This window comes from Panthera pardus, unplaced genomic scaffold (genome assembly GCF_024362965.1).
Source record: "Panthera pardus isolate Hobbes unplaced genomic scaffold, ASM2436296v1 HiC_scaffold_6, whole genome shotgun sequence".
Taxonomy (NCBI): Eukaryota; Metazoa; Chordata; class Mammalia; order Carnivora; family Felidae; genus Panthera; species Panthera pardus.
This window is the reverse complement of record NW_026526991.1, coordinates 114092341-114196710: the sequence shown is the minus strand read 5'-3', so window position 1 is coordinate 114196710 and position 104370 is coordinate 114092341. Positions and strand designations below refer to the sequence as shown.

At 38.7% G+C, this 104370-nt stretch overlaps 1 protein-coding gene and 1 pseudogene across 1 annotated transcript; both read left to right on the top strand.

Moving 5' to 3' along the window:
• The first annotated feature begins 10759 nt into the window (after positions 1–10759).
• On the top strand, positions 10760–42757 carry MTPAP (mitochondrial poly(A) polymerase). The gene is made up of 9 exons (XM_019465237.2): positions 10760–10944; positions 16864–17036; positions 17557–17790; positions 20100–20324; positions 26355–26566; positions 28361–28587; positions 39482–39574; positions 39658–39731; positions 41800–42757. The coding sequence occupies exons 1-9, from the start codon at positions 10791–10793 to the stop codon at positions 42160–42162; spliced, it is 1755 nt and encodes a 584-aa protein (XP_019320782.1). The 5' UTR covers positions 10760–10790; the 3' UTR covers positions 42163–42757.
• A 3191-nt stretch (positions 42758–45948) lies between these two features.
• LOC109276180 (E3 UFM1-protein ligase 1-like) lies at positions 45949–74731 on the top strand (annotated as a pseudogene).
• Positions 74732–104370: the final 29639 nt, after the last annotated feature.

Sequence of the window (104370 nt, the reverse complement as noted above, 5' to 3'; positions counted from 1 at the left end):
GTGATGGCCTTCAGCGGTGCCTCTCAAGTTTTAGCACACCTAACAGCTTCCAAAAAATGCAGATTCCTGAATCCCACCCCTAGACAGTCAGATTAATAAGCCTGCAGGTAACGCCCAGAACTCTTGTATTTTAATAAGCTTACCAGATGCTTCTGAAGCGAGAATCAGGTCCCTGGACCAACTTTAGAAAGCCTATCCTCCCAAAAAGAGAAAAAAACACTTAGTCTAGAATATGCAAACTCAAACTGCAGCCACATTAGGGTGACATCCCAAAAGCTGACGTTCACATTTTCAAAACATTTATTTATAAGCACTTGTACATGAGGTTAAATCCAATCGACCATTCATAGTCTCAAAATAGCAGCAATTGCTTAGGAAAAAAAAAAATCATACAGGAGGGGCACCTGGGTGGCTCGGTCAGTGAACATCTGACTCTTGGTTTTGGTTCAGGTCATGATCTCATGGCTCATGAGTTCGAGCCCCATCCTCAGGCAGCTAAGAGGCTGCTTGGGATTCTCTGTCTCCCTTTCTCTCTACCCCTCCCCTGCTAGAGCTCTCCTCTCTCTCTCTCTCTCTCAAAATAAATAAATAAAAATTTTTTAAGAGAAAAAAATCATACAGGAAAGAGAAAAGTTGTCAATGCTACTTATTTGCATAAAGCATTTCAGAGGGTAGTGAAGAAGATACAGAACTCTCTTTTTTAAATTTTTTTAGTATTTATTTATTTTTGAGAGAGAAAGAATGAATGAATCAATGAATGAATGAGTGGGAGAAGGGCAGAGAGAGCGGGAGAAAGAAAATCCCAAGTAGGCTCTGTGCTCTCAACCCAGGGCTCAAACCCACGAGCCGTGAGATCATGACCTGAGCTGAAGTCGGTCGCTCAACCGACTGAGCCATTCAGGTGGCCCAGAACTCTTTCTTTGTAGCTCAGAGTTCTATGCAATTCATTGAATTAAAGACATTCTTATAGTCCGGATGGAAATGTTTCCTATGATTTCAGGCCTGTCCAAAAGTCCTCCATGTATTCTGAGGTGCCCAAATCACTTTGAGGATCTTAGGTAGTTTTTATTTTTTTAATATTGTTAAAATATTATACTTTTCCTTCAGAGAGAGGTAGAGAGAGACACACAGAGATCTATCAAGATGGGACTGTTGAACACTGATCACTGTTCTGTCTTTGCTTACAGTCTTTTGTTTTGTTTTGTTGTTTTTTGTTTTTTTTTTTTTTTTTTTTTTAATTTTTTTTTCAACATTTTTTATTTATTTTTGGGACAGAGAGAGACAGAGCATGAACGGGGGAGGGGCAGAGAGAGAGGGAGACACAGAATCGGAAACAGGCTCCAGGCTCCGAGCCATCAGCCCAGAGCCTGACGCGGGGCTCGAACTCACGGACCGCGAGATCGTGACCTGGCTGAAGTCGGACGCTTAACCGACTGCGCCACCCAGGCGCCCCTTTTGTTTTGTTTTTAAACATGGAGCAAATTATTTAATCTCGCTGTGCCTCAGTTTCCTTACCCATAGAACAAGAGGTAATAGCTTATTTTAGCAAGTCTAAGATAAACACTTTCCCCATATTTTAAAATCTCCGAAACCAAAGTGTGCTTACCCATATTTTAAAATCTCCGAAACCATCGACAGTGAAAAAGCATTGTGTCCCAGGTTAATTGGCAGCATTTTTCTCAGTGGTACCTAAAATAATGGAGTGTTTTATAATAATGGAATACCTATATCCTAGGGTCTTGTGGGGGTTACCTGAGTCAAGAAACGAGATACTTAGAGCTGTGACTGGCTGGTATTATTCACTTAATAAATTAATGTATTAGATTCTAAATGAATTAGTCACTCCTTGTTGAACCTCTAGATTGTCTCTAATAACCCTACATCATATACTGCGTTGAAAGCCTTGTGTGTAAACCTTGAAGTGTATCTCTAATCCAGAAGTAGAATTACTAGGTCACAAGCACAAACATATTGAAGGGATGGACTTATAATCGTGGTGACTAGAAAGTCAGTCAGACCTGAGAGTGACAACTTTGTGATCTTGGTCATTTTACCTCATCTTTCCACCTGTGTTTTTGCATCTATAAAGTAGGAATAATAATAACATTCACAGGCATATTGTGAGGTTTAAGTAAGACGATGCAGTTAGACACAATATAGCATAGGTCCGTAGTGAGTTACAAATCGGTGTAAGCTATTTTTTTAAACATGTATTTATTTTTGAGAGAGAAAGAGAGACAGAGCGTGAGCGAGGGACTAGCAGAGAGAGGGGGAGACACAGAATCCGAAGCAGGCTCCAGGCTCTGAACTGTCAGCCCAGAGCTGGATGCGGGGCTTGAACTCATGGACTGTGAGATCATGACCTGAGCCGAAGTTGGACACTCAACCGACTGAGCCACCCAGGTGCCCCAGAATAAGCTATTTTCATTAGGACATTGGGACACAGGTATGACTGCATAACCTCATGCTAGCTTTGGATGATTCTGATCTCCAGTTTTCAACAGTGTCCCCATGTGGCCATAACTGGAACAGCAGCAGCAGAGAACGGGCGAGCGTAGTCAGAAATGGTCAGATTAGTCTGTTCTGGTGGTGCTGACAGAACATTTGGAAGGCAGAAGCCTGTGCAGAGGATTCGTGCATATCTGAGGTAGACAGACTCGGGAAACAATGAATGCTGCCAATCTGAATATGAGAGCCTGAGCGATTGCTCTAAATATTGAAAGACGATCTCATTTATATCTCATAGATATATGAAAACTGGTGAAAGATTACAACATCCTTTCTATGGATACACCATAGGAACAGTTTATTTCTCTGCATAATATAACCATGAGAAATCACTTAGACAATTTTATTTGGACCCTATAAATTCTGGAAAATTCTAAGAAGACTGAATTTTAGTGAGTGGTCGGGATAAGCATGCTGATATCCAAGCTGCAATTCATGATAGGCCTCCTGGCTTGAACTTCTGGAAAAAATGGGATGCCTAGAGCTCAGAAAGACAACCAGAGGACTTCAACATATCTTTTTTGGAGGACACAATTCAGTCCTTAATAGTAGATACACTTAGTAAACAAAAAAATTAAGGCCACTATCTGTAACAAATATTCAGTACTACCTGGAAGTTTGGTTCTTTCTTCCTGTATTTGAGAGAATCTATGCAGACAGTTATTGATAGACATAGAGAAACCTGAATGAACTGACCTCAGCTAACTAGAACCCCCAACTTTTGAACAAAGATTTATTTGCACTGGCCTTTTCTTTTTTTTTAAGTTTATTTTACTTATTTTGGGAGAGAGAGAGCAAGCACAGGAGGGGAAAAGAGAGAAGGAGAGAGAGAATCCCAAGCAGGCTCCACACTATCCGCACAGAGCCCGATGTGGGGCTCGAACTCATGAGTTCATGACCTGAGCCAAAATACAGAGTCGGTTGCTTAACCAACTGAGCCATACAGGTACCCCAGTATTAGCCTATTTAAAGAGAAGTCATTAGGGGCTCCTGGGTGGCTCAGTCAGTTGAGCGTCCGGCTTCAGCTCAGGTCATGATCTCGCAGTCTGTGAGTTCGAGCCCCATGTCGGGCTCTGTGCTGACAGCTCAGAGCCTGGGGCCTGCTTCGGATTCTGTGTCCCTCTCTCTCTCTGCCCCTCCCCCACTCATGCTCTGTCTCTCTTTGTCTCAGAAATAAATAAACATTAAAAAAAATTAAAGAGAAGTCATTAACAATAAAAGAATCAGATATCATGGGTATAACTTTTATTAAATATTAAGTAGATACAAAATAATATTTACAAATATGTGTATAGTAAGAAGAATTCTAATGTAGTGAACACACGTGGCCCTGCCACACAGTTTAAAAAATAAAACATTACCATATCTTTGAAATGTCCTATATGGAATTTTTTAATGGTAAAGTTAATATATTGAGACATGCTTACTGTAAAATATTGTATATAGTTAGAATTCTATGATGTAAAAATTTGAAGTCTTCTCATGACAAAAGTACTCTCTAGGCAAAGTAATTCATTCTTTGTAATAAAGGAAGAGAGTTTCATGGTATGTCTGTACCCTAGCAGATATAACCAACAACTGATACTGAAGTTATTTCCATTTTTCTGCTTTTACATTTAATGCTGGGGTGAACCTGATTGTATACATAATATTGCTCACTTGTGCAAGTCTATCTATAGGGTAAACTCCCAGAAATGGAAATGGTGGGTAAAAGTCATGAGTGTGTATTTTAAATTTACATAATTTGAGTTGGTTTTCTGATATATCACATTAAAGTGCTTCCACGTAAAAGAATTGTTGCAACAGTCTCTAGAAAATGATAACAAGTCAGCCCTTGAACCCAAATTTAATATGGTAGACTATAACCTAGTTGACTATACTACATACAAAGATGACTTCAGTTCACAAAGGAGATCAGGGAAAGCCCCATGATGCAGGGCCACTCGTTGGAATTTTCTGGGGCAAGTACTTTACTATTTGGATCAACCGTGAGTCACTCGTTTAACAAACATACTGTCTACTTACATCGTTTCCACAGGGTACAGATTTCTAAGTCCAGTCCCTCCACTTGGGAACTAGATTCCATCCTCTCACAAGAACTACTAGAGGACGTAGCTCAGCAATTTTCTCTTCTGTCTACCATAGCGCCTATGTTCTAGCTCTGCTGGATTGCTTTGATCAGCGAACAAACATGCTATTTCTTCATAACCCACTTCTCTACTCACCTACTCACTCACCTTAGTAGTAAAATCCCTAAAACAGTTTTCTGTGTTATCAGTTTTGTCTCCTCTCATTTGCATTTGAACCCATTTCAATTGGGTTTTCATTATCCATCTTCCATTAAAACTGCTTTTATCAACAATATTAGTGGCCTCCATATTTTTTGCAAAATCTTTCTCTATTCTACTTATCACCACTGACATACTCTCTATTTTAATTATATTTGTTTATTGAATGTCTCTCCCTACTAAAAGATAAGCTTCATAAGAGCAAGGATTTTATCTGTTTTTGTTTTTGTTTTCATTTTATCTCCAGCATCTAGAACATTGCCCATAGTATTAAATCAATAATATTTGTCCAATAAATATGTAAACATATTTAATTGAGCTTATGCTGTACTTGAAGAAAAACAGGTAATAAGTAAAACAAGCATATAAATATATATAGAATGTCAGGTGGCAAAATATGCTATCAAAAAAGAGCAGGTTAGGAGGATGGGGAATACCAAGCCATATTTGGGGGGTAAAAGCATTGTTATTGTATAAGGTGATCAAAAAAATTCTTCCCTCATGAGGCAATATTTGAAGAGACATGAAGGAAGTAAAGCAGTAAGGCATATGGGAGAAAAACAACCAAGGAAGAGAATACAGCAAATGCTAATGTCCTGAGGTGCAAACTTTCTTGGAATTTTGAGAAATATCAAGGAGACTAGTATTAGAAAGAGCAGAGTAGATGGGGCAGAGAGTGACAGGAAATGTGCTCTAGAAGAAGTGGAAGGCTGGCTTATAACAGATCTTGTAAGTTTTTAGCTTTTACTCTGGAGTAGGAAGAAGTCCCTGGAGGGTTTTGAAAATATCTACACATTCAATGCAATCCCAGTCAAAATTGCACCAGCATTCTTCTTGAAGCTAGAACAAGCAATCCTAAAATTCATATCGAACCACAAAAGGCCCCGAATAGCCAAAGTAATTTTGAAGAAGAAGACCAAAGCAGGAGGCATCACAATCCCAGACTTTAGCCTCTACTACAAAGCTGTAATCATCAAGACAGCATGGTATTGGCACAAAAACAGACACATACACCAATGGAATAGAATAGAAACCCCAGAACTAGACCCATAAAAGTACGGCCAACTCATCTTTGACAAAGCAGGAAAGAACATCCAATGGAAAAAAGACAGTCTCTTTAACAAATGGTGCTGGGAGAACTGGACAGCAACATGCAGAAGGTTGAAACTAGACCACTTTCTACACCATTCACAAAAATAAACTCAAAGTGGATAAAGGGCCTGAATGTGAGACAGGAAACCATCAAAACCCTAGAGGAGAAAACAGGAAAAGACCTCTCTGACCTCAGCCGTAGCAATTTCTTACTTGACATATCCCCAAAGGCAAGGGAATTAAAAGCAAAAATGAACTATCGGGACCTCACGAAGGTAAAAAGCTTCTGCACAGCAAAGGAAACAATGAACAAAACTAAAAGGCAACCAACGGAATGGGAAAAGATATTTGCAAATGACATATCAGACAAAGGGCTAGTATCCAAAATCTATAAAGAGCTCACCAAACTCCACACCCGAAAAACAAATAATCCAGTGAAGAAATGGGCAGAAAACATGAATACACACTTCTCTAAAGAAGATCTCCGGATGGCCAACAGGCACATGAAAAGATGCTCAGCGTCGCTCCTCATCAGGGAAATACAAATCAAAACCACACTCAGATATCACCTCACGCCAGTCAGAGTGGCCAAAATGAACAAATCAGGAGACTATAGATGCTGGAGAGGATGTGGAGAAACGGGAACCCTCTTGCACTGTTGGTGGGAATGCAAACTGGTGCAGCCGCTCTGGAAAACAGTGTGGAGGTTCCTCAGAAAATTCAAAATAGACCTACCCTTTGACCCAGCAGTAGCACTGCTAGGAATTTACCCAAGGGACACTTGTACCCCAATGTTTATAGCAGCACTCTCAACAATAGCCAAATTATGGAAAGAGCCTAAATGTCCATCAACTGATGAATGGATAAAGAAATTGTGGTTTATACACAAAATGGAGTACTACGTGGCAATGAGAAAGAATGAAATATGGCCCTTTGTAGCAATGTGGATGGAACTGGAGAGTGTTATGCTAAGTGAAATAAGCCATACAGAGAAAGACAGATGCCGTATGTTTTCACTCTTATGTGGATCCTGAGAAACTTAACAGGAACCCATGGGGGAGGGGAAGGAAAAAAAAAAAGAGAGAGGTTAGAGTGGGAGAGAGCCAAAGCATAAGAGACTCTTAAAAACTGAGAACAAACTGAGGGCTGATGGGGGGTGGGAGGGACGGGAGGGTGAGTGATGGGTATTGAAGAGGGCAACTCTTGGGATGAGCACTGGGTGTTGTATGGATACCAATTTGACAATAAATTTCATATATTTAAATAAATAGATAAATAAATAAAGTGGAAAAAAATGAAAAGAAGAATGGAATGATCACTACACTGTAGCCAATGGGATGAGAACAGACTGTATGGAGCATGAGAGAGAGGCAAACTGGTTAAGAGGTTAGAGCAAAACTACAGGTAAGCTGAATGCAGCAACATGTAAAAAGAATTACACACCATGACCAGTAGGATTATTAGAGAAATGCAAGATTGGTTTAAAGGCTGAATATTAATTAATGTTATATGCCACATTAAAAGAATGCACTTATCATCTCGATAGATGTAGGAAAAAAACAAAACAATCCAATGTCCTTTCATGATAAAAATGCTTAACAAACAGAAAGGGAAGAGAACTTCTTCAACCTGGTAAAGGGTATTTACAAAACACCCACAACTAACATCATAAACTATACAGGAAGACTGGATGCTTTTCCACTAAGAACAGGAACAATACAGGATGGTCATTCTCACCACTTCAATTCAACATTTCGCTGGAGGTTCTAGCCAGAGTGATTAAGTAAGAAAATTAAATAAAAGCTTCCAAACCATAAAGGAAGAAATAAAACTGTCTCTCTTTGCAGATTATCTTGTATATAGAAAAATCTAACACAGCTACAAACAAAACAAAACAAAAACAAAAAACAAAAATTATTAAAGCTGAAACTGAGTCATCAATGCTACTGGATACAATATAAACATACAAAAACCAATCGTGTTTCTACACCCTTGCAATGAACAATCTAAAGAAAAATAAGAAAATAATTCCATCTATAGTAGCATCACAAAGAATAAAATACTTAGAAATAAGTACATTTAATAAGTACAAGACTTATACACTGAACACTGGAAAACATTGTTGAAAGAAATTAAAGAAGACCTAAGCAAATGGAAGGCCCTCCCATGTTCACATTTTAGATCTAATGTTGTTAAAGATGACGATACTCCTGAAGTTGATCTACAGATTCAGCACAATTACTCTCAAAATCTCAGCTGCCTTTTTGGAAGCAACTGAGAAGCTGATAATAAAATTTATATGGAAATACAAGGGCTCATAACAGTTTCTAAAGTAATTTTGGAAAAAATGAACAAGGTTGGAAAACTCACTTCTCAATTTTAAAAAACTTTCTGCAAAGCAACATTGATCAAGACAGGGTGGTACTGATGTAAGGATAAACATATAGATCAATGAAATAGAATTGAGAATCCAGAAATAAGCACAGGTATCTGTGATCATCTGACTTCAACAAATATGCCAATGCCATTTAATGGGCAAAGTAGAGTCTTTTAAACAAATAGTACTGGGACAAATTGAATATCCACATCCAAAACCATGAAATCAGATGCCTAACTCATACTATATACAAAAATTTACTCAAAATTAATCAAAGACCTAAATGTATGAGCTAAAAATGTTAAAATCTTAGAAACAAACATAGGGATAAATCTTCACAACCTTGGGGTAGGCAATGTTTCTTAGATATAACACTAAAACCCAAGCAACAAAAGAAAAAAATTAGATTTCATCAAAATCAACTTTTATGTTTCAAAGGACACTATCAAGTAAATGAAGTTAAACCCACAGAATAGGATCAAGTGTTTGCAAATCATACATCTGATAAAGACATATCCAGAGTATGTAAAGAACTCTTAAAACAGTAGTAAAATAATTCAGTTAAAAATGGGCAAAGGATCTCAATAAACATTTTTCCAAAGAAAATACACAAATGACCAATAATCCTATGAAGAGAGCTCAACATTCATCAAATGCAAATCAAAAGTGGGATACCACTCATACCCATTAGCAAGGCTATTAAAACACACACACAAAAAACCCCAGAAGGGCTACCTGGGTGGCTCAGTCAGCTAAGCATCTGACTTTGGCTCAGGTCATGATCTCATGGGTTCATGGGTTTGAGCCCCACATCAGGCTCTGTGCAGACAGCTCAGAGCCTGGAGCCTGCTTCAGATTCTGTGTCTCCCTTGCTCTCTGCCCCTCCCCTGCTCATGCTCTGTCTCTGTCTCTCAAAATGAATAAACATTAAAAAAAAAAAAAGAAAATAACAAGTATTGGTAAGAATGCGCAGAAATTGTAAACTTCTTACACTACTAGTGGGAATGAAAATCATGCAGCTGCTTTGGAAAATAGCCTGACATTTCCTCGAAAGATTAAACACAGAATTACCATACAGCCCAGCACTTCTACTCATAGGTATATGGCCAAGAGAAGTGAAAACATATGTTCATATAAAAACTGATAATGGATGTTCATAGCAGCATTATTTATAATATCCAAAAGACAGAAACAACAGAAATGGGCAACCATATGTGGCATATCCATTGTTAAAAATAGGACAACAGGCCCCAGATAGAGTCACTTGTGTAAGCCTATTGTAACCAAAACAAAACCTAATTACAGTTTCAACTCTCCCAGAAATAGAATCTTAAGCCCATCAATCAGAAATCACCTGATTAGAACCAGTTTATTTGCCTGATAAACTGGGACATCCCCTAAAGGAAAGTAACTTTATGCAAACCAGTGTGTTTTTTGCTCACTATTACTTCCTTGTTCCTGCTCTCTTCTGCCTGTGAAAATCTTTCATTTATATTTTCAAGTCTTCCCTTCTGCCTATAAACGCCCTTTCTGTCTGCTACATTGGATGTTGCCTGATTTGAATTTATTTTTGTTCAAACAATCTCTTAAAATTTTTAATATGCCCCAACTTATCTTCTAACACCATGTGATGGAATATTATTTGGCCATAGAAAGGAATGAAGTGGTGACAGATGCTACAGCATAGAAGAACCTTGAAAGTATTATGCCAAGTGAAGGAGGCCAGTCACAAAAAAACACATATTGCATGATTCTATTTCTATGAAATGTCTAGAAAAGGCAAAAGCATGGAGACAAAAAGTAGATAAGTGGTTATTTAGGGCTGGGGGGGAATGTGGGGACTGGGGGAGTGATAGCTAATGGGCACAAGGTTTCTTTTGGAGCTGATGAAAGTGTTCTAAAAATGATTATGCCTATTGTTGCACAACTTTGTGGTATACTCACAACCACTGAATGGGACACCTAAAGTGGTGAATTGTGTAGAATATGAACTAAATCTCAGTAAACTTGTTATAAGAAAAAAGGAAAACTTTGCACCAGGTAATCTAGGTTTAACTCCCATCTCTGTCCCGGACTGGCTGTGTAACTTTACAAATGTTACTTAACTTGCATACGCCTCAGTCTCCCCGTAAATAAACGGCGATAATAATAGTTCCCATCTCACAGGGTTGTTGTAAGGGTTGAGAGCCAGTACGTGTAAAGGTCTGATAAAGAAAAAGTGTTATCACTTACTCTACTCTTAAGTATAGATTTCCAAATAAGTGCTCCTTCCCTGTGACCTTGAGGTCCGGTTCTATTTTCATGACTCTATTTGAAAGAGTAGGTGGTGGGCTCGTTCTACGGGGGGCTCTTCTTTTTAGAGAACCGTGGGAGAACAAAACCGAAACGAATCTGAAAGCAAAGGCATCTTCAGTCCGGCAACTTTCGCCTAGTTTGACCCTCTAGGCTTCCCGTTCCTTACTCCTCAGCACGCACGCGCAGGAGCCAGATGCCCTTTTCGTCTTCCTGCCTCTGTTACTTTGACAATGGCGGCTCGCGCTGTGGGGTTGTTGGCCAGTTTACCCCTATGTGCTCAGAGAAGTCAAGTGCTGCGTCCTATCCACAGGCTTCTCAGTTGCCCAAGAACTGTGGCCGCAGAAATTAAAAGAGAAGAGCAGTCGTCGGGGAGCGTGGAGACAGGTGATGGCGCCGTGTCCTCGGTTTGCTCTGTAGCCGCGACCCACCGCGGGCGAGGGAAGGGGGAAGAGACTGGGATCGCGGGCGAGCGCGTGGCCTGTGGACACGGCCGAGGAGCCTTTGGCAATAGGGTGAGGTTGTGTCCCATCCTCCTCTAATCTCACTAGGGGAACTTAGAGCCACCCGTTGCTCATGGTAGTAGTGGGGTGTGATGTTAATTCGGGGAGGCCTGTGCACAGTAATGAAGTTGTTTAAATCTTTGTGAAGTTCAGGCCACGAGCACAGTTTGCTTATATTTTATACTTTGATAAAATACAGTGATAACAGTGATGCCACATATCGGTCAGTTGCTTCATTCACAAATGTATCTGATTTACAAGCTGTTGGAGGACGGGTGTATTGAAGCATTAATGAGTTAACAGTATTCCCCGCTTCCGAATGTAGGATTCTGCCTGTGAAAATTATTGCCTTTTGCTTTATTCTTTTGGCCGTTTTAGTAACCTGGTAACGGGTTTGCATTCACTGGAACAGGCTGCCGACCCGGAGACGTTCTAAATTTATATGCTTCTTTGCGTATTATTGAAGCCCTGTTGTGACCCCCAAGAGCTGTATCTTCTTTACAATTTTTAAAACAATCTAGCAAAAAATGTTTCATTGTCTCCACTTAACAGGTGTAGAAAGAAGCTAAAAGAACCGAGCAACTTGTGTAAGGTTACATATCGAGTTAATTTAGATCTCGAGTGAATAGGCAAAATGTTTATTTCTACCATTTCTTGGAGCTGTAGTTTTAAGAGATAAAATTACTTCTGGTAGTAGTTTTATAGTAGACTGAACAAGTAAAATGTTCCCCCCTAAAATAAATGGTAGGATATTTCTTCTCCTCAGATTGTAAATAAAGGGTCTTGTTGACAGGGAGTGGAAGTGTTACTTAATATGACTTTTCATGGAAATACTGATTGGATTGTCTTTGGTAGAAGCTGCTTCTGTTAAAAATTCTTAAGTAACTCTGAAAATTTGAGTAAGAATTCTGCCAAAGAAGCTGTTTTAATTTAGCATCTGAATAGTGGTTTAAATTTGGGAGTATTTTCATATGCTCTTTGAGAAAATAGAACTCTGTAAAGTTGGTATGGAAGGAGTTATTACTCGTTTATAGATGAGAAAACAGGCTAGTCCAAGTGGCTAGCTCAAACTTATCCATCTATTAAGTAGCAGTGATAAGGAAAAAACCTGATTCCAAGGCTGTACTCTTCATTTAGTACAGCTTTGTTGTTTTTGTTAGAAAATGTGTCTCATTTTGTATCATATAACTGGCTAAATGTACAGGGACTCTTGTGTGCAACAAAATCATCATTTGAATTTCTTTTCCATTTTTAAAAAGAGAAGGAAGTAACTGCACCTTCCTATTTGACATAGCTTTCATTTGAGTAGTGGAAAAGAACCCCGATTTTAAGAGTAAGAATATATAGTGTATATAGTGTATTATACTCTTTGGGATGCAGGTGACAGAAGCTAAGTCAAATTAGCTTAAGTAGAAAGGGGAGAATGTACCAACCCATGTAACCAAACTCCAGAAAGAGCCAACTTCTTTAAGGTCAACAGGGTGGATATGGTCAATGTGCGGTAGTGTTTTCTTCAGCTGTTTTTTGGTGGCCTCCTTATCTCAGATTCTTCTGCATGGAGGCATGACCCCCAGCAGCTTCAAGTTTACATGCGTATAGCCTTTTCCAAAGGGAAGAATAAGATAATCTTATACCTAAATTTGAAGAATTCTGAGAAGGAGCTTTTGATTGATCACACCCCCACCTCTTGGACCAAGAGGAGCTTTCCAAAATAGTCTGATAATCTTAGTCTCTCCGAGGGGATGAGGGTCAGTATCCTAGGTAGGATAACAATATTGACAGCCCCCTACAACCTCATAGAGTGGTTTCCTGCCAGCTGGGGTGTGCTATCACTTAAACAAGGGGGACAGAGGCTAGGCAATCAGATAACAGATAGCATTCTAGAAGATGCTATCCAGCTTATTAGATATTTGATTTTGTGCAAGGTTTTTTTTCTTTTTTACCGGTAATGATACCTGCTCCATCACAAAGCTTATTCTGAGATTTGAAATAGAGCGTATTTGTAGAGGCTTGGAAAACTGAAGTGCTGCACGAACAGAGGGTTTGCTGTTAAGAGTTGAAGACAGCATTCAGGTTCTCATTAGTTTTCCTTCAGGCTGCAAATCCCGCTTAATCTACAGTAATTCTCTGTCAGCTTCTAGACCTTTTACCACTCCTCGCCAGGTGGTCTCTGTTTCATCAGTATCCTTCATATCCATTATGGCCACAGTAGAACATATACTCCGTACGTGGCCCGACCAGTAAATAGTAAAGAAATGCTGTTATCCCTTGAATTTGGGTTTTTAAGAACATTTGTTTCCATGAAGTTTGGAATTTTATAGATGTATATGTATCTGTTCATTCCCTGTGCACATCCCAGAGGTGAAGACGTCGCTTTGACTCATTTTGAGCTTTCATCAAATCAAACTTTTGGACCTCTTTTATGTAACTGCTACTAGGTTAATTTTCTTCCCCATTATGTCATTGTGTCTTTATTTATTTTTTTTTTTTTTAACGTGTACTTATTTTGAGAGAGAGAGAGCGAGCAAGCGAGCAGGGGAGGGGCAGAGAGAGAGGGAAACAGAGAATCCTGAGCAGGCTCCGCACTGTCTGCACGGAGCCCGGTGTGGGGCTGGAACTCATGAACCTGTGAGATCATGGCCTGAGCCGAAGTCAGGAGCCAGGCACTTAACCGACTGAACCACCCAGGTGCCCCGATGTTGTTTTCGATTTTAAGTGCAGGACAGTATTTAGTCTTAGTTTGTTTTTATTAAGTTTATGCTTACCAGATTATGTCATCAAGACCATTGAAATTGAGTCTGTCATAAAATATTGGCACTTACTACTTTTCAGTCTCAACTTTGTGTTATTCGTAGGTTTGGTAAACCTTTTATGAGGGAATGCATTTAAACTTCCTGAACTTTTTGTTCCCCCTTCACAACTTTGTCCTCATCATTTTTACCTACTGTTGTTCAGGCCAGAGCTGTAAATACTTTAGATTGTACCTCTCCCAGCTTTTTAAGCAGATTTCTTCATCTTTTATCAGACTTCTCTATCAATCTTAAATTCAGTCTCTCCTCTTAGTGATCAGCTGCAGGGATATACTTGCATAAAAATCAAAGACATCGTATGCAGATGATATTGCGGTATTGTTTGTAATAGTGACAGGAGGTAAACCATCTGAATATCAGTAGAGAATTGGCTAAACTGTGATAAATTAACAAGAATACTTACACAGTTACTTTTATTTTTTTTTTACACAGTTACTTTTAAAATGAGGTAGACATATACTGATACAGATATCCCCAGTGTATTAAATTTTTAAAGGCATATTATAAAACAATGTGAAATATGATTTTGGTAATTTTGTGTAAAAAATGTTTATCTGTGGAGAAATGCAAATATTTGTATATGCCTTAAAAATGTATGAAAACATAAGTACCAAACTTAATGGTTGAGTGTTATTAGGGGCAGAGAACTAGGGAAGGATTTATACTTAAACTTCATAAAATGTGATAATTTGACTTTATTTTTACAATAAGCATTTAGACAACTGTCTGGACTCCGTAAAAATCAGAGACAAGAATGTGTAAGTGGTAGTTACAAAGGGAAAAGTGGGTGAGGTGGTCTAGGCAGAGCCTATATCAAAAAAAAAAAAAAAAAAGAAGAAGAAGAAGAAGAAGGAAATAGGGACTAATTGGAAGGACTGTCAGTGGACTTGAGATCACAGTGAATAGTAATAGTCCCTGTCCTCAATATCTGGAAGACAGATATTCTTCCATATTGTTAAGTTATTACAACACCGTGAATTACGTTCTTTCACAGATGTTGAAGTAAGGTAATACGGAGGTGGAGGAGATACCTACCATGGAAAGTCAGAAGTCTTCGCAGACCTATGGGAGGATGAATGGGAGTGTTCGGGGCAGAAAATGAGAAGGTGGGCATTCCAGTCAGAGACAAGAAGATAGTCAAAGTTCACAGTGTGTGGGGTACCTTAAGTGAACACTGCAGAAGGAGGAAATGGTAGAAGGAAATGGTAGACATTGAAGAGGAGAGATGGGGCAAAATGCCAATAACTATCCCCATGCTGTTGGGTTTAGGCTTGATCTTGAATGCAGTAGGGAAGCTATTGAAAGGTTTGAAGCAGGGAAGTCAAAGAATGCGACTTTTTTTAAAAGATTGATTTATAAAGATCACTTTGGCACCAGAGAATGGCTTGAAAAGGAAAAGACCAGCGTGAATAAGACCATTTGAGGAATCCGGCTGTTGTGATACAGGCCTTGAAATAAGAGATTGATGTTAAAGAATTGGCATCCGGAATGGAGATGTGGACCCCTATTTAAGAGATGTATTTTCAGCATCTCGTACAGTGAAGGCAGGAATCAAACTCAGCATGTGTTTGATCAGTTAGAAACGTGGGGTATGTCAGGGCTAAGAGTTCTGTGGTGTGCCACTGGAGACTGCCTCCAGGCCTTTGCTAACGAACAGGGTTTAGGGTACAGCGAGCTCTTACTGCATTAACACACATTTCTCTGTCTTGTCCATGAGAATGTCTTGGAGTTTGCTGAGATCAAGGTACAGTGTGTTTGCAGTATTCCTTGATCTATCAGTTTTATAACCTTTTGAAAGGAGTCGAAAAGCATCTGCTGATTTCCATGTTATCAGTTATATTTTCTGTACTATTTAATCTCTTTGGAATTTTTTGTGGGTATTGTTACCAGACTTGGTGGTTTATAATCTCTAGAATCTACCATTCCAGATATTTAAAAGAAACACTTTTAGGCCACCCAACTAGAAGTTAAGTATCTTGGAGGAAAAAATATGTTGCTAAAATTCAGCATTTGGCCTTAATACACTCTTAGAACTCGAATGATTTTCTTTTTCCTTATGCTTGGTTGTTGATTCTTCGTTTGTGGTCAGTTGATTATTAATATCTAATTCTTGACTGTTACAGCTCTTGTCTTCATTTCCTGTGATGGTAAAGCCCCCAGCCCTAGTTTGGTTTTGAATGAAAAAAGAAATTACCCCCTATTTCTTTAGTAAAATTACCAAGAATTCTTAAGGACAGCAGCTGAGTTTGAAATTGGTTGATGTACCTGTGATACACAGCACAAGATAGTTGGTAACGCACTGTTAATTGTTTGAGCTAGATCAAGACCCATGACAAAGAAAAACAACAGTAACTTACTTTAATCCATTAAAGTTATTTTTTAAGTTTATTTATTTATTTTGAGAGAGAGAGTGGGGGAGGGGCAGAGAAGAAGAGAGAGGGAATCCCAAGCAGGTTCCACAATGTCTATGCAGAGCCTGACACGGGGCTCGAACCCATGAACCCTGAGATCATGACCTGGGCCGAAATCAAGAGTCTGACTAAGCCACCCAGGTGCCCCAATACGTTAAAGTTCTAAACTTCATTCTCATTTACACTCAGGTTTATAATAATTTCTTTTAGGCTTTGGTATGTTATAACCTTGTACAGGTTTTATATGTGTGTATTTGGGGTAGTGTTAAACGGGTGATTTTACGTTCTTGATTTGGCTTTTAAAACTTTGTGGATATTTCTCTTTTCAGTGCTCTGCATTGAATATAGTAAATCGAAACTGGGAAAGTGGACAGTATTAGTGATAATTACAGGAGAATGGTAAATGAAAATCGAAAGTAGTATAGCTTCATTCTTTTACAGGTGAAGAAGAAAGAAGATGAGATTTGGATAAAGTGGTTTTAGTCAGCTATAAAATCTGTATATACCTTATCAAAATATGCTTTACATTTTATATTTGTGTGTTTGTGTTTTTGTGTTGGAAATATTTTGTCTCATTCATAGGCTCTGAAGGCAGGACTCCCAAAAAGACATTCTCTGAGGTGCAGAAAGAAAGACGAGAACAGGCACAGCGAACCGTTTTGATACATTGTCCAAATAAAATCAGTGTAAAAAAGTTTCTAAAATATTTATCCCAACATGGACCTATTAATAATCATTTCTTCTATGAGAGCTTTGTAAGTATTTGAAAAACAGTCTGACATTCATGCTTTTGAAAGTTAAACGTTCCATTCATTATTTGCAGTATGGTAAAGTTAGATTCTCTTTTGATATCTTACCATCCCTCTTTAAATTTCTTTAATGATCTTTTTATAGGAGAATAAAAATCCTTATGGCATTATTACTATGGGATTATAAGTAATTTATAACTGACTGATTCCATTATTTGAATCCTTTAAGTAGTCTCTTATCTTATTGATAAAGTCCAAGGGGAGGGGATTTTTGTTTTGCCTTTTAATTTTCTCTTTCATCATTGTTTTCAGCTTCTGTTGACTCTTACCAGTTTATAGTGTTCCTTTTCTTAATCTGCTTGTAATGATTAAAACCAGTGCTTGTGTTAGAAGTGTATCATTTGTAAATTTAAAAAATCAATATTTTTTTAGTATTACAATAATTGTTTGGAAATTTGAGCAAAAATGCTATTTAAAATATATCAGTCTGAGATGTGTTCTGTTTTTTCTTACGTTTTTGGCATAGGGTCTTTATGCTGTTGTAGAATTTTGTCAAAAGGAAAGTGTAACTTCACTGCAGAATGGAACTCGTACTCCAAGTATGGGCACAGAGGCTGCAATTCCATTCAGATCACGTGTCTTCAATTTAAAGACGAAGAATCCGTCAAACCCAACTTCAGAACAGTCACGTGTACAATGTAGTATTCATGCACCTCCTTCTAGCAAGAAGCTTCTTGAGTTACTTTGTTATGCAGAAAGTGTAAGTTTGTAGGTATACTTCTCCAATATCTAAAAATATGTGTGTGTGTGTTTGACATTATTTTCTTTATTATAGGTTCTTATAAAATATTCAGACTACAGAATATGTTGAGTGAAAAGTGAAAGCAGTCCTTCCCCACTCTCCTCCCCCACACTCTGCTTGTATGCCTGGCAAGTAACCACAGTCTTACAGAGTTTTCAGCCTTTGGACTATTCAGGTTTTCTTTCTTCAGTCAACGTAATGGCATATAGTTGTACCCGGCATTTTTCTATAAATGTAAAAGTATCTTGGGGCACCTGGGTGGCTCGGTCAGTTGAGTTTCCAACTTCGGCTCAGGTCATGATCTCACAGTTCTTGAGTTCGAGCCCATATTGGGCTCACTGTGTCAGCTTGTTGGATCTTCTGTCCACATGCCCCCCCTGCTCCTGTCCCACTTGTGCTCTCTCAAAAATAAGAAGTATCTCAAAAAAAAAAAAAAAAACAAACCCAAAAAAACCTCATTTCTGACTTAATCTATTTTTGCTGCCCTAACATTGTTTATATTAGTTTTGGCTTTATCAGTTCATGTTTTTGATCAAAGTGCTATTTTTTGTTTTGATTTTCTAATTTTAAAAATTTTATTTCTAACCTTACACATTTTCTTTACTCTCTGTTACTTGTTTTTCTTGATTTAAACACATAGTTCAGTTATTTTCAATATTTTTTCCGAATATGGGCATTTAAAGCTATGATTTTTATTTTAAATACTCCAGGGGCGCCTGGGTGGCTCAGTCGGTTAAGCATCCGACTTCAGCTCAGGTCACAATCTCATGGTCCGTGAGTTCGAGCCCCGTGTCGGGCTCTGGGCTGATGGCTCGGAGCCTGGAGCCTGCTTCCAATTCTGTTTCTCCCTCTCTCTCTGCCCCTCCCCCGTTCACGCTCTGTCTTTCTCTATCTCAAAAATAAAAAAAAAAACGTTAAAAAAAAAAATTAAAAAAAAAATACTCCAGTGCACAGTTTCAAAAGGTGATGGATGTTTTTACCACCAGTTTTCTGGTGAAGATACAGGATTACTATTCTGAGGAGTTGAGGGATCTTGGGCCTTGGTTACCTGAAGCATTGCTTATTTCTTGTGTTTCCTGCCTTTAACATTGGTTCTTCTTCCTCCCCAACTTTGTTTAAATTTTTTTTTTTTTTTAACGTTTATTTATTTTTGAGACAGAGGGAGACAGAGCATGAATGGGGGAGGGGCAGAGAGAGAGGGAGACACAGAATCGGAAGCAGGCTCCAGGCTCTGAGCCATTAGCCCAGAGCCCGACCCGGGGCTCGAACTCCCGGATCATGAGATCGTGACCTGAGCTGAAGTCGGACGCTCTACCGACTGAGCCACCCAGGCGCCCCCCCAACTTTGTTTAAAATGTCTAGCTTTGTGGTTGTTTTGACCTCTTTCTGGAGCATTTTAACTACTTTCATTTTCCTGAAACAATACTTTATACATATTGCATAAGAAATGTAGTGGTTTTGATTTTTGCCGATGTCATCATTCCTCAGTCCTTTTTTTTTTTTGAAATTAATTTAACTATTTAACCCAATAAATCTAAAATATGCATTTCAGCATATAATCACTATACAGTTATTAATGAGATATTTTAGGTTTTTGTTTCAAAAAAATCATCAGATCTGGTGTGTATTTTGCACATACAGCACAACTCAGATCACACCAGCTACCTTGTCTCCATAATCCTCAAAGACATTGTGAGGGATATTTTCTCAGGGTGCGTAAGCTGTGGGCTTGAGTGTATTCTATTTAAATATTAAATACCCAGATTCCTTGAGTAGGTTAGAGACTTGGGCAGATGATCCCCACGTTATATGCAGACTGGTTGACTAACCATACTCCGGTTGACCATTAGCCGTAGAGACTCAGTAACCATTTGCCGAATAAATGGATCATGGTCTGGACTAGCAATTGACTCCTAAACTTGTTTCATCAGAATTACCTATACAACATACCAAAATTTTGCTTACTGGCCCCAACCACAGAGATGCTGACAATTTAGTTGTGGATTGAAGTGCCAACATTTGTATTTTTATTTTCATTTACTGATTTTTTTTATTTTTCTATGGTTTTATACTTTATTATTATCATCATCACTCCTCAGTCCTTTTTAAAGGATAATTTTTAAAACATCTGCTTTTAGGGGAAGGAAAAAAGTACATGTTTTTCAGCTCGGTCTCCAAAGCCATCGAATCTCTAGAAGTAAAATGCCAACTATCTTATGTGACCTGTACATTTTCTATATGTTGCTGCTTTTGTTTTGGCCAGCTAGATAGATGATCAGCTGAACACTCTGCTGAAGGAATTGCAGTTAACAGAGGAGAACACTAAGCTCCGATACCTCACCTGTTCTCTTATTGAAGATATAGCGGCTGCGTATTTCCTGGACTGTACTGTCAGACCCTTTGGCTCTTCGGTGAACAGTTTTGGGAAATTGGGATGTGACTTGGACATGTTTTTGGATCTGGATGAAATTGGAAAATTCAGCGCCAACAAGGTAATTGTATTGCTTTAGGTCACTAAAAGTAATCTTTGGACTTAATAAAATTATAACTTGATTTCTAAACTTTAATAAACATTGTGGGTAAAGAATATGGTCTATTTGATATTAACTCTTTGGAATTGTAAAGTCTTTCTTCGTATCAGTGTAACGTAGAATAATTTTTTGTGACTATTCTACACATAATAAAATGATTATTTTTTCCATGGGTTCTGAAGTTTTTCCATTAGGCCGAGGTTATTCATTGTCTTACTCAAATGATCTGTATCTTAACTAATTTTTTTTAATCTGTGTGATCTAGTTATTGAAATATTTTGAAATCTCATGATGTTTGTTTGGTTTTGTTAATTTCTCCTAGGAATTCTTTTGATTTTTGTTTTGTTCAAAGGCTGTGTTAGCAACGTGTAGGTATATAGGTGTATGATTATTATATCTTCTGACTGGGTTCATTTATCATTAAATTATGTCTTTTATCTCTATACATGCTTTTTCCTTAAATTCTTTTTTGGTAAGATGACCACTTGTTACTTCCTTCATGTATCTTCTGTATCTTCATTTTCAGCCTTTATACATGCTCTTGTATTTTGAATATCTCTGATGAATAGCAGATCACTGAATTTTGTGCTTTTACTCTGATCTTGAGTCTTTGAAGTCAATGTGTTTATTCATTATTACTGATAATTTTTGAGTTCATTTTTACTGTGTTATTTTTTATTTATGTTTTTCAGTGCTTTATCTTTGCTTTTCATTTCCTTTTCCTTCCTCCTATTGGAGTCCTGCTTTTTTTAAAAAAAATAAAGCTGAAGTACAGTTGACACAACGTTACATAAGTCTTAGGTGTACAGTACTTAAAAAGATCATATGTTATGCTGTCCTCACCACAAGTGTCTGTCCTGTCACATCTGTCACCATACAATGCTCTTGCAGTACCAGTGACTGTATTCTCTGTCCTCTACCTTTTATTCCTGTGGATTACTGCTTTATTCCTGCCTCATCCCACTTTCTCCTCTTCGAGTTTGGAAATTATATATTCCATTCAGTTCTTATTAACATGCATATGTAACAGGTAAAGTGAACCAGTGTCTCTGCCATTCTCCCACACAATATAAGGGATGCTTTCATTTAGTTACAACTTGGAAAAGGCTTCTGTGTGTTTATAAAATGTAGGTTTTTATAAACCTCTGTCTTCTCTTACGTATTTCAAACTAGGAATCTTCTCTACGTGGATGTCCAGTTGACACTTGAACCTACCATTTTGAAAATAAAACTTTTTTCATTCTTTGTAGATACTCTTGGTGAGTTTTTATGAAAGTTCTTAGGTATGTTTCACATGTTAATTAGTGGCATTTTCGTTTTCCTGATATTTGCCATCTTCTTTGATTCTAAGTTATCTCTCATATCTCCCCCTTTATGTACATCCTCAAAGCTATAGTGACACAGTTCCTTATAAACTCTCACTTAGATTAATGTCACAGTATGCTGTTTTCTACCTCTTATTTCTTGTGTCGTGTCTTGGTTTTCCATCTTCGGGCCGTACTGGAGTTATCCTAAAAGACTGATTGGATCTTCTCACAGACATAGAATGGGTCTTCTCGTTAGCATAGTATTGAAATGATCTGTCTCTTAATTAATTTTAGTAACGATTTCTCATTAAATGTCTTTGTATACCCAGTGTTCCAATCACATCATTTAATTACCAAATTATAAGGCACTTTCAGAACATGAATACTGGCCAATATGTCTCTTCAGTGGGGAGTGCTCTTTCCCACTATTCCCTGACTGCCATTTCCTGGTAGTTTTCAAAGGCCAGTTCTTACTCTGCGTTCTTGACACCATCTTGATTTTTTTTCTTCTCAGAATTAATTACTCTTTTTTTTGTAGTATCTTGCTCATATTTCTGTTTGCAGATTCCTCCTATGTTATGTTTAGTTAGTGGCTGATATATTCCTCCCACTATATCATAAGCTAGGGCAGGGCAGCAACCATGTCTGTTCATTTTCTTATCCCACACAGTGCCTGGCATAACTCAATGTGTTCTGCTCAGTATATACTTACTGAATTAAAGTAATACAAAACACATAAAAATGAAATGGATCATTCTTAGTAAGACTAACATGTACTTGAAATTGTATTAAATTCCTGGCAGGGATACTTAAGTTGTGCTAGGTTATTTTTATTTTAAGTAAAAGACTTTGCTAAATAATCAAGGAGTGTAATAATATATTGTAATGGCTAAAGCCCAGGCTCTAGAGCCAAATTGCAGAAGAGTAATTCTTCTACTTACTGGCTGTGTGATCCTCAATAAGTTATTTTGGTCTTCTCTGCCTAGATTTTTCTAGCTGTGAGATTGGGTTGGTGCTATAGCACCTGGCTCGTGGAGTGCCGGAGGGCTTCATCGAGCTAATACATGTGAAGCACGTAGGACGGTGCTCAGCGTGTAATAAGTGTTCCAATGTTGATCACCATCAGCAGCCATATTACTGGTTATTTCATTATTATGCAAGTAGGAAACACACAGTTTTTTCCGTTGGAGGCAGAGGTGAGCGTTGGAAACTTTTAGTTGGGTCTTAGATCTCTGAAATACAGAGGTATTCCAGAAAGATGTTTTCAAAGACAGTGCTCCAATCTCACTAAGCAATCTGATGTTTTTTGGTATGTAGGTTTAACTAATGAGATGTATTATACATGTGTACCTTGAAATATGTGCGTGTTTAAGATTATAATAGCTTTGCTACTAGAAATATTAAGAATGAAATGTAATGAAAACCAAAAGCACTTTTAAATTCATCTACTTCATGAAAGAGTCTCTTGGACAGCTTTGTGCAATTGTGCACTCTCCTTCCTCTCCTCTTGGTTTGTGTCTCCTTTGGCACACCACCTTGCTTTATAATTCTGGGTGCTTATTTTATTCAGTCCGAGTTGAGGGAAGTTAGGAAGAGTGTGTTAGACTCTTGTATGTCTTTTAGCACTATGTAGAATATTTTGTGCATCACAGGCACTAGAAAGAGATGATTTGCTAATGAGTAAAGGAAAGTTATTTAGCAACTAAATTGTAAACTTTCATGTTTCTTAATGTGTGAACGATGCTCACAAGTGAAATGTGCTGCCTAAGGTATCACAAAGATCATTTTAGTACAAAATTTAAAAAAAAAATTTTTAATGTTTATTTATTTTTGAGAGAGAGACAGGGTGCGAGTAGGGGAGGGGAAGAGAGAGAGGGAGACACAGAATCCGAAGCACGCTCCAGGCTCTGCCCTGACACCCCCCAGAGCCCGAAGTGGGGCTCAAACTCGCAAACCACGAGATCGTAACCTGAGCCGAAGTCCGATGCTTAACCGACTGAGCCAGCCAGGCACCTCAGTACAAAATTTTAAGCTAAAATCTTGCTCTTTTTCTAATAGGGTTTTTCTTTTTCTGATAGGGTTTTATGTATTACAGGATTTAGGTAACAGAAGTAAAAATTGGTGGCCAAGTCCTATCCTGTTCTCTAAATTATTGCTGTGGGCAAGGTGCTGACTTTGTGTTTTATTTTTATGAGATATTGGCATAATACCAGAGTAATTAGGAAGAACATAAAATTTTTTTAAAAATTTATCTGAAACAAAGAGGTGGCAGAGGAATAGCAAAATTAGTAAGAAATGTTTATTGCTTTGGCCGTCTGAGAAATTTATCTTATTTTTATTTGTTTGTTAGAGGAGAGTAATTTGGGGGGGGGGGGTCTTATTTCTGCTCATTATAGATGTGCTTTTCATCATCTGCATCTTCCATAATTGCAGTGTTTTATTCCATAATTGCAGTGTTTTATTTCTCTGTGGAGTGCATTTATCTAAGTAGAATTACCCCATGTGGTTATTGATCTCTTGCTTCTTATATCAGCCAGATTAGGCCAGGTTATGCTTTGGTGATAAACACCTCCCCAAACTCTGCACCTCGCTGTTTATCTCTTGCTAAGGCTGTGTGGCCAAAGCAGGTCAGCAGGGGCACTCTGCACGGGTCTCTCAAGCACCCAGGGTGAGCAGCTTTCACCGCTCGTGCCCGTGCTTCTAGCACCCAAGCAGTGGAAAGGCACAGTGGAGAATGGACCACTAGCTTTTAAAGCTCTGCCTGGAAGTGACTTGTGAAGCCTCTGTTCGTATTTCATCGGCGACAGCAAGTCGCCACAAAGTGACTGTGCTTCACTTTAGAGGGGCAGGAGTGGGACGCCCTCCTAAATGTCAGAAAGGCGATGCAGAGTATTTGGTGAATACCTTCTGTAACTTCACATTCTTGCCTATAGTTCACAGCTAGTTCTAGTTTCTAGACTGGAACTCAATTACTGCATTACTCAAATCTATTTTTCTCTGGTGTCATTTTCACTTGTTGCCTCAGCGATTTTATTTTTGTCTCATTTGTGGTGAAAATCTCATTATCTCTTTTCTTCTGAGTACTTCTAACCCTTCCTTGGCATCTGAGTCCAACATAGCTGATACTAGTCTGATACTAATCTCCCAATTCCCCTTTTTTTTCTATCCTGAGATTATTTCACCTCAAATCTGTCTCTTTCTTCTAGTACGGCTTTATCCTGATAGAAGATGTTTCTTTTTCTTTACTTTTCTGTTGAGTAGCTCTGTGCTCTATTTGTTGGTTATTCTTGTTTGGGTTCCTTCCCATATAAATTGGTATGTGTTTGAATTTTAAAATCGAATAGACCAGGGAACCAGAAGTTATTAAGATCTTTTAACAAAAGGACTAAGCTAGATTTTTGAAATTTTGATGCTCTTAAAGGAAATCCATTTTTTTCTTCAATATAAAAGTTTCCTAGTTTAAAAAAAAGCTTGTCTCGATGACAGAAATAAATAGAGAAAATACAACATGTTTATTTCTGGGGATTGTTTGTATACATGTCACACCTGTATATTTTTTAATGTCTTTTTTTCTGATTATAAAGTAACAGTTCCAGAAATGTATAATGTAAATATCTCTGATGGTCTCACCACTTACAGAGGTAACTACTATGAATAATGTAATGAATTTTGTTCTGAATTTTTTTCTTCTGCAGGTAGAAATCCTTCTTTTTTATAACAAAACCCTTTATCTTTGCAGATTATAACCTGATTTTTTTTTCCAGTTAATAGTGTCTTGGCAGTTCAGCCTACTGCATCTTTTTCAGTATTCCACTGAATGAATGTACTGTAATTTGCTTAACGAGTCCTTTATTTGTTAAGACAGTTAGGGTGCTGTCTTTTATTCCCCTCTTAATTGCCAACCGTATCAGTTAATATTCTTTGCTTATTCACAGATACCAGCTCAGACTAGCTTAAACCAAATTTTTAAAAAAGTAGAGGAAGTGTCATAGAACCCAAGGCAAGGAATGTGAATGAGTCTTAGGAAAGAATCAGAACTAGGAAGTGTAAATTATCAAGAGTACATGAGGTACTCAGTTTCTTTCCACATACTTGCTTTATTTTTCTTTCTTCCTTTCCCTTCCCCCTCTCTACGCCCCCATTGATTTTTTTTTTAAAACACTTATTCATTTTTGAGAGAGAGTGTGAGCGGGAGACACAGAATCACGGAGAGAGAGGGAGACACAGAATCTGAAGCAGGCTCCAGGCTCTGAGCTGTCAGCGCAGAGCCCAACGTGGGTCTTGAACTCATGGACTGAGAGATCATGACCTGCGCCGAAGTCGGACACTTAACTGACTGAGCCACCCAGCCTCCCTTCTTCTTTTTTATTTTTATTTATTTTGAGAGATACAGAATGCAAGCAGGGGAGGGGCAGAGAGAGAGGGAGAGAGAGAATCCTGAGCAGGCTCCACACGGTCAGTGCAGAGTCCGACATGGGGCTCGATCTCCCGAACTGTGAGATGATGATCTGAGTGGAAGTCAAGAGTCAGATGCTTCACCAACTGAGCCACCCCGGTGCCCCTTGAATGTGTGTTTTTTGTGTTTTGTTTTGTTGAAAATGACTTAGAGCTTTCTTCTAGAGAGTTGATTTAAGAAATTCCTTCTTATTAAAAGCTCCCATTTACAAATGTTTTTATTGTTCAGACCTCAGGAAATTTTCTGATGGAATTTCAAGTGAAAAATGTACCTTCAGAAAGAATGGCAACTCAGAAGATCCTGTCTGTGATAGGAGAATGCCTTGACCACTTTGGCCCTGGTTGTGTGGGTGTACAAAAAATCTTAAATGCTCGGTGTCCTCTCGTGAGGTTCTCACACCAGGCCTCTGGATTTCAATGTGATTTGACTACTAACAATAGGTACTATATCTTTGTTTTGTCATCTTAAATGTGAATATCATAAGGTGTTAGCATAGTTTTTCTTGTACAGAAACAGTGGCTTTGGACTTTTACACCTGCTTTAATAATAACTTCAAAATTTTTTGAATACTTGGATTTAAAAATTGGAAATATTTTCTCATATATATCTGTTGGCTTTTTGAGATTCATAAATAAAATGTTAGGACGCTGTGTTTGAAGTGTTAACATACCTAACGTCATCTGAGGAGAACTGTTTCATTGTTCTTACCTTACATAGCGTGATACCATGAAAACACCTGTAACAGATCTTCTGTATGTAGTCATCTAAGTATACTTAGAAAATAAAGTAGCACATTGGGTTTGACCCTGAACCTCTGGGTATAGACAACTCAGGGTCCTAAACCCAGATGGTGTTTGCTTCGGACGGAAAGTGGGTCGGAGCAGCTTCAGTCTGTATAAGTGTTTTCCTTAGCATATTTTCATTTTATTATCCTAGCAGCCTGTTTCCTTAAAAAAATGGGGTGCGAGTGACAAGTTCTTTCCTACTCTGACTCCTTATCGTTTTTGTTCTTAGCAGGGAAAACTTCTCAATGCAGGAGTTGAAGTCAGAACTGTAGTGTTCTCACTGCATGCATTAGATTTCACTACATTATCTGTTAGATAATCTGTACTAACAATAGACTCAGAAAATCCATTCAAGAGCAGTTTTGCTTAAACTCCTATTCACTAACAAGTCAGTGCTAAGTACTTCTGAATTTCTCTCAAGTAGCCCAAGGGAGTAAAAATAAGTATACATACTGCGTTTTCTGTCATTATTATATTTTCTGTATAGCATGTGTGATAGAACAAAATGGCATCTGTGTCTGTAGCAGTGTTATTTTTATTGTCTTGTTGGGACAGGTTTTTAAAAATTTGTTCTAAAATCTTTCAGGTTTTTATATTCCTGCATTGTTTCTTTATTTCGAATACCTGGCACTATTTGACATTTATTTGCAACTTAATTCAGATTCATTTACATAAAACATGTAATCACCTTGAATTTCTAATTTGCAATTTCTTCTGTTCTCTGTAAACTCAGGAAGGAAATGTTTTGATACTTCACAGTTGATACCGTTAATGGTTTTGTGCCCTCTGTCGGTTCTTTGGGACATTACAAGACATGTTTTGATCAGTAGGAGCTTAACTTTAAAATATTTCTGATTAATAACTTTTTGCATTGTAACTTATGACTAGGAAGCTTCTTGAAAATTGGCTCTAAAGGTCGGTTTCTTTAAAAGACATTTTATCTTCGTAGGTTTTGGTTTTTATCAATGTTAGACGTCTGTAATTTTGCCTGAATTTTAAGACATTTATACTCTTGATAAAATTAGTACAGTGTTTTCCTTGCTTGCCAAGAACTAGATAACCAAAGTGTGAAAGGCAGGTGTAGAGCCTCTCACTTACTAATGTGTCTGTCTTTATCGATAGTTACTAAAGAGCACATCTTTAGCGTTTCTCTTAATTAAGTCATGTTTAGGAAATTTGATTTAAAAATTCTAAGTTTTACAACTACATCATGATTGTCAACATTTAAAGAATATTTTAGTGGTAATGAATATGTTTGATAATCAACCATTCACATTCAGTTTTATGTTGCAAATACATAATGCTTCTGATTATCTGATCATGGTGTTCTGAATACACTCAGAAATGGTAAGATATTTACATATGTCCCCAGGTTTGTGTTTTATTCTAGTCTGGAGCGATAATTTGGTGGTTTGAAAATTCTTTTTTTTTTTTTTTTTTCTTTTGAAGGATTGCCTTGAAAAGTTCTGAACTCCTTTATATATATGGTGCTCTTGATTCACGAGTGAGAGCCTTGGTGTTCAGTATTCGATGTTGGGCTCGAGCACACTCATTAACGAGCAGTATTCCTGGTTCTTGGATTACAAATTTCTCTCTTACAATGATGGTCATCTTTTTTCTCCAGAGGAGATCACCCCCTATTCTTCCAACACTGGACTCCCTGAAAACCCTAGCAGGTAAGACTAGAAGCAATCTATTTTCTCTTTCTGATGTTTTAAATAATATAATTACCATGTGTTATCAAAGACGTGTGTTTGTTTATTAGTCATATAATTTGTCTTCTGTATTTTTAAAACATTGTGAATCTAAAATTTAAGTGCTTTTTATTTTTTTAATGCCCACCAGGGGTCATGAGAGCAGAGGATTTGCAAAGCTGAGGTCTTTATAGAGTTCTGCCTTATTTGTGTCAGTTGGCAAGGTTGTTTACAATTATCATGAGACAGTTGGAGCTTCTCTCTTAGTTGACCAAGCCTGGAATGACCTTGGGAAAAAAAACAAACCTATGCCAGATACAGCTTCTGAGTGGATCATAGTTCCAGGATGGCTTTCCAAATCTGAACTTCCAGATTTATTTATTTATTTATTTATATATTAAATATATATTATGTATATAATTATATTTATATTTTATATATATAATATACATAATATATATATATTTTTGAGAGAGAGAGAGAGAGAGAGACAGAGCATGAGCAGGGGAGGGGCAGAGAGAGAGGGAGACACAGAATCTGAAGCAGGCTCCAGGCTCTGAGCCATCGGCACAGAGCCCGACGCAGGGCTGGAACTCACAAACTGTGAAAACATGACCCGAGCCGAAGTTGGATGCCTAAGTGACTGAGCCACCCAGGTGCCCCCAGATTTATTTTTAAAGAAGGTAAAAACTGTTCCATGATGTTTTAAAGATCCTAAATGTGGTTTTTAGTTAAAAGTTTACAAGCAGTCTTAGGTGGATTATTTTAAAATTATTATGTTATTTATGTCACAAATTATTTGACATTTTGGTAGACTGCCAGAAGAGATATTAAAGTATTAGAGTTCTAAATTCTAAATGGAAGGTGGGCGCCTGGGTGGCTCAGTCGGTTAAGTGTCCTACTTCAGCTCAGGTCATGATCTTGCTGTTTGTGAGTTCGAGCCCCACGTCGGGCTCTGTGCTGACAGCTTGGAGCCTGGAGCTTACTTCTGATACTGTGTCTCCCCCTCTCTCTGCCTCTCCCATGCTCATGCTCTGTCTCTCTGTCTCTCAATAATAAATTAACGTTAAAAAAAATTAAAAATTCTAAAAGGAAGGTAAACAAGGGATACACTGAAAATGTATGGATGCTCTATCTTCTGCCCGTCCTGTGTATTGCTGCAGGATAATACTTCTAAAGTATATCCCTGAATCTTCCGTGTTTAAAATAACCTTAAAAGAGATTTTATTCCCTATGGAATAAACCTGTTTACTCAGCTTCGTATTTGAGATCTCCACTTATGGAGCCATCCCTAATTTCCCAGCCCCTTCTCTCATTCCTCCTCTTCATGTGCTCCCACATTCCACTCGCTATGGGGATGACTCCTTGTATTCTGTCTTAGCACTTTGGTTCATGCTGTTTGTTTTTCTGCCTGGATTGTGACTTCTCTAAATTCTCTCATCTATGCCACTTTCTCTTATCCAAATTAGAAGTAATTCCTTCCTGTGAATGCTGTTAAGTACTGCATGGCTTAAAGTTGAGCTTTAAAAAAGCTCAGTATGATGGGTTAATGGAAACTGGGAAGTTTTCAGAAGGTAGGGTAATAGTCACATATTTCACTGTTGAGGTTGAAATAAATGGGCAGCATCCATGGCTGTGCTCATCTCATTGTTTGGTGTCATTCATTCACTAAATATTTATTGGTGACTTATTCTACATCAGGTGTTATTTTTTGGTGCAGTGACGATATGGACGTTGTTCTAAGGTAACTCAATCTGGTAGACGTAAGACATACGTACACACACGCATTAAATATTAAATGTGGGGAGATCCTCACCAGTAAGCAACCTGTAAATAGTGCTTCCTCTTTAACCTTTGCTGTGTGCATTGATGCTTAAAACTGCCCTCATAGAGACCATTTTGGGAAAAAAAATGGAACTTTTGGAGTTCAGCAGCTAAGGAAAGAGTAGGATCTGTAGAAAGTAGGAAGAACTAAGGCAAGTTTATGCTGGGAGCAAACTATCCCTCACATCTTGATGGCTCTAGTCCAGTCTTACTCGTACTGCTACTCTTCCCAGAGTTGGGCCCTTGACATTCCCTTCCTGGGAACATTTTACTGCCTTTTCTCCTCAGCCCCATTTGTTTCCCACCAATGTAGTTGTAACTAGCAGAGTGATATTCACAAATTCATCTCTGATTGTATTCTCTCTTGAACTCCTTCAGTAACTTTCTAGTAACTTTTTAAAAACTTTCTGCTAATTATTTTAGAAAAAAAATATGATCTATGGACACATTTACAGTATGTTGAGTTTTTATTTCAAATCTATTTTTTAAAACAATTTAAATTTATTCACATCTAATGGCATCAAAACAGACAAAACTGATTTTGGAATTGTTTAATTTTCTGTTTTAAAATACCACATTGGTGGTTTAAAATTTTTCTGTGTTAGCTTTTAAACACTAAGTTTGAATTTGTTGTTGCAGTTACTACTCTGAAATTGCCAATAAATGAAATGAATTGTCAATAAATGAAAAAGCAAATTTGACAGAATTATTGCTACTTTTTTATCTTTGGTTTTGAAGTTCTAACGATACCTTGAATTTGCTATCAAAGAATTTTTCGTAAGTGGATGTATATTAAGGATGTGGTGAAGAGTATTTTAAGAAGAAGTTATCAAAGTTTCTTCTTCTGTTCATTTAAGTATTTTTCAAATTCCATGTTTTTTTACCCTTCCTGATTTTAACCAGTGGTTCCACATTGATATGTATTCACCAGTCTCTGGCCAAGAATGAAAACAGTGTTAGACCATGAAATAATCAAAATCGTCTTGGGTATTCTATGATTGATTGGCTGAGTGAGTTAAGTCTTGTGTACAGTCATTTTGTTTCTTCTGAGTCGTGCCTCTCACTTGATATCCAGATAGAGGCTCTCAATTCGTATTTCTTAAAAAAGAAAAAATACGTTTGCTTGCCTGTTTATTAATTAAAGGCGCATAAATTTGTGGAACACCTATGAGCACTTCTGGGACTTGATAAACCACTGTTTGGAGCTTAGAATAAGTCCAAACGTTGTAGAGTTGTATTTAGGGGTCTCTTTGATCGTCCTTTTCCTCCTCTCGTCTCACATTCACTTCTTTGTGCAAATCGGGAGCGGCAGCACTCTAAACTCCTTGCTGATCCTCAGATGTTTGGGTCTTTTTTACATCTCTGTCTTTGCCTGAAATCGCTACCTCCTCAGTTTATGTGGAGAACCTCCTCAAGATTAGGCCAGCGAAGAAAGAAGACAAACTGAGTCCCAGATCTCTCGTGTTAGGTCACCCCTGTCTGGCTCCCTCCCGCCTTCCTCGCAGGAGGTGGTGCTAGGGTGGCCTCCAAGTCCTTGGTGTACACCTGCTCGTTGACAGCTGTAACGTAGCCGATTTATCTACCCAAGGTGGCCAGGCCTTTCTAGGGCACGCAGTCTCTGATTCATTTCTGCATCTTCTGTTCCTGGCATAGGATTGGGTCCATAGTGGAAGTTCAGTAAATAGATTTCAGATGCTGGGTGAACATTATAAAATTGAAAACTTTTTGTACTGAGCATGATGGCAACTTTCATGTTTTGGTTATTCTTGAATTTCTGTTTCTCTGTGTTTTTGTATAATCTCCACTTCTCCTCATCCCCCCCATGTCTCTTATCGTGCGTTCTCTCCTTTTTTGGTTTTACTGTCTTTATTTCTGTGCTTAGTGCTTCGTGTGGCATTTTCCTTTTATAAACAGTTGTTTGATTACAGTTTTTTGTTTAGGACTTCTTTCCTGTGATGAATTAAAGGTTTGAGGAAGAAATGACTGGGTACGGTATTGTTGGCAGTGTTGATGCAGAAACCCCCGAATGGAAGAAAGTTTTCATCGGTAGCTCTGTGACTGACTGCGTAACAATTTCTTGAGTGCTAACTCTGTGCCAGGCATTTAGCTAAAAAATCTTACACACCATCTCATTCAGTCCTCCCAACAAGTCTTATGAGGCAGAATTATATTTTCATTTTATAGTTGAAGAGACTGAGGCTTTGAGAGGTTTTCTAAATTTCTTAAGGTAACTGAAATATAATACTTACAGAAGTATGTACGCGCACACACACACACACCAGTTTTGACCAACTGAATACACCCAAGTGAACATCACTCAGACTGAATAAATACTGCAGAAGTACTGTTGTGTTCCCTCCAAGTCCCTACACATCCCCACACCCCTTCCCAACAGCATGGACTTGCTTTTACCTGTTTATGTCTCTTAGCTAAAGGGCATCATGTCGTGTGTATTGCTTTGTGTCTGGTTTCTTCCCGCTCAGCATTGTGTTGAGGAGATTCGTTCCTACTGTTGGTATATTTGTGGACCATTCATGCTCATTGCTGTACAGTATTCTTTTACGTGAAGATACCAAAAGATATTTTTAATTCTATTTTTGATGGGTATTTGAATAATTTGTAGTTTGGGACTATTACAAGTAATTGCTCATATCATTCTAGCACATATCTTTTGGTGAGCATAGGTACTCCTGTCTTTCAAGTATAAACTAGGAATAGAATTTCTGAGTCTTAGGATTTGGGTATATTCAGCTTTAATAGACACTGCCAAACAGTTCTCCAGAGTGTAAACTCCCACAGCCGTTATGTACAGGTTCGAATTGCTCTCTGCCTTTGCCAACACGTGATACTATCTTGTTTTATGGTAGCTATTCCAAATGCATGTGTAGTGGCATCATGGTGTGTTTTGATTTTCTTTTCCCTAATGACATTGACCCCCTTTTCATACACATATATGTATCTGTCAGCTATTTGGGTATCTCTTGTGATGTTTCTTTCAGTCTTTTGCCTGTTTTTCTCTTGCACTTTCTCTCTTTTTATTTATTTAAAAACATTTTTTAAGTGTTTATTTGAGAGAGAGAGAGCGAGAGAGCGAGAGAGAGAGCACGAGTAGGGGGAGGGGCAGAGAAAGAGGAGAGAGAGAATCCCAAGCAGGTTCCATGCCGTCAGCACAGAGCCCGATTCAGGGCTCATCAGTCCCAGGAACCCTGAGATTACGATCTGAGCTGAAATCAAGAGTAGGATGCTTAGCTGACGTAGCCACCCAGGCACCCCTATCTGTCCTTTTTATTTATTTAAAACATTTTTTTTTAATATTTATTTATTTTTGAGAGACAGAGACAGAGCGTGAGTGGGGGAGGGGTAGAGAGAGAGGAAGACACAGAATCCGAAGCAGGCTCCAGGCTCTGAGCTGTCAGCACAGAGCCCAACACGGGGCGCTTGGACTCAACGAACTGCAAGATTATGACCTGAGCCACCCAGGCGTCCCACCTATCTGTCCTTTTTAAGGGATTCATTTGCAGGAATCCTTTATATGTTCTGCATACGAGTCCTTTGTCACATGTTATGGATACATGTGTATGTCTTTATGTGTCAAATAAATACATAACCGTGGTTCTCTTTTCACTGTCTTAATGATTGATGTTTGGTGAAAAGAACTATGATTTTTTTTTTTTTAATGTTTATTTATTTTTGAGAGAGCGAGAGAGCATGAGCAGAGAAGGGGCAAAGAGAGAAGGAGACACAGAATCTGAAGCAGGCTCCAGGCTCAAAGCTGTCAGCACAGAGTCCGACACAGGGCTCGAACTCACAAACTGTGAGATCATGACCTGATCCGAAGTCGGATGCCCAGCCGACTGAACCACCCAGGAGTCCCAAAAGGACTATGATTTTTAAAGTTCAGTTTTATCAAAGTTACAGATACACATAGTTAAATAGTTAAAGAGTAAAAGATTCTACAAATTTCATAACAATAACTTCCACTCTGAGCCTCTGCCTTCGAGTCATTTTGCCCTTTGTGGGCACCACTTTTAACTCTTAGATGATCTGTTTGCTGTTTTAAACCATATTCTCAAAATAAAATGCTTTAATTTCTTTATTTAGTTGGGGAGTATAATTGACCTATACAACATTATATTGGTTTTAGGTATACAGTGTGATGATTCAATATTTGTATATATTGCAAAACGATGACCATGTTTCTTGAGTTTTAGTTTTAAGCATCATACATGACTTCCCTTTATGAAAAAAGAGGAATTGTCTTCTTTCCCCCTGTAGCCCTCACCATACACACGTCTCTTCCACCCCTCATATTCTGAATATGGCTGTAGCATAATTTTACTATGCACTTTTTTTTTAATGCTTATTTATTTTTTTTGAGAGAAAGAATGTGAGTAAGGGACAGGCAGAGAGAGAGAGAGAAAAAGAATCCCAAGCAGGCTCCATGCTGTCAGCACAGAGCCCAAAGCAGGGCTTAATCTCACACTGCAAGATCATGACCTGAACTGAAATCAAGAGTTGGATGCTTAACTAACTGAACCACCCAGGCCCCCCTGCTTTGCATTCTATATATTATGACTATTAAATGCTATTCCTGTTTAATCCATGGAGTAAACTAAAATTAATTTCCTTTCCTACCCAACTTTTTCTGTTGTTTGGGGTTTATAGTTTGTTTGCTTAGTTTTTTATGTGCTTAACATTACTTGAATCTCCAACTTGCTACCGGTTGTCTAAATCTTTTCTCAGAATAGTCAGAATCATCAATTATTCTGTGAATTAAGTCTTTCTTATGTAGCCTCTTTTGTTTCTAAGTAGCTTTTTTCATTTTATTTCATTTTTTAAGTTTCGTGTCCTCTTAGAGGCCTTCTTCAGGTGTCTGATAATCTTTGATTTTCTGCTCATGTTTGAGTTGGAAACTAAAAAGTTAATTTGATTCTCTGAGCTTAGGTGGGGCTTGTTGACTCTGAGCTTCATTGTAGGGTAGTGTAGCTGGACTATTGCATTGGTGGGCACTTTTTATGTCACTTTCCCCAGGTCATTCCTCTTGAACTATTCAGATTCCCCAGAAATGACTTAAAAAAAAATTTTTTTTTGCTTTGTTTTTGTTTTGGTCTGGAACAGAAGACCCAGTTACTAGCATGCTGTAACTTTGATATTTACTGTGCTTTTCTTCTTGCTTTTAGAACAATTTTCCCAACCACAGCCATGTCTTGTAGCTCCGTGTGTAGATACCCTCTCTTTTACCCTCTCCAAGTACTCCAAAGTACTCTAAAGGTTTTCTGTCAGGGAAGAAGAGATCTGGGGGAGTCTAACTGCTTCTTTAACCAGGAAGCTTTCAGTCATGGTGCTTCCAGTTAGACCTGGTGTTTCTATTTCCTGAGTTGTTGGGAGAGAGCTCTGCCTTGTAGATCTGGGTTTTTCTTTGCTTTTTTTTTTTTTTTTTTTAAGTTTATTTATTTTCAGACAGAGAGAGTGGGGAAGGGACAGAGAGAGAGAGAGAGAGAGAGAGAGAGAGAGAATCCTAAGCAGGCTGTGCACTGTCAGCACAGAGCCTGACAGGAGGCTTGATCCCACAGACCATGAGATCATGACCTGAACTGAAATCAGGAGTCAGACGCTTAACAGACTGAGCCACCCAAGGTGTCCCTTTTTTTGGCTTTCTTTACTACTAGTTTAGGATTTAGTCTTTTCAGAGTTCCTAAGTCTTTGCTACTTGTCCATCTGTTCTTCCACTGAAAAATTTTTGGTTCTTATTTCTTCTGTTCTCTGCCTTCAAGATTTTATGTCATTTTACTGTCAGTTCATAGGTGTTTTGGGAGGGGGTGAAGATAGATGCTTGTGTTCGTTTCATCATGTTCACCCCATAGCATGTGCTCATAACTGGCATATAGGCTCCCTCCGAGGGAGGCTGAGTGTCACTGGAGCATATGGCATGGTGGGAGGAGCAGGTAGAACTTCACCTGTCTGTTGATTAGCATAAGTGATTAATAGGGAACAGTCTATATTATAGATGTACGTATGTGAAGAATAGTGTCTAAGTATGAGTCGCATTCTGGAGTTGAGTGAGCTACAAGACAATCAGTAAAGCTACTTTGAAACACGGATATAACCATAACACTTACACTCTTCTCAAGGTTACATCCAGGTACTTGAGAGGCAGTTGCTTGGATGTGCATTCTCAAAAAGGGTTCTGGGTGGGTGGGTTAGAAGGAAGCAAACTGCCAGTGTGTCTAATGTCTAAGTGTATAGGACTCCCTGCCCCGTATTCAGCAGCCTGCGTTAATTAGTACAGCAGGGATCACCTTTTTGCTTATCCCATTTAATTACTACTGACCTCTGGAAGGTTTGGACCTGTTAATAGTTATAATAGAAGCTGAATATAGTTATGCGATTTTTAGGTATTCAAGTTTTGCTCCAGCTCCTCGTAAAAAACCAGGACATCATAAAAGATTTGTTATCAAAGAAAAAAAATAGTAAGCCTTCATATGAACTTTATGCCTGTTATGTCCCTAATATTCGTGCCTCTCAACTTCAGGTTACTTATTAGAAATGCATGTAGCTGGCACAATGTAGATTTTGCTCATTTGACCAGAAAGATTAACATAAACAATCACACAGCCCGTAGACAGGATTATCTGTACTGCAGCCCCTGGGTAAGTGCCAGTAGTGATCTCTGTGACTAATTATGAGTTACTATAGTGTGGATATTAGTACCCTGAAAAAATGTGGGTAAGTTTATCGATCTGGCTGTGGCTGCGAGAACATTATTCAGTGAATTTCATTCGTCATGTGTACTCTGCTGAAAGGGTAATTGACGTACCAATCGGTGAGGCTCTAAGGTTTCCCAAGGAAGCCAGAAAATCAAATTTAGTAAATGCATAACCTTACTTTTTCATAGTTTTTAAGTTCACTTAAGGTGAAGTTGAAGGAATGTGTCATCAAGCTCCTAATATGAGTTAAGTTGCTTATTACATGGCTATTTTCCTTACAACTGAGAGAGTTTGTATTTACTTATTAATTTTTGCCAGTGTTTCATATAATACTTTTAAGAAGAAAGTGCCACAGGTTTAAACTAATAGTGATAGGGCTTCCTGTGTCAGAATAGGTTGAGAATAATTTTTTCCTTTTTTTTAATGTTTATTTTTGAGAGCCAGAGTGCATAAGTGGGGGAAGGGCTGAGAGAAGGAGACAGAGGCTCTGAAGCGGGCTCTGCACTGACAACAGAGAGCGCGATGTGGGGCTCGAACTTGCAACCCGTGAGGTCATGATCTAAGTTGAAGTCGGATGCTTAACTGAATGAGCCACCCAGGCACCCTGAGAATCATTTTTCTAAGGCAGCACTATCCAATAGAACTTTCTATGATGATAGAAGTGTTCTGTATCCATGTTGTACATAGGGTAGGTGCTGGTCACTTGTGGCTCTTAGGCCTTTGGAATATGGTTAGTGTGATCCAGGGACTGAATATTTTATTTTAATAGCCACCCGTGGCTGGTGACTGTTATATTGGACTGCGTAGATGTTGTCTGGGTGTTACAGTAAACAATGGGGGACAGACAAAGGAGGGGAGAGCCTTGGCCGCCAGGCTGCTAGGTTCAAATGCCTTAGGGATTTTGAAAAAACAAAGATGGTCCTATCTTAAATCAGAAGATACTTTTTTTTCCTTCAAGTTTTAATGCTTTCTGTTAAAAAACCCTTTTAGTGAAGAGCAGTGGTCACAGAGACAGCTTAGCCCTAGAAATATTTTGACATGGAGCTCATTTTTCTATGGTAGGAATGCTTTAATTGGACATACATTCCTGAGAAACTAAAAGAACATCGACATATGTGACTGGCACTCTTGTCACAAGAAATATAACCTATTGATAGTGTAAAAGAATAAAACATGTGTCTGGGTCCCATAAAAAACCTAAGTGTAACTGTGTACAAGTTCTTCAGGGTACTATAAATTATTAAAATTAACATGTTAGGATCTAGAATAATTTTTGAGAAATTACATTCGTAACCCAGGTCTACCCAAAAAATGCCAACACCACACACACACAAAAAGACAAAAATTTGAAGGACCCTTATTTATCTCTTTCTAATTTCTATATTTAATCCCCCTGCTGGGGATCATAGGCATTCATTGATCATTCACATTACTGGTTATGTGCCTGCTGTATGCTAGACACTTGTTGTAGCTGGACTAGGTGTGGGGAGGGGGAATAATGAATAGAACCATGACATTTGTCATCCCAGAGTGGGGTAGGGGAGTGGAAAGTGTGCCTGCAGTCACAGTGCAGTCAGACAAGTGCTCATGGGGCACAGGACAAGGACGGCCCACTTGGAATTAGGAAATGCTTTCAGACGAGGCGGCTGTTAATTAGATTTTTGAAGAGTGGGCATTTGCCTGCTGATTGTACAGTGGAATGTAGATTAGAATGGCTGAGGGATTTCATGGTGGCTGTATATTTATCATGAGGGAAGGGATTACTTCTGAAGGTACAAATACTATTAGAAAAGGTGAATGCTAACGTCCAGTATGCCATTTACTATGTGGTGGTTCTGGTTGCTAGATCACTGCATTTTAGAACTTGCCAGAGGTTGTTCAAAACTCTCAGAGCGTTCAGTTTGTGTCACCGATGAATTGTTGAAAATAATATGCATGAAAGGGTGGTAAGGACGGAAATGGAGAGGAGATTAAATATTATTGATAAAAAAATAGAGCCAAGATTAGAGTTGGTGAAAGATGGGAACTGTCTGCATTTTCATGTATAACTGAGAAGCTGTTTCCTGAAAAGATAGATTAAGAGTCATTGGGTTGTTGATAGACAGTTCTAGTGTGATAAAAAAAAAAAAAAAAATGTAATGCTAATTTTGTTGTACTATAATTAGTCTCAAATCTTTTTTTAATGGAGTTTTAAGACCTATTAACTGTAAACATACATAGCATTGACTAATGATAGGACACATTGATCTGTAACTTTGATTTAGTTAATTCTGAATTTCTCTTCTGAAGTAGGCCAGTATGTTTGAAATAGAGTGTGAAATATTTTCCATTTCTGTTTATTTAAGATGCAGAAGATAAATGTGTAATAGAAGGCCACAACTGTACCTTTGTTCGTGACTTGAATAAAATTAAACCTTCGGGAAACACAGAAACACTAGGTAGGTGTTTTCTTTCTCTGTTTGCGGTTTTTTTGAATTGAAATAGACCTTCCTCTTATTCTCCTTGTTTTATTTTCTTGCAGAATTACTACTGAAAGAATTTTTTGAATATTTTGGAAATTTCGCTTTCAATAAAAATTCCATAAATATCCGACAGGTAAATAATATTTTAATATTTGGTGATTCAGTATCTGGTCTTCTGCTGTACTAATACTGAATTAGTTTAGTTTACAAAGTACTCTAATGTGTTACTGTATTTCAACTCTGCAGTAATAGATACTAATAAGGAAATTGAAGCCTGTAGGAGCTGCCTAACTTGAATAAGATCAGTCACCTAATTATTTGGAAGAGCAAAAGCCAGCTCTTTCAGCATCTAATACTACATCCTTCAAAATACAGAATATATTCTAAAAATGTTTCTGGAAAACATAATTTTATATACAGTTCTTTTTTTTTTTTTTTTTTTTCTGAGAGAGAGAGAGCAAGCACAAGCAGGGGAGGGGCAGAGAGCAGGAGAGACAGAATCTCGAGGAGGCTCCACACAATCAACGCAGAGCCCGAGGTGGGGCTCGAACTCCAGAACTGTGCGCGGTCATAACCTGAACCAAGATCGAGAGTCTGACTGAGCCACCCAGCACCCCTATAGTTTTTGTTTTTGTTTTTTTTAATTTTTATTTGAGAGAGAGAGAACGAGAGAGAGAACAAGAACAAGTGGGGGAGGGGCAGAGCAAGAAGGAGAGAGAACCTTAAGCAGGCTCCAGACTCAGCTCAGAATCCGATATGCAGCTTGATCCCAGGATCCTGGGATCATGACCTGAGCAGAAATTGAGAGTCAGACCCTCAACCAACCGAGCCACCCAGGTGTCCTTATACAGTTCTTTCTAAACTGCTTTTGTGTTCGTGGAAGAAGTAGGATAACACAGCCATGGAGGTTTTAGTGATTCTGTCAGTTTGAGCCCTAAATTTATTTAGGGAAATGAATTTATGATTTTGGTTCATCTGAGTAGCTGGAATGATAGACATTTTTCTAAAACAAGAAAATCTAGAGCAGAACCCTAGGCAAAATTTGTTCATGGTGCCGGGATACTTGAGGTAGCTCTCTGGGTTTGTGTTTAGCATTTGGGTACTTAATTATAACCATTGTAAGACTGGCTACATAAAACACATCCTCAGGTATTTTTTTCTGTTGTTTCTTTAGCTCGCCTTTGTTCATTCTCGCCTAACTCTTATCCTGCTCATGGAGATTTTGTTTAACAGCAACAAAAAAAGTGTGAGGAAGGGCAGGGGAGGGGACACAGAGCTCTGAAATGCAAGCTAATATGGAGTTAGATTCCATATGAGAAAAAGATCGCTGATCATACGAAGTTCTTTATCCTTTTTGCACTTTACCCCCAGGGCTCAAAGATGATGGATAGGCAGGACCACTGCTGGCTAGGGCATGAGAGAAGTTAGGGAATCACTAGGTGCTGCTCACATTGGGGAATCTTGGCCATTTGCTTTGGAATAGTTGAGTAATACACGTGATAGCCTTTGAAAGAGGAAAAGATTGTAGAGACTACTGCATCTGCTGGTCGTGTGATCACAGCTGTAGCATTTCTTTTACTTCTGTGAGATGTTGTCGTACCTGTTAGAGCCTCACAGAATAGAAGTTGGATCTTTAGGAATATAATAAGAAACTTCCAGTGTTTTAAAATGAATAATGAATAATCCTTTGTTCCTTCTCTTCCTTCCTTTCTGATTTTATACTTGGGAAACATCAATTACCGTATTTAATTTAAGGATTCTAATTTTGTGTGCTTCTATTATGTTTTTAGCAAGTCTTAAAAGTAAGTGTCTTCATCTTATTTTCTGCTATTTTTCTTTGTCATTTTTTTTTACCCTTCCTAGCTTTATCCTGTTAGGTAAAAATTATGTTATTTTAAGAATACTTCTATTGGTTGACTTAGTTGAGGTGCCTCTCATCTGAGCATCATCATCCACAGCTCATAAACCTAATTTATTTTTCTCTAAAGAATAATCACAGAACTACAGTGGTAAAAAAAAATCAGAAGTACATGTTCACATGACATGCACACATACCTGGTTCCCTTAGGAAAGAAATCCTTTACTCTGTAAAGTTCGTGCTGGGATTTTACATGTTTTTTAACATTTTATTAAACCAAATGGTTGTTCTGTCTGAGCTTTTCGTGTATTTATGCATTTCTCTTCCTTATAACAATCTATAGGGAAGGGAACAAAACAAACCTGAATCTTCTCCATTACACATTCAGAATCCTTTTGAAACTTCTCTCAACATCAGCAAAAATGTAAGTCAAAGCCAGCTACAAAAATTTGTTGAACTGGCCAGAGAAAGTGCCTGGATTTTAAATCAGGAAGATAAAGATCGGCCTTCCTCATCAAGGAGTCAGCCCTGGGGGCTGGCGGCCCTGCTGTTGCCGTCTGTCGTGAACAGTGCGTCTCTCGCCAAGAGGGTAAGGAAGAAGCCCGCAAGTGAAAGAATTAAAAGCCTGCTGGAATCCATAAAAAGTAGCGGTCCAGAAAATGCCACCAGCACCAACGGGAAAAGAACAGTTAGTACTCAGGCATGATGGCTCCTCCTCCAAGAACTGGTTTTCCCTGGTAACATGCTCCTTGGACCACCTGGAACCACTTTCCCTTGATCTTCTCATGGGGCCCCTTTCCGGTCTGAAGTTCTGGGATGGTTTCAGTCTGATAAGCCTCCTTTCCACCGGCACTTTGAGCTGTCAGCCACGAGGAACAGGTGGAAGGAGATCGGAATGTTCTTTAAATAAACTATACAAAGAAAGCGGTAAAAATCCGGTTTCAGATCAAACCATTGTTGATCTCTACATCCGTCTCTGGGTGGAAATCATTTAAAAGGACTTCTAGATATGTATGTATGTAGTCAGTGGATACAATAAAACTTCCGAATTTGCTAGTACTCTTTAGTATGTATTTTTTATTTTTTATTCGTCAAGCAAAGTACTGTATTCTTATTCACATATACATTAAAACAGGTCGGTAGTGATTTCCAAAAATGGTCATGTTTTTAAGATATGAATGCGGACACTTCATTCACTGTATTCGAGCTATTCCAAGCCAGATCTGTAAAAATATTGGTACATTGTATTTTAAAATATTAGTCACTTTTGTTTTCAAAAATAAAACCCTGTTTCTACTATATATTTCCAATATTCTTTTAGTTTTGAAACCTCCTTTCTTCCTGTTTGAAATAGAGACATATTGAAATAGAACTTCCATGACATTTCCTGTGGAATAATTTTCAGTTTTAGAAGCAAATAGTGCGGTGCTAGAAAACAGGGGACTGGAGCCAGCCTGGCTTCCTGGTAGACTGCTCAGCCTGTCCGGGGCCCCGTTGTTTCATCTGTCACGGGGGGGGGGGGAATGACAGTAGTGCCTACTTCACACATTGTTTTGAGTGAAGTACGTAGGAAAGTGCTAGGTCAAGAGCCTGGCACATCATACCTGTCACTTTTCTTTAGCTATTACTTTTTCGTGTTTGCGGTGTGTAATTCTTGCTATTCAGAAATCAGATTTACAGTTTGTGGTGCTTTTCAAAATGGTTGCCCATCTAAATTTTAGGTCAGAAACTCTAACCTGTTTGGGGAACTCACTAATAGAATTGTTACGGAGCAAGTAAGTTCTGCACCTTCATGGCTCTGCTGTTTTGATTTCACATCTGAAACCAACAAACAGGTGTCAGTGTTCTTGTATACATATGCAGTGTTCTTGTATACAGTTCTTTTAAAAGCTAGTTTTCATTTGTTCTTCAGTTAGGTTTACTCTGTTGGGCAAGAAATCTGTACTAAGAATTAAAAAGAGGTTTAAAAAGCATATTTGGTTTAGAGTTTCCAAATGAAGTGATTTTCTGTTCACAGATATTTGGACATTTTCTTTGTAAGGTTGGGCATTGGACATTTTTTTTTTAAAGTCTAAAATGATCATTGAGGCACATAAAATACATGTTAACATTTTTCTTTTTTTTTTTTGTAATCTATAGAACAACTCTGACACTGTAAGTTTGTATTACTTTTCAGGAGCAGATTTAATTATGTGGGAAATTTTAATCTACAAAGATCTTCTAATACAAAGTTTTAATTATAGTTACCTGAATATACTACAAACAAATTTAATGTTTTCTCATAACTTCTCTGTATCGCCTCCCAAATTTTTAAAAAATAGTTTTATTAGATTGTAGAGATAATCTTCAGTTGCTTACCATTGCCATTGCTTAATTAAAACTGATTGCAGCAATAAGGTAAGGAAAAAGTTTTGTTCAGTATGTGAAAGACTTGATATGAGCCCACCTAGACCAGATTAATTTCAGTTCTACATTTTTCTGGATTTTATGGCCCACTGGTATCCATCTGTAATCTTAGAGGCACAAAGCCTCTAAGTGATCATAGAAGAGAAGAGAAAATACAGTTGAAGTCAGTAGGACTTCCTTCCTGCTGTCAGTTACTCCTTGCCTCTCTCTTCTTTGGCTCAAGGACTGTTGTCAGGTGAGAACAGAATTAGATGGTTTCAAGCTATGTCGTGTTCCTGGCAATTCCTCAGCCTTTAAAATACAGCTCTATTCAATTCCTTGCAGCCTGTTGGTGCCACAGTAGGGAAAGGCTACATTTGCATGTGTAGTTTAATCCAACACGGTGAACATCTGCAGCAAAGCCAGCAGAAGGAGCAGTCAAGCGGTCACAGCTTGTCCAGGTAGCAACTTTCCACTCTCCAAAGTTTGGCATTCAGTTGGTGAGTAGCTGTCATTGCGTCTCCGTCCAGTCCCTTCAGGAAACGGGGTAGGAGTGGAACATTCAAAATGCCATAGAAACGAATAAATCGTTTTTGCCTGAGGCGATCAGAAAAGGCTTTATTGATGAATAGCGTAGGTAGACCTTGAAAGAAAGATAGGTAGACTGAGAGAGGGACACAGGGCTTATTGTCCTGAAGAAAGATGACAGTTAAATAAGAGTCAGAAAGTGGGAAGTGTATTGGAGAACCGGTTTGGACCGGCTGGGTTACAGTTTTTACCATGATACTCAGAAGAGTTAAGGTTGCGTGAGATTGTGAAGGACTGTGAAAGGCAAAGTTATGGAAGTTCGGTGTATTTTCAGTGGTAAGCTGTTGAAGGTTTCTGTGTAAGAGAATAATAGAAAGGCAGTGCATTTCGACAATCTGGTGATAAGTGGTTTTGGATCACCACTCCTTTTTGCAAATTTGAGTTTCCGTGGGTCTCATCCTTAAGTTAGATAAAATTTGGCTGTTAAATTTTCCACAAAGGTCCAGAAGCTGACTCCCCTATACCTCAGAGGAGTTTTTCTTCTTAATATTCAATAAGGAAGTAAGGTTTAAGTAGTTTAAAGTTATCATCAGGAAATAATCAGGTCATGACACCCAATTTCACGTAAAGCCCTATTAATGAGAAATACTTTACAATACATACTTGGAATGACAGCATGACCAAAAATCACTTTTCAGCTTGGGGTGATGTTGGAAAATTTATTTTAGATACTTGAAAAGCTTATTTTGGTTTCATGCAGAATTCAATTATGTGTGGATACGTATTCCAAAGAATATAAACATTACAATGTTCTTCTGGAATTCCCATGGAGCAACTCCCAGAAAATGTCTATTTTAGATAGACTCTTGAATCTGTAATATGTATAATACAGGATATATAAAGTCACCACAAATTATTTAAAAATATACTGTTCATATTTTAAATATGATTCTTACATTATCTGTAGCATGTGGATCCCACCCGCCTTTAAGAACTCTGTGGAGTCAAAGCTAGATTAAAGGTGTTATTCACTTTTTCTGTCTACTCTTAGATATACGCATTTAAACTTTTTCCCCCCTGTGGTAGAGTTTCTTACTAAGCTGTTAGAATGTAGTGCTGAAACATCTTAAAAGAGAGTATCAGAAAGATTCAACTTGAACAGTGAATATTCTATGAAGACAATAGGGTATGGTAAAATACCTAATTTAGAATAGGTATAAATATAAGTTACAGATGGTTATTTTTTCTGGTTTATTTTACATAATGGCACATTGAAAACTTCAATGGATGCTGTCAAATAAAATGGCTCAAATTAACAGAAAGATTACAGATCAGGTCTGTATTATGTTCTGTGTTACCAAAATTCTTTAATTTGTTAAATTGTGAGGTACAATGAACGTCTTATGTTTTTGAAGCTTTTCCTGTTACAAAGTTACTGGTACTCGGCTTAGATTAGTGCAGCCTAATGATTAGGGTTTTAAATAATCCTTGCTGAGGTTACACATGGACTTGGAGCGTGGTGTAAAGTAGCATATTGACATATTCTCTTCCCCAAAACTAACAGTAAAAAAGGTGCGTTATGAAGCTGGCTGATGTCGTGAGATAGAATTTGAAACTCAAAGCCTGTTTTATTTATTTGTTTTGTTCCATCTAAAATGTGTATTTGTGATTCTGTAAATACACCTATGAATATAAAACTAGAACAAGCTTCTCCTTGTTATTCTTCATTATTAACAATTAATTTTGGTGATGTAGAGGGGCTGTTTGTTAATGATTTACGTGGTAAAGTCCCTTCATGCTCCCGTCTTTCCCATTTTCTAATAGTCCCAACAGTAAATGTCTTTGGAGTTTCCCTGCTTGATTTCTTGGTGTTAGTGGTTATAAAATTCACTTGTCAGTATTGACTGCTTTCCTTCAACTTTATGTAATTGAGTTTTTTAAAAAGAGAACGAAAGCACTTTTTGCATATTTTTATATTTGATTGATCAACCTTTTTTTTTTCTTTTTTTAAGAAGTAACTACACTTAGAATAATGGTGAGCAGTGGCACTTAGTTTTATCTTTTGTGGACTAGTAAGATGGATTCAAATAAACAGTTTTCAGATAACATTGATTTCCATAGCTTTGTCATCACTTCTGGGCATATGACCCTCAAATCATTTCTCTTTTAACACTTTGTCCCACCCTCTAGAACCTCATCTTTATTGTGCACTGGACTTTGTGCCCTAACTATCATTCTTCACCTCCAAGTCAGCCTGCGTTGTTAAAGTATCTTCTTCCTTAAAATTGGCTTACCTCATAATTTGCCCATTTCTGTTGTTGGTGTCATTATTTTGTCTGCCACTGAAGCTCAAACTTTGGGATCCTTGTAGACTCGTTCTTTTCCCCCTTCCCCTTTGTTTGACTGATCTTTTTCTATTTCCATTGCCATTAGTTTAGTTCATGTCTGTATTTCTTCTCTCCTAATTTAATGCAATAATCTATTAGCTTGTTTTTTAACCTAATGAATTCCTTCTTCTGTGTACCCACTGAAACCATTAATTTTCAAATGATTAGGATTTAAAACCATACATGTTATGGTAAATTAATATTAAATTATATGTGTGTGTTTATTTTGACTCTACAGATATTTTGGAATAGTACAGAGGTGGTTTTTTGTTTGTTTGTTTTTTAGTTATTTATTTTGAGAGAGAGAGAGAGCAGCATCACTTAATGACCTAAAAGTGTACCAGTTTTAGAAAACAGAAAACTTTCAGCCATATTTTCTTTTCTCTATTTTTTTATCCTTTTTCCCCCTCTTCATTTGTTTTTTTATTTGTTTTCTGGTTCTAGAATTTCTTCTTGGTACTTAAAAAATTGTTTTTGTTAACTTTTGGACAAAATTCTCAAGTTTGTCTGATTTTCTTGTATTAAACAGTTGCTTTAAAGTCTGTGTGTGAAAACTGGATTATCTGCTCCCCTGTGGGCCTGTTTTTCATGATGTTGATCTCTCTCCTAGTACATGGAGTTGTTATTTTGTGTGTTGACACGGTATGTGAAAGAGAGCAGAGATTATCTCTGGGAGGATGATGTTAATCTTCCTTCAGAACTGATTTAGTGTTGCTTTCAGAAGGCAGGTAGGGGTACTTCGGATCCTGAATCCCCTTAATCAAGAAAGGGCTTGAGATTTTGAAGTCGGATTCAGTTCCTGATTCTAGTTACTCTTTACTCTCAGAGTGTGTCTCCGTCCAAAGCCACAAACCTTTAGGAGAGTCCTTTCTCCTTGGAAAACCCTGAACTTCAGTTTTTGTCCCCTTTCCTGTGAGATTTTTGAAAGCTCTGCTGAGCTCTGAGTTACCTCATCAGCAGCTGTCCCTGTGGGAACGGCAGCCCCAAATGCTAGGCTTCCCTTGTGAAAGTTTACTTCTCCACTGACCTGTGATTTTTCATTGCCATGTTGACATTTGGATGCTTTCAAGTAACTGCTGTTGGTTTTGCCCACCTTTTCTAGTGTTCAGAGAGTTGGTGTTTATTACCTAGTCTGCCATTACTGGAACCCATTGAGTTCTTTGTGATTCCAGCTTCTCATTCCCATATAGTGTGTGTGTGTGTGTGTGTGTGTGTGTGTGTGTGTGTCTATTTTTAACCTTATACAAATGATGTATACTATTCATTTTTCATTTGCTTCCTTATAAGGAGCTTTCAGATGCAGTCTCTCACCAACATCTGTTGAGTGGGTCTTTAGGTAACTGAATACCTGGCTGGAATGAATGCCTAATTCACTACTAAGGAAACAGGGCCCTGCCAATGTTGTTTCGTGTTCTGTCTCAAAAATCAGAAATTGCTTTTATTTCTAGACTGTGATTTCCTCATAGAGGGTTTTGTGCATGCCAGTTCAAAGTTTAAATTTATGCCATGTGTGAATGCGTGCAAAATGCCCAAATAAGAGTGGGGAAAATATCTTCTTTTTCCAACCATATTGAGACACCTCAAACAACTATGAAATACAATTTTTCTTCCAGTTTTCCAAAATATTTCTCTGGGTTGAGACCAAGAATGAAGTATTTTTGGCCAAAATGCTTCTTAAAATTTTTATGATTTTATAAGAAATTTTCTTTTGAACTTTAAGCATATGTTATTATCGTGATCTCTTATTCATGAACACAGAAACTTCAGTGCATTTTTACATCAGTGAAATAATTTAGGTTTTCTGTATTATGAGTCAGTTATTTCTCTGATGTTTGGCCATTTCATATTTGTAGTATTTCAGCTATGTTATCAGCCTGGATTTGTTTAGGTGACAGAGAAATAGTTAAAAATAACTGTCATTGGGGCTCCTGGGTGGCTCAGTCGGTTGAGCATCCAACTTTGGCTCAGGTCATGATCTCTCACTTCAAGGGTTTGAGCCCTGTGTCCGGGTCTGTGCTGACAGCTCCGAGCCTGGAGCCTGCTTCGGATTCCATGTCTCCCTCTCTCTCTCTGTCTCTCTCTGTCTCTCTCTCTCTCTCTCAAAAATAAATAAAACATTAAAAGAAATTTTTTAAAATTTTGAGTTCGTTTTCAACTTTGTTATAATTTGCTCCATATATTCTAACATTGCTATATTGCCAGAAACTTTCAGGTCTTTAAATATATAATAAAACTGTTTTGAAAAGTGAAATTATTTGATGTTTTTACCTTGATTGCTCTGAACAAAGACAGTACTTCAGACTTCTCCTTGATGCTTCAGGATGAAAGTTGTGTTTAGCAATATTTGAATTTAAATGTGGTTTAAAATGTTTCTTAATTCTAAAGTCCTTTGTAGTTTTTATTTTCTAAGCAATATTAGCTGTATTTGATCTTCTAGATGAAGAAAGATTTGACTATGATTAAATATGTACAGTGCCATCCTGGAATAAATTCTGTTCACAGATTAATAAAATATGTCCAGCATGATTTAGGAGAAAATATTTTAGCCCATTAAACTTAGTTACATAAGCTGCCGTCTGTTTTAAATTCTATGCAACTAAAATCTGTTTTGCTTTGTAAAAAAAAGTCCATTACACTGAGAAATGTAGAGTATTTGTTTTCCAAAACCATTAAAAGCATTCTCATTCACTCGTTTAGGAAAATTAGGAAATACTAGTTTAGCCTTTCAACTCAATGACGGTTACGATCATTGTCCAGTTTTCTTATCTGTACTTAAAAGCCTAAAGAACACACTGATAATTGATTTGGCTACATGCTTTTTTTAGTACCTCTGTGGTTCAAATGCTATTCTTTTCTCTGAAATGGGGTAACTATAAAGTAAAGGAATCTTTACTTACAAGTAAAGGCACGGTACCTGGCATATATTGGGTAATCAGTTAATTAATTTCTCCCCCAAGCGCCACCACACACACATCTTAGCCCATGATTTTAAATGTATTAAGATACACAAATAGTATCAAGAAAAATATGAGCTCAGCTTCCATTTAAATCTTTAAACCTCTTTCTCTAAAAGCTTCAAATTAGACAAGGTAGGCAGAATTCTGTTACAGTTCCAGGATTCCCACCCCTGGAGTACACACCCCGTGTAACCTCCTGCCCTTGAGTGTAATCGGACCAATAGTCACTCTCTTGATGGGGTTCCATTAAATGGCAAAGGTGATGGTTGAACCATTCCTGTGATTGTAGTATGTGATCTGAGTTTCCTCGGCCTACCGGAGATATAGACGCCTGCTGGCTTTGAAGGAGTAGGCTGCTGTGTTCTGGGGGACCACGTGGCTGGCACCTAAGAGTGACTTCGTAGAGCTGAAAGCTATCGCTGCCAACAGCCAGCAAGAAATCAGAACCTCCGTTCAGCTGAAAAGAATAAGCTTTTAAGAGGATCCGAAGGCTCAGGTAAGATTGCATCCTGGCCAAGGCCTTAATTTTATTGAACCTTCTGAGACCCTGAGCAGAAGACCCGTTAAATCTGCCTCCGACCCCCTAGCCACAGAAACCGTGAAAATAAATACATGGTTTTAAACCATTCAATTGGTGCTTGTTTGTTATGCAGTAACAGAAGATGAATATATTTGGGAAAACCTCTTTCTTTGTGCAAGTTTAGGCACTATCTATCTTAATACTGTAAGTATCTAAGTTCAGGACTGGCTGTGAAAGGGTGAAGGTTACCAGATGTGGCAGGCTGAGTAATGGCCCCAACTGTGTCTGCATTCTAGCCTCCAGAGACTGATAATGTTCCTTTACGTGCCAAAGGGACTTTGCAGATGCGGTTAAAGGTCTTGAGATGGGAAGATTACCCTGGATTATCTGGGTAGGCCCATTATAATCACAAGGGTGCTTGCTTGAGGGAGACAGAAGGGTCAGATGGAGGGAAGAAGATGCGTTGATGGAATCAGAGCTATTGAAGATAATACTCTGCTGGCTTTGAAGATGGAGGAAGGGTCCATGAGCCATGGGCTGTGAGTAGCCTCTAGAAGCTGGAAAGGACAAGGAAACGGATTGTCTTTCAGAGCCTCCACAAGGAATGCAGCACTGCTGACACCCCGATGTTAGGATTTCTGACCTCCAGAATGGCACTGTTTTAAGCCAGTAAGTTTGCAGTAATCTGAGCAGCAATAGAAAAATATTACACAAGATATGTGAGAAGCACTTAACAGGGAGAAACCAAAACAGTGATTACAGAACACACTATCCAGGAGAAGGAAGAAATACCTTAAAGATAGAAACTCTCCCTAATATGCTTGGAGAAGCAAGTGAAATGAAAGAACAGAATGATACATATACATACAAACACTCAAAAAAATCTTAAAAATTGACATATAATAGAAATTTAAAACTCAATATAAGGGTTGGTAGATAAAGGTAAGGAAATTGCTCAGAAAGATAAAAATAGGATAGATATAATAGAAAGATATAATAGGAGGTAGAAAGCAAGAAAGAAAGAAAGAAAAAATTAAAGGAACAAAGCAGTAGGTTTGAAATGTGAACATTAGGACTTCCATTGAGAGAAAAGAAAAGAAAAGAGGGAAAAAGTCATTACGAAAATTTGCCAGAGTTGAAGGATATGAGTTTTCAGGTTGAAGTGAGTGACCAGAACAGGGGATAAATAAACTCATACTAAAGCACATTATAAACTTTGCTGGAAACGATTAGAAAATCCCACAGCCCCCCAGAGACATGGAGGGAGTGAATAAAAAGAAAGATCATGTACAAAAAACAACGTCAACATACAAAGGAATATTAATAACTTTGATCTTTTTAACAGCAACAAGGAAAACAAGGTAATGGCCAGTGCCTTCCAAGTTCTGATGGAAAAGGAATTCTGACCTGAAATTCTATGCCTAGCCAAACTGTCATAGGAATACTCCTCAGGTAATTTTACAGAAATTCCCCCTTTTTAAAAAAAAATGTTTATTATTTTTGAGAGACAGAGACAGCATGAGCAGGGGAGGGGCAGAGAGAGAGGGAGACATAGAACATGAAGCAGGCTCCAGGCTCCAAGCTGTCAGCACAGAGCCCAATGTGGGGGTCGAACTCACGGGCCGTCAGATCATGACTTGAACCGAAGTCGGACACTTAACCGACTGAGCCACCCAGGCACCCCCAGAAATGCCCTTTTTTGGGGGTGGGGAGAGGGGAAGAGGGAGAGAGAATCTTATGCAGGCCCCATGCCTCAATACAGAGCCCAACTTGGGGCTCGGTCTCACAACCTTGAGATCATGACCTGAAGCAAACTCAAGACTGAAGACTCAAGATGCTTAACTGATGGAGCCACTCAGGTGCCCCAGAAATGCCCTTTCTCACAGTATCACTGAAGGGTGTGTTCTGTAACATGAGGGGGCAAACCAAAAAAGAGGAACACAGGACTCAAGAAAAGAACAAAAACAGAAAATCGAAGAGCATACCCAGAATGATGGTTAGGAGGAGATCTGAGAAATGCCCCAAGCACAATCCTTAGGGCCCTTTTCTGTCAACAAGTACTCAAGGTGAAATTTTCCAGTCTTTAAAAAAAAAAACCCTAAACACCAAGTTCAATTTCCATATAAAGTCACTGCACATACCTAGGTGTAAAACTTTATAAGTTTTGACTTAGTTGTGCACTCATCACCGAAATCAACATACTGGATATATTTGTCATCTCTGAAAGTTCCATGTTGCATCCTTGTAATCCCTTCCTCCTGTGTCTCCACCCCCCCGCCCCCCCCAGCACCTTTGTTCCGTTTCCAACCTGGGCTCCCCGGCAACTACTTACTGCTTTCTATCACTGTTGATACTTGCAAATAGAAATTATATAAATGGGACAATACAGTTTGTCTTCTTTTAATCTGCATAATTATTTTGAGATTCAGCCATATTATTACATTTATTACCAGTTCAGTTTTTTTTTAATTACTGAATAGTATTTTATGAACTATTTGGGCCATTTCTAGCTTTTGGCTGTTATAAATAAAGTTGCTATGAACATTCCATGTATTAATCTTTATTAGAGCATATGCTTTCTTTTCTCTTGGACAAATACCTAAGAGTAGAATTGCTGGGTCATATGGTCAATGTCTGTTTGGCTTTTTAAGAAACTGACAAATTATTTTCCAAAGCAGTTGTATATTACTTTCTCATATGTGTATTGTTTCCACTTCCTCCTCATCCTCACCAACATTGAATATAGTCAGGCTTTCTAATTTTAGCCATTCTAATGGTGTGTTGGTCACCTGGTATAGGTAGGATGGAACCTCCCCACCCCCGTTAAAATTTGGCTTGGATTTCAAGACTGATGCCACACACAGACACACCAAGGTGGCATGAAAAGGTTTATCATATAATAAGACCTTCTGAGGAGACCAAGGCAGGCTTCCCAAACTGCTCTGAAATTGGCTTGAGAGAGCAAGGAAAGGAAGGTGGCTTGGGGTTTTAGTGGAGATTAAGGGGTGGGATTGGGTTGAAGGTTCCTTTGCATGGGCTGTGGTTGTGTGGTTTAAACTTCCTGCTGGCATTAAAGCTAGGAGCACCCGTGTGTGTGTGTGTGTGTGTGTGTGTGTGTGTGTGTGTGTGTATTTTTAAGTCCACTTTCCCAGTTGGGGGGCAGAAAGGGAAGAGGAAAAGATGGACTTGAAAGCTGTTAGCAATCAAACATCAAAACTGGAGTCAGGTATTTTATTACAAATGATCAGATCCTATTTTTATGTTAGTTTGTATTTTCTTATTAACTAATTTTAACATCTTTCCATGAGTTTACATGCCATACTTATATCTAAAAAAAAATTTAGTGAGGAATTTGAATGTACAATCCGGTTTTATGCTTGAAGTTGCACCCATAATTCCTGGTGAAGTCCCTTCAGTATAACCTTTTCATTTTCTTCTTTTCTTTTTAAACAGTTTTTTTCTTTACAACTCAGCTTCATTGAGATATAATTGATAAATAGAAGTCATATATATAATTAAGGTGTACAATTTGATGTTTTGATATGCATATACATTGTGAAATAATTACCAGAATCAAGGTAATCAACATATCACCTCACTAAATTACCCTTCCTCCCTCCCTCCCTCTCTCCCTCTCTCCCTCTCTTCCTTCCTTCCTTCCTTCCTTCCTTCCTTCCTTCCTTCCTTCCTTCCTTCTTTTTCTGTGGTGAGGACATTTAAGATCTACTCTTCCAGCAGATTTCAAGTATATAGCTCAGTATTAATTATAGTCACATCAATATACACTGTATCTTCATAATTTATTGATCCTGTATAACTGAAATTTTGTACCCTTTGAACATCTCCCCATTTTCCACTCCATCCAGCTCTTGAGAACTACCATTCTATTCTCTGCTTCTATGAGGTGGAATATTTTAGATTTCATATATACATGAGATCGTGCAGTATTTGTCTTTCTCTCTGGCTTATTTCACTTAGTGAAGTGTCCTCCACATTAATCTATGCTATCACAAATGGCAGGATTTCCTTTTATTAAGGTTGAATAATATCACTTTGTGTGTGTGTGTGTGTGTGTGTGTGTGTGTGTGTATGTGTATGTGTTGTACTTTATCCATTCATCTGTCGATGGACATTTAGGTTGTTTCTGTATCTAGGCTATTGTGAATAGTGCTGCAGTGAATGTGAGAGCACAGTTATCTCTCTGAGATACTGATTTCATTTCCTTTAGATATATACCCAGAAGTGGGATTGCTGGATCATATGGTAGTTTTACTTAATTTTTGAGGAGCCTCCATACTGTTTTACATAATGGCTGTACCAGTTTATATTCCCATCAGTGTACAAGGGATCCCCTTTCTCCACATCATCTCCAACACTGATTATGTTTTGTTTTTGCTAAAAGCCATTCTAACAGGTGTGAGATGATATTTCATTGTGGTTTTGAGCTGCATTTGTCTGATGGTTAGTGATGAGCATCTTTTCATATACGTGTTGACTCTGTATGTCTTCTTTTGAGAAGTGCCTATTCAGGTCCTTTGCCCATTTTTAATTTTGCTATTGAATTTTGTGAGTTCCCATAAACTTTGGATATTAACTCTGTATTGGATATGGTTTGCAAATTTTGTCTTCCATTCCATAGGCTGCTGTTCCATTTCACTGATTGTTTCCTTTTCTGTGCAGACATATTTAGTTTGATGTAATCCCACTTGTCTCTTTTTGCTCTTGTTGCCTGTGGAACATTTCCAAAAAACCATTGCCCAGATCAAAGTCAAGAAGATTTTTCCCTGTTTTTTCTAGTTTCATGGTTTCAGGACTTACATTTAAATCTTTAATCCACTTTGAGTTGATTTTTCTGTATGGTGTGATATAAGGATCCACTTTCATCCTTCTGGATGTGGATATCCAGTTTTCCCAGCGCTGTTTATTAAAGAAGCTATCCTTTCCACATTGTATGTTCTTGGCACACATATTTTTATTGTTTACTTATTTATTTTGAGAGAGAGAGAGCGTGAATAGGGAAGGGATGGGGGGGAGCGGAGAGAATCCCAAGCAGGCTCTGTGCATTCTGTGCAGATCCTGACATGGGGCTCAATCCCACAAACTTTGAGGTCATGACCTGAGCTGAAATCAAGAGTCAGACACTTAACAAACTGAGCTCCCCAACTGTCCCTTCTTAGCACATTTATTTATTGAAGATCAGTTGACCATATGTGTGTATTTATTTCTAGGCTCTGTATTCTGTTACATTGGTCTGTTTTTTTGTTTTCATGACAGTGCAATACTGTTTTGATTACCATAGCTTCATAATGTAACTGTGCCCCCCTCTTTGTGTTGTCGTTGTTGTTGTTATTGTTTTGTTTTCCTCAAAGATTGCATTGGCTATACAGGGTCTTTTGTGGTTTAATATGAATTGGATTTTTTTTTTTTTCTATTTCTGGAAAGAATGGAACTGGCATTTCGATAGGAATTGCATTGATTCTTTAGAGCACATTGGGTACTATGGACATTTTAATAATATTAATTTTTTCAATCCATGAATATAGGATGTCTTTCCATTTATCTGTGTCTTCTTTAATTTCCTTCATTAATGTTTTATAATTTTCAGTGTACAAGTCTTCATCTCTTTGTTAAGTTTACTTGTAAGTATTTTATTCTTTTTGTTGTTATTGTAATGATATTGTTTTCTTGATTTTCTTGTCAGACAGTTCATTGTTTATATAGAGAAATGTGACTGAATTTGGTATGTTGATTTTGTAGCCCACAACTTTACTGAATTGCTTTATTCATTCTCACAGTTTTTGTTGTTGTTATTATTGAGTCTTTGGGGTTTCCTACATCTATGATCATGTCATCTGCAAACAATTTTACTTCTTTACAGATTCAGATACCTTTCCTTCTTTTTCTTGTCTAATTGGTCTAATTAGCACTGCTAGGACTTGCAGTGCTATGAAGTAGTGAGAGGGGGCATCCTTGCCTTGTATGACGTCTTAGAGGAAGAACTTCCAGCTTTTCCACATTGATTATGATGTTCGCTGCAAGATTTTCATATATGACTTTATTGTGTTGAGGTAAATTTCTCTATACCTATTATGGTGAGAGTTTTTATCATGAATGGATATTGACTTTTGTCAAATGATTTTTCTTTGTCTGTTGGATGATCATGTGGCCTTTTTCTTTTATTCTATTAATATGGTATATCTCATTGATTGATTTTCATATGTTGAATCAATCTTGAATGTGAGGCATAAGTCCCACTTGGTCATTGTATATGATCCATTTAATATACTATTGAATTTGGTTTGCTATTATTTTATTAAGGAGTTTTGCATCTGTGTTCATCAGGGATATTGGCCCATAGTTTTCTTGTGATTTTTTGGTTTGGTTTGACTTTAGTGTCAGGATGATGCTGGCTTTATAAAATAAGTTAGGTATTCCCTCCTTCTATATTTCGGAAGAATTTAACAAGGATTGGTATTAATCTTCTTTGAATATTTGGTAGAATTCACATATGAAACCATCTGGTCCTAGGCTTTTCTTTCTTGGGAGGCTTTTTGATTACTGATTCAATCTCCTTGGTTTTTTTTTTTTTTTTTTTTTTTTTAATGATTATTTATTTACTTAGAGAGAGAGAGAGAGAGAGAGCACATGCAAGCAGGGAAGGGGCAGAGAGAGAGGGAGAGAGAGAATCCCAAGCAGGCTCCATGCTGTCAGCATAGAGCCGGACTCAGGGTTTGATCTCACCAACGTTGAGATCATGACTTGAACTGAAATCAAGAGTTGGACACTTAACCAACTGAGCCACCTGGGTGCTCCTCAAGTCTCCTTAATTTTTATCGGTCTTTTCAGGCTTTCTTGTTTCTTCTTGGCTCAGTTTTGATAGGCCTTATGTTTCTAGGAATTTACCCATTTCTTATAGATTATCTAATTGGTTGGCATATAATTGTTTATAATAGTTTTCTATGATCATATTTTTTCCTGAGGCATCCATTGTAATGTCTCCTCTTTCATTTGTGATTTTATTTGAGTCTTCTCTCTTTTTTTACTTACCTAGCTAAAGGATCATTGATTTCATTCTTTTCAAAAAATAAAATCTTATTTTTGGTAATTTTTTTCTATTGTCTTTCCATTCTCTTTTGATTTAATTCTGCTTTCATGTTTATTATTCCTTCTTGTAATTTTGGGTTTAGTATGTTGTTCTTTTTCTAGTTCCTTGAGGTGTAGAATTAGATTGTTTATTTGAGACCTTTCTTTTTTAATGTGGGCATTTATTGCTATACAATTTCTTCTTAGTACTTTTTGGTGTACACCCTATACTTTCATATGTTATGCTTTAATTTTCTTTGGTCTTGAGATACAGTTTAAATTCCTTTTTTATTTCCTCTCTGACCTAATGGTTGTTCAAGAGCATATTATTTAGTTTCCATGTATTTTCAACTTTTCCTATTTTCTTATTTCTAGTTTTATTAAATTGTGGTGAGAAAATATACTTGGAATGATTTTGATGTTCTTAAATTTGTTAAAACTTGTTTTGTGACCTAACCTGTGATCTATCCTCGAGAATGTTCTGTGTGCACTTGAGAAGAATGTGTGTTCTGTTGCTTTTAGGTAGGAAGTTCTGTCCCTTGGGTCTATTTGGTCTATAATGTTATTCAAGTCAACTGTCTTATAATTGATTTTCTGTATGGAAGTTTGCTTCATTGTTCAAAGTAAGGGATTGGAGTTTCCTATTGTTAACTGTATGGCTGTTCATTTCTCTCTTAAGATCTGTCAATATTTGCTGTATGCATTTAGGAGCTCTGATGTTGGGTGTGTATATATTATATTTAGGAGCTCTGATGTTGGGTGTGTATATATTTATAATTGTTATACCTTCTTGTTGAATGGACCCTTTTTGTCCCTAGAGACAGTTTTTGACCAAGTCTGATGTAAATATAGCAACTTCTGCTTTCTTTTGATTACCATTTGCATAGGATATCTTAAACCTCTTCATTTTTAGCTTCTATGTGTCCTTAAATCTGAAGTCAGTCTCTGATAGACTGCATAGCACTGGATCTTTTTTGTTTGTTTTTTTATCCATTCAGCTACTCTAAATGCCTTTTTGTTGAGGAGTTTTATCCATTTACATTTAAAGTGATTCTTGATAAGTGGAAACTTACTGTTGCCATTTTATTAATTGTTTTCTGTTTTAGAGATATTTTGTTCCTCTCTTCCTCTCTTGGTAGCTTCCTGTGTTGTTTGATGATGATGATGATGATGATGATGATGATGATGATGATGGGTGTGGTGACTTGCTTTGATTCTTTTCTCTTTATCTTTTGTGTATATATTATAGGTAATTTTTTTCTTAGTGGCTACCTCAAGGCTTGCATAAAATATCTTGTCATTATAATCATCTGTTTTAAGTTTTATACAAAAACTCTATACTCTCCTCTCACCACATTCTGTGTTCTACTCAGAGGTTGCTTCTTCTTATATTCCATATTTGTTAACATATTATTATCTTTAAACTTTTATATTTGGGTCAAATGTAATTTATATACTATCATTTCAGAGTTACAATACTCTGTATTTGTTCACATGATTACCTTTACCAGTGAGATTTATGCTTTCATATGTTTTCACGTTGCTGTTTAGTGTGTTTTCACTTCAATTTGAAGAACTCTCTTAAGCATTTCTTGTAAGGCAGGTCTATTGGTGACAGACTTCCTCAGTTTTGTTGGCTTGGGAAGAACATCTCTTCTTTATTTCTTTATCTTTTTTAAACAATGTTTCTTTTTTTTTTTTAATGTTTATTTTTGAGAGAGAGAGACAGAACATGAGCAGGGGAGGGGCAGAGAGAGAGTGAGACACAGAATCTGAAGCAGAAACGGGGCTTGAACCCACAGACCATGAGATCATGACCTGAGCCAAAGTCGGCCACTTAACTGACTGAGCCTCTCTCTTCTTTATTTTTATTTAAAAAAAAATATTTTTTAACATTTATTTATTATTGAGAGACAAAGAGAGACAGAGCATGAGCATGGGAGGGGCAGAGAGAGGGGGAGACACAGAACCCAAAGCAGGCTTCAGGCTCTGAGCTGTCAGCACAGAGCCTGACATGAGGCTTGAATTCACAAACTGCAAAATCATGACCTGAGCCGAAGTCGAATGCGTAACCAACTCTTCCACCTAGGTGCCCCTCTCTTTTTTATTTTTAAAAGATAGCTTTGCTGGGAGACTTGGGTGACTCAGTCAGTTAAGCGTCCAACTTTTGCTTTCAGCTCAGGTCATGATCTTACAGCCGTGGGATCGAGGCCTGTATTGGGCTCTGCACTGAGAGTATGGAGGCTGCTTGGGACTCTCTCTCTCCCTCTTTGTCTGTCCCTCCGCCACTCATGCTCTCTCATTCTCTCTTTCAAAATAAATAAACTTAAAAAAATCTTTAGTAAAAGATAGCTTTGCCAAGTACTCTGAATATCTTCATCCTCTCTCCCGGCCTACAAGATTTCTATTGATAGACCTGCTGATAGTCTCATGGAGACAGGGTTCCCTTGTATGTGATGAGCCATTTCTTCTCTTGCTGCTTTTAACATTTTCTCTTTGTCTTTGACTTTTGACAATTTAATTATGATGTGTTTCAATGTAGAGCTCTTTGTGTCCTACCTGTTTGGCAGCTTTTGGACCTATTGAATCTAGATGTCTGTTTTCTTCCCCAGATTGGGGCTTTTTTTTTTTTTTTTTTTTTTTGTCATTATTTCTATAATAAGCTGCTGCCCTTTTTCTCTCTTCTCATTGTGGGACTCCTATAATTTGTATGTTGATTTTCTTACTAATAAATCCTATAGTCTTTCTTCCCCCTTTTAATTTTTTTTTTTTCTTCTCCTCTGACTGGATAATTTCAAATATGTCCTTGAGTTCTTGAGTTCACTGATTCTCTCTTCTGTTTGCTTCACTCTGCTGTTGAAGAGCTGTACTGCATTTTTGTTTCATTCATCTCTAGAATTTTTGCTTAGTTCTTTTTTAGGACTTCTCTCTCTTTGATGAACTTATTTTGTTCATGTATTGTTTTCCTGATTTCATTCAGTTGTCTTTCCCTGCACCCTTGTATCCATGGACCCTTGTAGCTTACTGAGCTTCTTTAAATCAATTATTTTGAATTCGTTCTCAGGCAATCTATTTCTTTGGGATCAGTTATTGGAAATTAGATGTTCTTGGCTCCCTTATCAATATTAGTTGGCTGTATATGTAGAGGTTTCATTATGGTCCCTCTGTTTGGTTCCATTGGTCTAAGTGTCTGTTTTTATGCCAGGACCATGCTGTTTCAATTATTATAGCTTTGTAGTACAGTTTGAAATCAGGAAGTGTGATGTTTGCAGTTTTTTTTTTTCTTATGATTCTTTGGGGTCTTTTGGGGTTCCGTATGAATTTTAGGATTTTTTTTTTTCTGTGGAAATTACCATTGAGATTTTTATAGGGATTGTATTGAATCTATAGATGTTTTTGGCTGGCATGGACATTTTAACAGTATTAACTTTTCCAGCATGAACACAGGATGTCCTTGCATTTGTTTTACTTTCTTCAGTTTCTTTCAGTAAAGTGTTACTGTTTTCATTGTATAGATCTTTCACTTCTTTGGTTAAATTTATTACTAGGTATTTTCTTGTTTTTGTTCTATTGTTCATGGAGTATCTGTTTCCATTTTTTCACTTGAGTCTAAATGCCTCTTTAATTCTGAAGTGGGTCCCTTATAGTTGGGTCTTCATATTTTTAAATCCATCCAGCCACTTTGTGCCTTTTGATAAATGAATTCAATCTATTTACTCTTAGAGTAATTATTGATGTGTAAGGACTTGATAATGTCATTTTATTAACTGCTTTCTGGGTATTTCATATTTCCATTGTTTCTTTTTCTCTGTTTCTGCCCACATTTGTTAATTGGTTTTCCATGGTGGTATGTATGCTCTTTCCCCTTTCTATGTCTATTGTGGATCTCCTCTAAGTTTTTGCTTTGTGATTACCATGGAATTTACATAAAACATTGTATAGATAAGACAGTCCATTTTAGGTCGATAGGAACTTATCTTCAATTGCCTATAAAGGCTTCAACTTTTTACTCCTCCCTTTTGTATTAATAATGTCACGATTTACCTCTTTTCATGTTGTGTTTTGTTAACAATTTATAGTAGCTATATTTAATTTCACTACTATTTTCCTTTAGCATTTGTAACTACAGTTCAGTGGTAATACACTATCTAATATAGAGTTACATTTTTCTCAGTCTTACTGTATGTTTTTCACTTTTACCAGTGTGTTGAGTACTTTCATATGTTTTCATGTCACTGAAAAATGTTGAAGGGAACTCTTTGAGTGGAAAGGAAAGACCATAAGTAGGAGCAAGCAAAGTAGAAAGCACAAAAGCAGTAAAAATAAGTGTATCTATAAAAATCAGTCAAATTCACAAAATAAAAGGATGTAAATTATGAAACCATATACCTAAAATGTGGGGGAGAGGAGTAAAGAATGGGCCCAAACTTAAGCAACCATCAACTTAACATAGATTGTTAAATGTATAAGATGTCATACATAAACCTAATGATAACCACAAATAAAAAACCAGTGATAGATATGCAAAAAATCAATAAAAAGTAATCCAAGTATATCACTGAAGAGAGCCAGCAAACACTGACAAGAGAGAGCAAGAGAATAAAGTAATAGAGAAGAAATACAAAAACAACTATAAAACAAGTAAAAAATTGCAGTAAGTACATACCTATATGTATTTTGAATGTAAATGGACTCAGTGTTCCCATCAAGAGATATAAGGTGACTGGGAGTGCCTGGGTGGCTCAATCAGTTAAGTATCCGACGCTTGATTTCAGCTCAGGTTGTGATCTCAAGGGTTGTGAGATCAAGCCCTGCATCAGGCTCCACACTGAGCATGGAGCCTGCTTAAGATTCTCTCTCCCTCTCCCTGTGCCCTCCCCAACTTGCACGTTCTCTCTCACTTTCTAAAAAAAAAAAAAAAAGATATAAAGTGATTGAATGGATATGAAAGCAAGACCCATCTATATGCTGCCTACAAGAGACTCATTTCAGATCTAAAGACACATGCAGATTGAAAGTGAAAGGATAGAAAAGCATTTACCATGCAAATGGAAGTGAAAAGAAAGCCAGGGTAGCAATACTTATATCAGACAAAATAGACATTCATTTAAACAAAGACTGTAACAAGAGACAAAGAAGGACAGTATGTATTCATAAAGGGAGCAACCCAACAAGAAGATACAAAAACTGTAAATATTTATGCACCTGACATGGAAGCACCCAAATACATAAAGCAGCTAATAACAAACATAAAGGAAGTGATCAGTAGTAATATAATAAGTAGCAGGGGACTGTAACACCCTACTTACATCAATAGATAGATCATCCAAACAAGATCAACAAAGAAACTGTGGCTTTGAACAACCCATTACACCAGATGGATTGAATAGACATGTTCAGAACATTCCATCCTAAAACAGCAGAATACAAACTCTTTTCAAGGACACATGGAACATTCTCCAGAATAGATCACATATTAGGCCACCAAACAAGTCTCAACAAATTCAAAAAGTTCTTAGTCATACCGCGTATCTTTTCTGACCACAACACTATGAAACTAGAAATCAACCACAAGAGAAAAATCTGGAAAGAATACGAATATATGAAGGTGAAATAACATGCTATTAACCAATGAGTCAGCCAAAAATCAAACAGAAAGTACAAAAATACATGAAGAAAATGTAAAAAGGAAACACAACAGTCCAAAATCTTTGGGATGCAACAAAAGCTGTTCTAAGTGGGAATTTTATAGTAATACAGGCCCACCTCAAGAAGCAAGAAAAATCTCAGAAAAACAACCTAAACTTACACCCAAGGGAGCTGGAAAAAGAAAAACAAACAAAACCCAGAACCAGTAGAAGGAAGAAAATGATAAAGATCAGCATAGAAATAGACGAAATAAGAACTAAAGAAACAATAGATCAATGGAACCAGGAGCTGGTTCTTTAAAAAGATCAACAAAATAGATAAACTCATAAAAAAGAAGCAGTGGCGTTATGGAGAAGAGTTCCTGTAGTGCCTATAGTGTAATGTCCCCTTCACCAGAACCTGGTGCTTCAGGGGCGTCTCCTGTGTGTGTCCTGTGTGCCCAGTGTTGTGACTGAGCTGCATTTGCCTTCAGTTCAGTTAGCTGCAATGTCTCTCTTTGCCTGTTGTGGGCAGTGTTTGGTCCCTCTGTCATTAGTGGACCAGTCTGGGGCCACTTCAGGCTTTTGTTGAGTTAGACCAGGTGTTTGCCAATGATTCAGTAGCACTGAACTGCACAGTGCTTTCCCTGTGCTGTCCCTCGAGAAGCTTTTGTTGGTGGGCAGGTCCTGCAGTCAGACCTGATGTCTGCCCCCAAGCCCACTGCTGGGGCCAAAGTTGGACTGATGTGTATGGTTATCTTCTCCTCTCCCCGGGGTAGGAGTCACTTTGGAGTCGTGCTGGCCCCTATTTAGGGCTGCTTGCACACTGCCAGTCTTGTGGCATTGCTTTGGACGGGCTCCGGCCAAAGGCATATTGGAGGGGGTAGGTCTGCAAGAGAATGCAGGGGTGGGATGTGCTGTGCCGGCAAGGTGAGCCCTAGCGCCTTGTGAGACTGGACCTGTAGCCACCTGGAAAACTCCTGCTGAGACAGTCAGAGTTGGAGGGGGAAGATATGCAGAAACAAGTGGGGGTGGGCTACACTGTTGGCAAGCTAGGTGGAAAGTGTTCCATGTATCTAGGCCAGGGTTGGGTAGGGGAGGAAAATGGCACCCACCAACTCTTTTGTTCTCAAAGAGGTCTCCCAAAGATCCTTGCCCCTCCAGCACACACTCTGAGATTAGTAAATAAATCTCCTTCCCATATACCCCAGGTGCTTTTCAAACTGCTGGTTCTACTGCTGTATCTTAGTGAAGTTGTTTGTTACGCTGTCTCTTCAAGGGCAGGGACTCTGACTTCCCAGTTTTCCGGGAGCTAAGCCTGCTGATTTTTAAAGTTCCAGGTGTGGAGCCCCACTGCTGATTAGGACCCTCTGGTTTTCAAAGGCAAATGTTATGGGGATTCACCTTCCCCGAGCCGGTCCCCTGTGCCTGAGGTGCCTGGTGTGGGGTTGCTCCTCTCCCCTTTCTGAGCCTGCAGCATCCCTCCCTCCTGCGGACACTCTCACAGGACCATTTAGCTACTCACCACATCTCCACCCTTCCTGCCCTGTGAGATGTGGCCTCTTCCCTACATTTAGCTGTGGAGAATCTGTTCTGTGAATCTTCAGGTTGTTTTCTGGGTTATTTACACTGATGTGGGTGTTATATAGTTGTATTTGTGGGAGGAGGTGAGCTTAGAATCCTCCTCGTCTGCTATCTTCCCCGGAAGTCCCCTCAGCTGTTATTTCTTTAAATAAGCTCTCTGCCCACCTCCTTCCTCTTCTCCTTCTGGAATCCATATTATTATTATATTTGTCTTTCTGATGTAATCCCATAACATTTGTAGGCTTTCTTTACTCTTTTAAAATCTTAGTTCCTTTTTTCCCCTTCTATCTGTGTTATTTCAAAATTCCTATTCTCCAAGTCATTTCTTCTTTCTTCTTTCTGGTCTGCCCTGCTACAGGCACTCTATATTATGTTCTTCATCCCATTCATGGAATTCTTCAGCTCCAGAATTGTTATTTGGTTCTTTTCAATAATTTTACTATCTTTGTTAAAGAAATCACTTTGTTAATATACTTTATTCCTTATTTCATAGAATTGTTTTTCTGAGTTTCCTTGTAGCTTGCTGAGATTCTTCATAACAACCTTCAAAAATAATTCAGATTATTTAATATTTTCTTTTCTAATTTATTTTTTATTCTAATTCAAGCATAGATAACACACAGTGTTATACTAGTTTCAGGTGTAGAATATAGTGATTCGGCACTTCCATACATCATCCTTTGCTCATCACAAGTGTACTCCTTAATCCCCATCACTTATTTTACTCGTCCCCCCCATCTACTTCCCCTTAATATTTTCTAATAGCCACATTAAAAAGCTAAGAGAAAAAGGAAATTAGTTTTAATTATATATCCATATATATTAAAGATAATTTCAGTTTTTTATTTCATTTTTACATAGCTATGCATCACATACTGTTGTAGCTACTGGGGATATAATGGTGACAAAAGCAACACGACTCCTGCTGTCATAGAACTTAACATGTTTTGGGTGGGGTGGGGGGTGGGGGGAAGATAGACATTATTTGAAGGTTTACAACAGAAAAAAGTCCAAATACCTAAGAGGGGGTGTTTGTTTGCTTGAGAATTCTCCTTTTCTTTTTGTAATGCCATGTTACCTTGATTTTTCATATTCTTTGCAGGTATGTGCTTACGCTTCTGAATTTGAAGTCATAGACACCTTTAACTCCTTCAGCAGATGGAGTGTTATGTTCTATGGTGTTGTTATTAAATGAGGATTTTTTTCTTCTTTCTTCTTCTCGGTCTTCATGAAAGTGTCTCTGCTTCATTTTTCTTGTTCCCTCTTGTGGATGAATTTTTAAGCTCTTATATCTACTCTGGTTCTTTTAATTCTACCTTGCTAAATATTGGAAACCTGCCTTCTTTTCCATCAGGTGGCAGTATAGTTCAAGTTTGTGGTCTGTCCCTAGTCCACCAATCTTGGCCTGTTTTCTTAGCCAGTTCCCTATTTACTGGATCTTGTTCTCCCAAGCACACTCCTGATCATTCATAAAGAGCTTGTAGCAGAGTGGGGAGAGGTGTGGGTTTAGCACTTCGTGCATTGGGGCACCCCTGGACTAGGAGGGAGATCTTCAGGGGTGGTACTCCCAGAGGCTTATGGGTGGACTTTCTGCTAAGTATAGTCTAACCCTTTGAAATTCATATCTGCCTCTTTCTCAGTATGCTCCCTCCCCCTGCTATAGAGCTCCCACCTTAGTACTGTGGGTGTTGATGGGGAGAAATGGGTGTCTTCAGCTGAGTCTCATTCAACTGCATAGTTTGGCTGTCACTCACCACTTCCCTATCCCCCTGTGGGAGATCGTTCTATTCTTAAAGTGTTACTTTTAAACTCCAGGATAACCACTGAGAAAATAACTAAAAGGTATACGGAAAAGTAAGTAAGAATTCAGTAAAAATTGTATCCTAGAACAAAAAAAAACCAAAAGAAGGCAGTAATGGAAGAATTGAACAAAAGATATGACATATAAATGCACAGACACACACAGACACAGACACACACACACACACACACACACACACGTCAAAATGGCAGAAGTAAGTACTTTATCAGTAATTGCTTTAAATGAACATTAAAAGGCAGAGATGGCAGAATCGATTAAGAAACAAGATCTAACTGTATTTATTTATCTATGTACCACCATCCTAAGTATTCTGCATTGCAAACTGTAATGCTTTGATTCATGAAGTCCTCTTGTTTCTGCCTGGCTTCCTCTTCCTAGAACTTTCACTGGTAACTCTCAAGGCAGTAAGCTGGGAAAAATTTAGGGATCATTTCATTTCTTTCCTGTCTCTCAGGGCTCACTTCTTTTTGCCTTTAGATTCAAAGTCATGAAAACTGGTTTTCTGTTGTTGTTTGTCTGATATTTTAGTTATTTTAAGTGGCACTACAAGTCCAATCCCTGCTATTCCATCTTGGCTGGAGGCAGATGCCATTACTAATTAAGATTTATTCATTTATAAAAGTCACATAATAGGTTAGGGTTATAATTTTTTCACCCATTAAATTTGGATTTTATTAGTAAACTTCACCGTATAAGCTGGCCTAATATTGATAACCTTACAATTGTTCAAGACAAAAGTATTTCTTTGGCCCTAAAAAAAAAAAAAAATCACTTTAATGATGAGAAATATGTTAGTGGAAAAGGCATTCCAGTTTTTTTTTTTTTAGTATAGTATAAAATAATAGTGCTTTGACTGATCTTAATGAATAAAGTAATCGTCTTTTTTTATTTAAGAGTAAGAGGAAAAAAATTAATTTTGAATGTCTTGATGAGTATTCATTGCCAGTAGGCTATTTTTCTTGTCTCAAGAAAACACCTGTTGTGTATACTAGGCCACCACACATGTTATAACTTCATCACATGAACTTATATTAACTTATAACATTTTAACTTATAACATATTAAAACTTATAACATATTAACCACAGCAGTTACAGTGGGAAGGAAAGAAAGCTTCATCAGGCATCTACTTACTGACCTGGAAACAGAACAGCTGGAAATGCGGTTCTAAGTTTACTTTAAAAAATAAGACACTTTGATCTAAAAGCGTTAATTTAAGTAGCAGGAGACCCCCAAATTTGGACATTTTATATATATTTTTGGTTTAATCAAAATAATTTTGTGCATCTATGTCTATGCTTGATCTCTTCCTCTAAAAGTTGCTTTTGATTAGAATAGTCTACTCATTTAAATGTCAGGAGGCTTTAGCCTTCAGTGATGGAAAAGTAGAAATTTGATGGCTCACTAACATTTATATGAAAAAAGAATACAAGAACAATACTGGATATTGTTTTAATTTTGCCCATGTAAGTTGCCATTAGGATGAAAAGCAAGATTACATATACTCTAGATGTGACACCAGAAAAAAATAATGCTTCACACCTCATGAAGTAATAATATTAGGTTCTGTATCAATAGGCCATAATACATTTTTGACATAATATTTATTAATGTCTATTTCTTAGAATACATATTAACCAATATAGAGTTTATGGGTGTGATTAAGAAAAAATATTACAGAATTAGTCTTGGATAGGAAAACATTAGAAATGAATTTAATAGAATATTTGCTAATAAGAGTTGTAATGTAGTATATCCCTACAGAATGGTATTTTGTGCTTTTTGACAGCTTAACTTTGTGGCAGAGAGTAAGGCTGGATATTGGTCAATAGGTCAGAATCCATGACAGTATATGGATAAATGGAAGCTATTATTCCAATTTTCATTGGGTGATTTTAGAATGGTGCATGGATGGATGGGTGAATGAATTCTGAGCCAAATCAGACATATAACCGAAGAATGGCAGATTGCTTCATTTAAGAGTATCCTAGTACATCTCTTCCCCCAGCCTCGATACTCTTCTGTTGTAGCTTTATTCCTCCTAGCCAGGAGGAAAGAGAATTATACTTAAAAGAACACATATTCTTATTCTGGGCAGAGAAGGCCAGTCAGTTACAGAATGCATAAATGCATATGGAGGGTTAATTGTGTAGTGTCACATTACAAAAGTTATTAAACATGCCCAAAACAAAAGCAAACTTTTGATAATAAGAAAAAAATTTTTCTGTATAAAAACTAAGCACTTCTGTTTTCCTCTGCCATTAAAGCAGGCTGTGCTGCTTTGGTGAACTAGAAATTTTATTCTTTTTTTTTTTTTTAATTTTTCTTAACGTTTATTTATTTTTGAGACAGAGAGAGACAGAGCATGAATGGGGGAGGGTCAGAGAGAGAGGGAGACACAGAATTTGAAACAGGCTCCAGGCTCTGAGCGGTCAGGACAGAGCCTGACACGGGGCTCGAACTCTTAGACCGTGAGATCATGACCTGAGCTGAAGTCAGACGCTTAACCAACTGAGCCACCCAGGCGCCCCAGAAATTTTATTCTTAAAAGGGCTGGCATTCTCTGAAAATTTATGGCAAAATTAAGGCTGTCATTTAGGCTCCCAAGTAACAGCTTCACAGAGATTTCTGGAAGTTCTTTGAAATGATAATCATTCTCGTATGTGCCCAAATGACTTAAGAGCAATATAGACCTGTGTCAGAATGTGCATTCTAAGGGAATAAGTCACTGGTGACTGTGTGGAGGAAACGTAGGTGAGGACTTGTTTGGGAGTTAGGGGGAGATGGCTTCTATCTCTTTCAGGTGCTGTTGCCTTAATGTACTCTGAGATTGTAGGATCCTGTTATATTGTAAAAACATACATTAGAAAATATCACAAAATGATAAGCTAATATATAACATCTCTGTCCTTTATCTCTGAAAGTATCTTCTAATTCCTCTTCAAGCTATTTCTGTTTTTCAGTCAAGTGATTTTGCTTCAAGTCCAGACTAAAAATGGAAAGTTGGCCTGAGTTATTTACCTGCATATATATATATACACAGAATTTGATTCCTTTATTTTTCTCATCCTCCACCTTCAATCCATTGGCATGCCCTGTGGGCTGCTCTACGGAGGAGACTTCAGATGTGTGTGCTTCCCATTGTCCCTACTGCTTATGCCCTAGCTCAAGCTGCGCTCATCTTCTTTTATTTCTTAAGTTTATTCATTTTTGAGAGAGAAAGCATGACCAGGGAGGGGCAGAGAGAGGGGGACAGAAGATCTGAAGCAGGCTCTAAGCTGACAGCAATGAGCCCGATGCAGGGCTCAAACTCACAAACTATGACATCATGACTGAGGTGAAGTCAGACACTCAACTGACTGAGCCACCCAGGTACCCAACTGCCATCATCTTCTTACCCCTCTCCTCACTTCCAATATTGATTTCCCCCTTTCTGCTTACCACAATAGTTTGTTAGTATATTAGTCTGCTAGGACTGCTATAACAAAATATCACAGCCTGGAAAGCTTCAACAACAGAAATTTAATTCTAATTTAATACTAATTATGTAAAGGTCATATCTCCAAATACGGTCACCTTGAGGGGTAGGGCTTCAATATGAATTTGGGGTGGTGGGGAGGACACAACCTAGTCCATAGCAGTTAGATGGATCTTTAAAAAGTTAAAAATCAGATCAGGTTTCTTCCCTGTGTAAAACTCTCCAATGGTGGGGTATGTGAGTGGCTCAGTTGGTTGAGCGTCCAACTCTTGATTTCGACTTGGGTCGTGATCCCAGGTCATGGGATTGAGCCCTGTGTTGGGCTCTATGCTGAGTGTGGAGCCTGCTTAAGATTCTCTCTCTCCCTCTGCTCCTCTGCCCCCCACTCATGCGTGCTCTCTCTCTCTCAAAATAAAAGAATAATAATAATAATAATAATAATAATAATAATAATAATAAACCCCTCCCAAATGGTTTCTCATTACTCTGAAGATAAAATCCAAACTCCTTACCTTGACTTTCAAAACTCTATGTAATCAGGTCCCTGTCTACCCATATTACCCAGGGCCACATCACACAACTCCAGGAGTCATAGTTCCCACACAACAGAATCATTTATGCAGAAACACTTATCTGTGCTACTTTCAGTACATCTTGATATATCATCAGGCATCCTTGCTGTTTGGTCACCTGCAGAGGCAGATGGACTCCGCTCACCCAAAGTTAGGTTCAGATGTCCAGCCACATGATGTCACCCACACATCCTCAGAAGCTAGAACAAGATTTATTACTTACCTTATATGAGATCTTTGAGGAGAGGAGGGCAGCGCCCCCCCCCCCCCGCCCCCGCCCCAAGCAGGTCTGCAGTGGCTTTCATAGACCAAGGAAATCAGATTGGCCTGGGTTTTTTTTTTTATTGTGGATTGGGGGTAGGGCTGCGGTGGCTAGGAAAGGGGCATGCCTTGTTTGAGTCTCCTTCCAGCATTAAAGGAAGAAGTGCTGAACTTTTCTCATCAACTTGTCCAGATATGGAACCCAAAGTGAAGAAGAGGGCATGAGGCTTAACAGCAATCAAATATCAAATATCAAATATCAAAAATCCATCAGAACTATACTCTTCCAGCTTTTTGTTCCTCAAGAGGTCTTGACTCTTTTTGGCCTTTTGCTCGTGCATATAATTTTAAGGATCATCTCAAATCCCATAATAAGCCCTGTGAAGATTTTTATCAGAATTGCACTGAATCTGTATATAAGTTGGGGGAATCACTGACATCTTTAGGATATTGAGCCCTTGCATCAAAGAACAGTGTGTATCTATTTAAGTGTTCTTTAATATTTCAATAAAAATAAATGATTTTCTCTGTTCAAGGTTTTTATAATATTTAGTCATATATATGTTACATTTTTTGCTGCTTTTATAAAACTGTTTTATATGAGGGGCACCTAGGTGGCTCAGTTGGTTAAGTGTCTGACTTTGGCTCTGGTCATGATCTCGCTGTTTGTAGGTTCGAGCCCCATGTTGGGTTCTGTGCTGACAGCTCAGAGCCTAAAGCCTGCTTCAGATTCTGTCTCTCTCTCTGTCCTTCTCCTGCTCATACTGTCTCTCTCTGCCTCTCAAAAAAATGAATAAATGTTAAAAAAATTTAAAAACATTGTTTTATATGAAATTGTATTCCCAACTGATTGGGAATCAGTTGGAATCTTACTTGATTACCTTATCAAGTAAGATAATGCTCCTTATCAGGTGAAGGAAGTTCCATTGTATTCCTAGTTTGCCAAGAATTTTTATCAAGGATAGGTATGAACTTAATCAAAACTGTTTTTTAAGTTTGTTTATTTTGAGGGAGGAGTAGGGGCGGGAAGAGAGATAGGGAGAGAAAGAATCCCAAGCAGGCTCTATGCTGACAGCATAGACGCAAGGGAGCACCGATGTAAGGCTCAGCCTCAAGAACCATGAGATCATGACCTGAGCCAAGATCAAGACTTGGATGTTTAACCAACTGAGCCACGCAGGTGCCCCTCAAAACAGTTTTTTGGCTGTTAGTATGCCTTGTACTTTTTTGTCAAAAGCCAGACATAATGTACTGAGTGAAAGGAACTCTGGTAAATAGTCCTTTAGTAATGTAGTGATAAAGTATAGAAGGAGGGAAAGTGTTGGAGAGTGTTATGATTAAGTCTCTTTTAGTAAACCTGTGGCCCTGGACTGTGAACTTCACAAGTGCTTCTCAGATTTCCCTTCCCACTTTAGATGACACAAGATGGCTTGGGAAGGCTAGAGTTGTGTATTTCCCATCTTTACATGGAATGCTATAGGAGGGCTCAATTTGGATATTTCTCTTGTCTCACATAGAAGGTTAGGGCCAGGTGGAGTTGGATATTTCCCTTCCCTCAGGTCGGTTATGTTCAGATAAAATCTCCAACAGGTTAGCCTTTGTTAAAATGGTTTCTTTTGGGGGCAGGGCTTATTATGAACAACAGAATGCTCTGGTGTATTTCAAAATACACCAGAAAAATGGGATTCTTTCTCTCCCTATCTCCCTTCCCTTATCCCTGTCAGAAACAGGAGGGTTTTTTCCTTTGATATTCCCTACAAGAACCTGTAGAGTTTCCTGGAGGTTAAAAAATCACCAAGATGTGAGGGGCTTCTTCGATGACTGGATTCCTATGGAGTTTTAAATTCTCAGTTTTGTCCACATTGAGGCTCCAGCAATTTGTCAATTATAGTTTAGATTTTTAATTCAGAATGGATCATAGACCTAAATGTAAAACATGAAAGTATAAAACTTCTAGACGAAAGCATATAAGAAAATCTTTGTGACCTTGAATAAGGAAAAGAGTTCTTAGACATGACAACAAAAACATTATCCATAGGAAAATAGGATAAGTCAGACTTTATCAAAATTGAAAACTATGCCATTAAGAGGAAGAAAAGACAAGCCACGGACTGGGAGAAAATATTTGTAAATCACATATCTGACAGATAAATAGTATCCAGAATATGTATACTCTCAAAACTCAGCAATAAGAAAACAACTCAAAAAACAAGTTGGCAAAAGATTTGAATGGATATTTCATCAAAGAAAGTATACAGTTAGCAAATAAGATGTTCAGCATCCTTAGTCTTTAGGAAAATGCAAAGTTAAAAACACATTGGATATCACTACTCATTAATTAGAATGGTTTATTTTTTAGGCTGACGTGTGGGCAGTTCTTTGGTGGCTGGGTAAGTAGGGAAAGGACACCTGTGGTGGTTGGCAGCTGACTTCCAGTGGGCACAGCTCACCACAGTTATGCAGAGGTTGTCAGAGTGGAACTGCATTGAGATTGTAAATAAATTGATTGCTCAGAAAGAGCTGGAAGTAGTTTGCACACTCGATGGAAAGGAATATATTATTCCAGCTCAAATTAGCAAAGAAATGAGAGATGAGCTATGTGTCTGAGGCTGTTGAGTAAGCGTTGATCTGCAACAGGTAATCAATGTGGATCTGATTCTTGCTGAAAATAGAATTGGTGACATTGTTAAATCAGAAAAGCACGTTCAGCTCGTATTGGGATAACTGATAGATGAGAACTATTTGTATCTGTTATAGGAGGTAAATGACAAATTGCAAGAAAGTGATCAAGTCACCATATCCCAACTGTGTAAAACCTATGATCTTTTGGAAACTTTCTGACACAGGCAGTAACTCAAAGACTAGATAGACTTATTAATGGCCACATGGCTCTCTTAATAACAGAGGAGCAATATTTACTGAAGCTTTTATAGCTTGACATAAAGCACGCATCGTGGACTGTTCACTGCTATTACCCAGCCTACAGCAGTGAATTCTCTGATTTTAAAATCCGGATGTCAAGAGCAGCTACTTTACTCTGTGTTTGAGGAACTTGTTAACAATGGGTGTTTATGGGGCTCTGTGGTTGGTGGAAGACAGGACAACGCAGTGTTCATTCCTGACATTCACTCCAGAACACATCAGGCAGAATGGCTATCTAGAATTTGATGCTTTGTCCAGACTTGGAATCCCAGATGCTGTGACCTACATAAAGAAAAGATAGAAGACCTACACAAGTCTTGTCTTCGAAAGCAGCTGTGTGGCCAGTGATTTGCAGATCACATGGAAGCATCGGTAGAGGAAGCCATTAGCTCTGGAACATGGTTGATATTGTACCCCTGTTTCTCAGTTCTTTATCAGTTGAGGATGCTGTGCTATTGCTTCAACAGGGTGATGAGAGCATTCTGCAAGCAGGTTTCAGCTGTAGTCTTTAGTGACACCATTGTAGTCAGTGGAAAATTTCTGAATAACTGCATAGAACTATTCAGTGAGCTGATGCACCAGGAAGCTGAAAAGGAACTGAAAAATAATCTGTTCACTTAATCACTGAAGAAGATCTGAAACAAGTCTCCATTTTAGAATGCATTAATACAAGTACAAAGGATGAAAAAAGATGAAGGAAAGAGAAAAGCAACAGAGGGGAATGGAAGTGTGAGAGGAGGTAGCAGCAATGCCAGAAAGTACACAATTTTAAAAATCAAGAAGAAAGGAAGAAAAGATGATAGTGATGATGAGTCATCTCACACTGGCAAGAAGAAACCAGAGATCACTTTTATGTTCCAACATGAGATTGAAGATTAAAAAAAAATTTTTTTTTTAATCTTTATTTTTGAGAGAGAAAGAGACAGAGGGCAAGCAGGGGAGGGACAGAGAGAGAGGGAGACACAGAATCCAAAGCAGGCTCCAGGCTCTGAGCTGTCAGCACAGAGCCTGATGTGGGTCTTGAGACCACAGACCATGAGATCATGACCTGAGCTGAAGTCAGAAGCTTAACTGATGGAGCCACCCAGGCGCCCCTCTTCCTGTTCTCTTTTTTTTGGGAGTGAATTCCTTCATCTTGTCATTTTGGAAGAAGAAGAAAATTAATAAAATTAAAAATTAAAATTAAAAAAATTAAAAATAAAACAAAATCAAATAAAGGAAGCTAGATCCAAGGTGTGTTTCGGTTTGCTTATTGAAAGAAGCTTGATAAAATAGAGAAAAAAGGGAAAGGAAAAAAAAAGGTAAGAAAGAATTTTATAAATTAAAAAATTTATATAAGGAAACAGGATAAAGCAAAATAAAATATAAAATTAAAAATAAAGTAAAAAAATAAAAATAAAATTTTCTTTCTCTATCCAAGAAAGAGAAAGAAAAAATAAAACAATTTAAGCAAAAACAGAAGCAAAGAAAACGAACTGATAAATAAACCAGAAAACAGAATGAAACCCGAATGAAGTTACATCCAGTTTCCGCTAGAACTGAAACTATGAAGCACTCTATACTCCCTATATTAAGCAGGTGGAAGTATTTGTGTTGGTCTTCTTGGGGGTGTACTTGGAGGGTGCAGTTGGGCAGGATGTAATGGCTCCGTTATCCACTAGGTGGCGCTGATTAGCTTACTGGGGTGGATCCGTGTGCGTGCGCACATGCACCCATACGGGAGAGGTGAGAATAGCTTCATCCAGCTCCCTAGTCTTTGGTGCAAGAATTTCGCACTCTTACCCACCGTTGGTCAAGCACCCCTCCTTTGTCTCAGGCCTCTGTCCACTACCCACCTCTCCCCTGTGTGTGGCCCAAGTTGTCTGCCTGACGAGCAGCACCTCCCTCCAGAGTTTTATCTCACATAGGGTTGTGTTTCAAAAACCCCACACTTCAGAGACCCCTGTGGCTTGGACCTGTGCCAGCTCTCTGGGGGAGGGTCTCGCTGAGCAATGGCCAGGTGCTGGCTTGCCCCAGAAAACGTTTGTGCAATTGTGCAGCGGCAGAGGTTCAGACATTATGGCAAATCACAACACACAGAAGGTGCCAGGTTTTGCTGCACTTTGACACCTTTGTCCCAATACCTGCAAATAGCTGCTCTCTGGGGTCTGCTGGGACCTTTGCCTGTGGAGAGGCCATATGGCCTCTATGAAATGCACTCCAAGCAGGGGAACCACTTCTCCCCATGTGGCACATGGACCCCTCATACCCGCTGCCTGCTTCTAGGGATTCATCCTACTTCCTCACCAGAGCACCACCAGGCAATGAGCTCTGGAACTTTAGACTCTGCGCTCCACCGTTTATAGAATCTTGATGGTATTGAAACCCTCTCCTTTCTCCCCATCAATGGTATTGGGGAGCAGATTTCTTGTCCAATCCCCTGCTAGTGTTTTCACTCTTTCTCTTTCTCTCCAGCTACTTTCAGGGGAGTGCTTTTCTTGCACAATCCCGATGCACCACACTCTCCCCCGTCCTTTTTCTCTCTCTGCCCTCTCGCTGCAAAAACGACTCGCTACCCTCCATGGCTTTTCTCTCTCCAGATTCACCTCTCGGCACTGCATACCTGCTGAGTTCTGTGGCTCGTATTATGCAGATTGTTGCGTTAATCCTCAGATCAATTTCCTCGGTGTTCAAAATGGCCTGATGCTGATCTAGCTGTGTTTTAGGGATGAGACAAGCTCAGGGTCTCCAGACTGCCTCTGCCAACTTTACTCTCTCCTCAAAAATCGTGTATTTTGAAATTAGTAGAGGATGTTTTAATCCTAAAATTGAGAAATTTGCAAAACAAATTTATAACTAAGCTCTTGTTCTTATTTCTGGTATAAAAGTGAACTTTTATGTGGTTGAGGGATTTCAGGGAAGCCTTCATAGGTGCAGAAGAATACCAGAGGAGCCCATACATTGCTGTGCTCTATTCTAAAACAACATGCTAACAAGAGTGAGACAAAAACAATAAAAGCTACTTCTTAATAGGTACAAGTTGCATTATAACATTAGAATAACTAAAAAATATAATACAAGTATTTCTCTTTAACCCAATTTGCATTTCTAAATGTTATTTTTTATAAAAGTGGTCACTCTGGCAATTAATTCTTTGTTGTAGGAGGATTTTTAAACGCGTTGCAACTTTTTTTTTTTTTTAAAGAAAATCCCTATAAGAAAATAGGTATTCTTGTTTTCTAAAGACTATTTATAGTAAAAAGTAACTGAAATAATTCCTTGGAGTAATAATTTCAACCAAATGAGTTTTAAGCAACAATTTATTATATATCAAAAAGAAATTTATTTTGAAAATAATAGTAAGTTAAATCTCAAATATCAAAAAATTACAGGGTGGCATTCAACTCTTGATTACGGCTCAGGTTATGATCTCACAATTTGAGGGATCAAGTCCCACATTAAGTACTGACAATGCAGAGGCTGCTTGGGATTCTCTCGCTCCCTCTCTCTCCCTGCGCTCCCCCCTCCAACCCCGGCTTGTGTGGGCGTTCATGCACCCATACTCTGTCTCTATCAAAAAATAAGTAAATAAACATTTTTAATATATTTTTTTAATGTTTATTTATTTTTGGGAGAGACAGAGACAGAATGTGAGTGGGTTAGGGGCATAAAGAGAGGGAGACACAGAATCTGAAGCAGGCCCCAGGCTCTGAGTTGTCAACACACAGCCCGATACGGGGCTCGAACTCACAAGCTGTGAGATCATGACCTGAGCCAAAGTCGGACACTCAACTAACTGAGCCACCCAGGCGCCCTGTAAGTAAACAGTTTTTAAAATTTATTTTAAAAAATTTTGTTAATGTTTTTATTTATTTTTGAGACAGAGAGAGACAGAGCATGGGCAGGGGAGGGGCAGAGAAAGAGGGAGACACAGAATCCAAAGCAGGCTCCAGGCTCCGAGCTGTCAGCACAGAGCCCAATGTGGGGCTTGAACTCATGGACGGTGAGACCATGACCTGAGCCAAAGTCAGACGCTCAACTGACTGAGCCACCCACGTGCCCCTAAATAAACATTTTTAAAAGTACTATCTTATAGTACATAATTTTTATGTGGCATTTAAAACTCTGTGTTTCAAAATGTTTGAATGTAAATTATCAGTCGGCCTCTAATTCTATACAAAGTATTAATACTGAGTGAAAGAAATTAATGTGATTGCTGATTAAGCATTATTGTTAAAGTTGATAGGAATGTAACATAAATTTAAAAATGTTTTTCCATTGGTAATTTTCTGTTAATGTATTTTCATATGGGCAAAAGAAGAAAAATGACAAACTCTCTGTTACCACAAACTCCAATTAGTTTTGTTTATTCAGCTTTCAAAATATTGAACACCCAGCTTAATGTTCTATTCCATCTTTAAGAATCTTATCATTTATGTTTCAGCAGATACCAATTTATCCACATTTGTTTCAATAGACACAATATTAGACAATGAAGCAAATAAAATCAGTCTGACTTTCTTGACTTGTACGAATAAAAATAGAGACAACCAAGCAAATAAAAAGGAAATCATTCTGTCTTGTTCACATTAATTTTTTCATTTATCAAAATGGTTATTTTTCCACAGTAAATAAAAACAGTTTTTAATTGCTTATTTGTGTGTGTGTGTGTGTGTGTGTGTGTGTGTGTGTGTGTGTGTGTTTTAAAGATTTTATTTTTAAGTAATCTCTACACTCAACGTGGGGCTCGAACTCACAACTCCGAGATTAAGAGTTGCATGCTCCACCAACTGAGCCAGTCAGGTACCCCTAGTTTTTATTGAAAATAAAATTATATATTTGACTTTTTATGTAAAAATCTAATTTCACTAATAAAATAAACGTTTTTAAATGTTTATCTACTATGATCATGATCTATAGATTTAAGAATGTTATTAAAAATAAAGTTGCCTGTTTATTAAATTTTGTGGCACTTTGAAAAAAAGAATGTTTTTTTATTTTAAATGTTAATTTGTTTTGAGAGAGAGAGAGAGAGAGAGAGCAGGCAGGGGAGGGGCAGAGAGAGAGGGAGAGAGAGAATCCTAAGCAAGCTCTGTGTTGTCAGCACAGAGCCCGAGTTGGGGCTCCAACTCATTAACCCTGAGATTATGACCTGAGCCAAAATCAAGAGTCAGAAACTTAACTGACTGAGCCACCCAGGTACCCCAAGAATGGTTTATTTTTTAAAAAATCAAAGAATATCCAGTACGGGCAAAGATTCCTCATCTTTGAGGAATTAGAGAACTAGAACTAGAACTAGCTTTGTTCATAATCACCAAAACCTGAAAACCCGATTACCCTTTAGCTGGTGAGTGGGTAAACAAGTGTATGTACATTCATACAGTGGAATAATACTAAACAATGAGCGACTGATAGATGTAACAACATGTATGAATCTCAAATGCATTTTAATATTTAAAATATTTTGAGAATCTTTAAAATGAATTGCCTAACTGGAATGAATGATAGTAATCATCAAAGATGATGGATTATCAAAAAGATTCCATACTCTATTATTATTCAGTTTGTATGATATTCCAGAGAAGGCAAAGCTATCTCAATGGAGAATAAATCAGTGGTTGTAAGTATTTGGTGGCTGGGGGAAGTGTTTCACTACAAAGGAATTTTTTTTGGAGGGGGGGATAGAACTTCTTAGTATCATGGTTATAGTTGTGGATAACACTATACCTATAGGCGTATATATCACAAAGACTGAATTTTACTGTATTGACATTTATGAGAAACTTTAAAAATTACTCATGAAAAAAAATCTGCCCTTAAAGGTTTCTTTGGATCATATGAGTGATATGAATTTGGATTGCAAACCCATACAAGAAGTGATTTATGATTGTGATTTCTCTGGTTACTTTTTTTTTCACCACTACCACCTGGTGTCAAAGTTGAATTAATTTTTTATAGTGAGTTTGTTTCTTGATTGTCTGCATATTGAGGTTATAAACCCTCTCTGAGATTTCAGGTTTATGTAATGGGTTTCCTACTAGACTCTCCATTTAGGTTTTACCTTTGGTATTAGTTGGGGTTCTCCAGGAAAACAGAACCAACAGGATGTGTGTGTGTGTGTGTGTGTGTGTGTGTGTGTGTGTGTGTGTGAAGGCTTGATGAGTCCAAAATCTGATGCGCTAACCCAGCAGATTGGAGACTCAGGAAAAGATTACCATTCAATTCCAAAGGCAGTCTTCTGAAAAAAGCAGAAAGAGTTGATGTGACAGATGAAGTCTAAAGGCAGTCTAATGGCAGAATTACCTTCTACTTGAGGGAGGTCAACCTCTTGTTTTATTCAGGCCTTCAACTGATTGGATGAGGCCCACCCACATTGTAGAGGCCAATCTGGTTTACCCATAGTCCACTGATGTAAATGTAAATCTCATCCAAAAACATCCTAACAGAAACATCCATAATAATGATTGACCAAATATCTGGGCAATGTGGTTCAGCCACATTGACATGTAAAATTAACCATTATATCTCCTGTCCCCCAGGCCCATATGGTCATTGAAGCAGAAATTCAAGTCTCTAAGGCTCAGGAAAAACATTCAGGTTAAATGCCTGTTTCATTATAGATTTTTTTACTTTTGATGAATACTTTCACTCATTTAAAAGAATCCTTAATTTTACTGAGAGTTAAATTTTTCAGTTGAAAGGGCTGTTCAGGCTCTCTACCATATTGCTTGAAACAGAAATTCTTCTTCAATTCCTCTTCTTATTGCTGCCATTTTCCTTACTTCAAAATACCAAACTTGTTTCTATTTAGGAAACTTGCATGAACTGTTTTCTCTGCCTAATATATTCATCTGGAGTTTTGTGGATCTCACGCCTTCTGGTCATCTTTCAGCTTAAATATCACCTCAGAAAGGCCATTCCTGACCACCAAATCTAAGTTATCCACTCAACTGTTTTCACTGTTAGCACATCACCATATATGTATGTATGTATCTATAGATGAGGGTCTGTACTAAGCACTATATGTGCGCAGTGGAAGAGGCGGGTGTGTTGGGAGCTTTTTTATGGCTCATGAAAGGCTTTACCGGAGGGGTTCATTCGAGCTGACTACGTAATGATAAGATGGGACACCACAAAACTGGTTCGAAGATAGCAGGAGGAGGAAAGTCTAAAGCAACACTCAGCACTTACCCGATAGAAGTACGGAAATCTGTGAATCACAAGCACAAGCCACATGTATTTACCTTTACATTTTCTAGTAGTCACATTAAAAATTAAAAAGAAACATGGGGCGCCTGGGTGGCTCAGTCGGTTAAGCGTCCGACTTCTGCTCAGGTCACGATCTCATGGTCTGTGAGTTCGAGCCCCGCGTCGGGCTCTGGGCTGATGGCTCAGAGCCTGGAGCCTGCTTCCGATTCTGTGTCTCCCTCTCTCTCTGCCCCTCCCCCATTCATGCTCTGTCTCCCTCTGTCTCAAAAAAAAAAAAAAAAAAAAAAAAAAACTTAAAAAAAAATTAAAAAGAAACATATCAAATTCATTTTCATAATATATTTTTAGCCCAATAGGTCCAAAATATTATCATTTCAACACCTTTTTAAAACATTGAGATATTGTACACTTTTTTTTTTTTTTTACTAGGACCTGAAATCCCGTGTGTGTCTTATCCTTACAGTACATCCCCATTTAGACCGGCCACGTTTCCAGTGCTTCATAACCGTATGTGGTTAGTGGCTGTCCTATTGGACACGTGGATCCAGTGGCACTTCATACCCTCCCGCTAGAAGAAAATACAGACGAGAACAGTGCTTCTCAAACTTCACCTAGTGTAGGACCAATGTTTCTGTTTTTAAAATCTCCAATCTATTTTGGATGGACGCGCTTGTAAAGTAAAATAAAGCACTACCGGAAGGGAAGGGTAAAAATAAAATAAAAACGGAAATGTAAAGTGCAAGCTTAATTTTTAAGTGTCATATTCAGTAGACATAATATCGCATACTCTCACTTTCCATTTCTGTACTTCCTTGCCATGGGCCACAAATACGTAGTTCATAGACTGGCCCGTCTGTGGGGACCCTGGTCTAGAGTGCAGTGGGGCTCGCTTGGCCTCTAACCAATTGTGTTACCTCCTGCATAAAGTGTCTCTCGAGTCTGGGTTGATGTGTTTGGTTTTCGTTTTTTAAGTCTTGTAGACACTCTCTCAAAGGCATTTCCCCCCTCTCAATTTTCTTAGCGTGAACTCCATGAGAGAAGGGTTTCAATTTTCTTTTATTTAAACAAATTTTTTTTAATGTTTATTTATTTTTGAGAGACAGAGACAGAGCAGGAGCGGGGGAGGGGCAGAGAGAGAGAGACACACACACACAGAATCCAAAGCAGGCCCCGGGCTCTGAGCTGTCAGCACAGAGCCCAACATGGGGCTTGAACTCATGAGCTGTGAGATCATGATCTGAGCCAAAGTCCGACACTTAACTGACTGAGCCATCCAGGCGCCCCTCAGTTTTCTGAATATACAGGTCATCATTTGAGTTTGATCCAAAGTCATGTTTAATGTAGGATTCAGATGTATTGAAAGAATAGTGAGGAAGGCCAGACCGAGGCCTTGCTGAGTTTCTGAAGGATGTCTTCTAGGGAGAGAAGGGGCCAGAGGTGTTGAGGCCAGCCACTGTGACCAGAGACAGAGTTCCCATCCCAGACGGCAATGCTTACTCAACAACTATTTGTTGAGTACCTTCTGTGTGTTATGTACCTTATATAAATTATCACCTCTAATGCTTCCGCTGAAATGAGCTTGAAGATATACCCCTTTTAATATAATTCAGTTCTTTAGTATACCTTGGGATACCTTATTGCTATCATGGGTTTGGTTTTCTCTGTTAGTGCTTAGTGGAATCTCAAGATATGACCTAGCACAACTGTCATTTTATTGGAGGAGAGTGATGCCACGCTCTCAAAGAGCTGACTAAAATTTACAGGTGAAAGAAGGAGAAAAGGATTCCACATGATTCGGCTACTTCTGTCTTACCGATTCCTTTTCTGCGAAGCGGCTTGAGAGCATGACGGAGGCCTTTGTCCGTAGGAGGTGGAAAGGTTTTCTTGCAGGCCTGATTCTGGCTTTCTAATTGGTAATTCTATTTAAATCACCCCCTACTGAATTTTTTTCATGGAACTGAAATGACAAGAGCTGGCCCTATTTCCTATACGTGTTTAAATGCTGTTTTGCTCTGTTGCCATAGAATGCACAAGAGAAAGATTTTTTATATTTTTGTCTTCGTTGTTGTTTGGCATCAGTCTATTTCATTTCATTCTAAAATAACCACAGCTTTGGGGTGCCTGGGTGGCTCAGCTGGTTAGGCGACCGACTTCCGCTCAGGTCATGATCTCACAGTTTGTGAGTTCGAGCCCCACATCGGGCTCTGTGCTGACAGCTCAGAGCCTGGAGCCTACTTCAGATTCTGTGTCTTCCCCTCTCTCTACCCCTGCCCTGCTCACGCTCTGTGTCTCTCTATATATCAAAAATAAATAAACATTAATTAATTAATTAATTAATAAGAAATAAGATAACCACAGCTTTGTTGACCGGAGTCTCAGATTCTTTCAAGGAGGCCAAGAATGGAAAGCTGGAGAGTTAATGCTATCATTGACCTGCAGAGGGAGCTCACTGTTTTTTGTTGTTTTTTTTTTTTTTGTCCATTGTATTGGTTAACGAAGAAGATTCGAGAGCTGTATTTCTATCACACAGTGTCTTATGAACTATATATTTTTAGAGAGTGAAGGTAGTCTTTCCTTTACCTACTGCTTCCCTAGGTAACGGATTACCACCCTGCGAGTGGGGGTCGGTACAAAAGGGTTTTAGACAAATGCGCTCCAGAGGCTTTTGGAGTTTCTGAAAGGCTCTAGAAAATCTTTCGAGGAATAGGCCACAAGAAGTCTGGCTTCTCGAGACCTGGGCATTTTGAGGGTCTGTAGGAAGAGCCGTTGCCTTTTTCTTATAGTTTGCCATGTGCCCTTTAAGTTAGTTTTTAAAAATTATACATGTAATACATGCTCACTGTAGACAATTTTGAAAATTGAAAACACATTACAGAAGTAGGAGAAAAAAAGTCACTCATAAGATCCAACCCAGAGCTACCCCCTTGTTAATGTATTTCCTTCCAGTCTCTTTATAGAGAGCCCTGCTGCCTAAAACATTTTTGGCTGAGCAATTTTTACTTGAAAATTCATGAGCATTTTCCCCCTGACATTCATGTCAGGACAACTTCCTGAGCTGGGGAGGGTCAGGGTAGGAATGGCTCGACATCCGCAGAAGGTTCTGCAATTGGAACCCACCCTAACTGAAAATAAAAACCTCTCTCAGTGTCCTGAATTCAGCTGATGATCTGAGGTAAGTGATTTGCTCTCAGGGTGCTGTGGCTCAGTTTCCCAGACTGTCCTACCCAGATGTTATAAGTCCAGTTCTCGATCTTAACGCTGCCTCTGTGATGACAAAGAACAGTTCTGGTCACGATCCTGAGATCCCATGTGCCATGGCAGGCCACACCTCACTTTTGACGCAAGGGATGTTGCGTTGGGAACTGCACATGGGACCCAACCCACCGCGCCTGCTCACGGTACCATGCAACCCGTCTACCCTTGTGTATCTGGAGGACGTAAACAGGGTGGAGACTAGCGCTGGCGCTTGCTAACGTCTCCGGGGAGAACAATGCGAACTTTCAAAAAACAAACTTGTTACCCACTTTTCTCAGGGAGGAGAGATCTCTTTGCCTCAGACACTAGAGGTCAGAAAATAATTGAGCACCATGGTCCCCTCGTGAGAACTGAAATACATGCATAAGCCCCCCAGTCCCGTTACATTTGTGACCTGATGCTTACTAGGCTTCTAGCTGTGAGGGAACGGACCCTTAGCCCACAGCGAGCAGGATGGCTGTTTCTTTATATGACGGATTAATATAGACAGGGAGACAGACGTCAGCAGTGATCAAGCTCCTTGATCCTTTAGCCCAGTTAAATGCTGTAGGGGACTTGACTTTATGGGGCTTCATTCAGTATTTGCTGTGTAAGAAAAAACAAACAAACAAACAAACAAAAAATATATATATATATATATTTAGTTAAAACCACTTTATATGAATCTTTAATCACTATAGGGAACCCCATTCTTCCCCCCCCCCCAAAAAAAAATCCCAGAAAAGCAATAATCTACTCAGTTATGTTAGTTTAGTTTAGACCAGTGTTTGGGGTTCTCACAAAGTAAAGTTTACGATGACTTAGATGCTTTCTAAATTAATTAAATGAAATCAGCCAATAAATATAAACAAATAGTATTTAAAAATTAGTGTGGGACACAGGCCAAAGGAAAAGGGGAAAAATTTAATAGATTTGTTTGCATCTTCTCGGATTGGTTTCTTGTCGAAATGCTTCCCTGCTTTACTAAATGAGGTCTGCCTAGCATCTCAGCAATTAAGAGTGATAGAATTCATACCAGCCGAAAAGCTAAACTCCATTTTAAGAGAAGCATTTTAATTCCAGGAGAAGAACCCCGATTGTAAAGAGTTGTGGATGCTCTTGATCCATCCACTGCTTTTGTAAGAACTGCTATGAGGTCCTGGATGAGCCAGAAAAGGTTTAAAAAAAAAAAAGTGTGATGCTCTGAAGAACGTCCTCAGGTTTGCATCCAAACAGGCTGAGGGTGTGTGTGGTTGAAGCCGAAAGGTCTGTCAGCCTCCTTCAGGCTGCCAGTTCAGACTCGGGTGAGTGGGAGATGAAAAATGTGCTTTCAGCAGGAAGCATTTTCTAAACTTCCATCATACAGGGTATTTCCATCCAAACGACACTAACAGTTCACTGCTGAAAAAGTGAGACTAGACATCCTACGGTTTCACTCATATGTGGAATTTGAGAAACTCAACAGATGAACACAGGGGAAGGGAAGGGAAAATAAGACAAAAACAGAGAAGGAGGCAAACCATAAGAGACTCTTAAATACAGAGAACACACTGAGGGTTGCTGGAGGGGGAGGCGGCTAGGGGGTGGGTTAAATGGGTGACGGACATTAAAGAGGGCACTTTTTGGGATAGGTACAGGGTGTCATATGTAGGAGATGAATCACTAGGTTCTACTCCTGAAGCCAAGACTGCGCTGAATGTTAACTAACTTGAATTTACATTAAAAAACAAAAACAAAACTAAGACTAGAAAATAAAACTGTAGGTGAACAGTTTCTATGTGCCCCAGCCTTTATTCCATTTTAGTGATAGGAATAGGTGCTGTAGACCTTAATTAAAGACGGAGGAACTTAATTAAGAATCGAAATGAGTTGCAGTCAAATAATTACTTGGCCATTTGTTAGCATGCGCGAGCTTATCTATGGATCAGAGATGTCTTACTCTCAGACATAGAACTTTTATACTCTTGCCAAAGAAGGAGATAATGGTATTTATCTATGTCAAAGGCAACTTTATTGTTGTGATCTTTATTTAAAAAAAAAAAAAGCATCAGAGGAGTGCATTAGAAGAGGCTGATGTAGGGTACTTCCTTGAATTCAAGGTTGCTCAACCTGAAAGGTGGTGTCAGTCACGTGGTAGGAGTTCAACACACGTTTGTTGACTGTATTTAATGAATTGCTATTGTCTCCCACTGTGGACTGTTTACACCTGGGCCCATTTCCTCTGACGACATAAAGGAAATACCCCTGTGACTCCCCAAGTAATTTCGTGTCTTCTTGGATTGGACCTACGAGAGGCTCGGCAGCTGACCCAGGATGACAGCTGCCAAGTCACACAGCTGGAGATGCTGGGGTGGGGGTGATAGGAAAGAACGAGGCTGGCTTGGGTGCTGGGGAAGTGTGGCAACAGGTTAGGCGGGACCAGGAAGCCTCAGAAACAAAGAAGCTTCCTACTGGACAGGCAGATGTCTTCTCTCTCCGACCCCCACCCACCCCATCAGCTGCATCGATATCTTTATCTTCGGAATTACTCTTCCTTTGTTTCAAATTGCATGAGAAATATATGTTCCTTGTAGAAATATGAAGAGTAAGCAAAAACAGTTTTCTATAATCCTGAGATTATAGATCGCTAATATTTCACTGTATAATGCATCCCTGCTTGTTCCTGCAGCTAAATACGCCTGTGTATGAATGATTTTTGTACTAACATACATACGTGTGTGTGTTCACAATATTAGGATATATGCTGTTTCGTATGGTTAGCGTTATTAAAATAAAATATTCCCTAGAACACGTGTTTTACTGACCACATAATGTAACAAACATGTGCCATGGTGGCTCTGGAGAACCCACCCAAATTCATGAAGAGAGGACATGGATTTCTCCTCTTAATAGGGAAATTGGCAAGGTTCTGGAAGAGCGATTGAGGTAGAAAAACATGGTGGTGGCCATTTATGGAAAATCTGCCCCAGGCAATGTTCACTCCTTAGATGCACTGTCACACCTGATGCATAATCTTACCTGTTTTCCAATTTCCTTTTGTCTTCTATAAAAAGTTAATCAGCAGAACGATGTAAGATTAAACACAGGAGATGAAAATAGAGCAGCCAGGTTTAGACTAAGGAACGGAACCCAGGGAGCTTCCATGCATGCCGTGGCGGTGATTACCAAATTTTCACCGCTGTCATCTCTGCCCATGGCCTTTGGCTTCAACTGTGATGAGTGTCCCAAAAAGTCATTTTTCAAGTTGGAAGGGACAAACCACTAAAATTAAAATCTTTTTCTAAAAAAAAAAAAGAAAGAAAAAGAAATTTAAAAAGAGGGAGGCTCTTTGATTGCTGAGTGACTTTAGGCAAGTCGCTAAATTAATTTTCTGTGCCTGGGTTTCCGTATCTATAAAATGAGGATGATAAAAAGACCTAGCCCATGTAGTTACAATGAAGATTAAAAAGTGCTGGTAAGGCATTTAGAACAATGCCTGGCACACAGTAAACTCTTTCTCTCTTTTTTTTCTTTTAGAGAGAGAGAGAGAGATGTGCTCAGGCGGGGGAGGGGCAGAGGGAAAATCGTTAGCAGGCTCCTCGCTCAGCACAGAGCCCTATGTGGGACTCAATCTCATGACCCTGGGACCGTGACCTGAGCCAGAATCAAGAGTCGGGCGCTCAACTGACTGAGCCATTCAGGCACCCCCATAGTAAACTCTTAATAAGTATGATCTTTTATTACTAGTAGTAGTAGCTGCCAAAGGGGTAGTAATGTAACAATTCTTAATTGTTGGATATTTAGATTTCACTTTTTGGATATTATACATAATTCATGAGAACATCCTTGTAGATAATTTTTGCACACATTGTCTGATTATTTCCTCAAAGTGTGATTGGTAGGTGTGTGTACTTGTAAGCCTTTTGGTATATGTCGCAAACTGTACTCCAGAAAATTTGTTCCAATTCATTTACAGTCAACAGTTTAAAAGAATGTCAATTTACCCACTCCCTTCGGCACTAAGGATTGTCATTTTAAAATCCATATGTGAATGCATTTTTTCTTTACTAGCGAAGCTGAGAATTCTTTCCATATGTTTATAGTAAGTTGTATTGACTCTTTTGTGGGTTGCATCTTTTTCCATGGATTGAATTAAATCTAAGTTTAATCCATTCATATTTACTTATTGTTATATTTTAATTCGTATTTTATATATCCCATATTTACTGTGACTTGAAATCTTTATTCCCACCATATTATTTTGTGTTTTCGGCTTACGATATATGTACATGTTACATGTAAATTTGTTTTTACGAGTTTTTCCTGCTTTCTGCTGGAATGATTGAGTTTTCTTAATTCCCTTTCCTATTTTGCTGCTATTGCTTTAGAAGTAACACAATCTATTTCTATTCTTTTAGTGATTACCTTTCAATTTTGAACGTGTACCTCAGTTAACAAAGTCTGTGCTCATTCTTCCTGCCTTCTTGCATCATTCATGGTCCTTGGAATGTTTCGCTTTCTCACTCCCCTGACTCTCCTCAATCCAACGTCATTGTTGTCTAGTACTTTGTTCCACTCTCTATGCCTCTTTCCTAAAATCTGTCTTTGTTTTTTATACAGCTGATTCTTGTTTAGGTTTACCTGCATGCTTACCAATATCATTGCTTATCGTTATATCTTACATCATATTCGTTTCTTCTGGGGTTGATTACTTCTTGAAGAAAATCCTTTAGTGATCTGTTCAGTGAGAGTTAATGAAATCACTGCTCTCTGTCTTGGTTTGCCTGAAAATATTTTGAATTCATTCTCACTCTTGAACAGTTTCAATCGATGTAAAAAATTGGGAGTTACATTTTATCAGCATTTTGAAGCTATTATTCCATTGCCTTGTTTTTTATTGTACTATTATAGTGTATCTGCTCTTAGTCTAAAGGATGATCTCACTGGTTGTGTTAAGATTTTCTCTTTGCCTTCTGATTTGTAGTTTTACCATGATGTGTTCAAGTCTGGACTTGTTTTATTTCGCTTAGAATATTTGCACTTATATCTACAGATTCATGGTTTTTTTTTATGAATTCTGGAAAATATTCAGCCTTTCTCTCAATGAATATGGTTCTTCTCAGTCTCTTGCTTCTTTCTGAAACTTCTATTAGATATATTTGGTTGTTTTAATTTTATTTGAATATCTCTTAACTTCTCTTTGATTTTTTCATCATTAAAAAATATTTTTAATGTTTATTTATGTTTGAAAGAGAGAGAGACAGAGACAGAGAGAGACAGAGTGTGAGCAGGAGAGGGGCAGAGAGTGAGGGAGACATAGAATCTGAAGCAGGTTCGAGGCTCCAAGCTGCAGCACAGAGCCGAGCACAGTGTTCCAACTCATGAACTGGGAGATCATGACCTGAGCAGAAGTCGCATGCTTAACCGACTGAGCCACCCAGGCACCCCTGATATTTTTCATCTCTCAATCTGTGTATTTGCATAGTTTCCTTATATTTGCTTTCCAGTTCACAGATTCTCTGATCGGCTGTGTTTAATCAGATGAAACCTAGCCTCTGAGTTTTTAATTTCAATTACTAGATTTTTATTTCTAAAATTTTTATTTGGTTATTTTTCAGTTTTGATAATGTTTTATTCTTTTCTTATGTTTTGTTTATGTCAAATATTCTTATTTTTTAATGTATAAGATTATCCAATTACCTGAAGTTCTTGGGTTGTAATACTTTTGCTCATTATGTCTGCTGGCTCTTAACCATAGAAGATTATTTCCTCAAGCATTTTACAAGTTCTGATTGTGAGCTCATCCTCCGAAATATTCTGTAGCCAAGGGGGAGCCTGAGTGGCTCAGTCAGTTAAGTGTCCCGTTAAGTGTCCGACTTCAGCTCAGGTCATTATCTCATGTGAGTTTGAGACCCACGTCAGGCTCTGCGCTGACAGCTCAGAGCCTGGAGCCTGCTTCAGATTCTGTGTCTCCTTCTCTCCCTCTGCCCCTCCCCCACTCATGCTCTGTCTCTCTCTCTCTCTCTCTCAAAAATAAATAAACATTAAAAACTTTTTTTTAAATGAAAATATTGTGCAGCCTGAATTCAGTTCCTTGGGGGGTTATTGGCTAGAACAATTTTCGTATTTTTTTTCTTCAGTTGGGTTTTCCTGAACCATGCTGTTAGTGTGAAATAGAATCCAAAAAATCTGCCTGAAGAATAAGTAATGAATTCCCAGGAAGGATTTTGTTTTTCTGATTGCCAGGGCAGTAAGGGACACACAAGCTTTACACGCTCCCCCCCAGCCTCCCTCCTTCTCTTTCCCTCCTCCCCCCCACACCCCTGTCTCTGTGATCTTGTGTGGATATTTATCTAGTTTAATCTTTTATTGAGGGTGTTGTTCTTTAAGGGCCCCCACTTGCTATAAGAGTCTTGATCTTCCTTACTCTTATGGGACCAAAACTCTGCCTCCTGTTTTGGCAGGAGTATTGAAATTCAAGCCTCGAGTTTATGGAGATTGACAACTCTTCCTCTGGGGAAGTCACAGCGTCAGCTCACATGCTCACTGCTTTGGTTCTATTTATTTACTCTTCATTTCTGACTTCTGGGATTTCCTTTACTTTTTTTTCAAGCTGCATTTAAAATCATATTTGTCCTATTTTATCTTGCATTACCAAATATTTTAAATGGCTTAGTTTCTAAACCATTTCATTAAAAATGGAAGTCCCCTCATTTACTGTTCAGTTGCAGCTGATAGAACTTTACCTGTTGGATGTAACTGGAGCTTGAAGAACCACCTGTGCATGCCCTCCAAAGACCAGAAAGCCTGAATTCACATGCCGTCTTTTGGAATTTTTATGATGAAGAGGGCCCTTAACACGGCACGGAGAGCAAATCACGTACTCTGGAGTTGTACAACGTGGTAGCCTTGAATGAAGATCAAAAGGTGCCACTCAGGACTTTCTGTGGTGCTAAGTTGCTAGGAGGAAGGAAAAAGCAGTGACAAGACAGACTCTTCTGAGCTCCAGCTCTTTGAAAGGAGTGCTATCCTTCTGGAAACCGATTCCTGTGAGGAAACTGTGCAAATCCAAGGTGTCCCTAGGCCTTGGACAGGGGAGCTTATATAATCTGCCTGGTGAAGGACACTGCTTGATAAATGCAGGTACAGGACACTCACCTGGTCAGGAGTTGCTCTAACAGGTCTCATTAGTCCTGGCTCTGACTCTGAGTACAAAGGGTTCCATTGCAGAGAAAGGTCTGTCATTAATCTGTCATGCTGTTGTTATACATTTGACCCACATATTTGTTATATACATTTGAACAACATGGAGGTTAGGGACACTGACCACAGTCACTGTTGAAAATCCGTGTGTAACTTTTGACTCCCCCCAAACTTAAGTACCAGTAGCCTACTGTCGACCAGAAGTCTTTCTGAGAACATAAACAGCTGATTAACACATATATTTATGTTATCCGTATTATATACGGTTTTCTTATAACAAAGCGATCTAGAGAAGTAAAACATTATTAAGAAAATTACAAGGAAGAGAAAATATATTTTCAGTACTGCACTGCATTTATTGAAATCCATGTATGAGCAGACCCACACAGCTCAAAACTGTATTGTTCAAGGGGTAACTGTACTTTGCAAAAAGAAAAAAGGTTTTTGCAAATGGTTATTTTAACTTGCATAGCCACAAACCACACAAGCCATACTCCAACCAATGAGGTGAGGAAGGCAAACTTAGTGTGAGAAAAGATCATAAGTAAAGGAATATGGGATTATTTGCTATTTTGAATTGGTCTCATAGGTACTTCCTGAGCTCCAGAGAAATGCTTATTGGGAGTTGACCTTAAAAGGTTAAAATGAAGACAGTTTTAGGAAAAAAAATTAGGTCTTAATGTGACAAGTATTTTTATTAATTGCATTGCAGAATTAACTGGAATTAACTGATCAGATCAAAGCTTTGGAAAAACTAATATTCTGAAAAAGTGCCAGTAAACTTTCTTATAGCTCATTGATTCAGGGCAGAATCTCTTTAGCATAACTAGAATATTGAAGAGGGTCTAGAATCACCCAGAAATGTGCTGGTGCCCCATGTAGCAACTATCTCATTACATAATCTATCTGAAATTAATGGACATAGCTTCGCGGGTGTTGTGGCAAAACGTGCTATTCTAGGGGCATCTGGGTGATTCAGTTAGCTAAGCATCCGACTGGCTGGGGTCATGATCTCATGTTTCGTGAGTTCGAGCCCCATGTCTGGCTCTGGTCACTGACAGCGTGGAGCCTGCTTCGGATCCTCTGTCCCCCTTCTCTCTCTCTGCCCCTCCCCTGCTCTCTCTCTCTTTCAAAAATAAATAAACATTTTTTTTAAGTGCTATTCTACAAAATCTGTTCCCCTTTTCTTCCTGAACATACATAGATTCCCTTTCCCAGGCTCCTGGCAATTCACTCTGATCATATGACTGAGGGACAATGAGTGGAATATGAGCAGGAGTATGTGGGTGTCCTTTCAGGCCTCGCCTATAAAAACTTTGCATTCCTTTCTCCAACGGACGACGTGCTCTTTTCCTCTTCTGGGTCACTGAGGTGGCAACCCCCAGGTGGCCTTGGAAGTCACATGTTAAAGATGGCAGAGCCACGCTCAGCCTGGATTCTTGTATGTCTCCATGGAGCAGAACCCCCTACCCGAACCTTCAGGAATGTTCTATTTCTATTGTGTAGAGCCATTGCACGTTTGTGTCTGTTTTGGTAGTGCAGGCTCACCTACCTAAACTAATGCGGACCATAACAAGGACCCCAAGGATATTAGCACCCCAGGAGACTCCTGTGTGTGTACTCCCAGATACAATGCTTTTTCCCTATTGTGACTTATGAAAGGTGCTCTGTAGTGTCTCTACCATACGCTTTTGGAGAGAGGTTCTCTGCTGTCCCTTTGCCACCCAGAGCCTGAGATCTGCACTTCCTGCCTTTGTCACACAGGGCAGCAAGATCATCAGCCAACGGTTGCTCTAAATGTACACAGATTTTGGATACCTGATTATTTATACCCCTGGACATATGAAACTGGGCTATGTGTTCCCTGCCACACCTTTCTGGAACACTGGGTTTTATTTGAAATTTTGGAGGAGAAAGAATATTATTTTCATATTAAAATAAACATTAATGGGAAGAATGCCCATTGGATGCATTTGGATGAATTTCAAAGACGAAGCATAAAACTTCAAAGAGATTTCAAGCTTGCATTTGCAGTTCTGGATCAAGTGTTCAGGCCTCCCCTGGGATACTCATTCGCTGTGCTTTGGGTTGTCAGCATTGTACTTTATTTATTATTGTTCTAAGGGTTTTTAGGTTTTAATCCAATAGCCAAATATTTTCTTCCAATACAGTGCAGACACCTAATTCAAGTGTTGTCAAATATTATCAGGACATCAGATTATTTATTACTGGCCTCCCTTCTCTTCCCACTTCTCCCACCCTGAAAAAAAAAAAAAAAAACAACAACAAAAAAAGAAGGAAAGAGATAAATTTACTATCCAAGCATATAAATGATGTAGTAGATTTTAAATGTGAGCCTCCCAGCCAGTCCTGGAAAGCGCCAGACTCCCTTTCAGCCTGTGGCCTCAGAGGCCTCCTCCCTTCCCTTCCCCTCCCCTCCCCTCCTCTCCCCTCCCCTCCCAGGTCTCCCACTCTTGCCCCCAACTTTTCATGAAGGTAGGAGTAGTTCTTAAGCCCAGGACCCACTGCATTTTCATCACCCTCAGCCCAGGCAAATCTTGAGTTTGTGAGTTGGAGTTGTGTGCGTTCTGGCCATCTGACATAGACTGGCCAGCTCCTGCCTCTAGGGTCTAACACCCATGCTGGGCATTTGTTTTGCTTTGTTTTTCCTGTCCCTTCTGATAGCCAGTATATTTTCAGTTAGCATCCACTTGGGGAGGAAACAGGCTCTGAATCTGGCAGCAGTTTAGCAAAGTCCTTCTTGTTTTCTGGGAGTGGACCTCCATCAGCAGCTCATTTCAAACTCATGATCCACATTCCTCTTTCTGCTTTCCCAGTCCTGCCTTGCGGCGCCCTCTTGAATTGCTCAATGTGTGGCTTACTTGACTCTAGTGAGGAAAGTACTCCGGGGTCACATTTGCTTTCAGAAAGGGCTAAATGAAGCCAATGGAGAGGGGCCGGTGGTAGGGAGGGGACTGGGGGGCGGTGCAGCTCCTTGCCTCAAGCTCCCTGAGGACTGGGAGGTCTGAGAGGAGAGCCAGGCCAGTATCAGAGCTGGGACGTCTCCTGTGCTAGATCCCAAGGTATGAGCACTCTGCTGAGACAGGAGACAGAAACTAGAAGGCAAGAGAGAGGGGCATCAGGATCAGGTGTAGAAATAGAGGCCATGTGGAAGGGCTGGAAGGGGGAGCACTGGGGGACAAATGGAGAAGCCAGCATCTTGCCCTGGGGTTGGCCAGCCAGAAGGTGAAGTTGAGATCATAAGACCTTTTTTTTTGAGTTTTTAATAAGACTTAGGTAAAGTGCCTAGTATACCATTAAGGCCAAATAAATGTTAGTTATCTAAAAGAAAAATTATAGGGAGACACGAGTGTGGAATTGCTACCACTTACGGAGCAAAAATATACTCATAAGAATGAGTATTTAAAAGATTTAAAAAAAAAAGCCTTCTATAAGAAACACACATTTTACAGGGTTATAAAAATAATGTATACAAAAACACTTTTTTTTAAAAAAGGCTATTTTTAGAGCAGTTTTAGGTTCACAGCAAAACTGAGAAAATATAAAGAGTTCCCATATATTCCCTGCCCCCACACATGTATAGCCTTCCCCATTATCCACATCCCACATCAGAGTGATCTATTTATTACAAATCATGAACCTACACTGACACATCATTATTGCCTAAAGTTCATGGTTCACATTAGGGTTCATTCTTGGTGTTGTACTTTCTATGGATTTGGAAAGTGTATAAAAACATGGAACTGTCACTATAGTATCAAATATAAGGGCGCCTGGGTGGCTCAGTGGGTTAAGCGTCTGACTTCCGCTCAGGTCACGATCTTGCTCGGTTTGCGAGTTCCAGCCCTGCGTCGGGCTCTGTGCTGACAGCTCAGAGCCTGGAGCCTGCTTCAGATTCTGTGTCTCCTCCTCTCTCTGCCCCTCCCCTGCTCATGCTCTGTCTCTCTCTGTCTCTCAGTAATAAAGAAACGTTAAAAAAATTTATAGTATCAAACACAATATTTTCACTGTCCTAAAAATTCAGTGCACTCTGTCAGTTCATCTCTCCCCATTTCAATCCCTGGCAACCACTGATCATCGTACTGTGTCCGTAGCTTTGCCTTTTCCAGAATGTCATATAACTGAAATAATACGGTATGTAGCCTTTTAAGCTTAGCTTCTTTCACTTAGTAATATGCATTTGAGTGTCCTCCATGTGTCTTTTAGTGGCTTGATAGATCAATTTTGTTTTTCTACTGCTGAATAATGCTGCATTGTCTGGATGTACCACGATTCGTTTATGCATTCACCTACTGAAGGACATTTTGATTGCTTCCAGGTTTGGGCAATTATGAATAAAACTGCTATAAACATCCACGTGAAGGTTTTTATGTGGAAACAAGTTTTCAGCTCCTAAGAGCATAATTGCTGGATCATATGGTAAGAATATGTTTAACTTTGTAAGAAACTGCTATGATGCCTTCCCAAGTGTGCCAGGTTTCATTTCTACAAGCAGTGAATGAGAGCTCCTGTTGTTCTGCATCCTTGTCAACACTTAGTGTTCTCAGTGGTTTTGCTGTTGGGCCATTCTAATAGGCGTGTAGTGGCAGCTCATTGTTATTGTTTTTTATTGTTTTTTAACGTTTATTCATTTTTGAGCGACAGAGAGAGACAGAGCATGAGCGGGGAAGGGGTAGAGAGCGAGGGAGCCACAGAATCCGAAGCAGGCTCCAGGCTCTGAGCTGTCAGCACAGAGCCCGACGCGGGGCTCGAACCCACTAGCTGTGAGATCATGACATGAGCCGAAGTCAGATGCTCAACTGAGGGAGCCACCCGGGCACCCCTCTCATTGTTATTTTAGTTTACATTTCCCTGGTGACATATGATGTGGAGCATCTTTCCATATGTTTGTCTACCACCTGTATATGTTATTTGATGAGGGGTCTGTTAAGACCTTTTGCCCATTTTTAATTGGGTTGTTTGTATTCTTATTGCTGAGTTTTAAGAGTTCTTTGTATATTTTGGATACCAGTCCAAATGTGTCTTATCAGATGTGTGTCTGGCAAATATTTCTCCTCTTTTGTAGCTTGTCTTTTCATTTTCTTGACATTGTCTTTTGCAGAGCAGAAGTTTTCAATTTTAATGAAGTTCAGCTTATAAATTCTTTGTATCATGGATTGCGCCTTTGGTGTTATATCAAAAAAGTCATTGCCATAACAAGTTCATCTAGGGTTTCTACTATGTTATCTTCTAGGAATTTTATAGTTTTGTATTTTACATTGGGGTTTATAAGCCACTTTGAGTTAATTTTTGTGAAGGGTGTAAGGTCTGTGCTTAGATTCACTTTTTTTTGCATGTGAATGTCCAGTTGTTCCGGCACCATTTTTGGGGGGGAAAAAAAAGTATTTGTGTTTGCTATTTTGTACTGCCTTTGTTCTTTTGTCAAAGATCATTTGACTGTATTTAGGTGGGCCTATTTCTGGGCTCTCTATTCTGTTCCACCGATTTATTTGGCTATTATTTTGCCAATATCACACCGAATTGATTATTGTAGCTTTATAGTAAGTAGTGAAGTTGTGCAGGATTAGTCTTCCAACTTTCGTCTTTTCCTTCAGTATTGTTTTGGCTATTCCTCATCTTTTCCTTTTCTATATAAACTTTAGGATTGGTTTTTTGATATCCACAAAACAACTGGCTGGGATTTTGATTGAGATTGCATTGAATTTGTAGATCAAGTTGAAAAGAACTGCCATCTTAACAATACTGATTCTTCCTATTCGTGAACATGGAATATCTCTCCATTTATCTTGTTCTTTGATTTTTTTTAGCAAAGTTTTGTAGTTTTCCTCATATAAATCTCAGACATATTTTGTATAAAAACTTTGGGAGTGTGTACGAATGTGAATGGTATTGTGTTTTAATATAAAATCCCACTTGTTCATTGCTGGTGTATAGGAAAACAATACATTTTTATATGAAATTTATATCCTGCAACTTATTATATTTGCTTTTTAGTTCCAAGAGTTTTTTGTTGATTCTTTTACATTTTCCGATAAATGATAATGTCATGTGAAAACAAAGATAGTTTTACTTCTATTCTTTCTACTTATTTCTTTATGCCTTTTACTTTCTTTTCTTGTCTTCTTGCATTAGCTAGGACTTCCACTATGATACTGCGACAATGTGGTGAGGGAATACATCCTTGCCTTGTTCCTGATCTTAGCAAAAAAGCTTCTTTTTGTTTATGACCATTAATTATGATGTAAGGATTGTTTTTTTGTAGATAGTCTTTATCAAGTTGAGGAAGTTACCCCTGTTCCTAGTTTACTGAGAGTTTTTTTTTAAATCTTAAATGGGCGTTGGATTTTTTGAAATGATTTTTCTGCATGTAGTGATACAATTATGAAAATTCTCTTTTTTATCCCGTTGATGTGCTGAATTACGTTAATTTATTTTTGGTTGTTGAACCAGCCTTGCATAGCTAGGATAAATCCCACTTGGTAATGGTGTGTTACAATTCCTCTTATACACTGGTGGACTTGATTTGCTAATATTTTGTTTGTTATGTTCATGAGAGATATTGGTCTGTGATTTTTTTTCTCTTATGATGTCTTTGTCTGGTTTTGGTATTAAAGTAATGCTGATATCATAGAATGCGTTAGGGAGCATCCCATCGGTTTCTATCCTCTGAAGAGATTATAGAGAATTGGTATTATTTCTTCCTCATGTTTTGTGGAATTCAGCAGTGAACCCACCTGGGCCTGGTGCTTTCTGTTTTGGGAGGTTATGAATTATTGACTCACTATCTTTAATAGATAGTTAGATTGTCTATCTAGATTAGATTAGATTAGTTAGATTGTCTACTTCTTCTTGTATTACTTTTGGCAAATTGTGTCTTTAAAGGAATTGACTCATTTGATCTAGATTATTAGATTTGTTCTCATAAAGCTGTTGGAAACACTTTTTAAACTCTGCAGAGCTGCATAAATCTGAGGATATTTTATTGTTATCATTGGGATGGCATTAGTCTGAGTTAGGTCTTCATTCTTTAGGAGAGATTCACTCATTTGTTCATCAGACGCTTACTGAGCATCTGCTCTGTGCCAAGCATTGTTTAGAGTTTAAGCAGCAACCAGTGAAGATGTGGTACCTGCCCTTATGAGTCTAAAGGAAGAGACAGACAATAAATAATCATATAGTCATGTAAGTTAAAGAACCATACAGAGCTATAGCAGAGCTCCATAACAGAGGCCCAACTCCCTAAGGAAGTCAAAAGGCCTTCTCAGAAGTGACTTAACTAAACTAGAAAAACTGCCTGGAAGTCAAAGCCAAGGAGAGGACCTGGGGGCAGGCAGGTATTCCCAGTGTTCCAGGCAGAGCAAACAGCTTGTGCAAAGGCTTGGTGATGGGGGAGACAGAGCACGGCATAGGTAAGAAATTAAAGAGACCAGCATTAATAATATCAGTATAGAAGGGGAATAGGAAACCAAAAGAAGGGGGAAGAATTGGAGCTTTATTAGAAAAAGAGGAGCATAAAAATTCTCTTTGAAGGGGTGGTAAATGTTTTAATATTTTTTTAATGTTTACTTATTTTTGAGAGAGAGAGAGAGAGAGAGAGCACAAATGGGGGAGGGACAGAGAGAGAGAGGGAGACACAGAATCCAAAGCAGGCTCCAGGCTCTGAGCTGTCAGCACAGAGCCTGACGCAGGGTTTGGACTCACGCACCGTGAGATCATGACCTGAGCTTAAAAGTCAGACGCTTAACTGACTGAGCCACCCAGGCGCCCCTTGGGGCAATAAAGGTTTTAGGACACAACTCCTGGAACTGCTCTGAGGGATCTGAGAAATGGAAGGTATAAGTTCTAAAGCAGTTCATTGAGGGTTCCCCTAGGAGCTCCAAGTGTTACATTCACTGGTCAGTGCAGTGCTCACAGTGTGCTGTGCTTGGAACTGTGGATCCTAGGATAGGAGGAGAGGGCTTTCCATGCCCCACTCCCGCCTGTGCTCAGAGCTCCTTTATGGGCACTGGCGTTAGCACTGTAACCACCACAAAGGCGGGCCCCACTATAGCACTTAAATGCTGTGGTTACGAAAACCTGGGATTTATCTAGCATTTCCACAAATTTTTATGACACCCATGGGTGCCAGAGAGAAAGGTCTGTTCTTTGACATTCATTCCTCAGTTCTCATGGGATCCCAGATCAAACCAGGTGGTCATCCTTTGGTTCTTTGGCCTCATTCCACATGGCTTTATGTTTTTAACGTTCTTTTCCTCTGAAGGATTTAAGATGCTTCATAGGCTTCATATAGCAGCCTCATCAAGGATCAAAGGAGAAGTGGCATTTTTGCACATGGCATTTGGGGAAACAGAGGCAGGGGCAGGCAATGGGCCCTACAGTGAGCCAAGACTTTGAATCAGATCAGACCAACCAGGGTTGGAACTCATGGTTTGCCATTTCTTGCAGCTTAATGACCTGTTTTATGAGCCTCGGTTTTTTTGTGTGTAAGAACGGAGTAATCATGTGCTATTACCGAGCTGTTACAGAAGGTGTGCGGCTAATAGCAAGCGTCCAGCACAATTAGTTCCTATGTCTCTCAGGTTCCTAAGCACAGTTTGCACATCACAAAAAGGCACACAGGTATATGTTTGGTGGGGTATGTGTTGCAACACTGCATTGTTCCTTGATGCAGTTTGTGTGCATTAGAAAAGCCAGAATGGTGGCTTCATTTATTGGGGTCGCCATCTGAGAGCCACTCTCCAGGCATTTGCTGTTCTTAGAGACCAATACTGAATCTGGGTTCAGGCCTGGTGGTCTTTGGCAAATTACCTTTTTTTTTTTTTTAATTTTTTTGTAACATTTATTTATTTTTGAGACAGAGAGAGACAGAGCATGAACGGGGGAGGGGCAGAGAGAGAGGGAGACACAGAATCGGAAGCAGGCTCCAGGCTCTGAGCCATCAGCCCAGAGCCTGATGCGGGGCTCGAACTCACGGACCGCGAGATCTTGACCTGAGCCGAAGTCAGACGCTCAACTGACTGAGCCACCCAGGCGCCCCAACCTTTGATTATTAGAAAGACATCGTGGGATCCACTACAAATTGAGATCATCCTGGAGCCTGAGGAGCCTCTGCTATGTTTTAGGCTCAGCCAGTGCTCCCTTCATCCCCAATATACCTCCTCACTCTAAGAAGGTTTCAAGACAACTTACAGAACTACAACCCATGTAAAGTAACAAGTCACGAGGGTGCAAAACTGGTGCCCCGCATGCAGAATACAAGCTTTTGATCACACCAGTAGAGGTAGAGGTAGGTTTCAAATTTGGCTTTGAACCTTAACAATCAGTGTGAAAAGCAAAGTGGATTTAGCCAACTTGTGATACCATTCAATAAGTCCTTATCTGGCAAAGCCATGGCCCCAGGACAAAATGGTGTGTGAGGTCTTTTGGGTTGTGTGAAATGTGCGTTATATTGAGTACCCACTGGGCACTTGAAACTTTTAGGGAAATAGGTACTTGTTGGGTTATACAAGAACTGTCTCATGCTCGAGCTCACTACATTTTAATCTGATTTTTTTTTCTAGCAAATTATTTTTTTTTAAGTTATTTATTTTGAGAGAGAGAGAGAGCAAGCAGGGAAGGAGCAGAGAGAGAGGGAGAGAGAGAGAATCCCAAGCAGGCTCTACACTATCAGCACAGAGCCCGACGAGGGGCTCGATCCTACGAACTGTGAGATGATGACCTGAGCTGAAACCAAGAGTCGGATGCTTAACTGACCGAGCCACCCAGGTGCCCCTATAATCTGATTTTTCAAGGAAATGTGCAACCGATTTCATGGGAAAAAATGAAGTGTCAGGGTACCCCGGCCAGATGTTTTGCTTCTGACCCATTTTCCTCTCTGAAGGGATTTTCAACCAGTATCAGCCAGTCTTATCTACCCTTCACTGCACAGCTGAGCACAGGAATACAAATGCAGGATCTATTGCCCAAAAGGTGAATGCTGTATCTGTATATATGTTAGAGCTGCTGGCTTCGACCTCACCCTTTCACAGATATAAGGCTTTTTCCTGTAGCAAATTCAAAACAGTCAATCTAGCAAAGAACTTGAAAAACAATTGATTACAGTTCATGCTGCAAAACCATGAGTCTTTGCGCCTAGTTGGGAATCTCTAAGGGTTACATGAGGTTCTTTAAAATCCCCGGTAACAGAAGAGGCTCCTCTGGGAGAGGCTGGGCCTGAAAACCTGAGTGAGCACTGGGGAAAATAGCAACCAAGTATTTCTTTTGAGTGCACGGGGAGGAGGAAGAGGGGGAACAGAGGTTTTGAAGATAATCAAGTATTAGCGGGATGATGAGGTTAGAGACAGACGAGAGAATCAAAACACACTGAGAAGATATAGAAAATCTTCCATCATCAACAATAGCCAAAGCCCTCTCCCAGAAACTGAGAAACATCACGCTTATGCCCTGAATTATATCAAGCTTCATCTCAGAGCCCATATTTCTTCTTCCTGCAGCCACATATTTACCTTTTCTGCCCCCACGCCCTTTCGGTTGCCACTTTCTTATTGTGGTTGTGCGTGGACATATGCCCTGCTCCCTCTTTCCAAGGTAAGCCCTGATCTATTTCCCTGTCTGCTCTTTATTCTGAAAAAAGGCCCTCTCATCCTGCAAGATTTGCCTCCCTGGAACCTTGGCTGCCCTGGAAAAGTCCTCCTTCCTTTTATAGTGACTGCTTGGGAGGACACAGATCAAGTTTGCCCTTTTCAATTAACGAGGTGCGCTCAGAATCACAGAGTGAACCTTGACAGCGACAGTGACGGGCATCCCTCCCCAGCTGCGGGGGATGTTACTATTCTTATCTAAGAACACGGATCAATCATTTTTCTTTCCTGCAGCAATTTAACTTGATTTTTCAAAGGTATTTTCATCAATACTCCCCCCACCTCCAAGTTCTTATTTTGAAAATTTTCAAACATGCAAAAAAAAAAAAAAAGGAAAAAACTGTAAAATAAACCCATATATACTCTTGGCCTAGATTCACCAATTCTGCCCCCCATTTGCTTGTTCTCTCTCCCTTGCAGTCTGGCTTTCTCCCCTGACCCCTGCTCTTGTTTTCTCTGCGTATGTGTGTACATACATCTGCTTTTTCTGCTGCACTGTTTGAAAGTAGGTTGTAGCCGTCACAGAAGTTCACCTTAGATATTCTCCTACATAACTAATAATATCATTATCATACCTAAGAAAATGAACATCTCATATATAGTCTGTATTCCTTTGTTCGATTCGGGATCCTAATAAGGCTCAAACTCTGCACGTGGCTGTTACTGTTCTTAAGTTTCTTTATGATAGAACAATCCACTTCCTTTTATGTTTTTCATGCCCTTGTATTTTTTGATGAGTTCAGGCCAATATTCTTGTATAATGTCCTACCTTCTAGATTGATATGATCGCCTCCTCAGGACGTTACTTATGTGGTAACTTTTTTTTTTTTTTTCTGTCCTTCAGTGTAAAATCTAAATATATGATTATATTCAGGTTAAATAATTTGGGGAAGAATATTACATAGGTGATGTTGAAGACTTGTTATTTCATCGTATCAAGAGGATGTGATGTTAGATTGTCCTCATTTTTGTGATACAAGTTTGATTTTTTTGGCTCAGGTTGTGGGCAAAACTTGGAAACCAGATCTCTCCGCTGTACGGATACAGATTTCTTTTTGAAATTGGTAAATAATTGGGGAGAGAGGTGGTATTGATACTTTGAGATTGTGCGAAGACCTTGTTACTAGCCATATTTTACCCAACAGTTTGAGAATCCATGATGATTCCGCCTGAATAAATTATCATATTGGGGGGTGCAAAATGATGATTTTTCAAATTCTATAATCTTTTCTACATCCATCAGCTGGCATCCTGTAAAAGGAGAGCTTTATCAACCCCCCCCCCCATTTCTGTCTCTCCATTTCTCTCTCTTTCTCATACACACATACACACACAAACACACACACACACACACACACACACACACACACACAACTTATAAATTCAGTTTTTATAATCTAATTTTTCTGATACTCAAATTCTTTGAAATTTCACTAGCAGCAGCTCCTTCAACTGCTTCTTGTACACTTTTAGTGTGATCTCATGAGTCTTTGAACACTGCTTTGTTTCCTGGCACAAGTTGTCCCAGGCTCATCATGTGCTTTCTCTGACCCAGACTTGAAATCAAAGGCTTCTCCAGGGGGCGCTGGTTTCTTCTGTTCTCATCAGAATGGCATTTAGAAACCAAAATCTGGGTGCTACGTGTGCTCATGACTACTAGCCATTTCATTGAACAAAACTGGGAGATATATTTTCAAAATAATCATGAATTTTAATGATATTTCCTATATAAGTGTTATACTATAAGGCTTTTCCTTACTTTATTTTATTTTCTATTTTCTAACAGAAAAATGCTTGTTCCTCAGAAGATTAATATATTTAATTATTTGCTTTATCCAAAATAAAAATAGAATCATCTTAGAATTATAATACTGTAGGGGTGGCTGGGCGGTTCAGTTGGTTAAGCATCTAACTTCAGTTCAGGTCATGATCTCACAGTTTGTGAGTTCGAGTCCTGCATCATCGGGTGAGCCTTGCTTCTCTCTCTGTCTCTCTCTGTCTCTGTCTCTATGTCTCTCTGTCTCTCTCCCTCTGCCCCTCATGGGATTCTTTCTCTCAGACTGTCTCTCTCTGCCCTCACTCACCTGGGCCCTCTCTTTCTCTCTCAAAAAAAAAAAAAAAAAAAAAATATATATATATATAGTACTTTAATGGTCAGGGCTCTCCAGAGAAACAGAACCAATAGTGTGTGTGTGTGTGTGTGTGTGTGTGTGTGTGTGTACTGTCTTTTTGTTCTATTCAGGCCCTCAGTGGATTGGAAGAGGTTTATTCACACTGGGGAAGGCAATCGGCCTTCCTTAGTCCATCAATTCAGATGTTAATCTCATTTGAAATACCCTCACAGCCATATCCAGAATGTTTGGGCACCCTGTGGCCCAGTCAAGTTGAGACATCAAATTAACCATCACAAATACTAGTATTACTCTCCTCAACAAACCTAGTAAGTAAATCTTTGGGTTTCTTTGCTATTCCTTTTGGCATTAGAATATTATAGTTGTCAGAGATAAAAGTGATTTGAGTTAG

Bases quoted from the DNA above. Each gene is read 5' to 3' on its own strand.
- MTPAP (XM_019465237.2), top strand. From the start codon at position 10,791: ATGGCGGCTCGCGCTGTGGGGTTGTTGGCCAGTTTACCCCTATGTGCT. The intron at 26,567-28,360 runs GTACTATATCTT...TTTCTTTTGAAG, and splicing joins GATTTGACTACTAACAATAG to GATTGCCTTGAAAAGTTCTG. The intron at 28,588-39,481 runs GTAAGACTAGAA...TGTTTATTTAAG, and splicing joins CTCCCTGAAAACCCTAGCAG to ATGCAGAAGATAAATGTGTA.